At 39.4% G+C, this 144,179-nt stretch overlaps 2 protein-coding genes across 3 annotated transcripts; both read right to left on the bottom strand.

The window, feature by feature from the left end:
- Nucleotides 1-8,802: 8,802 nt before the first annotated feature.
- LOC132156083 (ras and EF-hand domain-containing protein-like) lies at nucleotides 8,803-20,910 on the bottom strand. Its single transcript, XM_059564921.1, has 17 exons — nucleotides 20,377-20,910; nucleotides 19,647-19,799; nucleotides 18,119-18,209; nucleotides 17,327-17,422; nucleotides 17,143-17,223; nucleotides 15,975-16,089; nucleotides 15,759-15,828; nucleotides 15,605-15,683; nucleotides 15,378-15,448; nucleotides 15,083-15,263; nucleotides 14,912-15,004; nucleotides 14,545-14,689; nucleotides 14,374-14,455; nucleotides 9,507-9,621; nucleotides 9,317-9,430; nucleotides 9,170-9,246; nucleotides 8,803-9,087 (listed from the first exon to the last, which is right to left on the bottom strand). The coding sequence occupies exons 1-17, from the start codon at nucleotides 20,685-20,687 to the stop codon at nucleotides 8,985-8,987; spliced, it is 1,977 nt and encodes a 658-aa protein (XP_059420904.1). The 5' UTR covers nucleotides 20,688-20,910; the 3' UTR covers nucleotides 8,803-8,984.
- Nucleotides 20,911-26,228: 5,318 nt separating this feature from the next.
- LOC132156079 (semaphorin-4B-like) lies at nucleotides 26,229-87,768 on the bottom strand. 2 transcript variants are annotated; one of them, XM_059564918.1, is made up of 15 exons: nucleotides 87,644-87,768; nucleotides 51,210-51,503; nucleotides 37,839-37,999; nucleotides 37,272-37,334; nucleotides 36,356-36,454; nucleotides 35,746-35,857; nucleotides 35,526-35,642; nucleotides 34,649-34,806; nucleotides 31,037-31,218; nucleotides 30,413-30,563; nucleotides 29,831-30,041; nucleotides 29,107-29,222; nucleotides 28,523-28,680; nucleotides 27,681-27,769; nucleotides 26,229-27,399 (listed from the first exon to the last, which is right to left on the bottom strand). In XM_059564918.1, the coding sequence occupies exons 2-15, from the start codon at nucleotides 51,322-51,324 to the stop codon at nucleotides 26,636-26,638; spliced, it is 2,496 nt and encodes an 831-aa protein (XP_059420901.1). In that variant the 5' UTR covers nucleotides 51,325-51,503; nucleotides 87,644-87,768; the 3' UTR covers nucleotides 26,229-26,635. The 2 variants fall into 2 exon arrangements, with proteins under 2 accessions (XP_059420901.1, XP_059420900.1); XM_059564917.1 differs by lacking the exon at nucleotides 87,644-87,768 and adding an exon at nucleotides 68,860-69,060.
- Between the last annotated feature and the right edge of the window lie 56,411 nt (nucleotides 87,769-144,179).

Raw genomic sequence — 144,179 nt, 5'->3', positions numbered from 1 at the left:
GTGAGAAAGGCGTTATATCACATGGACCCCAGGGATCCTCCTGTTCCTCCTGAAATGTCTCTGTCAGCCTGAACAAGTTCATGATGCCTTTTTCAGCAAGTGTTATGTAGGCAGAGAGAAGTAGAAAACAAATCAATGGAGTTACATATCATTACCATGTGTGGATGGGAAGTGAGCTCTCCAAGTAACATATCACAATGCATGAAACAGATCTCGCAAGAGACAGTCAATCAGAGAGAAAGGGATGTTTGCTATTTGTGATGGGCTGAGTTTTCGGGTATTTGTCACTGTAATTTATAGTATGGCCATAATAACATTTTATTATTATTATTATTATTATTATTATCTTTATTAGTTTGATTTAGAATAGGCCTTTTTATCCAAAATGGTTTCATGTTAAATTGTTATTTAAATTTCGTATGGCAAAATCTAAATAATTAAGCTGCACAAAAACATAAGACCATGAATCTAACCCCACTCTTCCTCCTCTGTTCTTTCCAGAAGAGGAAGAGTTGAGTTTTGTGTCTCAGTGTGTCGTGTGTGATAGCTTTTTACAGTGTTTTCACAACAATGCTCGGAGAATGTCACTGAAAAACGATTTTAACCAGAAAAACAGGCAAAGTTTTACCATCATTTCCATTCATTTACCATCCTAAAGACCACTGAAAGAATACAGCTTTATTTTGACACAAACCTCAGTCCGCCAGAGCAGATGGTCTTCTAAAGAGGCCTCTGCCAGTACTAGAGTTCAGATCTGGGCAAAGTGAAGACAGCACACACACAATGGATATGAGCCTTTGCCTCTCAACAGACAGCAGGCAGTCAGCGTTCAAAACAGCAGCTCTACCCTTCCGCTCTCTCTCACTTTCCTTCTCTCAAACAAAAACAACCACAGTACCGCAGCACAAAAATAACAGACTTACTCGAAAGGAGATATACTTAAAAAGAGAGAGGGAATAAAAATAGTTTCCACAAACTGCCAACATCTCCAATCCTATCTAACACTAATTGAAGTTGCTACAGTACAGAATAAAAACAGCCAGGAATCAGGGAGAAACTAAACCCAAGAGAGATTTGAGAGAGATAGATAGAATGGACAGACGGACAGACAGACAGGTATTAGATAGATACACAGTATCTTGTGAATGTATGGTGCTCATTGCTGTGTATGTGTTTTATTGGTAGGGAGCCTGATATACCAGCCTGGGCTCCTCTCGTATATCAGCTGCAACTCCTAGACTTCAGAGAAAAGCTTGAACCCCTTTCACTGCCAATACCCAACCGGATCCGCATCGGCAAACAGAAACGAGAACGAGGCAACTTCTACTTCCAGAGGGAGGAGTACAGCATAGCAGCAATGGCTTACTGCATGGCTTTAGACGTGCTTACGACACACACAACTGGTAATCCAACCCAGAGTGCCCTTCAAACACCTGTGTCATTAAAATGCATTAAGTAGGAGCATGCCAGAACATGCAAAAATCGTTCATGCGTGCATAAATGCATAAGGGCACAACTCTCAACAAAAGGAAATGTTCTTTATAAACTGATTATATGCCATTTATAAATATTACAAACATTATTAATACGGTTACATTATAGAATATTTATTTCTAATATCATACAGAACTTCTGGTGACAATTTGGTCCCCATACTCATTCACACTGTGCCATCTTTCTATTGGCTTCATGATATCTAATAAATCATTCAATGGCGATGGAGGAAGGCCCTAAACCAGCTCTCAATCCTATCTAGTTCTAGCAGCTCATCTATTTAATCAATAATCATGTCATCAGAATGCTCAGCCATGTCTGCAAGCTGTGAGCACCCCGAGTAACGCTCTTATTAAACCCTATACTAATCAAACGTAATAAATCTACATGTATTTCCACCTCCTTAATCATGGTAATTGCTGAAAGGCCTGGCCCATCTTGAGAGGGACATTTGACAGTAATGAGACAGTAAAGTGCAAAGCACCGCTTTGTATAATAGACACTGATAATGACCACATACTGTATGTAGAAGTGACCTCCACATCGCCACAGTCTCCACTGACCACTCAAGCATCACATATTAAACTCTCCTTCATTTTCTATGCAATATTTTTCTACATTCATATATTTCTGTCTCATTAGCAGCTAAATAGTAATAAACAAAATTATTTTGAGAAAATATCTTGTAGCAGACAGACGCGAAATCACTCTTGCACCAGATGATATTCAAAACATATTATTGCTGGACATATTTGCAATCAGCAATCCCTAACCCATAAATAGAAATGTATACATTAGGAAGCTCTACAGGACTAAGGGAGCACTCACACACAACTTTTTGCATCCCATTGCGTTGCTTTTCCATTACTTTCCTATATAAACATTCTAGACAAACTAGATAAAAATCTAAAAACACCTTTTTCATGCCTTGCACTTCACATTTTAAATGCAAAAACGCATTCATTGTGCTTTTGCTACTAAAATTCAGTAGCAGATAATTCCCCCACATCACATTGGTGTTTATATTCGGATTAATGAACCAGTAGTATTTTTATTAAATCGGTTAAGTGAATCATTCAATGAAACACTCATAAAGAGAGACTTGTACAGCCAATTTGATTAAACCTTAAGATAGCAACTGAACTCAGTTTTTTTCTACTGTGAAATCCCTACCACAAATGCACAGACTAACAGTCTCTCTGGAACAAACACTGAAAAGTCAGTGCTGTTGAACTTATGTCAGCACTGTTGGAACACTGCTTGACCAATCAGATTCGAGGTCCAGAACTAATGCATAATGCCGTTTACACTGGATTGATCCATAAGAAAACACATTTTTAATTATGTTTATCATTTTCTTTGGTGTTACATTACCACAGTGTGAGTACAACTGTGTCCTCTTACAGACAGTCAAACAAATGTGTGCATCAGAAAAGGAAGACGGGGAGGTGAATGACTACCGGGTAAAATGTCTGAATAACCTGGCAACAGCACAGCTGAAGCTTGGACAATTTGACAAGGCTCTGCACACCAGGCGAGATGTGCTGTTTCTGGATCCCCAGAATGTCAAAGCGTTATTCAGGAAAGGGAAGGTATGGGTGAATATTATTCAACAAACTAGGCATTGAGATTGTGCATAGGTTGTTTATACTTTCCATCTGGATTGTACTTTTTTTCTTATAGTTTTGCTTAAAACAAATGCATTTGCAGCTTTTATCGGACAAGGGTGAGTATGAGGAGGCCATGGAGACCCTGAAGAAGGCTTTGAAACTGGAGTCATCCACTAAGTTGTGAGCTGGCAACAGAAAATCTCATTAGCAGCTATTTACAGATAAACACACCTGTGTGAAAAACCTGGCCTAACTGGAACAGTGTTATTTATCATTATGGATCTATTTAGCCTATTTAAGACATTAAAAAAAAGATTTCTAATGTGTTTACATTTCAAGGACACATCACAGTTCACTGACTGGACTGTTTGAATATGAGAGACAAACTCAAGAAAAAAAGTGAAATCCAGCCCTGAGAATTCCACTCAGACAGCCAGTAAGAGTGCAACAAAACAATATTTGTTTCTACAGATCGAGTCTTTTAATATCAGAAAATGACAGTTTTGTGCTGTTACAATCCACAGAACCAAAACTTGTGTCACGCCTCAAATCCCCAGAGCAGCCAACAAGATTAGAGCTGTCTGGAGCCAGTACACGGACACGAAGTTACAGACACACACTCTAGCCTTCCAGTAATAAAGTGAATCAGCACTGTATACACTGTGGATGTTTGACATTTAACAAGCAATAATCAGAACAACTAACTTCATTCACAATTATGAAGAATTATGACCCATTCTGTAAAAATTTTACTAAATGTCATATCTAATTTGTTTTATTATAAAGTTGCACAACATGCAGCTCCATGAAAGCCCATAATGCAATATGCACTTCACTATCATATCACTTAGTATATATATATATATATATATATATATATCTTCCAAATAGTACAATACATACACACACACAAATACATATATGTCAAATTTGGGATAATAAGAAAAAAAATTAAGCAAGACATTCCACAGATTGTATCTGAGCCTGCTGATGAGTGATTTTGTGATTGACCTCAGGTCCACTGAAACTGCTTTGACCCAAAGTGCTTATGGTGAAGACTGAGCCTTGTCTAGACAAAACTAAAATATCTGCTGTTGCTATAATGACACCCCGTCTGGATGGCAAGACAAAAAGCAAATATTCCCTCAGGAGGGAACTCATTGCAAAATTCGAATTATGATCACAGAGTCAGAGATGGCATGGGATGGAAAGTGGTAATACATCTGCTGCTTTATACATGTGTGTATATTCTAAGGAAAACATGAAGACTTCACATTCAAAATCTGCATGGTGTTAAAGTAGAAATGAATATAAAATGCTCATAGTGATTCAGACACATACAATATTCCCGCACACACTTATAACATTGAGGCCAACTAAATGTATAATCTACAAGTACACAATAACCAAAAACTTAAGAGCAGCAATGTCAAATAATAAGGTTAAAAGAAAACAAAAACAAAACCAATTTATCCTGTTTTAGAAATTAATAATCAAACTCTTTATTACACACATACACATTATATATATACAGGTCCTTCTCAAAAAATTAGCATATTGTGATAAAGTTCATTATTTTCCATAATGTAATGATAAAAATTAAACGTTCATATATTTTAGATTCATTGCACACAAACTGAAATATTTCAGGTCTTTTATTGTTTTAATACTGATGATTTTGGCATACAGCTCATGAAAACCCAAAATTCGTATCTCAAATAAAATAAGCATATTTCATCCGACCAATAAAAGAAAAGTGTTTTTAATACAAAGAAAGTCAACCTTCAAATAATAATGTTCAGTTATGCACTCAATACTTGGTCGGGTATCCTTTTGCAGAAATGACTGCTTCAATGCGGCATGGCATGGAGGCAATCAGCCTGTGGCACTGCTGAGGTGTTATGGAGGCCCAGGATGCTTCGATAGCGGCCTTAAGCTCATCCAGAGTGTTGGGTCTTGCTTCTCTCAACTTTCTCTTCACAATATCCCACAGATTCTCTATGGGGTTCAGGTCAGGAGAGTTGGCAGGCCAATTGAGCACAGTAATACCATGGTCAGTAAACCATTTACCAGAGGTTTTGGCACTGTGAGCAGGTGCCAAGTTGTGCTGAAAAACGAAATCTTCATCTCCATAAAGCTTTTCAGCAGATGGAAGCATGAAGTGCTCCAAAATCTCCTGATAGCTAGCTGCATTGACCCTGCCCTTGATAAAACACAGTGGACCAACACCAGCAGCTGACATGGAACCCCAGACCATCACTGACTGTGGGTACTTGACACTGGATTTCAGGCATTTTGGCATTTCCTTCTCCCCAGTCTTCCTCCAGACTCTGGCACCTTGATTTCCGAATGACATGCAAAATTTGCTTTCATCCGAAAAAAGTACTTTGGACCACTGAGCAACAGTCCAGTGCTGCTTCTCTGTAGCCCATTTCCTGCACACGCCAGTGCATGGAGGCTCTGGATGTTTCTGCTCCAGACTCAGTCCGCTGCTTCCGCAGGTCCCCCAAGGTCTGGAATCGGTCCTTCTCCACAATCTTCCTCAGGGTCCGGTCACCTCTTCTCGTTGTGCAGCGTTTTTTGCCACACTTTTTCCTTCCCACAGACTTCCCACTGAGGTGGCTTGATACAGCACTCTGGGAACAGCCTATTCATTCAGAAATTTCTTTCTGTGTCTTACCCTCTCGCTTGAGGGTGTCAATGATGGCCTTCTGGACAGCAGTCTTACTCATGATTGCGGTTTTGAGTAATGAACCTGGGAGTTTTTAAAAGCCTCAGGAATCTTTTGCAGGTGTTTAGAGTTAATTAGTTGATTCAGATGATTAGGTTAATAGCTTGTTTAGAAAACCTTTTCATGATATGCTAATTTTTTAAAATAGGAATTTTGGGTTTTCATGAGCTGTATGCTATATTGTTTAAATCATCAGTATTAAAACAATTAAAGACCTGAAATATTTCAGTTGGTGTGCAATGAATCTAAAATATATGAAAGTTTAATTTTTATCATTACATTATGGAAAATAATGAACTTTATCACAATAGGCTAATTTTTGAGAAGGACATGTATACATATATATACACACACACACACACAATAGTCAGCCAGCGAAACCATGATTCAACTTGCATACAGTGAAATGGCACCATCTGTTGGTCAGTGTTAGCAAGTGCAGAACCTCCCCCCCCCCCCCCCCCTCACAGAACTGTAGGCTACAGAGTTCAAACATCAAAAAAAGTTGTTTTACACTTTGTATTAGGAGTTTGAATGCTAAAGGTTTTATTCATATTATATTTTATAGGCTATTCATGCTGAACTGTCCAAGTTCGTAAAAAGACAGGTGGGAGAAAATGAGACCCAGAATTGGCAAGCTAAACCAGCTCAAGTGTTCGGGGAAAACATAGCACCATTTCTGACACCTCCTCCCGAGAAGCTGTTTGTTAGTGATTCATCACCTAGTGAAGAGAATAAAATTTGTGGGAAAGTCCTTTTAAAGGTTCCAGAGCTGGCGTCCAAGTGCTGCCATTGTCTGATCTGGTTTCTTACTGTTTCAGGGAATTTCTTGGGAGTTTCTGCTTGGGGCTCTGGTGGTGGCCTTGGGCAGTTTGGACCAATCTGTGGTCCTGTCCGCACGGAACTAACTCTTTCAACCTACTTGTAAATTAAGTCTTACAAAGGGAGAGAAAAAAAATGCACTGAAGTGTTTAAAGAGCAGCTATATGGGCAGTTCTATAGGTGGCATACTGCAAGGCGAATGGGTTTCAAATATTTGCAATAAAAACACGAGTATTAATATGTTTGAGTTTTGTTGTGCTTTCTGCTGTATGACATATGTGCAGTGATGGAATTAGGCTGGAATTTAAGGGAACAGCCATCACATCATTATAGTAAAATATTAGTTATGAAAAATTGCCTCCGAAACGTGCAGAAATATAATAAAGGTAACAAGAAATCAAATGGTTTATATTGTATTTGTTGACAAAAAAATTTTTTTTTAATATAAATACAATAAAAAAAAGCATGCCCATATTTACTACATCCTAAAAGTTAACTTTATTTTTTGTTCTCATCCCTCATTTTGGAGTAAAACATGATTTTTTATCATGAATTTTATACATCAGGAATTGTTTGATTACATGGCATTTTTCTAAAACAATTTTTACACAGCTATTGACTAAAATTATCATGTTTTACTATGCAAATTGATACATTATTATAAATAATGTCCATTAATAGTATTTTTAGTAGCAGTTTTAGTTATTTTTGTGTGAATGTTAAGTTCTTAATTTATGGACAAAATTAATTGTGGTAAGTTAAATCAAGCAACTTTGTCATAATTGCAGCCGAAATACAATAAAACGGGTCAGCTAACCATTTCCCTGCAACATTGTCCTTGTCTAAACCTTGACTAATAATGGTCAGTAAAAAATGTTTTTTCCTTCTTTAAATTGAAGAGAGTTTATTGAACCTTTAGGCCTATATTTAGAACCTATATTTATTTATTTATCTCTCGTGTTTTGTTTTGGTATGATATCGTGAGAATATGGAGCTCACATTAAGCGAAGCAATTTTTATTTAAAATCTACAAAAAGTAAAAAATTCTGACCAACGAAAACGAATGAGATTTTTATAACAGTACAGCAAACTACTCATACTGCACACAAATGCATAAATCTATGTCTATATATCTATATCTCTCCCAATCAGGTATTTTAGGAAAGATGGCATTTAAAGGCACAAGTTATTATTATTATTATTAAAATATTCAAAAACCACTAGAACAGTGTTATATTTTGCTTACTTGTGTACTTTGTCCCAAATGTTTCAAAAATGTTTAAATCCAAATAAGCCATTTTAACCAGCGGTGAAAATTACATAGTGCCTTTAAAATAACTGCTTTCCACTTTAATATATTAGTTTCATCAAAGAACCATAATTTTCATTGTGGTGGGCGAAACCGTGCCATTATAAATGAGATTTCTGGTTCCAAACAACATTATTTTTTTTTTTTCATAACTTAAAGTCGAAACTACCAGTCAGATGGCTAGATATGTTGAAGACTGTAAACAGGTTCTTTAACAAAATGTTGATAATTTAGAAACCTTAGTAAATCATGTATCAACTAGGATACAGTAGGCTTTAGGGTTAAACTGAGATTAAAGATTAAAAGGACAGTCCTAAGCTAATAACTGTTGGTGTCATTAGGCTGTATTTGTTTTTATTGTCTAGATTCAGCAGTACCATCGTTTGTACTTTGATTTTAAACCTTTTTGTATTGTTCTAATTGAGGCTGATTAGGAATTTACTTCACTGTGTACAGGTCTTACTTTTCTTGATCAGCATTTACAGTGAAAAACTAAGAATACCAAACCCACAAAATCCATCCATGCCATTACGTACTCTTGTATTTTTAAATCTCATTCGCCTTCCTTTACTTAATTGTTGAATACAGTAGCTCAGTTTAATTTTATTTTGCAATGGCATCAAAATACTAGAAAACCTCTTCTCCCCTGCAGATTACAACAGATAAATGACTTGCAGACCTTTGATTTACACTTTAAATCAGATCTAAAACTTTTATTTAACATCATGAGAAACATTTACAGGAACATCCTTCAATAATAGTAAATTATAAAGTAAATATTTAAATTAACACTGAACCCTGAAGTGAATTTGATAATTTGTAGGCAAATGTAAAAGTATAAATTTGATCAGTGAGCCTAAAAACACAAAAGGACACATGAAACATCCAGAAATGTAAAAAAAAAAAACTGCTTAAGTGACTACCTAAAAAAAAAAAAAAAGCAAATATTTTCTACCAAAAGCATAGTTTTCTTCTTTTTAAAAAGCATTTAAAATAAATAAACCAGATCTCTGCATGATTAGACTCCACAGCAGTTGCTCAGCGTCGTCTTCCGTTTACGACAACTCAGCTTAACCTGTGACCCTGACCTCCGCCCCAGTTTTGCATGTTTCTTGATTTTTCTGTGGTTATTTGAAGACAATTAAAGCCTGAAACTACTTCATGTGCGTGTTAGAATAAGCAAGAACTGGTGTCATATCTTACCTTGCTAAATGTAAAACGGCCTCAATGACATTTGTCCCCTCTTTAGCACTTGCTTCGCAGAACAGGGCATTATAAGCCTGTAATGTACAGCAAATTAGGACAGACATGATGGATTTTACATTACTCCCATACAAATCTAAGACTCACCATAGCAAGCTTTTCCCCGTGGAACGCGCTCACACAACTTCCCTCTGGCCTCTCTTCCCTCAAATCTACCTTGTTCCCTATTATACACATTGGGATGTCTTCATCAGTTAACTCCTGTGAGGCAAAGTTTAAAGGATTCAGTCTACAAATGATACAAAGAAAATAAACTCACTGAAATGTGTCACTGTACCCAAATCTGTTCCACCCATTCACGAACATTCAGGAAACTGCTCTCAGATGTGACATCGTACAACAGTAGCACTCCATGTGCTTTGCGAAAATATGACCTGGCAATGCTGCGGAACCTGTGGAAAACTAACTAGTTTGTACCAACTGTATGTTAATGTATACCTTTATGTTAATGTCAACACTAATGCAAAAAAAAAAATATATATATATATATTAGTACAGACCAAAAGTTTGGACACCTTCTCATTCAAAGAGTTTTCTTTATTTTCATGACTATGGAAATTGTAGATTCACACTGAAGGCATCAAAACTATGAATTAACATGTAGAATTATATACATAAAAAAAAGTGAGAAACAACTGAAAATGTGTCATTTTCTAGGTTCTTCAAAGTAGCCACCTTTTGCTTTGATTACTGCTTTGCACACTCTTGGCATACTCTTGATGAGATTCAAGAGGTAGTCACCTGAAATGGTCTTCCAACAGTCTTGAAGGAGTTCTTCCCAGAGATGCTTGGCACTTGTTGGCCCTTTTGCCTTCAATCTGCAGTCCAGCTCACCCCTAAACCATCTCGATTGGGTTCAGGTCCGGTGACTGTGGAGGCCAGGTCATCTGGCGCAGCACCCCATCACTCTCCTTCTTGGTCAAATAGCCCTTGATGCCTTCAGTGTGACTCTACAATTTTCATTGTCATGAAAATAAAGAAAACTCTTTGAACGAGAAGGTTTGTCCAAACTTTTGGTCTGTACATACACACACACACACACTAAACGGCCACTGAAAAATTCAGATTTGCCATCACAGGAATGAGTTAAACTTTAAAATTCATTAAAATGAAAGTCATTAATACTTCACAGTATTGCTATTTTGACTGCATGTTTGATCAAAACAGCCTGGGGAGGCTAAGAGTCTTTCAATCAATAAATCTATATCTACAGTATATCTATATCTATCTATATGTATATATCTATATCGCTCTATATATACACACACATCTATACACGCACACACATATTAATGTGGTCTCGTGTAGCCAGACTGAAGGTCTGGAATTCATGGCAGCTTTCTTTGGCCAAGGCCCACCCATGAGGCAGTTTGACCAACATGTCAAACAACCAATCACAGTTCGTTTGGTTCTGCAGCACTTTTTGTGGTGTGGAAATGTTGCCACAATAACATACCGCAGTGTAAAACTCTTGGACGGTATTTTAAGGATTCTGTGCCACAAATAGGGCTGCACGATTCTGGATAAGTTGAGTATCACGATTTTTTTGGTCTCATAGCGAGATCACAATTCTCCTAGGATTCTTTTTTCAATTATTATTACTATTATCATTATCACAAGTATATAAATTAATACTTTTATTTTGCAAGGATTCTTTAAATTGATCAAGTGTGACAAAGAAATTTATAACAAAATATTTCTATTTCACATAAATTTTGTTCTTCTGAACTTTCGATCAAAGAAACCTGAAAACAAATCTACTCATCTGTTTTCAACATAATAATAATAATAATAATAATGTTTTTTTTGAACAGCAAATCAGAATATTAAAATAATTTCTGAAGATCATGCGACACTGAAGACTGGAGTAATGAAGCTGAAAATACAACTGTGCATTACAGAAATAAATCACATTTTAAAATACATTCAAGTAGAAAGCAGTTATTTTAAATTGTAAAAATATTTCAAAACTTTACTGTTTTTGCTGTACTTTGGATCAAATAAATGCAGGTTTGGTGAGCAGAACTTTAAAAAACATTACACATCTTATGGTTCAAAAACTTTTGACTGGTAGTGTATAATATATTTAAAACCCCAGTTTTTTTTATATTAGAATGATGAGAAAAAGTTGTTTAAATCACTGATTCAACGACTCACTCATAAACCTACTTCCCTTGTTTCATTAATAGATGAATCAGCGTTTTTGAACGATTCTCTTGAATGAAAAATTCATTCATTGACAAATACATTAAGACACTTGTCTTATATAATAATAATAATGCAATCGACACAAACGTTATTTGAAGCGCAGTACTTTCAAAAAGGGATTTGTTATATTTTGATCGCTGCCATATAGACGTCAGTGTTTATATCTGAACTATAAACTTTATCCCAGTATTTCTGTGATAATATAAATGACTGTAAGACAGAAATGTTACTGTGTAGTTGAAAAGACAGTTTGTGGAGATGTTTTTTTAACCTAACATGCTAAACTGCTCTCTCTGTGTTAGCGGCAGTGTAAGCATGGATTTGAATGATCCAGTAAGACTTTGTCAAAGGTTTAACAGACTCGGGGAATCGTTGTCATTAAGAAATGAGATCGAGAGGGTGTCTGAATCGAGATCACAATCTTTTAACGATTAATCGTGCAGCTCTAGCCACAAACTTTAAATATTTCACATACTTTTGAGAATCCAGCGTTTAGTTGATCCTGATAAGTGCTCACAGTTGTAAACATGACTGCTTTCTTTCATGAGGGGGTTTGGCCATGCACCATATTTTTTCCCCAGGCGGAACGTTAAAGAACGCAACACAAACGTCACCCGGAAATCCTGTATAATACAACCAATCCGATGACAACTTCGAAACTCCTGAAGCGTTTCCACTTTTGTGTCCCATTGGCATCAGATGTTCAGCCAGTGGTCCATGGACATGATGTCGGAGGCTGAAACTTCTTATCACATAAACATAGTAAAGAACCCAAAATGTGAACTTAAATGTTTAAACCAAAGACATGCATGCCTGCTTATATTCCATTAGAGCATTTACTGTAAACACATTTCCAGTTTAAGTTTATAATCACCTAGGCTGCGCTTTGTTCAAAATTTTCAGCAGTCATTACTCTAGTTTTCATTGTCACATGATCTTTCAGAAATCATTCTAATATGCCAATTTAGTCATCTCCATCCTGCTTCAATGACTACCGTCCTGTTGCACTTACCCCCATCCTCATGAAGTGCTTTGAACGGCTAGTCATGCACCACATCAAGTCTGCCCCCCCTCCCTGGACCCCTTCCAGTTTGCATATCGGTCCAACGATGATGCCATCGCCACTACCCTCCACTCAGCACTCACACATCTAGACAAAAAGGACTCATATGTCAGAATGCTGTTCATAGACTTCAGTTCAGCATTCAACACAATCATCCCTCAACAGCTCATTTACAAACTGAATCAGCTGGGGCTCAACACTTCGCTGTGCAACTGGCTGTTGGACTTTCTGACTGGAAGACCTCAGGCAGTACAGGTCGGCAGCAACACATCCAGCACCATCACACTGAACACTGGGGCCCCCCCCAAGGATGTGGGCTGAGCCCCCTCCTCTTTACTCTGCTGACCCATGACTGCACACCATCACACAACTCCAACCTTTTTATTAAGTTTGCAGATGACACGACTGTGGTGGGTCTCATTAGCAACAAAGATGAGACAAACTACAGGAGCGAGGTGAGCCGCCTGGCCGAGTGGTGCAGTGACAACAATCTCTCTCTGAACGTGGAGAAGTCGAAGGAGATTGTTGTTGACTAAAGGAGAGCGCACACACAGCAAGTTCCTCTGACCATCAACGGTGCGACTGTGGAGAGAGTGAGCAGCACCAAGTTCCTGGGTGTACACATCACAGAGGACCTCTCCTGGACTGAAAACACTGCAGCACTGGCCAAGAAATCACAACAGCGTCTCTACTTCCTCCGCAAACTGAGGAGAGCCAGAGCCCCACCCCCCATCATGTACACCTTCTACAGAGGCACCATCGAGAGCATCCAGACGAGCTGCATCACTGTGTGGTATGGCGCCTGCAACGCGTCCTGCCGAAAGACTCTGCAACGCATAGTGAGAGCAGCCGAGAAGATCATTGGTGTCTCTCTCTCCTCCCTCCAGGACATTTATGGAACACGTCTCACCTGTAAAGCCCTCTGCATCACAGGTGATCCCACTCACCCATCACACAGCTTCTTCAGTCTGCTGCCATCAGGGAGGAGACTGCGGAGTCTCCAGGCCAGGACCAGCAGACTGAAGGACAGCTTCATCCACCAGGCTGTCAGGAAGCTGAACTCACTCCCGAACTCCCCCCCCCCCCCCCCTCCCCTCTTCTGCCCCAGGCACCACTGAACTATGAACCCCCCCCCACACTAATTATATGATGGCTTGCACTAGTCACTTTGTGCAGCATTGGTCTGCTCACTACCTCATTCAGCATGGAACTGACGTCATTGCACTACCTAATCAGTCAGTTAAATAACTGCTCTTGAGCCCTTTGTCACTTGTCAATTTAATCAGACTTAAGATATTTTTAATAAGGGATTTTTTTGTTGTTTTCTTTTGCACAAAATCTTTTATCTGCACTTTTGTTCACTTCATTGATTTGCACTATATCTGTCATTTGCCTTGCGCTGCTTTATTTAACTTTATTTTTAATTTTATTATATGCCTTTTTTTTACATTCCCTTATTGTATAGTTGTATCTACATTTTATATTTGATCTAGATTTTTTAGGCTTTAATGTTAATGTTATCTGTATGCACCGGGGTCTGAGAGTAACGCAATTTCGATTCTCTGTATGTACTGTACATGTGGAAATTGACAAAGCAGACTTGAACTTGAACTTGGTGTGCAAGAAACTTTTCAAATCAGTTGTGCCGAATATGAAGTTCAGCATTTATTTGAAAATTCTGTAACACTATAAATATCAATGTAATGTATCCTTGCTCATACACACAAGTCTATGAATACAACAAAAAAATTATAATTTTCTATAAAAGCAAAGCATGATACCACTAATGAAGATTAATATGCAAGCTAACATCCATAATAACATTTTAGCAAAGCTGGTCTACACTTGGTTCCTAAGTGAAACATAACTATACCTTTCCTGTCCAGCAGTGTCCCAGATCTGAAGGTTTGTTTTCTCTCCATCTACAAGCATCTTCTTGATTTGAAAATCAACACCTGTAAGAATGAACTTGGATTCTCAATCTTACTGTATTAATATGGCAAGAAAGCACATTCAAAATTGACACTATTGTATTTTTCCTCACCAAGAGTGGTTTGTATATCTCCTCTAAATTCATTGAGACTCAATCGTAGTAAAAAGCTGGATTTTCCTGACCCCGCATCCCCAGCCAACACCAGACGGTACGCTGGAGCAAGATCTTCAGTGTCATGCAAGTCTTCTTCAATTTGCTTTAGAGAACAATTGTCAAGAGGCAGTCTATCACAGTGGTTTTCAACCTTAAGGAAAATATTTTAGTGCTTGCAAAAACTAGTTAAATATTCATTTTAAATGTCTGCCTGTGAAAAACTAAGGCAAGCTACTGCTTAAAGCTTTTCACTTTTCCCAAAAGCTACTTTGGCATTTATAGTTTCTAGAATACCTAGTGTGTAAACAAGAGTTCCAACAACTACCTTGACAGGAAAAGCAGACAACCGCCGCCGAAATATTGAGCTAGCTGTGCTACGAGCTACAGTTCCCAAAGCTTCAGACTTCTCCTCTGACACCTACAAGACATTAGTTATTTAACCCAGCAATGAATTATACTGATATACACCTGTATATTGTGAAAACTAAAGCCTTACCTTCAGCTCAGATGGAGTAGTGTAACTAGTATGATGCATGGTTTCCACTGAATTATGGCTGTCGTCACTGTCATAATTGCTGCCTGACATCGGCTCGATGTCTGTCTGAATGGACACGCCACTATCCAAATACTTATCAGCCCAGAACTTCACCAGGGCCATAGTGTCCTCTTCAGTAAAACTTAAAATAATATAATACATACAAGCCTTAAGAAATAATCTTGATTTTACGCTGTATATTTTTCTGTCAAGGTACAACTGCAACAAATAGCAAGTAAACAAACTGTATAATTACCCGCTTTGATTCATTGTACTCTGTCGAAGTGGTTTAATCACCCTAGAAGGAACTTCATTTTTTGGTGAGAGCTACAGAAGAGCAGACATTTTAATGAGGATTATGGTATACATTAAAATTAATTCCAGAAACAATGGTGTATTTCTGTACAATGGAAAATCAAATGTTTGATCATGGCTGCAATGAATGCAGTTCCAAGTTAATAATAAAAACACTGAAATCGCTACCAGTCTTTTCATAGAGGCATTATCCTGGCTCAGTGCAGAGCGTAACCCATCATTGCTGACATACGTTTTGTTAATTTCCCTGATGTGAAGACAAGTCATCATTAGAATATTGTGATTATTTTGACTCTTACAGTGAATGACTGAATTAACTTACTGGAGGGATTCTATTTGGTTGGAATAAGACTGGTACTCCATCACCATCTTCTTAAGGTCATCGCTTTCTCAGAGAAGAAAAATAAAAATCACATTAAGCTGTTTTTCTTAAATCACTTCTAAAGTGACATTGGAGGAGGCTGTGTTTAAGAACCAATTGCAGCATTCACATTTACAAAAACAGCTTAAATTAACTGAAGCATCAGTTAATCTCACCTCTTGTGTTGGAGTTTCTGTTCCATGAATGCATTCTTCAACCTGTCCAACTCAACCTTGAGAATGGAGACGCTTATCTGGGCTTTCATAAGAGAACTTCTCAGCTCCTCATTCTCCTGCAGAGGAACACAAATGAAAGCTGATAAGATCACAAATGTTTCAATATGCATTGCAAGTGTGCCAATTACAGGTCTCCACGGGATCAATTTTTCAATGCCACTCCAACTAAAGTTATTTCTTCCTGTTCCTGCCTACAGATAGAGAGATCTATGTAGATTTTTCAGTCCTATTGCACTATAGGCTATATACAGTACATGGGCTATTTTTTTCCAATTCCCACACAAACATTAAGCTTCAGCTCACCTTTCTGCATTTTTCGCAGCAGACGAAGGGAAGGTGCTTTCCTTTGCTTTTTTCCTTTCCCCACTGAGAATATTCAACAATGCACCTGTAGACCATTTATTTTTGTCGTGCAATAAACATAACATTCTGTATCCTAAAATTTTATTTGACTTTTCAGATAATTTTTTTGCATGAATCCCACAAGTCACATCTTTCTCCAGACTACACATTCGTATTCTTCCTCCCACAAACAGCAATTCAGTGTCTCGCACAACATTCAGTTGTAGATACTGCAGGAACACAGATCTTTAGTGCCAGCCTTCATTCTGAATTAAGTAGCTGGCAATGTCTCTTTGCAAAGAAACACTATGCACCTGCACACAAACCTATAGACTTAATACATACACACGCACACACAACACTTTTCACAAATTATCCCATTTTCAGACGTTTTCATTTTCAGCCCTCCCAAAACACTGTGGTCACGTTAATGAATGGTCAAAACGCATACAGTTTTTAGTTGAAAAGTATTGAATGCCCCATTAGAAGTTACCATATCGGTCTTTGTGATCGTTTCACCTCCACAAAACTTGAGATCTTGAATTTGGGGAACAAAGCATTGGACCCTATTGAGAGACACTTCTCTTAATAAATTACCTTGCATCCACAGAAGTCAGTCGTACAATTCTGGTATACCTTTAGGGGAGAATTTTCATTTTGGGATAAACTATCCTTTCAAGTAAAAACTGGCATTTGTTCAAACTTTCCCTTCTGTTCAAATAATTTAAAGGGCACTGCATTGTGGTAAAGGAATATCAGATTCATACCTGCATCAGATCTCTAATCTGTGCTCTCAATTTGATGGCATCTTCCCTGGGGCTGTTTGATTTCAACTCCTCTTGATACTGCTAAAATTTGAGACAATGTAAGCAACACATTGAAAGTAACAAAAATAGAGTCAAACCCACATGTAAAAGGCATTAAAATAAGAATCCCACATCATTCGTTCACCTTTGTGAGCCTCTCTATTGTTGTGTGCAGATCTGCCAGTTCATTCTCATGCTTGATTTGGAGCATAGCAATGGATTCGTCCAATTTCTTTTGCTCCTAGATCCATGAAACCCAAGAAGAGTGTTTTCCTTATATGCAAAGGCCTAATAAGGAGGCATTTACAAGCTCTCATAGAAAAGCCTTTGTGCACACAGAGTCAGGCTGGCCTTCCTGTTAAAAACATCTCACCGGGCTACAAGAATAAAGGTGAACCACCGAGTAAAAAGCAGAACCTGAAATCCATATTTTCATTTACCAAGACAGAATTACATGCATAATGGCACACACTGAACAGGTGTATGAATACATGCACAAATGTAAACATGTTTAAGCATGTTAAGCTGTCTTGGTATCAGTGTTATTCTTAACTACTAAAATAGAATAAATACTCAAACAAGTTTGATCTTTGAAAAAGCTGAAGTTAAACTATAAAAAAGTAAATTAAAAAAATGGTAATGTTGCCTTGGAAACTGCTAAAATAATAAAAAACTGATGAAGTACACACACACCTATATATCTCATAGATCATATATCATATCTCATATCTCATGAGTATATAAATGGGCTATATATTATTAAAATAACTATATAGTTAAATACACATGGATCTGTAATACTTAAACATGTATATCATCAAGAGATGCAGAAAAGTACTGCCTACTTTTGCATTAATCTTAACTTTTAATATTCAATAAATGTACACAGATGTGCCAATTCATAATCACTACACATCAAACTTGTCTGCCTTCTCACCTCTTCCCTGACCCTTTCTTCTGTGTGGGCCAGTTGCTGCTGCAAGTCCTCCTCCATCTCTGCCAACTGACTGCTGGTCAGTTCCTCTGTCCTGTCGACATCAAAAAGCAAAAGGCTTAGCCTTTCAGAACCAAACAGCACCTTTAATGTCGTTTTACCAGAAAGCAGTTTGAAACAACCAGCCTTGGTCTTAGGACACCCTTTAATTCATCCAGGTGCACCTACATCCAGATCTTAAAAGAAATGTTCCCCGAGGAGCAACTACTGGAGAGATAAAATACTCCTTTAAGCTACACAGTCTTATCGTGCAGTTGAGGAAACCTCTGAATAAAGGGAAGGGAGGAACGAACAAAAGGTAGGACTCAAGAAGATGTAACTTTGGAAGGTGGACCTGAGGTGAAACAAACCGCTCCAAGCACACAGTAAAGGCCTGGAATGTGTCTCACTGGGAAAACGGAGCACTCAAACTGTACCCATACTTACAGAACCACATAAAGTTTTGTAACTCTAGCCTAATTTTCAAATGTCTTCCTTCCTGAGAAATGGCAGAACTTTTCATTTCAACAATATAAGCTTTATACCTGAATCCATTAAACACTTAACAGAAAAAGAAAACAACTCCCTGACAGAAAAAGCTGGCTATTTCTCCCGTCCACCATACAAAATGTACTAAACAGGAAATTCACAATTATATTAATTAGGGTTAATTCATCTGAAATTGAAGACTACAATATTTTTGTGCACACTGCAATACTGTATTCAATTCTGTAATGGATGTTTTCAGGGTTTCTGGCGATTGAGACCAAGGAAGCTGAAAAACAACAACTTTAAAATAAATAATCTGATAATTAAAATTCTTAAAAAGGTGCTGTATGCAAGTATTTGACTCTACTAAAGTAGAGAAATACCATAATATGTTTGCCGATATTTAAGAAATATGCCAAGTTAACATACTTGTTTATCTGAAAAACAGTGCTACAGTCAGTTATTCTCCTTTGAAAATGTGCATTCAGGGCAAGAATGTCTGTTTCTGTTTTGGATTGTGAAACCCTCCCACTGCCAATTTACCCAATTTGATTTCGGCACCCACAGGTTGCTAGTTGGTGGAAAACACAGCGCACTTCATTCACGGTCAAGTCCATTCGTTCCTGTTGGTGTCTTCAATGCTGTCATCATTCTGGCAACTTGCATGTGCATGTCTGAGGTGGAGGGGCTGGGTGGAAGAAATAAACCCTCTCCAATAATTTGATTTTGGACTGCAATACCTGGATCAACCACTCTGTCTCAATCCTACATACAGCACCATTAAAAAAAAAAAAAAAGGATACGAATTTTGCCATTAAAATTGCCTTAATTCTTTGACTTTGTTCTTTCGAAGAAATAAAAGTGCATGCCATTATATCAAGGTGCAGTTTCTGTCCTTCATAACATCTTAGCTGGTCAAGACAATCTGAAAAAGCCATACCAGCTGTTGTAAATAGTGATTCACCAAAGCATCCCAGCTGAATCCTGGAAATGCTCCTCTCACCTTCGTAGACTAGTCTCAAGTTGTTCACTCTCCATCCTGTGCTCTTTGCTCTCAGCCACAAGAGCCTTGATGAGATCCTCATATTGCTGCAGTACAAGCTCATCTGATGTGGAGTGGATCTGTTCATATAACTCCTTCAACTCATCCCACTGCCTGCAGACACATACACAAAAACAATAGAAGTATATATGTGGCTGGATTAAAAAAAAAAAATTTAAGTTAGGCAGATATTTGACGAATTTGACAAAATACATGAACATCAAAATTATTTTTCAGTAATGTTTGTCTTTGTTTTTAAAGGTAAAAAATGTTTTAGTGGGGAAATCCTGAATTTGTCTGAATTTGAGGAAAAAGGTTGGCATATTATTTTATACACACATATAAACATGTTTTAAAAGTCCCAAAAACATAGTTAAGTACAAAAACTTTATTTTAAAGGAGCTTGATTCGACACTTTTATTTAGCCTAAGGTAAGTTTAAGCCAAATTCAGTAACCCTAAGGAAATTCGATATTAATAACAAAAATAAATGTAAATTTACCTTGAAAATCTTTGATAACTTCATGAAAATTATTTAAAAAAATAGGCCTAATAATATATTATAAAGTAGCCCATATTAAAACTAGACTATCGTCTCGGAAATCCTTATTAATATTATTATCAACCCATGTAGGCTACACTGGCTTCTCTTTTGTCAGTAAATGTGAATTTGAACTTAAATTTAAACATACCTTCCCAAATAAAAGGCCACATCTCCGTCTAATTTGTTTTCAAACTCTTCCCAAGCGCTTCTATGAATTTGCAAACTGTTTCCCAACAAAGCCAAATTGAGGGCTTCGGAAACTTCCTGAAAACTTGACGAAAAGTCGCTGAAATTAATGTACCCGTCTCCGTCCAGATCAAACTTGTTGAATAAAGTCCTGATCTCATCCGCAGGCACATTAAGCTCTTGGAAAACACTGGTGAAGTCCTCGTATTCGACTCTTCCTGATTTATTCCCATCACATACTGCAAAAAGTCTCTGAAGGTCAGAATGGTTCATATTTTCACTAAACGAGGACAAACAAATGGTTCACCAAAATACACCAGTGTACAACGATAATGCTCCGAAAACGTGTTAAAAAGTGATGAAAACGTGAAAAGTGATTAAAAAAAAATTAAAGGAAAAGATGAAAGTGTTAAGAAGAATGATCCCTCAAGATTCGTGATCTAACATGTAGCTACATTGCCAACAGGTGCGCAGAAATTTCACTCTGAAAAAAAAAAAGCAGAGGCAGGTTAGATAAAGGCATGATTGGATGATCGCTCATTATCTCCAAGTGTGTCATTGGATAGTGATAGAGGTAGGCGTGCCGTAAAGAGTTTCCGAAAGCATATTGTTAGCCAACTTGGCAACGACCGAATTTGCGACCATTAATTGCCTTTGGGTTTCCCAAAGGCAATTAATGGTCGCAAATTCGGTTGGGACAGGACTAAACCACATTTGTGATATCATTTTATTCGTGTTTTCCGAATATAATATGAATTAAGTAACGACTATAATAAAATTATTTGAAAGATATTAGGCCTATAAGTCATCTTCACTAAGACATCACAAATCGTACAGCGTCGTCGCGCATGCACTTTTATTTCCTTTCCCGGCGCGGACTGGTCTTGTCTGCTGAGGGACATTAGCCTGCCTTTGTTTGGTAATGTTCACACCACATATTGTAAGCTGTAAACTCGTCTTCCATACAATTCAAATATATTTTCCCCGTACTGCACACAGATTACCATAATAAAAGTAAAGAAATTACTTTACAAATATTTGAAAGTAAACTAAAATAGTTAACAAATATCCCAAAGACATTATTTTCCTCATCTCTCTGGTTGTGTCACTGTGCAAACAGTACACCACACCTAGGCCTAAGTCTTGGTCCGACTAACTCATGCTTTTACAAGATTTAGTTTAACTTTAACCTGCGTCAGATACTTTGATACAATCGCACATTAACTGAGAGGAACCTTATTATTTACGTTACCATAGCTGGATATGAGCATCGTGTTGATACTTTTTGACACTTGATGTAACCCGAAAGAAGCAAGATGAGCACAACCATTACGGCTTGTGAAATATAAGCAAGATGACAGAGTCGTATACCAACAATGGCCACACGATGGAAGCATGATAAAAGCTAAATTAAGAGTTTCTCTGAGCAGATCGCAAAAATCTCTGTTGAGGCGCTATAGTGAGGAAAAAAAGAGAACCTATGAAACCTAATAATTTGCTTACAAATTCTTAGCTGACCCCTTGAGTGGTAGTGGTGAGCTTTATATTTACCAAGACAAATTCCTCGTACATGTATACATATAGTACTTGGTAATAAACGTGATTCTGATATATAGTGATATAATACTACACATACAGTACACACATTTACTTGTGTAAATGGGGATATTACATATATCTCTATTGTTTTTATATACAGATACTTATACAATTTTTTACATAAACCCACCCCTATACCTCACAGAAAACCTTCTGCATTTTCACAATTAGAAAAAAAAAAAAAAAAACTTTATTTTTATAACAGTTTGTCCCCAAGTTGGGGTTTGTGGTGATTTTGTCAGGTTTTGTTCATTTTTGGGTACAAGTTTGTCCCCAAAATATGGTTAAGTACACACACACACACACACACACACACACACACACATGTTGGGTTTCCATGTTTTATAGAGCTATTCCATAGACAATGAATTTTATACTCTACAACCTGTATCTGAATGACACACACACACACACAACTGGTCAAAAGTTTGGAAATATTTATAATTTCTTAAAAAGTGTCTTATGCTCACCAAGGCAGAAAATACAAAAAATACAGTAAAAACAGTGATATTATTACGTGTTAATATTGTTACAATTTAAATAACTTTTATTTTAAGATGCAGTTCATTTCTGTGATGCAAAGCTGCATTTTCAGCAGCCATTTCTCCAGTCTTCAGTGTCACGATCCTTCAGAAATCATTATTTGGTGCTAAAAAAATAAAAACATTTCTTCTTATTAATGTTGAAAACAGCTTTTCCTGCTTAATATTTTTGTGGAAAGTCTGATACAGTACCATTCAAAAGTTTGGGGTAAGTAAAAAAAAAAAAAATTATTCTGCAAGGAGGCTTTAAATTGATCAAAAGTCACTGTATCACTGTATCAGTTTCTACAAAAATATTAAGCAGCAAAAACTGATTCCAACATTAATAAAGCTGGTGATTAATGATTTCTTAAAGATCATATGACACTGAAGAGTTAAGTAATGGCTGCTGAAAATTCAGCTTTGCGATCACAGGGATAAATAACATTTTAAAATGTATTCAAATAGAAAAGAGTTATTTTAATAATAATAATAATAATAATTCACAATATTACGTTTTTTTTTTTTACTATACATTAAATAGATGCAGCCCTGCATTCATATGACTCCTTAAAAAAAAAAAAATCTTATTCCAAACATGTGTAACAGTTTGATGCCATTTTAATAGTTCTATGCCACTGCAAGTTTCAAAACTGTAACAATAACCGATGCAAATAATGTTGAATCAGTAAGAATCAGTGGTTTTATTTCTTTTATTTAAAAAATTAAAATTAAAGTGCTTTTATGTACAATATAATAAAAACAACATAATACAAAAAATACATTTCACAACATTTTTTTTTCTTTACATTGGCAGCAAAATGTACAAATACACCTACCTTTACATTACAAGTTTACAAGACATTAACTTACAATAGGTCAGAGCATCTTTGTGCACCAATATAAAGAATGTATCTGAGCACTGGAGAGTGTAGCAGAGTGCTAACAGTCCAGTAACTCTTATGTCTGAGTCAGTTCAGCACTGAAATATGTGACTATATGACAATCTATAGGTGACTAAATCTACCGCTTGTAGGTAGCAGCTGATGTACAGTGAAGTTTTCACATTGTCTACTCTGTAAAACGGCACGCTAGTGATAATAATCAGATGATGTACTAAAAAACAAGCAAATTAGCTTACATTTTAAATGATGTTTGCATGATATTTTGAATGTGATTTTCAAACAGAGGTCTGAGTATATGTAAAACAGTTATATCATTTTAACAAATACATAGTTTTTTCTCTCTTTTTTGTGCTTTAAATATAGTCTGTAACTTTTTTGTGTGTGAATATATATATTAGGGGACCTCTGTAGAAATCAATTAGCACAGTGGAGACATACCCTTGCAGTGGACTGTTGCACAGACGACCATTCAATATACAGTGGTTTGCGACTTTACATGTACTAGATAATTCTACTGTGTGGTCCACCATAGCAGACATGCATGCGAGGTTTGCTTTTTGCACACGTGTTTGAGTCACAAAAAGGCTACAACATTACATTTGCTTTCCCGCATACCATTTGAGTCACAAAATCTAGCTCGGAGGCATTGACAAAATTCAACTGGTTCTTGCTACAGCAATGTCAAGAGAATATTTATTCCCAGACACTTCCATTTGAGCCATTTCCACATTCTGTGCAAATACAATAGAAAAAAAGAAACAAAAAAGAAAAAGAAAAACAGAATTGTAATGCATTCTGGTATTAAAAAAAAAAAAAAGCAGTCAAAAACATTTAAAGCCATTCACTACCTCTCCTTACAAATACAATTATACAACGTTGTGATCAAAGTCATGGTTCATCAGATCATGTTAAAGTAAATGTCCTGTTTTCAAACATTCAGCACAAATTTAAATAATATTTTTTTTTTATTGAAAGAATGATTTTGGAACACATTCAATCAATACATAACTACATTCACAATACAGATGTCTGTGTGATTTTTAAAGATCAATTGCAATCAAATATTACACATTTGGGTGGTGCAATATACAATGCTTGTCTTTGGGAATTTTACTGGAAATATGTTGATACTGGAAATAGACATTTTTTAAAAAAAATATTTAGTGTGTGTGTGTTGTTAATATACATTTTTACATGGATCCTTATGTATTCTATACTAGTAACTTACATTTGTGTCTTGTTTTGTGGTTTCCATCCACATTGCTTTGCAGCAACCAAGTACTGCACTTTTTTTTTTTTGATCCAGTATGACACTCTTGGCAGCTGACAATTTATAACTGACTTTTTTATTTACCTATATGTCATTGCTCCCACACAAAAACATCTGTTAGCCTGCTTTGACTTAAGGTGTTACAGTGAACATGGCACTTTTTCATGGAAAAAAAAAATCTGCTGGTCACTTTACACTCTTCGGTAGCATAGATCTCATAGCTTAGCGCAAATTTGGCATGTAAAGTCTTAGCCACAAGTTTTAATTCTGTCCGACCGGAAATTCATCATTCGAATTTACAACATGGCAATAAAGGTATTAAATCTGAACAAAGTACACTTTTGAGTCAAGAGAACAGAGCTCTGGACAGATCCAAGGAGATCTGAAATGGTTCATTAAAATCTTTTAGCACAACAACCAATATGAATCAGTAAACAATCTCAAGACAAGACATTTGGTCACTTCCATTGACTGTATAATGCACTACTTCGAAGGACAGTTCAGCTGCAACTGAAAATTCTGTCATCATTTACTCACTCTCATGTTGTTCTAAACATGTGTGACCTTCTTTCTTCTGGGGAGCACAAATAGAGGTATTGTATTTTGAAGAATGTTTCTGCTGTTTTTGTCCAAGTGGGGCCCAAAACAAGACTGGAAACCACTTATTTCCATTTGACATTTGGAGGGGGCGTAAAAGACAGAATTTTCATTTGTGCATGAACTATCACTTTAAATCAGTGGTTCTCAACAGGGGCCTCGAAATGACTAATTAAACAATTTAAAAAAACCCAGTTCTTTGTCGTTGAAGCATCAGAATCCTATAAACTTAGATATATGAGAATTTAACATTTTAGATTTGGAAAAGTCATGTAAATTAAGAAAAACATATAACTCCATGGGCATTTTTCTAACGATTATATTTTAGCAAGTAGAAATTGTGAGTAAAAATTATTTTACCTTATCTAGTAAATCACATACAAGTGGAAAAGTCATGGGATTCTCTAATTATGTTCTGGACTATGGGGGGCTGTGGATTCAAAAAGGCTGAGAACCACTGGTTTAAATGGTCTATCACTGGTAGCAACTGATTTTGGTTGGGGGTATAAGGAACAGTTATTCAAATTCTTGCATCTTCAGAATGTAAATTGTGCCCTGGACATACTTATAGTATTGCTAACATGCCTTCTTTGGAGTTCTCTCCACACTGACACCCCACGGTGGGCTCTCTATATGCCTCAATCTTATTTGCATACCTTAACGTGTGTACCTCTGAGAAGCGGTGTAGAACACTGAGGTCGTAGCATCACTAAGTGTACTAGGACATCCGTGTGCTGTTTGTTAGCTCTCTACAAGATGCTTCTCCTTAATGTGATTTGCATAGTATGCCTACTATGTGCTGAGGTCATGATGATATACTGCGCAAAGGTTTTGCATATATCATCAAAGGCTTTGATGCACCACTATGCCTTATATTGTGTTGAAATGTCAGCTTATCATCTCACGTCAGGCACTAAGAATTTTCGTTTTCTCGTTCACAGGACGACCAACTCTACGTGGCAGACCGAGGGATGAGATAGGAGCATGACAGGTTAGTGAACCCTGAGGGCATCGTATTGCTTTCACACAGATGCCACCAGACATTTTTGGACGGACCGGGTGGGACGGCAAGATCGGCATGTCTCGCAATGCCCATTATTATTTTTCAAAGTGTACTCTAGGCCTTGTGTCCCGGTCAGCGTGGCTCTGGGGGTTTCACAGACTTGGCAGTGACTGAGAAATGTGAACAGATCACCAAGACAAAATGAGAGGAGACAAAGTGCAAAATAAAACCCAGTGATGGTACGTTTCCAGTCATTTTCAGTCTGTCCCTCACTTGGTGCTGTTCAGTTCAGAGGCCACTTTTTTTAACAGTCATCCCGAACAGAATTAAACGATCGAGTCTTTGATCTCCGAGCCCAGTCGCACTCGAGGCCGTGGACAAGTCGGCGAGATCTCAACGTGGCTCTCTTTTAAGTTCAAAGGTCTCTTTTCGGATTCGGAGAAGCTCTTGCTGTTCTCGGGTGAGGAGCATTCGTGGGTGGGAGTGCTGCAGATGTAGTTATCATTGAGCGTCTGGTAGCCCTTGTGGTCAGACACTGAGGGTGGGATGTTGTTGCCATTTAATGGAAGGCTTTCCGTGTGCTTCCCTGGAATTCGCGGTTTCTTCTGTTGCATGTTGGGGCACTCGCCTTCCTTCAGCATGGACTTCATCCTGCCTCGGTTCCTGTACGCCACGAACAACGAAAGGACCACCAGGGAGAACACGAGTAAGGCACACACAACAATCAGCTCATTCCAGTATGTTTTGGTTTTCTGCGGCGACCGTGTTTCCCCGGGTAGAATAATCGCTTCCCCTTGGGGTACCAGCTGCATTCGGGAACGTCCAGTCAGGGTGGTGCTTTCGTGCTCCACTTTGACGCAATAATTGGCCAGAAGTTGTCGGTAGCCACCTTCTTCTGACCAACATTGGTAGATCTCCTCCTTGTCCACTTGGGCTACAACCACCAGCCCGCCGTCAGGACTAGGGTAGACAAAACGCTCAGCGGTATGACTGTATTCCCATCGCCTCTCAGCCAAGTTGGATCGCAGCTTGCAGGGAAGAACCGTAAATATATTGGCTGGTATTTGTACCACATGGCATGATGGAACACCTGTGGGTTAGATGGTCTAATTAGTTACTAATAAATCAAACATTTATCTCACAAATTAGCAAAGCACCATCCAACCACTTCAATTACTTGCAGTCTATCAGAGCGTATTGCCAGAGGCGCTTTATGCGTTTGGTCATGCCACATGCCACAGTGCTTTTGTAAACGTAACAGCTTGTCTTAACCTCATGCACTCTACAGCACTTGGTGGTTTGTTGGAAATAAGTTCTTCAAATATTGATTCATACGGGGCTTAGATATTGTAAAACATGACTGTTACTCACGTGGTGGAGTTGGTTTTGCAGAACGGGGGTTAGCGATTGTTATTTTGCACACTGCAGTGTCGGCGTTATCAACATCTTGTTGCCAGTGACTATAAAGAAAAGAGCAGGGGTAAGAGGAAAATTCAATTCATCTGATTAAGTCTGGGGTCAGTAGGTAATGTTACAGAAGATTTCTAATTCAAATAAATGTTGTACTTTTGAAGTTACTATTCTAAGAATCCGAATATATATATATATATATATATATATATATATATATATATATATATATATATATATATATATATATATATATATATATATTGTGGTTATTGAGAAGCAAAAACTGTTTTCAATATTGATAATAATAAGAAATGTTTCCGGCGTACCAACTCAGTATTATGAAGATTTCTGAAGTATCATGTGACACAGAAGACTGAAGGGATGGGTGCTAAAAGTTTAGCTTTACCGATAATACTTACAATAATAATACGATAATATGGATAGAAACCAATAAAAACCAGTTAATCAGTTAGTTCAAATATTATTAATATATGCAAAAAAGAACAGGAAATTATGTCATAGAGAGCATCCTTGCAAACCCTCATGGATGTGTGTCAAGGTCAACAAGTCAACAAGTACATTATCCCATACTTGAACAGGCCTTAAGGAAAATATTTGAATTTTTTTTTTTTACTTTACGGTTACACCACAGTGTACTGTAGTACTCATTCATTTGTGTTTTTCTGAAACAAATTTACATGTTAATGGTTTAAATTTGTGTTTTAATACAGGTTTAAACTTCTTATAAGGATTGAAGTGCAACAGTTTGATGCTAGAGCAAGTAATTAAAATGTACTAACCTCTTAGTTGGCGCATGTTTGATATTTGAACACTGCTTCCCTGTCCAGGCACAGTAAGGATCTCTAGACAGCAAACACTCTCCACAGCTCTGGTAGTTGGAGCAGTTGGCAAGAGGGATTTCAACCAGCCCAGAATAGCTGGACACAAACAACAGCCCCTGTTGGAAATCCAAACACAACAGAAATAAGACACCTTCTCAGGATGTCCACTCCTTAGGCCAACCTATCTACAGATAGATCCAGTGTAGAAAGATGCTCGGTATGCATACAGTAAATGCTAATACATGATAATTGCACTGACAAAGGTAATAAGCCTTTTTAAAGTAGTTCTCGTGGTGTAACACATAGGCTGAATGATAGACTTAGTAGTATACAAACAGAGCAGACACTGTTTGTTTCCCATCTGTTCACAGTTCCTCAGAGAGGAAACAGGGATGCAATTATCTCCCTTCCAGGCCTCACTATCTCAGTGGCTGAAGGGTCCCTTTGCCTGCCATGCTGTCATTTCACTAATGCATCACGTTCTCCAGTGTGCATAACAAATGCAAATAGGATGAGTTTAAGAGTAAAATAAAGTACAGTACCTTCTCATCATCCAATTCGATGTGCTGTACAGACTGAGGCTCGGGGAAAATCACCAGCTCTTCAATGATATACATCTTGTCTTTAACGTTGATGGCTTTGTGAATTTTGCCATCATCTGAAACATAACACAAGTGATGTGAGATTATGTACTCAAAGGCCTGGGCCATTTTTGTTAACAGGTAGCATAACATTAAGTATGCTGCCAGCTGTGATGAGTGGAAAGTGGCTTTAGTAAGAAAATGGGAAACTGATCTTAACTTACTGGTAAATGAAGCTAACAATTTTTTTAATTTGTGTTAAAAGTGTATAAGGCAAAAAGATGGAAATTTCATACATAATTCAAATCTGTGTGTAAATCTTTTCCTGGTTTCACTCTGCTATGCTGAAAGAATGTTGGTAATCAAACACTCCCATAGTAAGATATATATATATATCTATCATACTATGGAAGTCAGGGGACCTGAAACTGTTTGGTTTGATTTTCCAAGTCTAAAATCCCTTGTAGTTAAATCCTAATGGGGATTGGGACAAGAATGTTAAATGGCTTTAATGCAGGTATATTAGTATAAAAATAGATTTGCCTCGGTGTACTAAAAAATTTAATTAAATTAAACAAATCTGATCTCGACCTGGCACAGTTTAACTTGAGTCTGTATTAGGTCAAGCCTAGTCTAGATTTACTGAGATTGCTTTGCATGTGTATATGGTGGTCTAAGACCTCACCTGTGCCGATGAAGAGCACATCGTATGTCTTGTGAAGAGCCTGTACTCGGTGCACTGCGAGCTGCGTGTAGCGCACGTTTCGTTTGAGAAGCAGAGGCTGGCTGCGGATCATGCTATCCATGAGGAAGTGGTCCTTCACAAAGTTCAACACTTTATCAGGCATGTGCAGGGAGGAGGAGATCCCTTGGGCGCGGGCCGTGTTAGTGATGCACTGCAGGAAGATGGAAAAAGACGCCTCAGAAACACTTTACAACTTTCAACACAAACATCAATGTGAAAGCATGTTTGAAAAGATCTTGTACTGAACTCACGGTCAAACAAACATTTTTCTAGATGCTGTCTGAGAATTAAACTTGGCAGCTAGAACTTGCATGTAAAATTCTTATTACAACTGATCACCAATATACAAGATGCTCTATATAAGTCACAATGAAATCAAAATACACCATTCTTATTTTTTATGCAGTGTTTATTAGAAATGATTTATCTGTGGACATCTTTTGTTTCTTTTTTTTAAAGTTCACAATAACATCTACTCTGATGTCACTATTAAAAACACACTAAAGAAAACACAAAACTTACCGCTCCAGGTCTGGGTTCTGGTACCGGATGGTTGTAGGTGTACCACTGCTGCGTCTCGCGATTAACTTCCCGGTAACGTCCATTAAACGCCTCTTCGACCTGGTCCATGGTGAATGCACATACAGCTGAGCTGTCTGACGCACCTTTGTACCTGCACACACAAGCACAGCAATCATTACAATCGATTTGCATATATGCATAATCGCCAAACAATCTCACAGACACACACCTTTAAGACAGTAGCAAGAGCTCAAAAATTTGCCTGCACACAAAATGCAATGCAGTGCGTCTCATTTAACCTCAGAAATAGCAGGTGTGTAGGCGGACACAAGAGGGAGGCTATTCTAAGCATCTGCAGTCTCGCTGACATCTCCTGCCTGTCCTGTATCTTTATCCCCTATGATAATGCACTCAATCAATACCCACAACTCCTACGCTAAGCACCACAAAAGCAGTCTGGTTGAGTGCCAGGCAGGTTTCAATAACAGAACTAAAAGACAAATGTCTTTTTTTCTAAAAGGTTTAAGTTTACAAAGGAACACAAACATAGCCACAACTATACACACTATATTATCTGTATACTAAATGGATTTTCAGGTGCTATAGTGTAGGCTGATACATTACCATTGTGAGGTGAAGACTCCATAAAACACAGTACTCTTCCAGGCCTCCTTGCTGGGGGTCAGTACAAACATGTCCTGGATGATGTTGAAAGGGAACCCATCATCAGGCAGTGAACACAGGAGCTGGGCTTTCAGAAAGGTTGTCCATTTCTTCTGAAGGACCCTCTCTCCACCTTTATCACCCTGTGGAAATACATACACATAGAAATCATTTTGTTATGAAACTTCCATAAATGTGAATGTAAAGTGAAGAGGTAATTTGCTAAGACTTGTTATGAACTCTTCTGACCATGAGAAGGAACTAGCAGCTGCTGTGGATGCCACAGATTTGAGACTTTAGTCTTTGCAACATTATAGATCTTCTTTATGTACCAAGAGCATGTAACACTCCAAAGAGAAAGGAAAAACTTAAATCGCATCATATGACCTCCTTAATATATTACTGACTTGACTTGAATGATTTCATTCCATATAGTATATAAAAAGTACTCTAAAAATAAACCAAAATATTTGTTTGAAAACAAAGAGCCAAAATGATCTAAAGGGAAAAAGACAAAAATGAAGGGAGGTTGGATAATAAACCTTATGACACAGGTAAAGAAGAAAGCCACACCATGAATCAACTAAATATTTTTGTTTTTCAGAGCAGCTTTATATTAGTGTCAACCCTCGCTTAAGCAGAACTTCATACTGAACAGCTGAACAAACAAATGGACGGAGAAATAAAATCAAATACAAGAACAGAAAGAGACATTTGGGCAGAGAGCAGAGAAACAGACAAATGTGAAGTACAAATGGCCTGAACGACAGCCAGAGGTACGTAAAGCAGAGGTCCCAAAAGCACTATACTTATTCATTCATCTCAGCTGCTCTCCAAAGAAAATGAGCTTTCCTCTAATTATAATATTATTGTAATCCAGCACGCTGGGCAACGCCTTCCTCTACCAGCAGGACGGCAACAACACATTCCAATAAAATCTTTTAAAGGGAAACTCCCACCCATCATTGAACAGCAGAGAGTTTAGCACTTTGAACAGCTGAAGGTTGAGTTAAGGGCAGTTCATACCAAGATCGATTACTATAAAGACAGCTGTTAGCACAGACACCAATGCATGGTAATGTTCTGTTTATTAAAAGTTTGCGCACAGTTTTGACGTCTGTGGTTTTAAATGCTCAAGCTCGAGTTGAATGGTTTTATCATTCATCAGCTAGAAAAAAAATATAAAAATATTGTTCCTCTTGTTTTTATCGTTCTAGCTATGTATAGGTTTGAACATCCCTCTTTAAACTTTATCATCATAGTATGTTTGAAAGGGCCTTTACCCTTTACACAATAATCCATACAAGTACTTGAACCATCAAAATAATGCAGTATAAAAAATGTAATTATTTTTCTTTTATGACTGACTATTTCTACTTAATGTAAACATACAGATAAAATTACATATACATTTATATAAAATTAGTATATATATAAATATATATATTTTTATATGTGTGTGTGTGTGTGTGTGTGTGCACATTTAAAAACTTTGCTCAGAAGGAACTGAGTTGCCATAGACGCAGCAGTTTCAACATATGCAATTCATTTTAAATTTGAAATCAAAGGATTACAGCTTCTGCTGCGCATTGTCTCATTGTCATTCCGAGTGTAAATGATAGGGTACGCTTTCAAATGCAAACCCCAGACACTATTCAAAAAGAATCTTAAAACAATAAGGAACTGTTTCAGTACATAAGCGGATAGTATGACATGCATCACAGTTTCCACTGGAATTTGACATGGCCATCAGTGCAGAAGTGCACCAATATCCAAATTATAGTGACACGTGATTGGAGTAAAAAAAAAAAAAAGAGAAGAAACCAAAATATAGAGAGTGCAGTGGAATTGAATTCATTCTCAGACTTCAAAAGCAAGATGAGAAGGCAAATGAATCTTGCAGATTTTTCACTCCGCTCATGCACCATTCAGACCAGACAAGGTCAGTGCTTTAACCCAACTGGCAATGCAGAGACTTTCTTAAGATTCAGATCACTCCTTGTGCACAAATGCCCTGCTTTGAGACGGTGGGCATAAGCAAATGAAATTCAATTTCAGAAAAGTCAAAGATCTGATAGGAAATGGCTCGCACATCAGCCTGTAAGTGTGTCTTTGTTGCATTTCACATCACAGAATGCATTACAATTAAATCTACCAATGGTATTTGCAGCAGTAATTACATTTGTTTACTATATGATAGGAGATAATGCACGATACCAAGAAAATGCAGTTTATAAACATAATCATTTCAGCCCCTTCCCATTCTCATGGCTGGGCTCCAGTGGTTCTGGCAGAAGGAATATGGGGCATGCTAGAAATGGAACCTGGGATAATGTTTAAGGTACTGGATGCAAATAAGCAAGCCATGTTTCCCTGGCCTAGTAACCATTTTACTGTCAGGAGACATTTCATGGTGCCTGTGTGATTATCCACATTACAATGCAGGGAGACAGGAGAGCATAAACCTTGAAAACAGAAATCATTAGTTAATTATGCTTAGTGAAGCTGGTTTAAAAAGCCTGTTTAAATGCGCTACATGGCAATCACTGAATTTTTCTATTCATCACTGTTTGAAAATACCAAGTGGTCAAAGTTAGCATAGCACCGTTAACCCCTGCTTGTAGATGCCATAACTACACTTCTATCAGGACCACTATCGTCAAAATGATTGACACTTTGCAAACAGTTTGGGTTGGCGGTATGGTTCTGTTCTGGGTAAAAGCTCCCTGCTCATCCATGCAGACTGTCATAAATGAGCAGGGAGAGCACCAGTAACCCCCTAGGATAAACAGAACAGAACCAAATGCAGATACCATTAATGTTCTTAAATACATTTTAATTTAATAACATTATTAAAGATAAAAAGATTCTGATTCAATTCAAAATTGTACTTTTCAATTGTCCAATATTTAATGTATGGAAACATACATTTGACTGTTACTTTGTGCTTTCTAAATTATTAAATGACTCCCATTATTAAATTGACTATTTATGAGCTCTTTTCCCTGTTTAGAGTTTGGCACTTTGTACATATGATACCATTGGCCATTTAGTGTTTTTCCTGGAGATCCAGTCACATAGCATTTACAGCTCAAATGATTGGCTAGAAAATACTCAGATGTATCCATAGGATAGTTTTCTCCAGGGAGTATTTCTCTTTAGAAGAACTGTGAGGAATGTGTGTGTTTTGTACTGTATGTAATGTGCATTTTCAGCTGCTCGTCAACTTGACGGATGAATGCTAATATTTGCTGAGCAGTGATAAGAATTTGAGGTGGACCATAAAAAAGGGAGTGTTCTACATTGAAGAATGCATCTTTGTACCACAAACCTTCTAATCTCTCTGAACCTCTCTTACCTCGGTGTGACAGATAAAAACTATCATGTAGTCCATAGCACTTGCACAAACTTATGCACCATTGATAACATGCACAAACATACTGGCATGTATTCCTTTGCATTTCATAGGGGGAGGTGGAGGGGTGTATAAATGTTCTGTTTGTACATGTATGTAGGGGAATAGCCCTAATCTAACCACCTTCAACACTGTGTTTATGCCAAACTGTCCCTCACCTTACAAACACGAGCGATGCGTGACACAATGGTGTTGTCAAAGAAATCGAACTCCTTTCCCGCTTCACTGAAGAAGAAGTAAATCTTATCATCATCGCCAACCATGTTGCCTTTGGGCAAACTCTCCTGAATATAAGCTGAGCCCACAAAAGCAGGGTCTGTGGGAGACATAAAAACAAGTGTCAATCTATGCCATGGAACATACACAGAGACAGCAGTGTTTGTAAGTAATGTGGACTTTGTGTTTCAAATATAGCCACTGGTCAACCTGAAACCCCTTTTACATGCTAATCTTTAGTTGTAATTACTGAGAGAAATCATTTGTTAAACTATCAGTGTGCTTCATCTTTCATCAACTTTGCCTCTTATTGAAAAATATTAAGCTATTACTTAGTACTCTTTAGTAAAGTGAGAAGGGTTCACCTTTGTAAACTGACACATTTTCTCTCTCTCTCTCTCTCTCTCTCTCTGTAGTCTTGCTTTACATGAATTATTCTCTCCTGTGCCAAAATTGCCTCTCAGTGGTAAGTTCAAGGGAGATGAGTCCATAAAGATAACAGAATGGGGGGAATTGTGCCCATTTACTTCCATGCTGTTTGCACATTTGTAGCGCCTGAATTACTTAAAGGGATAGTTCAACAAAAATTTTAATATTATATATACATAATATAGTATTTTATGTCACTTTTCACAATAAATATTGTTCCTAAGAAGTTTTATTGTGAATATACAGTAAGGGAAAATGGTCATGAAAACTTCCTAAAAGATGTTAGCACCTGGTCAAACTGAATTGTGGCAAGTGTTTAATGTGCAAGTGCAGCAATTGTGAGTGAATATATCCTATTAAGAGCAGGATGGAAGTGAATGTGGCTTTTACCTTGAAGCCAGTTCAGTGAGTTTTCAGTCTTTAACGCTGTACCCTGGCCAAGGCTCTTGTAAATGATGGGTTCATTCCCTTGGAAGTTACTGACTGTGCCGGCATACAGTTCTCCATCTGTGAAACCATAATTTCAAACCAACAGATATTAAAAAAGCAAGTCAGAAATTAGTGTTGCACAAATTACACAAATTACAAATTAATTTTTTGTGGGACATACCGGCCATGATAGCCGTAGACTTGTATTCAGGGTTGAAAGGACACCGGCTGCGACCATCTTCGATGACTATTTCTCCCATTTCATTGCGCACCAGGGAAAAATCAGATGTGTTCTGGAGAAAAAAAAGACACACATTCTTATAATAACAGCAAACACTGTCTCTTGTATCAACTGTCCTGATGGCTTACTGCCTGTGTAGCTCTAAACAATGATTTATTATTCTTATTTTTCTGAACAGAACATCATGTTATTGCAATAAGTCTGGAGAGATTTTCAGGGGACAGTTGTCATAGAATCAACTCATGTAGGCAAAGTACACTATCCTAAAGCTGCAATTTTATTGTTCAGTGTTGACCCCTCGGATGCACAGACCGATCCAGGCATAGTCTCTAGAGTGAAGGGTCTAAGTAAAGTGCAGGGCCATAATAATTTCTCATCCGAGCAGCATCTACCCTTAGGAAAAGAGCGGAAGAGTGTATTTCTGAGGACATTTTGATTGACTGAGTAAATTACATGGATAATTAATTCCTCCCCTGCAGCCTGTAAAAAGCATGGAGGGAGGGGGTGAAATCCTGCAAGAGGACAGAACAAAATGAAACACAGTACTTACGATGTATGCGCAGATAGGGCTGAAAGCATATGTTCCACAAACGTACAGGTGAGTGCTGTTCACACGCAGTAAAATCTTGATGTAATTGAAGCAGTCAGTCTGGAGTCAGAAAGAGAAAAAGGGAAATGCATAAGAGAAGGAGAAACAGATAACAATTTAAGACTAAACACATGGATGTGACAGTTACTAAAGTGTAGGATCTTGATGCTCCCATTAGCTCATTTGGAGTCCTAACATTTTTGATACCAAGAACCCCAAAATTTGATGATCCCCTTGCATTTGACCCTGTTCCTGTAATAAAAAGTCAGCTATGTATTTTCATGAATATGAAATTTAATAAGTAAATAATGACAGATTTGACTTTTTGGGTAAACGTATGGTTTTCGTGCAAATGAATTTTCAAAGATACAAAACTAATACACATAAACAGTTGAATGTTAAATAAAGGCAAATGTTCAAAGCAAGCATCAGGTTGTGTGCACAAGTGTTGCCTGGCTGGGCCTCAGAACTTGCATTCACATCACTAGGTTTGATCTAAATCCTCTGTAATAGTCTGGGAGAGGTTTCTGGCAGCTGTGTGTCATCGGTATCAAGAAACAGCAGTTATTACTGTGTCTTCATCAGGGTCCCAACATCCACCCAAACCTGGCTCCTAAAACAAATCAATCTGGCAGCAAATTAGGCATGCGGATTATTAATCTAATAACAGCCTTTATGCAGTGTCAAGCTTTCAGGGAAATTACAGTGTGGACGTGTCAAGGCAATAATTGGTCCTACGAACTGAAAGAAGAGTGACGGGCAGTTTCTCGGATTCAAATTAGCAGTCATATTGTAAATATCTATTTTAGAGACCCACCTCTTACTGGAGTTATATGAATCGACATGGAACTTCATGCTGAAATATACAGACACTCACCTGTAAATCTTTCCCTTTGAAACTGCACTCTTCTCTCTTTATCTGTGGTGTTCTCCATGTTAACTGAAAAAGTGAAAATTGCAAGCTGCAGTTACATTAAAGTGTGCATTTAAAGTAAGACGATGCATTAACACGGACATGAGTAGGCCTACAGTGAGTCACAGTGAGTTGACTGTAACACACTGCACTCTCGCCGCTCTTTAACGTTCAGAATGAATCGAGCAACACAGAATACTTGCAGTGAACTACGAAAGTCTATTTTTGACTTAAAAAGTTAATTTGTTGAAAAGTAAAATGGAGTAATAACCTGCAAAAACACAAAAGCGGGAAGTGGGACAACTGGTAAAGTAGGACACGCAGAATTTTATTCATTGCACCAATGATACAGATGACAAATTGTCCCACTTTACCTGTATTCACTCTTATGTGTACAAAACGTATGGTTGTGCTTAAGTGATGTCTATACCCAACATTAATGATATTCCACTCTCGTTTACTAATGTCCATATTGCAGACTAATGCACATGCTTATACATCCTCCAAAATAAAACACACAGACGTACTCACATTACGCTGCAGCTGTGTTCTGCTGATATCGGTGATATTGAGTGCGAAGAGAGTCTCTCGAGCTCCAACGTACAGCATGTTATCCTCTTTACTGAGGAGCAGAGAGGTGTAATTGAAGACTCTGTCGGGTGAAAATCTCTTGGCCGACCTCTCGTTTGCATCTGTGAGCAGATATGAAAAAAAGAGAGGAGAGAAGGAAGAATGTCAGCAAAACCGAGCCAAAAAGATTTAATACTGGAGATATGATAAATGTGCAAAAGTCAGACATGTGATCATGCTTCTCAGTTGTTGTTTTTTCTTAAAGACACAGATTTTACATTGTAGTTTTGGATAATAGTGAAGAAAAATGAACAAAAATACCTTTAAATTGAACTTTAAATGTATTAATAATATACTATTAAGATAGAAATGATTTTCTTTTTTGTTTATTGTCAAATTAAGCCATATGCAATGTAGTTTTAATGGTATTCTCTTTTACTTTGCATAGTTTTTAATCATAATTATCAAGGATGAAGATGTTAATAAACAAATAATTCGCCCTGAACAACCCTGGGATTCATTGTTGGGTCAGTTCAGAACCCCTGCTTTTTAGTGTATTTGATAATAATGTCAAATGTTTTCTACTGGCTTGCAGTGAGAAAGCTAAAACCTGTTACAGCCACAAAAAGTGTCTGAATCAGTGTTGAATGAGCATTTGTGTGGTCACAACTAGCTCAGAGACAGATGTTCATCTCTTAATCAAAGATAACGCACTGCATCATTATCGTGGCAGTCCCTGCAGGCTGTTTCTCTGTTTCCATGACAATGGCATCAATAGGAAGCAGTATTTTTTCTACCAGTAGGGGGTGTTTGTTAAGAGGGTTAAGGGCACTGTGATTTACTCAAATTCCCATCAGAATACTTTAGAATGGCTTTTTTATGACTTCAGACGAGCCACTTGAGAACTTGGTGGTGATTCAGACAGTGTGGAAAATGAAATGTGTGGAAATGGACTTTCATCTCATCTCTCCACAGGCTGGCACAACGAAGCAGTACTCTCATGCTACAATGACATAATTTCAAGATAGCAGCTCCTCTGGTCTTAAGATGCATGTCAAATCAGTGTCAACAGGCTGTACACACAAACTTCAGGACTACATGGCAGATGACAAAATGTTCTCCTCATCTGTCATTGGCTTAATGGTTGAATCCCACTTGTCTTTCAGTCCAACATACTCAGAAATGAAAAAAAAAAACCCTGTGACCTGGTATTATATACTTCCTCCCATTCCAGAAAAAAAAAAAAAAAAAAAAAAAAATAGAGTATTCAGGAAACCAGGAAACCGTTTTTTTTTTTTTTTTTAGGTTCAAACATGAACTGGCATTTTTCCTTTACATACTTCCTCCTATTCCAGTTAAAAAATAAAATAAAATAAAATAGAATAGTGGAGTATTCAGGAAATATGCTTGGGGGAAAACAAAATTTAATGTTTAAACATGAACTGGCATTTTTCTGTCACATACTTCCTCCTATTCCAGTTTAAAATAAAATAATATAGAATATTCAGAAAACCATTTTTTTTCTTTCTTTTTTTATGTTTGAACATGAACTGGCATTTTTCTGTCACATACTTCCTCCTAGGCCACTAAAATAAAATAAAATAAAATAAAATAAAATAAAATAAAATAAAATAAAATAAAATAAAATAAAATAAAATAAAATAAAATAAAATAAAATAAAATAAAATAAAATAAAATAGTATTCAGGAAATATGTTTAAGGAAAAAAAAGTAAAATGTTTAAACATTTTCCTGTTGAATACTTCCTCCTATTTCAGATTATTATGCAGATAAAAAAAATAAATAAAAAAAATAATAAAAATAAAATAAAATCTTTCACATACCCAAAAAGGACACACACCTTTACTAAATGCATATAAATTATACATGCTGTCAGCCTTTGTCTATAGTAAAGGTGTTCAACATAGTGTTCAACAATATCATATAAAATATCTTATAAAATACAAGGTCACTGGGTATAAATGCTAAAGCTATAGTGGCATACAAGCTGTGCTATCGATTCACTTGATTTACAGAATATTTGCAAGACATCCACTTCTGGTAGGTCTCTTACTTAGAGAGCATGTAATCATTACACTGATTATGCTCCCATGGGTGACTCTGAGCTGAGGTAAGATTCTAAAAAGCGGCTGTTTCTCTGGGAGCTGCTGCAGAGGGTCTGCGCGCTCGCCTCCTGAATCCCGGGGGAGACAATGCGGTAATAATAGGGCATCAGTCCTCAACCAGGAGGGCTTATTACAACTGAATCCAGTCTGCTAAACCGCAGGAGGGGATCAACACGGCACATTAGTGGCATGCTACTAGTCTCTGCCTCTGTGTGTCTCGTATTTCCCCTCTCTCTGATTACAGGATGCAACAGGGCACCACTCTACATCAGCAGCATTCATTTCAGAGGGTCTGGGGAGAAATTTATTGGCGATTTAGTGATACAAGAACAAAGGGCAATAGCTGCAACCAAACAGAGCTTAAGTGGGATTTGCACAGGCAGAAACCGTTCCCCCAATTATTTTCCAGAGTGGCAGAATCCCTGTATCTCACACAAATAATTGTGCCCCATTACGGGGAAATCACACATATGAATGTTTTTCTGATCACTTCACTGTTAAATCCAAATAATGACAGTTGGTTGTGTTAAAGCTATTACAGTGTTGCGTGTTACTTAACAGTATATATTAGTAAATGCAATGATAAATATAAATATTATATATGATGTCAATACAATATATATATATATATATATATATATATATATATATATATATATATATATATATATATATATATATATTTTTTTTTTTTTTTTTTTTTTTTTTTCACTTTTCAAAGTCAAGTGGTTACGGTGGTCTGCAAAAACTCACATACTTCCTTTAAGGTACAGTTAAGGTACAGTAGGAGGTGTTGCTATGCAATTATTAACGTCTTCTGACTGTTCTAGCACTAGATATTTAGCATTTCTAAATGGTCACTAGGGTGTTATGGGTGGTTACTGCCCACCTTAATAATATCTGAATATAAATGATTCACAAATAATTATTGAATAATTGAGTATATTAATATGTATATTTTTATATTATTGCTAACATTAGTGTTATATTAATATAATATATTTATTTTCATATAATATACTTTGTAATACTTATATAATACTTAAATACATTTCTATATTTTATTTTAAAAAACTGTTAAGTTGGTCATAAAGCAGCTGTTACACTTTGCGAAATGATATAATGAAATTAAAGAATAATGAATGAACAAATCTATACAAAACAAATGACCACTGATATGTCTGAAAGACAAGCATGGCAGGTTAAACAACACAATATATATATATATATATATATATATATATATATATATATATATATATATATATATATATATATATATACACAGTACAGACCAAAAGTTTGGACACACCTTCTCATTCAAAGAGTTTTCTTTATTTTCATGACTATAAAAATTGTAGATTCACACTGAAGGCATCAAAACTATGAATTAACATGTGGAATTATATACATAACAAAAAAGTGTGAAACAACTGAAAATATGTCATATTGTAGGTTCTTCAAAGTAGCCACCTTTTGCTTTGATTACTGCTTTGCACACTCTTGGCATACTCTTGATGAGATTCAAGAGGTAGTCACCTGAAATGGTCTTCCAACAGTCTTGAAGGAGTTCCCCAAGAGATGCTTGGCACTTGTTGGCCCTTTTGCCTTCTGTCTGCGGTCCAGCTCACCCCTAAACCATCTCGATTGGGTTCAGGTCCGGTGACTGTGGAGGCCAGGTCATCTGGCGCAGCACCCCATCACTCTCCTTCTTGGTCAAATAGCCCTTGATGCCTTCAGTGTGACTCTACAATTTTCATAGTCATGAAAATAAAGAAAACTCTTTGAATTTGAAAGTGTGTCCAAACTTTTGGTCTGTACTGTATATATATATATATATGAAAAGGGGGCAGCAATAAGCATGTCCAAATGGGGGGGTGGTGGTGGCGCAGTGGATAAGACACAGTATTTGGTGTGAGAGACCCGGGTTTGAATCCACTGTGAGACACCAATGTGTCCCTGAGCAAGACACTTAACCCCTAGTTGCTCCAGAGGCGTGCGACCTCTGACATATATAGCAATTGTAAGTCGCTTTGGATAAAAAGCGTCAGCTAAATGAATAAATGTAAATGTAAGTCATTATAAAATTCTAAAAACATACTTACTACTGCCCCCCCCCCCCCCCTTTATATTGTTTAAAGAATATTTTTTACTCCAAATATATTGTTAATTCTCACCTTGTGCTCATAGTTGTAATTATAAACATAACATTTGGTCAGTTGCATAGATGCATAAGTTCAAATCAGATCGGAATATTTAGCATATGCCTATGATCTGAACTCAACGCAGCTCCTACTACACTCCATTTTGGAAATGAATGACTTCTGGTTTGTCATTTCTTATTTGTTAGAGATGGTGAAAAGTTGGCTTACGCATGATGAATTGTAATAGTAATGCAAGCACCTAATATTATTTACTGTTGCATTGTCTTAGTCACTCTATGTTGGAATTTTTATGCTCATTTAATGAGTAACATGCTGCAACACAAGCTATAAAATGGATACAGAGCTGCCCACGTCCAGCACTAATTAAATGCAGACCACTTCAAATAAGAAAGGTCTTTGGCAATATCGGGTTGTTTTGGTTTTTGTGTAAGCACTTATGTTCGAGATCTCTATCTGTAACCACTTATGCGGTTTTAAAAAGGTGTGATTGCGAAACGCAAGGAAAGAACAGCTCCACTGAAAATGAACTGCAACAAACAAAACTGATTAAGGATGTCATGGAACGCAGTTCCAGAAAACTTTAAATAAACTTTGAAAAAATGGTGGCGGAATGACCCCATCTAACCCCAAATTTCTGATGCCCTGCTCATCGATTCTCATGTCTTGAATCATTAGCAATCCCCCCACAGACAATATGGTCTCTCTCTCAATGAGTCTGTGGGTATTATTGTTTGAATTGATTGAGGTCAGTTCCCATAGGGCAATTCCATGACGACAGCTGCTGCTATTCGCTTCTTCCAAACTACACTGATGCATTCTGGGAAAAAGGCTTATCCTGTCAACAAGAGAAAGAGGTACTTATGAGGCGAGTAGTTATTGTCTATTGTGCTACAGTGGTACAAAATATCATAACTTGTACGTTCTTGTCTTGTTGACCCTCAAGTCTCCCATGTATTTCTCAGTCTGATCTACTATATTATGAGACACACTACAGATCATTACTGTCATTATGCAATTACGTCTTTGTTTTTTTCTTTTTTGGAGAAAGCCACTACTAAATGGACTGCCATATCAGCAGCTCTTTGCTTTCTAATCCATTTAGAGAGAAATTAATTAGGCAGGCTTTTAGGGAACCCTTCTATGTTCAATTTTCAGAGCTGAAATCCTTAAGGCTGCTCGAACAGTACATTCCCAAAGTTAATTAGAGACACAGAGCATCCCGTCGAAAACAGCGGCTGTGTGCGGCAGTCTGGCCGTCAGTGTGAAAGATCAAAGCTCTGTTTTGTTTAGGCCTCAGCAGACGGCTCATTTAAGTAAATAGTGTATCTGACGATTTGAGCTTTCAGAAAAAAAACGAAAAAAAGAACGTTAAATGCTTATTACAATCCTACACAAATCTTTTTTCAGCCACACTGTACTGCTATTAGTAATGTCTTGCTATTAAACAGCAAAGATTGAAAAGCTATTTACCAAAACCCAAACTTTAAACCTAGTGTTTATACGAGTTTGCATTATTTCTCACCTTGTCTAGCACCAGGTAAATAAAGTATGCTCTGAAGGAGAAATTATGTCATCTCCAGGTGTCAGGAGAATGACAAGCCCCCTGTTGTGTTAAATGACAAAGTGCTGACTGTTGGAGCTGCTTTTGATTTTGGGAAAAACAATCTGGGAAAAATGTTCTCTTCAATTGCTTCGTTGTAAACAGTGCTTAAGAATTATGATGACAAGTTTTTCAGGAACATTTACAGGAACATCGAGATCTGTTTGTTCTTGGAAGCTCATGAACATGCTATAAATTTAAAATTCTGTGCTTTATGGTGATGGGAGAAAAAGGACAGTTCTTTTTCTATTCAGAAATATCTCAATATCATCTAACAGCCTACAGATCCCTAGTGGGACATTCCTACAACACTCCTTCAAAATCATTTTCTTCTCTTTTTACTGGATTTGTTAGACTCCAATCAGAATTAATTGAGACTTAATAGCTTAATACTTTGTTTGATAATTTAACATTTGGACAGTTAACTAATGTTAACCAGTGTACCTATAATGGTGCTGGTTATCTCTCAGCTAACAATTCTAACCATATTATATGAGAAGTGTGCATTGCACTGTATCTGAGTGACATTAGTTATACTTACGTTAGTATAGTAAACTGTAACATTTAAATATTTGAGATGCAATATTGGAAATGGAGTTCACAAAGCACATCATCAGCAAATAGTATTGCTCCTAAAGACATATGAGTCCATTTAAAGTGTTGGTATACAAGCTAAAATCTTTTCTAACCACCCTGAAATGAAAATTGTTGCCCGGAGGCTGACAGAACTGTGAGTGGAACATGTCTGTTTTTGGACTGTTTTTATGACGATGCAAACCACATTAATCTGGCAAAAAAGTCAGTAAGATTTATATTATTATTCAGCAAGGATGCATTAAATTAATCATAAATTGCATTTATAATGTCACAAATTTAGTATTATATATATATATATATATATATATATATATATATATATATATATATATATATATATTTTTTTTTTTTTGTACTTTCTAAGCAGCAAGAATTAGGCAAGTTTAGGAAAGTCTCTTTAGCACCAAATTAACATATAAGAATGATTTCTGAAAGATCATGTTAACATTGAAGACTAGAGTAATGGCTGCTGAAAATTCAGCTTTGCTACTGTACATATAAAATGTAATAAATTTACATTTTTTAAATATATTAAAATATAAAACAGCTCTTTTCATTTGCAATACTATTTTACAATATTACTGTTTTTACTGTCACTGTCTTTTGATCAAATAAATGCAGTAAGTATAAGAGACTTCTTTTAAAAACATGTAAAATTACTGACCCCAAACTTTTGAATACAGTCTGTGTTCAAAAACATTTATGGCACAATGCCAGAGGTGGAAAGAGTACAAAAATATTCTACTCAAGTAAAAGTACCATTACATTAATGAAATTTTACTTAAGTACAAGTAAAAGTACCAGTCTAAAAATCTACTCAAGTAGAAGTAAAAAGTAGCTAATTTAAAATGTACTCAGAGTAAAAATTACTTAGTTACATTTTTAACAGTGGGAGGGAGTCAAAAATGGGACAGGCCAAGGGTGTCAAACTTAGTTCCTGGAGGGCCACAGTCCTGCACAGTTTAGATTTAACCCTAATTAAATACACCTGATCCAGCTAATCTAATCATTTAGGTTTATTTGAAAACTACATGATATGTGTGCTGGAGCAGGGTTAGAACTAAACTCTGCAGGGCCACGGCCCTCCAGGAACTGAGTTTGACACCCCTGGGATAGGTCTATTAATCTCAAACTAGTTGTTTTTAATTAAAGGAATCAGTTATTTAGACTAATAAAACATTTGGGCTGTTACCAGGCAAATCAGTATCAATAAACTCATCTTTTAATGCAGAGGAAATGCAGAAGATTCATTGGAAGTGGCATTTAGATGTATTACACTGTTTAGTGCAGGACAAGAATGCATTTAACCTGCAGTTACAAATGCATGAATAATGTTTTGATATACAAGACATAAAATGTTGAATACTCATTTGAAATGATAAGAAATTAATTATTTAAAAAAATCAAAAGATACTTTAAATGTGAAATTAAAATGGCCAGTATGTGTCAGCAAGTCACTGTTAAAAAGTGAGTCATTGCGATTGAACCGAATCATTTAAACGGTTGTTTTATTTTCTGTTGTAGAAATAGAGCTAAAAAAGGCAATATGGTGTCTGAACGCAAGTCTCTTAATTAACTTGTTTACTGAACTGTTATATATATATGTATGTATGTATATATTCATGATGATTTTTGGAGGAAAAGACCCCTATATCTTCAATTTTGTGATCATTCTAAATGCATTTTATGAGACTGAATCACACAGTGAAAGAACGCACTATAAATGCGCGCGCACATCATTAAAACAAAAAATATGATATTATCGCAGACGATATATATAGCACACTCCTCACCACTGTCTTTTTGGCTAATTTGTGCAAAACCTCTTGCTAAAATGTCAAAGCTTTATTTTAACCACCAATGCAACGATGCAATTATTTAGCTTACCTCTACATTCTTGCGAAGGGTTGATGTCTTTTGTTGAGATTTTATAAGCTGCTAGTTTGGTCTTTCTAGGCAAGTACAGCTTACACTGCATAATAGAGCATACATATGGCCATGGGTTCACTTCATTTCCTTCGAGTTCAACTTCAGAATATGACGGAGTTTCGTTTTCAGCGGTGTCTGCACCACTAACGCCTGTTTTGTCCGTCTGCATCTTTCTTGTGATTTTAGCGCCAGTTTGCCCTCCTGCCCATTATTTACTGCCGTAGTTTCCAGGGAGCGATTTTTTTTTTTTTTTACTCAGTAATTAATGTGTTTTAAAATGTAGCGAAGTACAATACTTTAAACAAAATATACTTAAGTAAAAGTAAAATTACAGATTTAAAAAATTACTTTAAAAAGTATTAGTACACAAAAAAGCTACTCAATTACAGTAACGCGAGTAAATGTAATTTGTTACTTTCCACCTCTGCACAATGCTTGATATATTCTTCTAAAAACCCATATTTCAGATTTATAAAATTGCATTTGACGTTGTTCTCTAATGCTCCCTTCCTTCCATAGGAAGTGGTCAGCGAAGTGCTCCTGGGAAAATGTAGGCTCTTTTACAGTGGGCTCTTAGTGTCTTTCCCCTTTAAGGACAGACCGCTTTCCCAAAAGGGAAATGTACGGCTCTTTCTCACACTGCTCTGTTTTCATTAATGCCCCACATTGATGAGGAATGACTGTTGAGCTTCTTCAGAGGAGAAAGGAATGACGCAACACTCAGTTTACACTTCAGAAACACTCTGTTCATGTGCAGCCGGGTCTCCCTGCTCCAGACTTAGAAAACTCAGCATGAAATATTGAAAAACAGATGATATAATAAGAGAGCAGTTTGAAGTCACAGAGAGGACAAGAGAGGAGGAGACAGAAAACATTAAGACATCAAGTATAATCTGTTGAGACGTTCAGGAGAGGGGTTTAGTGTTTGTCTAGTGAGCTGGCATGATGTCTCTCTTGTTAGCATGGGAAGTACAGAAGTGGCAGTTTGCTGGAATTGTGGGTAGGTCAAACATAAATGCTCCCGATTCAAAAAAAGGGGGCCTCTAAATGAAAGAGGATGAATGTTTTGAAAGTTTTGATCAAAACGTGCATCTAATGAATTCACAAGGCAGAAAGGTTTCAAAAGCTGCAAATAAAAGTGTAATTAGGGTTTTCATGAGTTATGTGGTAGCATTCACTTGGGAATAAAGGCTGATTAAACTTCCCTATGAAACAATAACAATTCTACACAGACCTGTAACTTGCAAAAAGTTACTACCTGTATGCTGTAAATACTGTATATATCAAACCGTACAGGATGTTCCTGTTTTAGGGATTGCTTTTGGGACACCATGGTAACGTGAAGGTGGTGCCAATAAACAAATAAATAAATGCACGATGCAGTTACACTGAAATTGTAAAACTGGGGGTGTAGAAGCCTGTGTGCTTGTTTTTGCCTGACGGGTTTGACAGGTTTGATTTATTGGTAAAACTTAGCAGCATTTCGCAATGTGGCTCTAATAAACTGACAATGATAAATGATAAAGATCATTTCAATCACAGTGGAAGTCCAATGAAAATGAGTGGCGTCTATTTTGCAGCTCACGCAGCAGTCTGCCTTAACAAACTTTGCTTTTCTACTTTAAAATGACCGTAAAACTAATTTCTTTTCATTTTAATTCATTTGAATTCTACTTCAATTTAAACTGAAAATCAGCAACCTGTTTGCTTGAAAAGCTCTAATGATTCTGTACGAACATTTAATTGAACGTATTTCCTTTTACTGCATTTCTTTTATTATTATTATTAAACCACACCAAAGTGACATGTTAATTTGACAGCACTAAAAACACAACCTTGATATGTTCAAATCAGTGTCATCTGGCACAGCGTGTATGGGTTTTAATGTGTTGGTTTTGTTGTAGGGTTAAAAAACAGCTCATCTAAGTAATCTAAACATGAAACATTCCTTCAACTCATGTTACAATGTTCCACCAGAGAAGCTGCGTGATGCATGTGGCTGGATATGAATGGACTGTTTCCACTTGATGCACGTTTTGGAAGCCTTCCATGTGTAAACACGTAGTGCAGGTCTCTGCTGCTTTAGACATGCCTGATCACCTCCGGCCATAAAGAATCAAACACAGTGCAGAGCTTGAGCACCATAGCACGTGCATGCTATATATTATTCTGAGGATAAGTCGTTTCAGTTTTAGGCTACGGTAATAAATCAAGAAGTATTACAGGTATATAAACCAAGGATTAACACAATGGATTGCTGTTTGTAATCTTCCCTCATAAATAGCAGTGGCGGACCAGTCAACAACCAAGAGATTCCTTATGTATCTTCTGTAAATGCATTTAACAGGAGAAAATGCCTGGATAAAGTACAGAGCAATGGTATAAACCGCTTATACTGTAAGTGTCTTTTTAAATAGCTTTATGATAAGCTTTAAGCACTGCAGGATAGTGTGTATCAAAGAGAGAAACAAAAGAAAAGAGGCTGAGCAGATGTAGTATCTCTTCTTACAAACTCTGATCCTTCTTGATAGGCACATAATGAGAAGCAGGCCAGCGTTCACACCGTAACACACACACATCCCCATTCATTATCCACGCCAGATTTGCTTTTTATTAGAATGGAGGCAAGGTGGAAACCAGGAAAGGGAGAAGAATGTTTGTGCCACTGGAATGGAGTGACGGCCTGCAGATTGGAGTGTGTTTTACATTGCAATACAGGTTTAGAGACTTCTAAAGCTTTTCAACAGTGTGTTGGATTCAGTGTAACCAGAACCAGTTTTCTGTATTTAACTCAACTAGTTCTGCACACACTGAACAGTTCATCAGCAGTAATTTGAGTCATTTAAACAGTAAAGAATAATTTGTTTATTATAATATACATATCTTATTCGCTAAGAATTAATGGCACTCTCTAATAGCTGTGCATATCAGGCAGTGTCTATGAATATCTGTTAAACACAAATAAAACATTTGTGCAAATGTACACATTTAATTTAGCGGCTGGTTAAATTTGACCATGGTAAGTAAATAAGACGCAAGCTCATATTTATGTTCAGTGACTTCAGCCCTGGACATTTACTGCTCATTCAGGTTTTCCTGCATGACATTTGCCAGTGACAGAGATACAGACACACCGGAACACACTCAAAGAGAATTAGCAGGATTCCTTGTGGTATTAGACAGGCAGATGAGAAACACCAGTGAAAAGAACAGCTGCATTCTTTCTTACAATACAGCATGATCCTGGGGACAACACAAGAACAAACAGCAAAGGACAAGAGAAACAAAGCGCTACAAGAAAATGTTAGCCAGTGGAAAGAACTGAGGAATGACAAATGAGACAAGAAGAGAAATTAAGAGAAGAGACATTAAAAAGAGACGAGACAAAAAGTATACAGAAGAGATAAGACAAGATGGGAGTACAAAGGAGACACAAGATGAGACAAAACAAGACAAGTGAAAAGTGAACAGACTAAGAAAGAAGAGACATAAAGAGAGACAAAGAAAGCGATGAGACGAGTAGAGAAGATCATCAAAGAGACCAGACGAGACCATAAGAAAAAGAAGAGATGAAATGAGACAAGACAAAATGAGAAGTAAAGAAAAGAGATGAGACAAGAACAGAAAACAATTTAAGAGATGAGACAATGAGAGATAAAATGTGACGAAAAAAAAGAGAAGGGAAGAGAAAGGGCGAGTCAAGATGAGAGGACAACAGAAAATGAGAAGATCAGAAAAAAATAGAAAAGAAGAGAAGAGAATATGAGAAGAGACAATGAGAAGATAAGACAAGACAACAAGAGAAAACAAGACAAAATTAGAAAGAAGGAAAGACAAGAGAAGAGAAGAGAAGAGAAGAGAAGAGAAGAGAAGAGAAGAGAAGAGAAGAGAAGAGAAGAGAAGAGAAGAGATCTATATAATTGGCAGAAGAACAAGACCTCCATGCAGGGAGACCCTCAAAAGAGGCAGTCAACATGTTCAGGCAGGTTTAGTAGGTTTAGTAAAACCCCCATCTCATCCTGAGCTAGTTTAAATGAAGGTGAGAAGGAAATGTGGAAAGGATGCGCAGGTGGATGTGAATATAGGTTGACTTAAACTCTTTGTCCAACATGATGAAGACACATAGGACAAACACAGCAAGCCCATGACTTATGTCTCATGACACTTGAAACTACGCAGTGTGCGATTGTATGTATTAAATTAGAAACAATTATGTGTCGCATGCCACTGTATTAACAAAAACCATGCTTTTGTCCAAAAAGGCGTCAACATTCTCCTTCACAAAGGGCTTGTACCTTAGTGATGAAAACTATCATCTAACACAATCAATAGTACCAAAGTAACTTAATAAACCATAGAGCACTGTGTTTACAGACTCATTGTACCTCTTCTCTTCCCAGTGCACGAAGCCTGCAAAAACATGAATGGACGCACCCAAAAGCGCCTGCGATTCACGGGAAAGGAAGTGGTTTGTCTTTAACATGACAGATGTTATGCTAGAGATGCAGCTAAGGGATCATTATGAGCAAGAGGGGCTGTATTATTCTGTTAAAGAACAGTGAGAGCACTCAGTTTTAAATAGATGCTTTGTTGTTCTTCGATGACTGACATGGACATGCATGTGTATTTTGCACATTATGTTCGCAGAGGCACTGTGGTTTTGTAAACGCGATAATCCACCTCCATACAAACACGCCAGAGGCCAGCACGAACCAATCAGCCCTTGATATCTGCTTTCTGTTTATCAACACTTCAGCAAGTGTTACTGTCTGTGGAAGATGAGAGGGTCTTCAGTCCATAGCTCTTAAGTCGACTCCACATCAGCTTTTATTTATAGTCTCGTACCGGTCGGCTCTTTTACACACTTTCGGTAAATGGGCAGAGTGAGTTGTGCATGTGTGTGTCTGTGCTCTTACTGTAAGAGAAACTGAGGCGAGGGGTGACATCGTCTTCTGCTGCTTGACCCCATCCAACCAGGAGAACATGGAGGAGATATAGGAAAGAGACACGTGTCATGTTTTGTGTCCACATTTTGCTGCCTGTGTCTCAGTGTGTTTTATCGCTGGATTTTCTGGTGCTCATGAAGATCTTTTCCCTCGCTCGTTTCTCCTTAAACTCCTGAAAAGGAGAGCGGTGTACTGATGTGAGAACTGGTGGTCACCTTTGTCTCCATGTGCTTGTGTAATTTTCCACACAGGCTTTTCAGCAATCTGCAACAAACAAGACACAAGAGTAGTCACATTAAAATTAGATAAAACATTTAATTACTGTGACGAGTGGGGCGGGGCCGAGGGACGTGGGAACAGGAGCGAGGCCGGTGGAGTGATTGGAGATGAACGACACCTGCGACACTCGGCGGTCTCGAGTCCCACGGAGGAGATGGAGGGATATAAAACCGGAGCGACGACAGTGACGGACGAGAGAGGACCAGGCCTGGACTTTATTTTGTGTTTTAATTTTTATTTGTGCGCGTCAGTCGCCCGTGAGGGGCTGATGCACTATTTTGTCTTTATTTTGATTATTAAAGTTGCAGTTGATTGTCCGCCGGTTCCCGCCTCCTTCTTGCCGATGATTATGAAGGTTTTATCATTACAATTACCATTTGAGCAAAAGAGTTTATACTTTTTTGCATTAGTAGATTGATATACCTGCTTAGTTAGGACCGACCCTGCTTAAGCCAGCCTTAGCTGGTTTTTTTTGGTCTTAGCTAGTTTAAGATGCCAAAGCTGGATTAGCTGGGACGCTGAAAGGCTAAAAGTTGCCCAAACTCCTTTAAAACTAACAAAAAGCTTAGACTTAGATAAGACCATATGTGTACGGTTCATTTCACAAGCATTTATCTATTTCTAAATGAAGCAAACATCCTCTTCACGGTACGTTAAACCCACAATACAGTATGAACGAGATGCATTAGGTCATGCTTAATAGCACCAGGAGATGTGGGAGTGCAAACCAGCCGTCTCCTACCTGTACGGTCAACTCTACGTGTGGTTTTATATCGCTGAAAAATCATCAGCAAAGATTAAGATTGTGCCAAGAATTGCTGCATGAATGAGAATAAGTAGCCTTAAGGGACAGAAATTTACATATTTACTGACTGCTCAGCAGGGGTCTATGTACATGTTAAATCAGCGCTAACTGCTAAGGTGAGCATGTTTGGGGCTAAGTTTGCAGAAAAGTGAACTTTTTAAAAGACCACCACTGCTGGTATTGCATTTTGGATAGTAGTAAATAGCCATTCCTTGATCAATGAATATCACAAGAAAGACCATTCTTGTGCACTTTTACATTGGTTGGTGAACAGCAAAAACCAGCCTGAACCATCATGGACATACCTACTGACGTGAGCCGGTTTTCTCAGTAGGGTGTAAGAATGATAAGGCAATAAATGAGCCGGCAGCCATATCACCCTGGAGCCCAAGACCGGTTGCCCACTGAAGCTAAGCAGGGCTGAGCCTGGTCAGTACCTGGATGGGAGACCTCCTGAGAAAACTAGGTTGCTGCTGGAAGAGGTGCTAGTGAGGCCAGTAGGGGGTGCTCACCCTGTGGTCTGTGTGGGTCCTAGTGCCCCAGTGTAGTGATGGGGACACTATACTGTCAACAAGCATCGTCCTTCGGATGAGACGTTAAACCGAGGTCCTGATTCTCTGTGGTCATTAAAAATCCCAGGATGTCTTTCGAAAAGATTAGAGGTTTACTCGGCATCCTGGCTAAATTCGCCCATTGACCTCTGACCATCATGGCCTCCTAACAATCCCCATATCCGCTGATTGGCTTTATCACTCTGTCTCCTCTCCACCAGTAAGCTGGTGTGTGGTGGGCGTTCTGGCGCACTATGGCTGCCGTCGCATCATCCAGGTGGATGCTGCACACTGGTGGTGGATGAGGAGATACCCCCTGACTATGTAAAGCGCTTTGAGTGCCTAGAAAAGCATTATATAAATGTAAAAAATTATTATTACTTCCTGGAAGTGGTGGTATCACTTATGAGACAATGAAAAGTACTTCATTCTCTGTTTACATGTTAGCTTACAAAGTTCAAGGAACACTTTACCATAATCACCCACACTGACCATCATTCATCTGTTCCGTTCCATAAAGCACTGTTCTAAGAATGGATATTCATGTAATGCCATAAAATGTATAATTTCCAGCCTCCTGCTAAGATAACCTCATTGGCTTCCATTAAGATAAGCAAGGTAAAGTCATACGTGGAGTTTGGCTGCTAGGCAAATGAAATGGACTGTAAATAGGCTGAATAGCTTTGCACTTGATATGTGATCTACTGCACAGAACCCAACCCTGTCATCAGTCCAATATGTCAGTGGGCTAACACTTAAGTGGTTTCCATTACTTTGCCTGTATAGAAGAGCATTTTAAGCACAACCACAAAGCTAATCCAATTGCAATTCCCATTTAGGTCTAAGATTTAATACCAACGTCAAATGTGTATATTTTATTTTTATGAACTGCCAACAGTAAAGGGCTAACAAATAGGGTATGGTAACATCAGGGTTACAGGAAGAAGAAGACAAAAATCAGTCTGGCTTTTGCTAGACATCTGAATTTAACATACGTCTAAAACATATATGCCACAAGTAGGTAAAATTTAAAAAGGTGTAATTACTAAGTTTTAATTGGGTGTAACCTCAAAGTTTGAGTGTAAGTGGATGGCTGTAACACTTCTGCAGATCTTCATATCTATTTGTGCTTTACTTCAAAAAGCTTAAAAATTGTACCAACACTGTAATTTGGCATCAAGCTCTAAGAGTGATACTGAAGGCCAGTTTACTGTACAATTGCCAAATAAGTAAGGATGCTTTGCTCTAAGCTAGACAACATGAGAGCACGACACTAGCTGACAGTCATCCCTTAATAAAAAGAAGACAGAAGCAAGGATTCTTTTCCATCTGGAGCATGACAGACCTTGGACTCCCACTGGGAAGATTCAGGTCCCAAATGGGAAAACTGCTGCTTGTTTAAACAGCATCTCAAAACTGTATTGGCACAGCATGTGGAGATAAACTGATTACAAGTGACTGTGGTTTAGATTTCCAAAAAGTATCTTCTGAAGACCTTTTTAATCATTGATGGTTGCCATTTATCAACATCAGAAAAGGCCTAAAGACACAAAACAGTTCATGTCTAATAATAAAAGATTTATGTCAAAGTTTAAGCAGTATATACCTATACCTGTGAACAACATGTGGCACATATCAAAAAACTAAATTCCCATCAGAATAGTTCACAAACTTCACTGTTTGCTGTATTTGGAATTTGCTAAACTGTTTCACCACCGACAGCTATGAAATGTGCACAAAATCTCCACTCAGGCAAGAGATAAGTTTACAAGGTCAAACTCCTCCTGCTACTGTCCATATGCTGGGGTTGGAATGTGTCTTGCACTGGTCAAGGCTGTGGCTTTAGCCATATTGGTGCGGCAGGCTCGCTTACAAAGCCCCATTAGCCTTCCTAGCACCAGGAACGTTGGAGTGACATCCCAGTTGACCAATGGCGATGTGATCTCATTAATTTCAAGTTTTGACAGGAAGAGGATAAATGCTGCTGAGGAACGTGAGGAGCTGAAGTAGGGCGCTGAAGGTCTCTCTCAAATAGACAGAATACACATTTTCCTTTCTTTCTACTGTTGGATTAATGCAGGAGCCATAAATCATCTCACTACTAGTCCTCAAATGTGTTTATTGTGATGAATGATCAAATACTGACCACATTTCCCAAATCCTAAAAGCAATGGCCCTAATGAACAAGCATGTTGTTTAAATGTTAATCATTCAGAAAGTAAGCTGACACCTTTTCATAAGCACTTTGTCATAAGAGTAAAGCTCAACATAAGTATCTACTGTATTTAACTTGTATGGAAAGAGCGAATCATGAAATGTGGGGTTTCTGAGATCGTGGAGTTTTCCACTGTCCTCGTCTCCGAGCTGATCCCAAGACCCAGCTTAGAGTAATTAATGGCCCACTCCTCCCTGGGTGATCCGCCCAGCCTTAATTACATCCATATGTTCCTTCAAAGATCTTTAATAGCCCAATTAAAATCTTATTAAATAGCCAAATTAAAATGGGGAAACTTTTTTGGCTCAAATCAAGTTTGAACATGTTTAAAAAGGAGCTTCCATAAATGATCAAGTTCATTTTTTTAGGCAAGACTTCTCAAAGCATTACATTTTGATTTTAGTTTAATTAAATGGCTGACCTATCTAGATAAACGTGGGTAAATGTAAAATATGACCATGAAATGGCCCAGGAATATCATTACCGCTGTCTCTCTAAAGTAAAATACCTCTAACGGGCACAGAGTCAGATGTGCAAATATTTCTAGCAGGGATTCATTTTGTCCTCTCGCTCCTGCTTTGAAATTTCCATAACAGATGTGGGGTCTGTGAAATGTAGAACGGCACAGAAGCATCTGTGAAAAGACCTGCTAATGCCATCATCTCTTTGTCAGGTAAAATGATATTTAAATGAAAACCTATTTCTGGTATGCTCTAAACTTCAGTGCATATTTAATTATACTGATTAAAGTAACATGATAACTGAATCCAGGTCAGCATTCTTAAAGTTGTGATTAAAGGCCCGGAGTTTTCCACTCAGGTCTTTAGCAAATACTACTTACTGATTCATGCTGGACAGAAAGAATGTGTGGACCAGATGAACTTGAATGGCAAAGTGCAATTTGAGTTACTTTAATATTGAGTTGTAATGGAGGGGAAGTTGTGGCCTAGTGGTTAGAGATTTTGACTCTTAGCTAATGTTTTGGGTTCGAGTCTCGGGCTGGCAATACCACAACTTAGGTGCCCTTGAGCAAGGCACCAAACCCCCAAGTGCTCCCAGGGCGCCGCAGCATAAATGTCTGCCGACCGCTCCGGGTGTGTGTTCACGGTGTGTCTGTGCACTATGGATGGGTTAAATGCAGATCACGAATTCTGAGTGTGGGTCACCATACTTGGCTGTATGTCACGTCTCTTTAATGCTGCTACTGTCACAGCACTGACTCATTTCTGATGGCATCCCCATTGATTATTTCGAAAGAAACAAAGCTTTTCTCAATAGCATGCGGTATATGGAAGAACTGCCATGGACTTCCAAGAAATCAGCCTCGTTGGAATTTATTACAAAGAAATGCTATTCTCTGAAAAGGATATATAAAACAGCTCCTCAGATGGAGAAGCCAGAATCTCAGTTAAAAGAATGCAACAGGTGGAGTTTTGCCATTTCAATGGGTGGCTGCATTCAGTGTGTTTTAGATTTTCCCCCACAAGTGCAAAATTACAACAGAATAATCATATAAAGCATCTCACTTAATATTATTATTATTAGATTATGATTTCTAAGAATGTGTAGACAGAGAGTGATTTGGCGGACTCACAGCCTCTCTACTTCAACAGGATCTCTCTGCCTTTTTTTCATAAATTGAGTGTGTGTGTGTGTGTGTGTTTGTGTGTGTTTGTGTGTGTTGTGTACTATTCACTTTGTCTCAGTAACCCTCCTGTTTCACTCACAGAATAAAATTAATCATAGTCTGACTGTACATTAACACATTAATGCAATGCCATTTATACTCAGTATTGCCAGATATTGCTAGAAAAATAAGCAATCTGCTATTAATATTCCTCTGAAAAAAAAAGTTTCACTCATAAAACTGGCCAACTAGTGGCCATTCAAATTTATAATCATCTACTAAAATTCAATTAACAAGAAATTATAATTACTTATTCAAATCCACAAGCCCAAAGTCATTATTAAATGCTATACCGGTATGTCAGTTTAAGTCCATGATGACTGCCATATTATCCAGTGCAAAATAATAAAAAAAAAAGTTACTGACTGCTTCTTCAGAAAAAATCCTAAAATGTACACCAGGGGACACTTATTAGTTGACTGCTCTCTAGGAGTATTGCTGTAAGTGGATCATCCTTAGGGGAAGTAACCTCCATGATATTCTGGAAGTGGCCTTAATCCATGAGGAGCTCTCTCTTTCACTCAATCCTGTTTGAGCAAAGGGAGTATCTTTGCCTCATCTTAGTTTATCTGTTCAGCACTAAGCTAAGTCATCGGAGACATGATGCATAGAATGCCAAACTCAAATACAAAAGGATTGCTTTGAAAAAAGGAAAAGGGTTCTTAAATCAAGACTTGGTTTGTATATTTATTTTGATGCAATCTAATATGCTCAAGCTAGCACTACAATTAGAGTCTCCTGGGGTTGCAAGTTTTTCACTAAAAAGACACCAATCCAAGGTTTTTAGGCACATATTAGTATATTTCATTAAAATGAAGATGCAGAATGGGCCTCCTTTACATTATTTAAAGCATTGTGTTTTTCTTTTCATTATGTTTATTTTATGAACAACAACTGTTCATTCTGTGCTGCAGCAGCTGGCATAACTGATACTCTGTAATTACTCAAGTAAATAATGCATGCCAACATTTCCTTTGATATCTAAGATGCGCAGGATTTAATTACATTCATTGTAGTTGTGTAACTTAAATGTGTCTGTACAATGGGATTCTAGGAGATTCCGTGTGAAGATTTCTGCTTAAATAATTATTTCTAAAATAAGCAATGACTGTAACAAGGAGGTGTTCAGTATTAGGTTTCACACATGCATCCTCACACAAAATAAAATAATTTAAATAAAATAAAATAAAATAAAATAAAATAAAATAAAATAAAATAAAATAAAATAAAATGAAGGCCATCTCCTAAGTCATCATAAAGTCAAAATATAGAGACCATTTCCAAGTAAAATGGAGTTATGAATAAACAAACAAATTAATTTATAGGATCAGTGTTGTTTAGGTATCATTGACATATATATTTTTTTATTATTATTAATAAATGTAATAATATTTTGAATTGCTTTTTATTTAAATTAAAATAAATAAATAAATAAATAAATAAAGGCTATAAATTTTAACCTATCATGTGTTCCCGGGGAATCGAACCCCCAACCTTTATTTTTATTTGTATTTTTTTTTATTCTTTTTGGTTTATATATATATATTTTTTAGTTGAAGTTTGAGTACAACTTATGCTAAACCTCATGGTCCAGTAATGATCTTCTGTTGAGGCAGTTCATTTTCTTGTAGCCTAACATCAACAGAGGCACCAGTGTGCTTGGCGATTACAAAGATGTTCACTAATAAAGCTCTGGCAGTTAGGCCATGGAACTGTCAGCCTATTTTCTCTGCACTGTTTACTAAATAATGCATAGATATGACTTGTGTTTTTCATGCAATGGTTATCAGGGGACTGGAGAATATTTCTGCTTTAAATCCTCCAGGAATCCCAGTATAAAACAAACCAGTCTGGAAGAATGCCAGTGCCCTGCAGTCCCGGAATCCAATATAAACAATTAAATTTTATTCAATTATTGATATATTTGTATCTAATTTTAATACAATAATATCAAATTAAATTAGAAAAAAAAAACGTATATTTAAATTAGATTTAGTGAAGGTATAGACATTTGCAACTGTGATATCCATTAGTTCCTAGACAACTGTTTTAGAAGTTAAGCCCGAATCCAAAACACATGGAGTGACGTTTGCGTGACACAGGTGAAAAGAGCCGTGAAAGTAGTCTGATTTTGAAAGTAGGTCATGGCCTGCTTTACCACTTTACTTCCATTTTCTAAATGTTTCCAATTGTTTGGCATTATCTCACCATCTGATTTTATGTATTTACAGTGGTGCTAATATTGGCCTGAGTGTTGATACGAGCAAACTACAGAGTTCTGTGCTACTTCTGCTTCCTGTTATGCCTGAGCTGCTGGCAGTACTATAATAATTTTACTTTTAAGCTAATGTCCTAAATATATTATTCTGATATTTCTACCACTAATATTCAAAAAGACAAAGCAGAGGCTTTGGATATGGTTAATTAAATCAAGAAAAAATAAGCCTGATCCTTCAGAGACATTCATCATTTTTTAAAGAAAATAATCCATTGAAAAAAATTATCTTATTTTTGTATTATGGTGTGAGGCAGGACAAATTATTTTCATTGGCTGCTTTTGATTTTGAATACAAGCTTGATCATCCAAAAGATTTGAAATGTATTCCTTCCTTTTATCCTGCAGTTTGTTACTACTTTGTAGATACAGACTGACAACTGATGATTCACAAAGCATGATGGTGGTATCCTTTTATTGTATTGTATGTTTTCTGCTATAGATGGTGCAGCATGGAGTAGATGCCTGCATTCCTGGGCTTTAACATGAATAAGACAGATGTTTAGGGTGCTGGTAAGTGAGCTACAGCCATCAATCACATCAAAGGGCCAATGATATGGTGCGTGCAAGGGGACCTTCGGAGCACTCGGCCCCTCCTAATGGCCGTCAATATCTCTTCCATCGCTCAAACTGTCTTTTACTGCCAGTGCCGCCTCCTGAAGCCTCCTAATAGCACGAGCTCTAACTCCATAGCTGCCAGTAAAAACTCTTTCTGATATCACTCTATGGTGTTAGTGCTAGTCGCAGTCATGAGCTTGATTACTCATTCAAGAATCAGAGGGAGTCTTTGTGCACGGACGCGTTTCTCAGCAAGTGGGTGTTAGAAGTTCCAGCGACTCAACACCTTTCTGTAAATGGCCCTATTGGCTTTTCAGTAATATTCTACATGTTTGTTATGGTTTCATGGTTATTCATCTGCAAAATACAAAGGCATATATCATCAATGCTAAACTAATCATAAAAAAATCTGATGCTGGAGAAACATCTACTATAAAAATTATTATTATTATTTTTTTGTTAATACATTTGAATAAATTCTTCAATGGATAAAGATGCTTTGTGAGATTGTAATGGTATAGTTATGTCTGAACCTAACTGTCCAGCCTTCTTTAAACTGTGTGTACAGAGAAATACAGCAAATGGTTTATTTATACTTTATCATTGCAACATGATACCCCAACATAATCAATACACCATATTGCACAATGGCATTGCATTATGGGATCAATATAGCATTGAGAGACTGTCTGAGGATGGAGCTTAGCGTTGAGCACAGATATCTTATAAAACGTTATGTTTATACACAATGCTGTACATGTAAAAACTCTGTAACAAAATACTATTAACCAATATAGTAATGTTATGTTAGGGGTCAATTTAGCTTTAGCAAAAAAATTAAAATTAATTGAAATCCAGAATCCCTGTAGAATTATGCTACTTTCAGGTACACGTGAACCCTAAAACAAGTGTCAGAATATATAAAATACAAATAAAAATAATAAAAAGGACTAATAAAATTATCGAATGAGAACTAGTAATATAAAATAACATTTAGTAAAAAAAAATTAAATAAAGTAAAATATAATGCATTAAAATAAAATGTAATAAAATAATTTACATAGCACTTAACATGGAATTCTGACCTTTATCTGTCATGGTGATGAACTGTACTTGTCTACATGCAGAGCTCACTCATCTCTTCGATCTGCATTTTCACATTCTACTGAATCAGATAGCTGATAGTCAATCTAAAAAGCATTTTATGTGGGCTTTTTGCATGTATCCAGATTAAACCTTTACTGTTAAGCAAAGACTGATGACCATTAATTACTGTTGTTCACTTAGAAGCAACCCAAAAGCATCAAAAAGATTGAATGGGTGACAGTATGCCAATCACAAACAACGGAATCGAGGAAAGACTGCGGCAATCTGTTTCTATAGCTGTGAGTCCCAACACTGCAGTCAGTCTGCGCTCTGCCTGACAAGAGCTCTCGTAAGTGAGATGAAATGCACTCTGTGTTTTAAACCACAAAATTCAAATATCCATTACTGTGATTAAATCTTTGCGCATTTTCCACATATTTCATCAACACTTTGACTAGTAGCAGGTGCTCTTGATTAACCGATGGTGGGAATTTATTCATTCAGTGCTCTTGCTGTTAGAAAAGAAACCTGAGGGTCATTTGGGGCTGTTACGCTGCCGTAACTAAACCACTCAGCTAGTCTGCCCCGTGCAAACACTGACTGGTGGGTGATCTCACTGCAGGCAGCTCAATAAAACACAGCTCATTCAGGGCCAAAGAGAGCAACGTCACCCCGGCAGTGGCATCTCAATCATGCCTGTGATCCAAACAATCCCTCACAACTCAGATATTTGAAGTAAATTCCATCCACGCACATTTGAGTCCTAGACGACGGGCTGTGACCCTGGAGGACAGACTGACCCATAATTAATAGGGGTCGACATGGATCACGTCAATCAAAGCGGCAGCTTACTAGCATAATGCTAGACACATGAGAAATCTATATTTAGCTTTTTTTCTGTGTGAGGAAAGAGAGTGCACTTCAGCATAATTTTAAAATGACTTAAATAAAAAAAACTTGAATATACTTGAGTGTGAATTGAATATAATAGTTTAAGACACTCAACCGCATATTAAATGAAATTAAATAAAAAGATATAATAGTTTAAACATATTTAATGCAATTAGCAGAACTTTAGATGCTTTTTGGACATGAATACATCTTTATATATAATTTAATAAGTACTTATGTACTGATTATCATTTATGGCAAATACATCTAATCAAATTTCTATTGAAACTTCAGATATATTTGTAATTACACATTTGTAATGAAGCAGCAATTTAGTAAAGTTAAAATGTATTAAATGTATACTTTATTATGTCTTTCCATTTAATTATTTTAATATACGATAATGACTTTTTAATGACCTATTTTTTCCCAGTATTTTTTAAATATATTTGAAACAATTATATATTTATTATATATTCCTTTATATCTTATTCTTTTATTTCAGAGTTGCATGTGTAATATATGAAATATAATATGATATTATATGAAATTATAATTAAGCACTTTTATGTATGTTAGTTAACACATTAAATGAAGTGTATTTAATGCACCAGAAATTATTTTTAAAGCATAACGATTTTAAAAGTACTTTAAAGTAAAAGTAAAACTTGCGACTTGGGTCTCCTGTTAATATTTGGGCAGAATTAAGGTAACTTTTATCAACAGCCAAATTTACAGAGAAGATCTGGGGTGGATCAGCTGGCAATTTACAAAACATTGATGTCTAATTAGAGAGTAGGTGTTCAGAAGGGCACCACCGCTCAAGCTGAGACGTGATGAAAGTCCAGTTAATCCAGTATGAAACAACAAGTTCCAACACAACCTCTTTTAAAAGCTGCTTAAAGGAAACCCTTTTCATGAGCGTCTTTTTATTTTGGAGTGGTTTGAGGAAGCAAAATGCTAAAGGAGGGGCTCTTAATGAAAGGAAGTATTGGAATTACATGGTCTAGTTTCATCTGGAGGTGTGACTGAGTTTGTAATTCAATAGTGATCGCACCACCCAGCTCAGGTTATGCAGGTCATAGCTGATCGTACAGAAGATGAAAATGAAATTATGCATAATGGGCATGCGAATCAGGTGTTTCTGTGCCAACTAACAGTTCAACATGATCCACATGGCTGACCATCTTTGTTTAAGAGAATCTCCTCCAACACTTTAGGTGGAGCCAGGATTCCAGAAAATAGACGTAAACCTTGATGTGAAGTTGAGATTACAGTGAGGACCAGTCATAGCCTGTATTTTATCACTCATTTCTAGGTTATCTGAAAATCAGTCAAATTTGGATCATTATCAGGTGATAAAGACCTTTTTGTTGAATCAACTCCCAAATTTAGCCAGATGAAATACAACCTGTCCTTTTCAGCAGAACATGCTATCAAAAGGGAAAATAAAATCATAGCAGACGGTTTTTTTTTTTGACACGCATGAGAGCCATTTTCAGCTGCTAGACATATACGTTGTTATGTATGCTTTGATCTCACTCATATTACAGTCCTGACAGCAGGATAAAGGCCCATCTCTCCACAGCTCTTTGAAGCAGTACTGAGTTTTTAGCAGTGGATGATGCAGAAAAAGTTCAAGCGCAGAAAAAAAAGGTCTTTCAGACTTAAAATGGATTTGGAAAACAACGTCAACACACTTTCATTATTTAGAAAAGGCAAAATCGGACATTTTCCTTAGCTCGAATAAAATGAAATAGTAGAAGAACAAAGAACTGAGGAATAAGATCTACACCTGAATGGATGCACAGTTGGCATGGTCTGTATGGACAAATGTCTGTTGGTAAATATATTACATTACATTACATTACATTACATTATATTATATTATATTATATTATATTATATTATAAAAGTATGCAAAACCATGGCTGTTCATGGGAGTATCGGTTATGACTAAGCAGAGGCCTCAATGCTGTTATTGTGGCAAAATGGGATAAATCAAGCTGTAATTTGACATCTACAGCACATGCACAGGACCTCGGCCTCAATAAACATGCCACATCTTTGATCCACTTTATTTATTAATCATCCAAATGGCAAGCGTATCATCTCTCTTTCTCACATACTTCCTCTCTTTCTATACAAACACAAGTTAGGGATGGTACTGCACTTTTCACGCAGGAAGCGTTCAGGCTGTTGTTGGTTTAAAGCATTGTTCCAGTTGGCTTCACTTGACATACTGGACTGTACAGTCACACACACACACACACACACACACACACACACACACTGCACACTGCATGAACAACAGATATCACTTGACTCTTTTTTGACCTTATGGCTCAGAACCGTAAGATAAGATAACATATAAAAAGCTCCCAAAGAGCTCTAATGGAGCATTTAATGGATAGGAATATGTAAATGCATTTTGAGAGTGTGGAAAGAACTATGTTAGTTTTAAATCAAGTGGCAATATAGCACATTAGATTTTTGAAGGCACAGCTGGACCAACCTCTATGTGAAATTCCCACTGGTAAAATATGTGACACTTTGCAAGCTTATTAAATTATTAAAATAATCAGCCATATCAGTGAAACTGTATGCAGTCACATTAGCAAAACGTCAGCAAAGTTTTGCTAGACAAAGAGATCCATCCAGTTAGGACAGCTCACACAGATATCACTATCTTTTTCACTCTCAATAAATACAGATTTTATTGAAGAATGTATATTGAATATTTGAATATTGTGCTGGACAACAGGAGCCATCGAGTCAATAAGGTGAACCATTTCTCTGAAATCAATGTATTTGCAGTGTTATCTGATGCAGTGTAAATGTAAGCGTGCAATCATCCTAACTTGCACTGACTAAGCAAATGCTTAACGCTATATCGGACATCCCTTCACTCCCTCACTGTCACAGCAGCAGCAGCCCTCACCTCTCTCATACATATTTGTAAGGTTACAGCAGCTTTAAATCATTAAATATCTCCAAAATAAACCTGTCAGCTCAGATCAGGTATCAGAAGAAGAAAAAACAAAACAAAAGTAGGGTGGCATAAAAAGCGGCATGCAGAGGGAGCCCTCCTCCAGAAGGAGCAGTTGTGGTGTGAATCTCTGCGTGGTCAGGGTGAGGTATGCTCAGAGGCTCGAAGAAGCCATTAGTAGAGTAACGGCCACAATCTGGAATGCTCTGAGAAGATATCAGATCACAGGCCGTCTGTATATGTCAGTGTGCTCAGGGCGGTTACAACTAGGTTAAAGTCCATTAATCAAGTGGGGTAACTAATGAATGCCATTTTAATTACACATGCAAACTAATACACATGGGATCTACACACACACATACACATACCACATTCTCATTGGTCTAAGAGTCATGAACATGCTTTATTGTCCTGGTCTGTTTAAAATAGACCTGCATAATATATGAAACTCAGGAACAGGTGTGAGACAGAAGGTGTCAAAGTGTGTGTGTGTGTGAGAGAGAGAGAGAGAGAGAGAGAGAGAGAGTGACAATGCACAGAAAACAGACATACTTGCCCCTGTGAATGACCATTAAAACTCCAAAAGTTTGTACTCTACAAAATCAAATTTGGTTCATACCAAAAAAGCCCCCTCTGCTGACAGGATTTCTCACTGTTTCTTTCCAGCTTGCTCTCTCTCATCAGGGTCAGAAGGACAAGTAGGCAAATACTAACGTTTGGTCTATTTACAGCTCTGGAACGAGTTCCCACGTAAGGCTCCTGGGATAAAGAGAGAGAGCATGACTGGGAAAACCAGAGGGGAGGCCTGTGACGTTCCTTAAAGACGCATGTTTAAAGACTTCCCAGCAGTGAGCAAAAACACAGTGGCTGCTCTCCCCCCAAGCCTCAAGTACTGCTTGCTTTACAAAATTCAACTACGTGAGCCCTGACAGAGCTTCTGACTCTCGTTCCCGCTGTGTTTATCAGTTATTTCAGTGGGCCATGCGTCTTGTCCCTGCTGAAAAAAAGTTTAAAGCAGTCTAGCTTAAACTATTTTAAACTAGTTTTACAGTAGATGGTCTCTTAGCCTGGCCACACTGGTGTTTAGCTAGTTAAGCTGGATGACCAACTGGACTCCTGGCCTGACTAGCTGAAAAATCATAGTCTCGGATTTTTCAAACTATAAAAAAACCTCCAAGACAAACTAAGGTCAACTATAACCAATAAGGGGTTAAGGGTTTAATGGGGATAACACAGCTCTCAATGCTTAAAAAAAAGCCTAGACCAGCCTAAGATTCTTTGTTGGTCTTAGCTGGTTTAAGGTGGTCTCCAGTCTGGCCAAGCTGGTATTTAGCAAGTTTAGCTGAGCAGCCAACTGGTCTTACCGACTGACCAGCTGAATAGTCTCTAAAACTCCTCTAAACCAGCCTGGGAGACGATCTAAGACAAATAAAACCTATGTTGGCTAAAGACAACTAAGACCAGCAAACAATCTTAGGCTGGTTTAAAGGTTTAGGTTTAGCATAATCACATAAAAGACTGGTCAGTTTAGCTAGTTTAGCTGAGAGATTAATAATAATAATACACAAATAAATAAATACATAAACGCACTTACCTTTCTAAAACCAGCCAAAAGACTAGCTACAACAAGCAGTAGAGGGGACACAGAAATAGTTTTGGAAGGCCAACTAAGACCAGCAAACCAACTTTATTTAATTTTTTTGTTTATTTTTTTAAACAGCTCTATTAAGGCATTCCCAGCATTCTTAGCACCTTTTTTATTTTCCATTTTAATGATATTAATTGTTGAGCATTACAGTAAAAAAAAAAAAAAAAAAAAAAAAAAAAAATTATATATATATATATATATATATATATATATATATATATATAAATCACTCAAAGTACATAAGTTTCACATAGACATATAGCTGTCAGAAGTTATTGACATAGAATAAGGGTTTGTGTTTGTGTGTTAGTGCCTCAACAGTGTGTTGCAACACTTGGCAGAGTTCGAGCTCCTGCCAGAAGAATCTAGAAGCTTATAAGACTAGTGCTTATTTGCATTCCTCGATTCTACTACCAGAGCCCATAACTGACCCAGTTCTTTAATCCAGCCAAGTTAAAGAATATTTTACTAACACACACATACAGAGACAGGTATATAGTAGCCAGCCAAGCATGAGGAATCAAAGCTAAAGCTGGGAAAATAGCCTTGGGATCTAATGACTGGGATGGGAAACAGGTGGTGTGTAGAGGCCTCAGAATGGAGAGCTTTATATTCAGTAAAGATACTGCAAAGAGATACAGCCTGCATCTGTCCTGCTTTTACTCTTGACGTAATATGTAACAGACTGCTGTTACGAAGTCAGCAGGTTCTTTTTCTGTGTCTTATTCTTATTATTTCCAAGCTGGTCGTAGCTTATTTAAAATGGTCTCACAACCTGGATAAGATGGTCTTGACTGGTTTAAGATGGTCTTAAAACATGTTTAAGCTGATCTTAGTCAAGTAACTTGTCCAACTGTCCATTCAATTTCACTCTTTGACTTTTACATTCTTTTATCTAATAGTTTATTGTGTTGCATTGTGTGTGACAGGAGCTGTAGTCAGGCTCTGCACTATTAATATAACAGGCACTGGGTTTTGCCAACTAGCCAAACACTTTCTGACAGCATCACACAGGCCGACCATTGTCAAGGCTCCTGTAGTCAGAATGCTATTGCCAGCCATTGTCTTTATAGATCAGACTAAAGAAAAACATAGGACAAGGCTAACAGTACAATCATCCCTCTCTCCCTGATGCTCTTCTTTCATGTCATCTTTTCCACCTCTATACCTCTTCAGTCACACACCAAACTTTCCAAAAACTTTTCCAAAAAATTACCATTCCCTCAAAGTTTTCACAGAGAAGTAGTTATACAGTGTAAACGGCATGAACATGCAGCTCTTTGAAGATGTCTAAAATTGTTGTATTTGTTACTGTTCCCTTCAATTCTCGGACTGGAGTAGTTATCTCCCATGTGCAGCTGTCCAACAAGCTGCTGGCTAAAAAGAAAAGAAAATCTCTCATTGGACATGAACTTAATGTGCAAATCTGCAGTGACTGCACACACTCACATGAATACAAACATGGTCATCCATGATGACCTCACTACTAATCCCAGGGTCTTCATATAAATATTTATTACATTATATATTTTATACTGTGGAACACAAAAGAAGAAACCATTTATGTCTATAAAATGATAGTCAATGGGGTCAGAAGCATCTTGAACACTTTAATTGTATTGCCAAAAATTGCTGAGACACTTTTCTAAATATCTTCTTGTGTTCCACAGAAGCTAATAAGTTAGAGAGGTTTTGAATGACATGATGGCGAGTAAATGATGACAAAATATTTAATATTGAGTGAACTATCGCTTTAATTCAAGAGCACCATGTAGTTTTTCCATGTAATTCATTTACCATGTAATGCTATTCCCTGAGAAAACCAACCCACATGTGTCAAAAAGAACATATTCACTAAAATGGTTTAATCTTTAGTTAGTAATGAATTAATAGTCACTAATCTTCGGATGACTAACAGTGCAAAACAAGCAAGAAGTTTGTGCTTCCGACAAACACCTGCAGTGTCCACTCTTGCCCTTGACACAATCACAGATCTCCAAAGATGCCAAAACCACATGATCTTCTAGAGGACAACTTCATACTTCTCACTTTCCAAATTTTCCCTTCACTTGCAAAGCCCCATCCAGGGTTCATGGAAAGTTCCTCCACGACGACACCGCTGCCTGCCACATATGCTCCCATCTGCTGGCAGAGAGTGTGTGCAAAGATACTAAACTCCAAAGATCAAGAGACAGAGCTTAAAGCTTCTCCAAGTTAAACTGCCAAAGAGCTCCCACACATCGGCCAACCCAAACTGCAACACACCCTGCAAACTGATCGTTTGAAACCAAACCCAAACAAACTTGAGGCTCTTGAGGCACCCATACAAACAGAAGCAGACTGAGCTTGCTGTCCTGTGATCTGCTATGACCGGCTATCACCTTGCAGATAAGGTCTTACAGCTGAGGGTTTGTCTTGTGTCAGCACACATCCTCCCCCTCCATCCCTCCCTTCCCAGCAGCCCCTTACAATAACAAACCCCCGTGCAGCCACGCCACTCGTCTGGAGTGTCTAACAGGAAAGCATCATTATAAAAACCTTTCCATTGCACACTAACCAAACACTCCCGCAGACAGAAATCAATCATTAACAGCAACCAGTTAAAGGCACTGAAGCAAATAGTGCTGAGTACTTACTCTCTTTTAGACACAGGTTTCCAAGCTGTACCTTACAGGAAAATGTTTTTTTAAATAAAAATAAAAATCCCAATGGAAATCAGAGTCTTTAAGGATTGCCAGTAGATCCAGCTTTGGAGTCTGCCAGTATCATCTGTTTATAGGTCTGGATGTGGGATTGGTATTACAGAGCTCACACTCATGCCCTGTCTGCTGCTGTGACTGAATGTGTATCAGACACGCTGGTGTAGTAAAGCCTCCCTCTGGCTTAATCACTGCTCCTCCCCTCATGCTCACAAATAGTAAGAGAAGCAAAGCGAGAGAGAGAGAGAGAGAGAGAGAGAGAGAGAGAGAGAGAGAGAGAGAGAGTGAGAGAGAGAGAGAGAGAGAGAGAGAGAGAGGAAAAAGAGAGCGAGGTAGACTGCCCTTGATAATCATTCCAAAGACTGTGAGGAAATCACAAGATTTCTTGCTAACCTTTAGTTTCAGTTCTGGTGGTTAGGCTACTTAAACTCTCTTTCCAAGCTTAAATGATTAACACAACGGAACTAGTTAAAAGCATTCATAACATATGAAGAAAAGTCAAATAGTAGTTGGCAGGGAGTTATACATTTCAAACTGTGTTCTTTAGAAGTACAGAAAGAGTTTAGTTTATAATATGATAGACTTACGGACAACAATGTAACTAAATAGACTATTCAGTGTTTGGGTGTCAAAATATAGAAGTTCTTTGGAAACATAAATTAAATTAAATTAAATTAAATTAAATTAAATTAAATTAAATTAAATTAAATTAAATTAAATTAAATTAAATTAATAATGAATAAATAATTACATTAATGGTAAATAAAATAAAAACATAAAATTTAATTGTATTATTATTATCAACATCATCATCATCATTATTATTATTATTATTATGAATAATAATGCTGGAAAGTAATAACTTCATCAACCACAATCCAAAATATTTCAAGGACCCCCTCAGTGATGATTGATTACTATTATTATTTAAATTATTATAATTATTATTAAAATATTACATATATATATATATATATATATATATAAGAATCAGATTTATTTTATTTCTTTGTATTCTTATTCTTATTATTTAGTAGTACCTAGAAATAATTATTTGCTAAACAAATAAACCTCATCTATGATGGTTACAGTCCTACAAGATTCTAATTAACAAATATAAAACATAATATGTGAGGCAAGACAATCATAGTGAAGTCCAAGAAGGTTGTCATTTGAAACTAAATACTCCTAAACAGACAACGCTTGCCCTCGGCTCACATTACAATACCTTCAGTAAATAGTGTTATTCATGATTGATTGGCAGTACCCTTCTAGTTTACCCTTCACGTAAGTGACAATATTCACAGAAATTATGCATTATAAAGCCTTCTTCCAAAATCATTTTTTTACAATCAAAGTCCAAACAGCCTGAGACCCTTCTTTTTATGCGAGTTGTTAGAGAAGACTCACATCACTGTTAAAAGCAGTACTGAAAATGTCACGTAAAAGCTTAAAATGGATGGTGATGGAACAACTGAAACATCTTAGTGACAAATCATCTAATCATGCCCTAGTTAACAAGGGAATATAACTATGGAGCGCAACCGAGGAACAGTCACAGTTGGGAATCCCTGTTACTGAAATAGTGATGCTAATTATGTATTGAGGGGAAATGCTAAGCAGGCAGATGGAATGGTAGGTTTGGGGTGTCAGGCATCGGGATGCCATCATTAGGAGACGGGGATGACATGTCATGGGAGCCGGGAAGCAGGGATGAGCCACTTATCAGCCTCTTACTTACAGACGCCAGATGCAGACTGTGACTCCACTCCTTTTCTGACCCTTTATACCAGTCAGAATTGGTCTACATTTACACTTGTCATTTTCAAAACTAATGAATGTAGTTACCCAAAGATAGAAAAGGAATATATATGTATTTAAAAAAGAAAGAAAGAAAAAGTGAAAGAAAGAAAGAAAGAAAACACAAACTACAGTATCAGTCTAACCAGAGATGCCACAGGCTCTTTAAAACCCTCTGGGCTTCTTCGCCCGAAAACGGGCGAAAACTTGAACGTTTTTAAATGTTTAATTTTTTTGCTTCATCGGATGGGGATGAAACTTGGTGACTTTTGTTGTATTACCTATATGAACACACAAAAAAATCAAGGAGATGATTCTGATATGTTAAAGGGTCGTAAAAAAAAAAGTCACACTTAGCTTCCTCCCGCCCGAAAACGGGCGACATAGGAAATGAATGGGAAATATGAAAAAATAGGAAAACTCAGAGAAACTTTTGGTGGTACAAGCTACAGATCAGCAACTGTGCTGAAAAAAAGTGTACAGCAATGAAGGGGTGACACTCTAGAACATCAAGAGTGCAAATAAGATCCCCCCCCCACACACACACACACACCCACGCACACAAACACACACACACATACACAGATAAACTGGCGACTGCAACAGCAAATTTGTAGAATATTCCACATAAAATCAATATATGAAAAAAAAAAACTTGCTCAAATGCACACACACACACACACACACACACACACACACACAGAGAGAGAGAGAGAGAGAGAAAGAGAGAGACTGGTAAGACTGCAACAGCAAATTTTGAGAATATGCAAAAATAAATAAATAAAAAATACAAAAAGAGACTCTCGCTCAAATGCAACACACACACACACACACACACACATTCACTCACACATACACACACACACACACACATTGTGTTCCCTTTCTAACCAAATGCTATAGTTTGATTGTAATCATAATGCAAAACCTGATACTTATCTAAACATTTTTGTTAAGAAAATAAAGTAATCATCTTTTAGAATATCTAAATGTATATCTAAATAAAAAAAACGAATAAGATAGAGAAATCATGTCTAAAACAACAAAAGGAATCAAATAGCCTTTCTACATAGGATATATAGGAAGCTATAGACAGCCTACAGGCTGGTACAGGACATTACACAAAAGTGGCTATTTTTTAAAGCCACTAGATGAAGTTCTTCTCCTGGAACATTTTTTTTTTAGGCTAGCACTCTATTTTGATGTGAAATGCTGCATTTATTGAATTTTTTTTAAAAAATAAATATAAAATAAAAAATGATATATTAATTCTAATGGAAAAAATAGCTCATAAAAATTATATAATTAATGCAAAGTATCATAAAAAAATCTAAAAATTCTAAATAATAATCAGAAAACATTATAGAACAAAAATATATTTGATTGGTTATCCTGGGAAAAAGTAAAGTACAATTTTAAGGCTTCGCCCGTTTTCGGGCGGGAGGAAGCTAAGTGTGACCCATTTACGAAGAAGCCCAGAGGGATATAATAAAAGGTTCTTTAATGGCATCTGATTCCATGAAGAACCTTCAACATTCATAGAATGTTTCAAAAAGTTCTTAATAGTGGAAAAGGGTTCTTAGCATTATTAAAATTTTCATTTCATTAAGAAAATATGGTTCTTTTAAAGGGATACTCCACCCCACAATGACAATTTTGTCATTGAGCACTTACCCCCATGAAAACTTTGTTCGTCTTCAACACAAAATTTAAGATATTTTGGATAAAAACCAAGAGGTTTGTGACTGTCACATAGACTGCCAAGTAAAATACACTGTCAAGGTCCAGAAAAGTATTGCAAAACGCAAAAAAAAATAAATAAATAAAAATAACATTATATTGCATTACTACAAAAGCCACTTTTTGGAACCTTTTATGCCAGTATAATGTCAATTTTCATAATGTAATTTAAAAAAAATAAAGAAGTAAAAGATAATATGTTAAATTCCCTTATCCTCAGTCAAGATGCATTCTGGCAGGTTACAATAACCAATATCATTTCCAACCACTTGCTTCCCATCATCCAGTTGTTGTTTTCATTTAACGGTCAGTAATTTGGGTTCAGTTTCATCTTTTTCTTATTTGCATTTTCTTATTTTTATTTTTTTTACTTTTATCCAATCACTCGTATAATAAAACACAGGCATATCATCCTGTATGACATATTAACCAAATCGTGCATCTACTTTGTTATTCAGAAACAAACATTTTGTCATTTGACCCAAGAGCATCTAAAATCTTTATCAGCACTATGCAGATCCACAAAGTTCCTTTTTGTCCCCCTCCCCGAACCTCTTGGTTGACTGATGTGGCGTGAAAATCTTACAGACAGCTTTACCATGGTCCCCTCTGTCTCATTTGTCATCTGAAGTTAAACTCCCAGGGCTTCATGTCTACCCAGAAAGGGGAAGCATTGGCTCAAAAGTTTTCAGCTCCGTTAATCTCTCTATAGGGGGCACATAATCCCCTAAATTGGAACGCAGTTTAGAGTTGTTTCGATTATTCAGAACTGACATCTTTAAAGAGAGAGTTCACACACTAATGAAAATTCACTCGCCCTCATGTTGTTCCAAACTTATATGATGTTCTTTCTTCTGTGGAACATGAACAAAGACATTTTGAGAAATGTTTTTTGTCCATACAACAAGTTGTTTTGGACCCAAGTGAAAATAATTTTATGGGCGAAAAAAGTTTCAATATTGCGCAAAATGCCCCCAAAAAAGTGAGAAATGAATTACAGAATTTGGTTCAACTATACCTATTAACTTGTCAGAGAAGCAAAAACATAAACAATGTTTATGTTCTAACATTAATATATAGAATTTGAAGTATAAATTCTCTAATAAATCTTAATAATGCAATTATGACAAAAAAATTAAAAGAGCAAAGTCCAAAACACACTGAAATAACTTGAGCATCAATATTCTTATCATTGACTATCAGTTATTCTGACCTCTATAGATTTGAATGGGTATTGCAAGCAATCATCCTCAGTGCTCTTGATGAGACTCTTGTTGCAAAGATACTGCTTTCTCAAGTGCATTCTCATGCTTAGACAAGCAGGGATTAGTGCACAGGTTGTAAACTGAGTTTGTTTGAATTTGATGCACCGTTCTCTCTCTAAATCTGAATCAACGATTATGTCTCTGTGCAGAGACTGACAGATAGCCAACACTACAGGAGGTGACGGCAAGGCTCCTTCTGAACAGGATTAAAGACGCTTGGCTTATGTTGTATAAAGCCAAACATTGATTACAGCTTCAACCTGTAATGTGCTGACTGGGAATGTTTACAGCCTTTTGTTGTTGTTTACAATATTCTGATTAGGGGTGGGAAAAAAAAAATCGAACCATTCGGTTCTCCACAAACGGTTCGGGATGTGCTGGGACCGCGGTTTAACTAAAAAAACCTCTAAAAATCATTGACTCTATTCAATACTAATATGAACACTGTATCAGTGCATTCTTTAGTCTTTATATTAATCGAAATCACTTACTGCTCTTGATTAAAAAGCTTTTTTTACTTTAATAAAGAATAATCTTTCATTTATAGTCCAAAATGCAATGCTGTTTTACATTTGATTACTTTAATTTCTGTACCTAAAAACTAATGCAAGACCTACCTAAAAAAATCCTGAAAGTCAGTTTATTTTATTTGTATCTTTACTCTATTGTATTTATTTGTGCTGTTGCTTGTAGTTAGAATATTCTTAATATTATGATAATATCTTAATCGGACTTCCGGTTTCGGAGAGGACGTTGGCGCACGTTTGGCTGCCACTTCTCCTGCCGTATTTTTAGTTGTTTATTATTTTAATTAATTTTAAACTCTTCTGAATAATTTTAAACTCTTCTGAGTCTTAACCTGCTGCTGGATTTCCATATATTTACCTTTACTGAGCCAGCGTTTTAAAGTGTTTCCCCCTGGTCTATCTGCTGCTGCTCACATCTGGTTGCCGTGATTCACCTGCACTGTCTCTGCCTGTTGCTGCTGTCTCCGTGTGAGATCAAACGAGTCACTGGAGTTGCGTCAAGTTCTCCGTGTGCAATGGCTGTGTAACAACTCTTGGATGTTATCATGCGACTTCATATGATCACCTGGATTATTTGCGATCTGATTTTATCAGGAACCAGCGTAAAGCAGTGGACCGTACTTCTGGACTTCACCATGCTGAGGTACTCTCTCTCTGATCTTTTGTCCCTGGGACACCATTACCGTCCAGATATCAGCGTCATACAAACTTTGCGTTCCATGCAGCTCCTCCGCCGGCCTAGTTATAATCATAGAGGGTCTCGTCAGAGTTGCTCTACTGCCGGTGCTGGAGTCACTGCACTTTGGTCTAACCGCAGGCGCTCGCTGCGTCGTACTTCGGGTTCCCGTGGAATCGGCCATAGTAACCTACGCTATCCAGAGGTTCTCTCTCAAAAACCCGCGGCGAATGTGTGCTGTAGCACTATGCGACTCGCTCACTTCAACACGAGGTCAATAAACAATAAAACGGCACTTATCACTGACACTATCCTTGACAGGAAAATTGATATTCTCTGTCTCAGTGAAACTTGGCATAAAGACAATGACTATCTTAATTTGAACATGTGTGCCCCATCTGGATATAAATATATTGACGTGCCTCGAGCTTCGGGTAAGGGTGGTGGCTTGGCTGCAATATTTGTATCTAATATATCAATTGATGTTATTGATGCTCCTACTGTTTCATCATTTGAATGTCTGGTTTTTAAAGTCAATGGTGCTTCACCTATTCTTGTGCTGCTAATTTATCGTCCACCAAAACCTAATCCTTTATTTTTTTCTGAGTTTACTGAGTTGCTGACACTTCTTAGTCCACTCTGTCCGTCTATGGTCTTGACTGGCGATGTCAATTTCCATATTGATAATCCAAACTGTGTCAAAACTGCTACTTTTTTGGACATTTTGGATGGTTTTGACTTTAAACAGCATGTTACTTTTCCGACCCATAGGCTGGGCCATATATTGGATGTGGTATGTTCTGCTGGTGTTGGTATCCAATCTCTGGATAGTATCGACATGAGTATAAGTGATCATAGACTTATTACTTTTGACATAAATGTTATGTCTTCACGATCTATTTCTGAGCGCACTATCAAATTCCGTAACATCAAGCACATGGACTTCACTCTTTTTTCGACTTTTGTCTCTGGGCTTCCCACTACTAACTCCGTGGAGCACTATAATTCCATGCTTTCCTCACTTTTGGATGAGTTCGCACCTGTGCGAGAACGGCTTGTTACTTTTAGGAAACCCTGTCCATGGTTTACCCCGGATTTACGTTTAATGAAAGCTGCCGGAAGACAATTAGAACGGCAGTACAAAAAATCTGGCCTGACGGTGCACAGGCTTCTTTACACTGAACAACAGTCTGCTTACCATTCTGCTTTGAATACTGCACGTAAGAGCTACTATTCAAGCATTATTGGTAACGCTGCAACAAATACTAAATCGCTGTTTAAGACTGTTGACAATCTTCTCAAACCGACTAAGGCCGTTGTTCATTCCTCTGTTGAACAGTGCAATAAGTTTCTTCATTATTTCACTGGTAAGGTTGAGGATATATATAGCACTTTAAATACCATCACTCCTCTTGAGCTAGTTAATATCCAGCCTTCAAACTTCCCAACTACTACCTTTTCAAACTTTGAAATGGTCGGAGATGATTTTATTATAAGTACAGTGAAGTCCATGAACTCTACAACCAGTATTTTAGATCCGGTTCCCTGCTCGGTCATCATGAACTGCCTTGCATCAATCTGCCCTTTTATGACTTCAATTGTGAACTTGTCATTGACCTCTGGAATTGTTCCTCCAGAACTAAAAATAGCTGCCATTACACCAGTCCCTAAGAAGAATGGTTGTGATGTATCTGATTTATCCAATTACAGGCCGATTTCTAACCTCCCATTCTTGGCTAAAGTTCTTGAGCGTGTTGTGGCTGTTCAGTTAAATAATCACCTAGCTCTTAACAGTCTCTTTGAACCTTTTCAATCTGGGTTCAGAAGAGGGCATAGTACTGAAACCGCTTTAATTAGGGTCATAAATGATCTTCTTATCACAGCGGATTCAGGTGCATACAGTATTTTGGTCTTGTTAGACCTCAGTGCTGCTTTTGACACTATATGTCACTCTCTTCTGCTTGACAGGCTGGAAAATTGGTTGGGTCTTTCTGGAGCTGTCCTCAATTGGTTTCGGTCTTATTTAACTAAACGTGCCCAGTTTGTTGGCTTGGGTAACTATAAATCAGATACCGTGCCTGTTCGACAGGGAGTTCCTCAGGGTTCAGTACTGGGTCCAATATTATTTAATATTTATATGCTTCCACTTGGGCAGATCATTAGGAAACATGGTCTTGGGTATCACTGCTATGCGGATGATACGCAGATTTACATCACCACTAGTCCTGATGTCCATTGCTCATTAATAGCTTTACGTGGTTGTTTAGCAGAGATCAGTAACTGGATGCATAACAACTTCCTGAAGCTGAATGGCTCCAAAACTGAACTGATGCGGATTGGTACAGTGGCAGCCACACGTAAGGCCGAGCAGATCAGTTTGATTGTTGATTCCTGCACGGTAATCCCCACTTCACAGGTGCGAAATCTTGGTGTCATTTTTGATTCACAATTATCATTTGAAGCACACATAAAACACATCTCTAAAACTGCATTTTTCCACCTGAGAAACATAGCTCGACTTAGACCTTTTCTCTCTTTTGCAGACACAGAAAGGCTTATACATGCCTTCATAACAACTAGGTTAGATTATTGTAATGCCTTGTTCTCTGGCCTTCCAGCTAAATCGTTGAGCAAGCTTCAGTATATACAAAATTCTGCCGCTCGTGTGCTCACTTGTACTTCTCCTCGTGAACACATTACACCGGTTCTTTCACAATTACACTGGCTTCCCGTAAATGCGAGAATTGATTTTAAAATTCTTACTTTAACATACAAGGCACTTCATGGGACTGCACCTGAGTATCTTTGTGAACTCATCAGCCCTTATATTCCATCACGCTCTCTTCGCTCTACTAACTCTCTTTCACTTAACCAGCCATCATGCAAGCTAAAGACCATGGGGGAAAGAGCCTTTTCATATAAAGCCCCTAAGCTATGGAATGTACTTCCTCTGCACGTCAGAAATGCACCAACGTTGGATGATTTTAAAAAGTTGATTAAGTCACATTTATTCAAGACTGTCTTTCTATAATGAATTGTTGTATTGCTTTTGGTGTTTTGTTTTACTTTATTTATTACTTTATTACTGTAGCGCTTTGGGTCTAAGAAAAGCGCATTACAAATAAAATGTATTATTATTATTATTATTTAATATATATATTTTTTGAAAGTATAGTTCCTTTTCAGGAACTCGAGCTGCGTCAAGCGCTTTGGGGAACGTCCCTGACGAGACCGACTATGAATATCGTGTGCAATCTGTCCAACGGAAGGGCGTGACGTCACGGGCGGGGTGACGTAGTGACCAGGAGGCTATAAAAGCACGTGCCGTGTAGCTGGCTTCAGCTTCGCGTCTGTCAGCAAGCGCTCTGTGTGTCCATGTCAAAAGTCTGTCCCGTTGGTCCTATTTATTGTTGTCTGTCTCTTAGCCATTAAAAGATCGCTAAAACAGCTCAATATGCCTAAAGTAAAAGCAAAGACCAAACATATTAAGGGCGATTCCAAGCCACGTTATAGATTGTGTGTTCCTCCCTGCCCTCGCTACATTACGAGTGGGGATTCACACAGTTTATGCATGGCTTGTCTGGGATCGAAGCACGCTGAGTCGGCTCTCGAGGGGGCCGACTGTCTGCATTGTGAATGATTGCCAATGTGGACGCTTCGATCCCGGAGGGCTCTCTTCGAGGAGGGAGCCTTCACCAGCGTTCCCCGCGGTGCTGGCCCCACTTCTGCCAAGGCAGAACGGCTGCTGCACTCGTGGGGTTTCGCAGGTGGATCTGTCAGAGGGAATGGAGACGGGCCAGTCCTTATCTCCTTCCTCATCTGCCAGATCCGGCGGCCAAACCCTGGGTTCGGAAGCACGCTCGTCGGTTTCTTCCCCCCAGGGTGAGGGATCAGCTCTTCACCTCTCTTCCTCTGAGGAGGTCGATGTGGAGACTGTTGCTGGGGATTCACCACCCCTGTTGCCCCAGTATGAGGAGCTTTTAGAGGTGGTTACACGCGCAGTAGATAAATTAAAAATCGAATGGCCTGCTGAGAAACATTCTGAGCCGCAGAGAAGCAAATTAGATGAACGCTTTCTGCAGCCGAGGCAACCACCTCCACGTCGGAGCCAACCTTATTTTCCCGATCTCCAAGACGAGATATCGAGATCGTGGAATCACCCGTATTTGACCCGCCTCTTTGGCCCCGATTCACTATATTATGGCAACGTGATGGGGCTGGGAGAGCGGGGTTATAGAGTGATGCCACGGGTCGAACAGACACTCGCGGGCTATCTGTCATCCGGTTCGGCATCGTCTTTAAAGGCTCCGACGTTGCCCACCAAGCCTCTTAGAGTTACATCATCGCTGTTGGGCAAAGGTTATGTGGCAGCAGGTCAGGCTGGGGCTTGCCTTCACACCATGGCGGTCCTACAAGCTTATCAGGCCGACCTGCTGGGAGATATCGATGAGGAAGAGGGGATCAAGTCTGAAGATATTGAAGAGCTTAGAAAGACCGCAGATCTCTCCCTCCACAACACTAAAGAGACGGCTAGCGCAATTGGGCGGTCTATGGCAGCCTTAGTGGCTGCGGAGAGGCATTTATGGCTGACCCTGTCAGAAATCAAAGAAAGAGACAGAGTCTGCCTCCTGGACGCCCTGCTTCAGCCTTCTGGCCTGTTTGGCGACACAGTCAATACTGTCGTCGACAGGTTCCAGGAGGCATGAAAACAGGCGGCGGCGTTCCAGAATTTCCTCCCTCGACGCTCTCGTGGTGCATCTGGGCAGGAGATGGCCACGCCTCATACTGGCCCCTCATACAGGGAAGCGCAAAGACAGAGTGTCGTATATATATATATATAAAATGATAGATGTTTTAAAAGAGCATCTTAATGACAAACTAGCACACTGTTTTACATATGAAGACACAGTATTTTTTTAGTGCCAAAATTGACCAGAAATTGATTTTCCATTTCTAGCCTACAATATGTAGACTAGTGTACAATGCTTATTTATTTTGAAGGTGACGAAGGAAGCAACAGTAGCACTAGTGCTGCAAGTGCTCCTGCTGTTGAACATGAGGGTGGACAGTTCACCTTTTGAGTCAGAGCAGGAACCTTCAGCTAAAGTTTAAGCTATAAGCAAAACTAAACATGCTGACTATACTCTTAGAAAAATATGTGCTTTTATGATTTATAAGGTCATCAGTAGTAGGACTGTGATCACTGGGACATATAATTGATGGCTGCATAATTAAAATAGATTATTGAAAGTGCTTATTTCATATTGCAGAGAAACTCGATGTGCAGAGTGAGAGAGAGGAGGATTAAGGGAAAGATGACAGAGACAGTGAATGCCTTGATACTTCTTGATACTTCATTTGATTATTTTGCCCGTCAACAGTCTAAGGATTTAGATTAATTTTTTTAAGTATAACCCAATTCAAACAACTGAAAGAGCCAAAGAGTTTAGCAGTCTGGTGGACACATGAATTGGGTGGTGGTGACTGCAGCAACAGAGGTGGCCTGGGGTGGAGTCAAATTCCCAGCCTGATTTACTGTCCCAGCCCGCCACTGGTTTCACCCCTAATTCTGATTAATAAATGAAAGATCAGGGCCTGTCTAATTGTGTTTTAACTCAAGTGTATAGTCAAATCAATATTGATTTAGATATAATAAACCATCCAGAGCCAATTTATAGACTGATAAATGATAATGTCAGTAACTGTTAGGTTCCTCTACAGACCAGTTTGTTCACTAAACAATAGTTACAGGTTACTCCGATTACAGAGCCATAACACTAATTACAGGTCATTTAGAAAGTGGAAGTTGCTTCACTGCTTCAAAACTCACATGTTTATGCTGTGACAAGCGGTATGTCAATCATGAAAATTCATTTCATATACAGAGGCATTCAACATCTTTTACAAGCATATTTGAGGGAGAATGTCTCCTGGGGTCCAGATTAAATTTTGACTGGTGAAAGATCAAAAAATACTTCTCACATATACTTTCATCTGGATGACTAATGTCCCAACCTCATAAAACCTTACAAGCTCTGCCATCAGCGTGTGTCGACGCCAGCACTCATCAAGAGCCCCCAGGCCTTTAGCTTCTGTCTCTTATGTGCTTGTGAACCTTGTGATTAGTAGAAAGTTACTGTGAACACTGCGCTTCACTGCTTTAGTCAGCTGGAAAAATTCAATGGTTGTATTTCTGTAAGATTTACATACAATATTATTTAAACAACAACATATTATAATATGATTACTTAAATATTTTAGAATGAATATGATTTATTTATTTATTGAATGAATGAATGAATAATATCCAGTGTTGGTGCAAACTAATTATTATTTAAACATAATAAACACAACTGATTTCAATATTGTAAAAAATCTATAATATTAATAATAATAATAATTATTATTAATAATAAATATAATCATGTTATTATTATATAACTTTGAAATGAATAAATATACAATTAAAATGATAAATTTATATAATTATATATTATATTTATATATTAAAAAAAATATATATATATAAGTAAAAAATATATAAGTAAATTAGAAATTCTAAACTGAATAATATTAAAATAATAATAATAATAATAATTAGTGATGCACCGAAATGAAAATTCTTGGCCGAAACCGAAAACCGAAAAAGAGAAAACCAAGGCCGAAAACCGAAACCGAAACACCGAAAGAAATTATGCCAATTATTCCATTGCATTTATTGCTATGACCATGTACTAACTTTACTAAAATTAAGACATTGCAATTGCATAAATTAATATTAAAGTTTCAAAGATAATTACAATTACATAAATTATAAAAAACATAAAAATACATAATTACAAATTATGCAAGATTTATTAAGCACATTGCAACAATGCACAGTATAAAATAAAATTCAAACTAAAAATGTATCCCACTCATGTGAATATTAAATAATAATGTACAGGCCTACTGGCCTGCAGAAAGGTTTTAAAATGAACTGTTCTCTCATAAAAACAAAGTGCATTTAGGTCAAGTGCATTTGAAATTGTTCTCTGTAGGACTAGAAAGTGCATTACTTCTCCAGTAGGCAAGACTGTTATCACTTCTGGGGATGGGGACTTCAGACAGATAACCATCTAGCTGTTGAGCAGTTGAGCTTGTCATCTGCCTGACATTTGAGAAATATTTGAGAGAGTGTATTTAAATAGGGGCAGGGCATAAATAATTTGTTTTATCAAATTAAAGCAGAAATCTAGCAGAAAATCTAGCAGAAATATGGCTACAATCTGATATTATGTATGTATATGTATATATATATATATGTGTGTGTGTGTGTATATATATATATATATATATATAGGCTACTGTAAATAAAATGTCACATATATAGTAGCCTAAGAACTAGAACAATAGCCAATGTATTATTATTTGAGGCACTTTCTTGCAGAATTTCACTGAAAATATCAGACAACGAGGGTGAATGCCAAGAGACGAGTCTTTTTTCCGCGCTCTGATCTGTCTCCTGCGCTTGGCGCTTCTCCGTCTCCACGCGGGTTCTCCGCATCCAGCGCGGCCTGTATCATTTCTCGTGCGCGCTGCCTTATTTCCGCATCCAAGTAATGATCTTTATAACGCGGATCAAGCACATTCGCGATGAAGTGCAGAGGATCCGAAAAGATCTCAGTGAGACGTGTGCTAACAGACTCTATAAGACTGTACCTTTCTTTGTTCTCACTTCGTGGTCCGTCTCAATCTCTTTGTTAGGAGACGCTTTAGTGCTGCGAATAAAGGAATAAGAAGAGAGAGAATGTTCTCACTGGTGTGAAGTGAATGTCGTTCTGCACGAATGCACGTTCAGGTCGCGGTTTCTGTTTGCGTCATCATCACAACATTTCGGCCGTGTTGTTTCGGTGATAAAAGTCTTTCGGCCAAAAACCGAAAATGCTCTTTTGGGCCATTTTCGGCCGAAAATCTTCGGTGGCCGAATATTCGGTGCATTCCTAATAATAATAAAAATAATAGTTATAAAAATAAATACATCAAATTTAATTTTCTTTGTATTATCGTTACTATTGTTGTTGTTATTGTATTATTATTATTTTACATTATTAAAATAACTTCTTGTTTAATTGATACATAAGAATTTCTTTGTTTATTATTAATCAAATAATAATAATTATTATATTATTAATTTATTAATAATAATAATAATTATTATTATTATTATTATTAAATAGAATCATGTAATTATTATATAGCTTTGAAATGAATAAATATAAAATTTAAATGATAAAATATAAGTATATTAGAAAAATTCTAAACTTAATAATATTAAAATAATAATAATAATTGTTATAAAATAAATACATAAAACTTCATTTTCTTTGTATTATCATTACTATTGTTTTTGTTGTTGTATTATTATTAATATTATTTTACATTATTAAAATAACTTGTTTAATTGATTGATACATAATAATTTCTTTGTTTATTATTAAGCAAATAAAAATTATTATTATATTATTAATTTACTATAAATAATAATTATAATATAAATTATATAAATTATTACATTATTCATTATTATTATTAACATCCAGCACCAAACTGGATATTTGATGTTATCCTAAGAGAAATGCAATGATATATAAAAAAATTAAGACATTGTTGCAAAAACACTTGTTGCAAAACCCTGACTAAAAAGTGTGCCCAGTGCATCTTTCCTAAATACTGGAAATACTGAGTTGAGAAACATCTGCTGCTCAAAGAGAAAATGAGAAAGAGAGTCAGCTGAGACCAAGCGTAAAGCAGACAAACTTCTCCTCAGGTGGCTCTAAATGTTCATATCAAAGGAACCATGGTTTGCTTTCATGTGTCTGCCAGGACACTTCCCCTGGCAGTGTGTAATTGATCATTTATCGTTCCCCCTCCCCAACTTCCCCCTCCTGTCACTAAAAATAATTAACAGACAATAGTGGCATCAGTTAAATGCCTCCCTATTCATGATCAGTGATGAAATTCGACCTGATTTTGTGTTTGGCAATACCTGCATTCAGCAATACGTGCTTGAATTTCAGAACAAATTGACCTTGAGGTATGAAACAACAACTTCAAGCAATTTTTGTTTAAACTATAACTCAAGAATTGGTTGACTTGACCTAAGTGTCCCTGTACTGTGTGGCACGTCCCTGCGGTGAGGACACAGCTCAGGGAAATGACTAGTCATTCAAGATATTCAGCAGGGCCAAGAGCGAACAGAAGTCCTGTATTTGAGCCAGACCTCAGGGGGGCTTCAAATAAAACACTAATTAACTATCAAATGAAAACAAAAAGGCTTGCTGCTGCTTTTCTTTTCAACTTTAACATACTGATGCCTGTTGTGAGGCAAACGTGGACAGCCCAAAAGAAAGAGGTTTCAATAACCAGAACAAGTCTTGAAAAAATTGCAGCCAGGCATTTTCTTTTCTCTAGAGCTGCTGAGCCTGTAAAAAAAGCATCTGTTTTGTTTTGAGAGTAATGAACCTGGGCAAGCAATGAACCGTGACTAAAAAAATCTTGGGGAGTCAGTACTAGTTCTTAATATTCATACTGTATTACCGACAAGGACACGAGCACAAATAGAAGACAGCGCTGCAGATAAAATGCATCTTTTTGGAGAGTTTGGAGACTTTAGGTGCAATGACTTATAATCTCAATATAATGTTTTCTTCTGACATCTTCACAATATCTTTTAAGCTCAAGACAGATATTTATAATCCATATGTTGCCACTCATCCCTATACAGTTTCGTTTGCGACACAATCTTTTAAGACAAACACTGAACACTTTAAAGTTGAATTAAGGCAATTTTAGGTGTCATGATTTAACAGAACTTACTGCTTATTGCAATAATGACACAGATATGTAGTGTTTAACTCTGTAAACAGTGTTTTACGGTATTTTACAGACACTCGGAGTGCAAAAGCTGTTTCAAACTTAAACTATAAACAAGGCACCTTAAGGCGCAAGTACAGTTCATTTTCCATTCCGTCTTGTGCACATTTGAGCATTCAAGCCATTCAAAGTTTGGATGCTCAATGCTCAATTTGTCATGAATGTGAGATCTACATGGTGGACCTTTGATTTTCAAGCAATTAAGCACTTGCATGCACATTGCAAGTCCCCGCAGACTCAAAAGCAGGATTCACAAGGACACGTTGCGCAGATATCAGCAGACAAAATGACAAAAATGATATCGTGCAAACTCCAGAGCCAGAGTGGAACACAGATGAGGAAGATCTAGCGTCAGCATAATTAAAGTACTGTATCTTTCCCATAAAGGCACTTTGATGATGACCAACGTGGTGGATGACATTGGTCAATAATTATAATTCTTCAAGTCATTTTTAAGTCACTTTTTATGTAGCACTTTATACAGTACAGATTATACAAAGCAGTTTCCCAGCAATTAACAGGAAATAACAGAATCAATGACGCAAGCTTCTTCAAATATGAGACGGATCCAATTCTGCTGTAAAGCAGCTCTAAAGAAGACACCAGTGTCATTATTCAGCTCAAGCCAATTTAGTGCTTATTCAGTTCAATAATGTGGAAAGTTAATCAGTTATGAAACCAGTTTAATTCGGCTATAAGCGGCTCTACAGAGGGCAACAATGTAGTTATTCAGCAGCTCAGTTAAATTTTTGTTCTCATCTAATAGTATCAGTGCAGTCAAATCAATATTATTGAATGTAAGAGTCTTAAACCCAGACCAAGCAAGCCAAAGGCGACAGCGGCAAAGAACCCAAACTCAGTCAGATGATAGAAATAAAAAAAATAAAAAAACTGGGGGACACCCACTTCCACTTCCACTGCTCTATTTTAAGATCTCCAGCAACTTCTTTGCAGTTTAAATCACCTGCTGCAAAGCTAAATCCTGGAATGCTAAGCATCTTAGTGTCAAAATGTCTGTTGAAATCCTTCAACTGCAACATTATGACTGTGTGAAATTTAGACATTTCCCAGGGAAAGTCTGCCTCTTTTTTTTTCTTTTTTCTTTTTTATACAGGCTTACTGTCGGGTAGGAGGGAAATCAATAAAAATACTCACAGTGAAAACAGTTTTTGGGCACTGCATGATACATGGGCTAATCATGCAGGGAACATTCAGTCTTGCTTGGTGGATGGAGACAAAATCTAAGCTTCATCTTTTTTTTTTAAAGAGAGTGGTCTCAGGTAAGTGTGCTTCTTTTGGACACATTGGATCAATTTATTGATGTGTTGAATATGTGAATGTCAAGCAATGCTCACATATTCCAGCCAGATAAAGCATGCTAGCTGCAGGAGCCATGAGTAAACATAACCTTCCCCAAACTGGGAAATCATAAATTGACCCCCAACAAGCCCACATGGTCCCAATTCCACCAATCACAGTGGGCCATTTTTCTCAGGTCTGTAGATTTCACAGATCCTCATTACAAAAGAAAATCTTTACACTATTTGATTCTGACATTGAGACTAGTCTACTGTTTCTTTAATAAACCCCAGAGGACTTTTAAAATGCATGTGCCGTTAATCTCTCTGAAATCTACAATTACTCAGATTGAAAAGGAGCAAATTAAGTTTGTGAAAGACTGGATTAGAAACTGCAACTATAATGTATGAGATTTATATTCACACAGTGCAGTAATTACTTGAACTTAGCCAATCAATTATTTATGCAAAACTGACATGGAGGCTGCTGGCTTTCCGTCTCCTGATATAACAGGGAAAAATCCTCAGGATAAATTAGTTATGAAAACATATGCATGTGGAGCACTCCAGACATGTGTAATATAAAAAAAAATTAAACAAAGTGCAGGATTTCACAGTGAGCTAAAACACTGTTAATATATATATACATATATATATATATATATATATATGCATACACACACATACAAAAAAATTGCAATACTGTAAGATTAAATGTTTGAATTGTAATTATAAAAAAAACAGTTATTTTAATTATAAGAACATAAACTTATTTTAATTCATATGTTTATGAACTATATATTTAAAGCAGAAATTGTCAGCTGTGTTTCAGCAGATTTTATCCACATCATAAAAAAGCAAGAACTGCAAGAGGGGCTTACCCTGTCCGTAGTATGAAGCATTGTCCACGCACACACCCAGTCCCTCATGCATAAATATGCAGGAAAATCAGTTCACATGTCACATTCATGCTGAAACAGGATCATATTTCCCACATTATATCAGTCTTAGTGTTCAAAGTAATAAAACCTTTATCAAAAAGCAACAAAACCAATCTCAGCTGCAAGTTCACCTGTTCTTTTAAACATCAAGAATAAAACAGGCATTCTTACTTTCAAGCCACAATGAAGATCCATTTTAGAGCAGAGTTCTCTTTTAACAAAGCTGCAGTCCAGGTGATATGCTGACCCAGCTATAAGCCAGCACAGGAATCCATCCCTTCCTAACCATGGCAACCAACACCTTAGCAGAAGCAGTGCGTGCGTGTATGTGTTAGAGCCGCTAGAGAGGAGAACTGACAGCGGCAGCCACAGGAAACCAAATTCAATCTATTGCCATGGCACCCGGTGCTGTGGTGACAGCAGGCTTTCAGCATGCAGACCTTTTCATTCAGCTGTTCACCCGATCCTTAGCCCAAAACCCCTGTCCTGCCTCGCTCCCTTTTTTTTAAAAAAAAAACTAATGCAACACATGCCATTTGTCAGGTTAGAGAGAAATTACCTTGTCCGATGAAAGAGAGGGTCTTTTCTGGGAGTGGGCGAGCCCTAGCCGTCACAGGGAGAAGAGGAACAGTAGCTCTGCAGGGATCCCCAGAGATGCCCAGGGCTGCAGCTCACACAGCACAGCACATACAAACGCCAGCCACCACCAGCATCAGCAGCAGAGGATGGGAGGGAGAGACAGAGACGGAGAGAGAGAGAGGCCGAGAGAGAGCAAGAGAGAGAGAAAGGGGGGATGAAACGCAGATGAGGGGGGCTGCTCATTCTGAGGCAGTCAGGCACATTACATCATTGCTTTCCACTCCTGAGGAGGCAGAGCTGGGGAGAGGGGAGAGGGGAGAGGAGGCACTCCCCTTTACACCTTCAGTCTGATAACGTTAGTCTCTTAGTACAGAACCTGCAGAGGAAAATTAAACTGCAGCCGGCTCAAACTGCAGTAATGAAATGGATTATCGTCTGATTGAGATGGATTTTAGATTTATGCACAATTGTTTTGCATATGTACACACACACCCTTTTTGACATCAATAATATATAGCAGGATGAAAATAAAATCTAATGCAGGTACATTCACATCTCTTTCAGTTTGCAATCTAACCCTCACTGAAGAGGGACCTTTTTGGATGGATGAATGGATTTGATTTTAGATCAAAGTCAAATGATCATGGGACATCACATTATTAATAATGCTCATTGTAATTATTTTATTTTCCTGTAATATTTGAGAAAGAAAACAAAATACTGGAAAGCCTAAGAACCAAATCAAAACATCACAGCAGCATATATATATATATATATATATATATATATATATATATATATATATATATATATATATATCATGGCAACTAAAATGCACCAAAAACAAAATAAAAACATCATAACAACAACATAACAGCATGCTTATGAAAACAAAAAATACCCCCGCAACCAGACGCTAACAATCATGACACACTGGCAACCACATCGAAACATTATCCCGCCCCCCAGGTTGTTTCAAATACAGCAGTTGTGGGAGTGAATTTATTTGAAATTTGACATTGCTCTCTTTTCTGACTACTAATCAGGAGTGGCTTGTTTTTTGTCAAAGTGGCTCCAAGGAAATAAGGCCAGTGAGCGAGGGGCCGATGCGGGAGAATGTGGTCACAGCAGTTCAGACTAGAGGTCGACCGATATTGGATTTTGCCGATACCGATAGCAAGGTTGGACCACACTAGTTGATACCGATTAATTAACCGATAGTTTTTAAAATGGATATTTGAACAAAAACTAAAATAGTGCTTTATTTACAAAAAGAAAAAAAGTAGTAGTAGTAGTATTAATAATAAAAGTAAAAATAATAATAATAATAATAATAGTAATAGTAAATGTTGAAATTTCCACACTCCAATAGGGCCCTATGAAATCTGTTTAAGTTTTTCATAAATTCCATTAGATTTATTTCAAAATTCCGTTATTTTCATTTTCATTTTTCTGGATTCAGTTTTTTCCATTTTAATTTTTCTCCACTCCTTTTTAATAGCTAAATTTTTTATTTTAATTTAAGTTTTTTAATAAAAAAGCAAGTCTAATTAATTAAAATCATGTAACATACATTTTCACATTAATTTAATAAAAGTTGAACAAAAATTACATGTTTAGGGCCCTATTTTTATCACCATATTTTTGTTATTGTTACCAAATTCTGTGTTTTGGAATGTATAATTATTTGAATGCATAAAACAACTTAATTTGTTTTTTTCTTAAAGAAGCCTAATGAGTTTTTTCCCTCAGAAAATCTGTGTGTATTAAATTTTTTATTGTTATCAAATCAAGGCATGAACCATTAATTTAATTTATCTTTTAATTACTGAAAGTTCAGCAAAAAAATTTGGCAAATAAAGGGGATTTACTATTAAAATTCAAACGTGGAAGAAATGTTGTAAAAAAATAATGTTTGTTTCATTTTAGTAGTAGTAGGCTATGTACATTCTACTGAACAATAGACTTCAAAACTGGACTTTTATTTTGACGGGTTGCCATGAATACCTTTACAGTTCTGTGCATGTTAAATGATGCTTTTGCTCAAATCAAATGGTCAAATGCTCATGAAGTGACTCTCAGAGCAGTTCTGGAGATATTTCTCATGTGTTTTTGCCCTCATTTAGTGAGACGACAGACGCTGAAATCACCACAAGCGTCATGTGCACTAAAATGTGAATTCCGTTTTTATGAATGGATTCTACGATTCAGTCTGCGTTTTCCATATCGCGGAAATAGCATGGCACTATAATTATACCATCACAATGTATACTCTCACACTTTAACTGCTTCTATTCTTGAACACTTAATTGATTATCTAATTAAAATTAAAGAGCAGCGCTGAGTCTATGAGAACTCACCGGTATCACACACACTCTGGACACGTTCTACTCGAGCAGCGGTTTTTCAGTGTATTTATTCAACAAATGAAAAAAAAGGAAAAGTTTACTTCAAGAATTAACAATGAGGCATAGATAAGTTTGAAGTTCAGTGTTTACAAAAACGGAGCAAATGGAAAGAGCGATCTATATTACAGCTCTACAAATGAAGCATACAGACTTTATTAGAGCCACAGAAAGACAAACGTTTCAATGAAAATGCTCAATATACAATTCATTATATACATTAACAACGATTCGGGGCGAATATAATGTAATTTAATAGAAAACTATGTCAATGGTGTTCTGAGGCGCAGCAGGATTTTCTGTCAGATGGATTTAAATCCGGGTCTGAAGTTTTTCGCTCTGTTCAGCGTGCAGTATTATGTGTATAAACAAACAGCACGTGCTGTCAGTGATTTCAACCACTAGAAGCCACTCTCACATTGTATAATGAAAACAGTGCCTTCTCAGTCGCTCCAGCAATGGACACAACCCAGAAAAACTATCGGCATGGATTTCTTGCCAATAACTGATTGTTTCAGCAATCAACTATCGGTGCCGATTAATCGGCAAAACCGATGATTCTGTCTATATCTAGTTCTGACATACCATACTGCATACCAGAACATTTCCCTACACCAACTGTACTTGTGTCACATCCTCACATACCGAGAGACAGGGGATTTGGGAAGAGCCTGTCATAGCACCTTTTGTCAGGCACCAAAAAACTACCAATTATTCCATTCAAAGTTTCATCTCCACACAGACCTCCCAACAGGTCTTCCAAAAATGTGTGTTCCCCTCATTCTACACGGCTTTGCGGTTAGAAGGAGTCTCCTGCTTTTTAGGACAACAATCATAAGACAAACTGCTGTCTGTGCCTGAGCAACACAGAGCCAGCCAGTGAAAACACAGTCCTTTTTGTTCTGAACCAGACCTAACTAAGTGATTGTGATTTATATGCGCTAATTCCACATTCTTCAAAAAAGCCATTGATTTATAGCAAGCAAAATCTCCCCAACAAATAGAGCAGGCCTATTTCTGATGAATGGCCTCCGCTGTTTTCACTGGCACTTGATTTCATAGAAGCGATTTTTCTCAATAGTGGCAGCTGTTGGTCAGTCGATGGACAGATTGAAGAAGAAATCATGGCCTTTTGCTGCAATGCACTCTTGACGGGGTACACGGCAGATGTTATTGCTCAAACTCTCTGAGATAGAGAGGACGATATTGACGAGATTTAGTGTCCTCTGTGGAATGCAATGTGTTATGCATTCTTTTCTTTGTCCTATCAGTTCACAACACAATGTAAAACAACCACCTTCTTTGCGACCTGCCAAATATTTCACGAGTCTTGTCCATTAGCTGTGCATTACTGACATCAATGAAAGGCCTGATATGCTTTTATAATTGTACCTCTGACAGTCCATAAGACAAAGCCAGATACTGTTATAATAATTATATAATTATAATAAGAATTTTCATATATGTATTGACCGATGAATTACAGATTTATGTACTAAACTTCCATACTACTGTCTAAATAAATTCAAAATAATAAGCAAAAAACTATAATTTTAAATGCTGAATTTATAGGCTTCACACCAATATACTGTAATGTACAATGAAAAACTGATTTTCATGTCGAGATTTGCTAAAGATTTAACAGTATTATTATTAAATTATCAGTGTTTTGAAGACAGCTAATTAAATGATCATGCACAATTAAACACTCAGTGTCAACCGATTTTTTTATGATTATTATTTTTGATGGTCATAATTTAATAAATTGACCCTTGTGCTGTGTTGAAAAATCCTTTACCTAATTAGGTGTTCCCAGTCAAAAATTACCGCCCTTTAAAAAACATAATAATTTTAGTAGATTTTGTATTTCTTTTTGGAAATGTTTGATCCTCATTTTTGTGAGACTATGCACCTCATTTTTAATAATAATAATAATAAAAAAAAAATGATGAGCAAGTAATTATTTCTGGGTGCATCACAAGTGTAATAAGGTGGGGGGGGGGGGATCCTGGAAAAGTGCGAAATTATAAACAAAAGTTTGTGTGGAAGTTGTTATACCCTGTGTGAGTGAAGTCAGTATGTTTTGTTCCAATTAAATAACATTTAATAGCATTTACAGGAAGAAGAAAAATACTCTCCGGGACAAAATACACAACACTGGGGTCACGTTCATGTTTAGATTTGTGAATGATAAGATATGACAGGGTAATTAACTTATTGGTATTCTTAAATGAAATGAGTTTGAACAAATATTTTTGATCATCATTTTGTAGCAATAATATACTTTTTCTGTCAATTGAAGACCATACACAACTGCTATAACTTGCTAAACAACCCATCACCATATCAAGACAGTATAGAACATCATTGTTCATATACGGCCAAATAGACCAGAATTTTAATGGAACATTGTATGTTTCATATTGGACTTAATACGTATGACGAAGTTGGTACAAAGTACAGTCTAATATCTTCTGTGAGACCCTTCGTGTCTTTAAGAGTCCATGAATGACATTCCAAATATTCTGTGTTGTAGGTTGACTGGAATGCAGAAAGCAGTTCAGACCTACTCTTTTCCATTGTGAAGAAAGAAACTCCTCTTACAGGGCAATGCCTCAGGCAAAGACAAAAGCTTCAGGAATACAAACACTATATGGCAAAATAAGTTGACCTCTAGCTGTGAAAATTTGTCCTGCCTAAAATCTTTGAGATATTACAGAGGAACAGAGGGCTACAGTATTTTCTGCTATAGATAAATGCCAATTTCAGCCAGTCTTTTTGAATTCAGTTCTAAAGTAGTGTTAATGTCTGGCCAAGCATAATGGGACTATGGCAGGGAAAAGTCCCTTGGTCCTTGAAAAAAGCTTGGGAAGAACCCAAGCTCAAAAGGGAAACCCATCCTCATGTAGTTGACCTGTATGAGCAGGATATTATGTTTTATGTGGTTAGAATGGTTACACACCAATTCTGGCAGAAAATTGCACAAAGAAAAAGAAAACATTAGATTCGGTTCAGAAGTGACTGAACACAGACAGGAAAGAAGAGAGTATGACAGATGTTAAAGGCGGCAAAATGATCCAAACTGAATACATGCCACCGAACTAAAACCTTGATTATTTAATAAACAACAATGAAAAAAAATAATAATAATTGTTCCTGCCCCAATCTCAGAAAAAACTAGTAATCATAGATAAAACATAGATCAATGTCGCATCAGCCTTATACATTTTTTAAACAAATTTATAAATTTTCCAAAATGAAAGTATAATCAAAATATGTAATTAAATTATGACATCACAGTTCACCCAAATAAAAAACTTCTTTTAAAATTACATTTTAATCAGTATGTTACTGTTACCACCCTCTCAATCAGTTTGAAACTAGCATGAACAATGAAAATCAACTGGTATATGATCACTCAAATTCCTAACAGGCAACCCTTGAAAGAAATAACACAAAAGATTCATTCAAACTTAAATATGCATTAATGACTTCTACAAAAACAGCCTTAGAGTGCCGTAAATGTTGGTTAATTGTGAAGTAATTACAAAGATGCACTCACACAAAGAGAGTCCGGTCTTCTCAGGTATGACGTATGGTGCTGATTGATTATATTTAGCAGTGGCCCTCTCGCAAAAGCATTTTGCTAATTACACGGTCAGAGGTCAAAGAGCTGGCCCCTTTTGTGTCCATTCAACACTGCCAAGACAAATCAGATCGGCTGACAATCTTACTTTGTGTGTGATGCACTCTTTAATCTTGGAAAGAGGATGTGGGCTGAAGATGATCATATCAAATCTGTGGATATTTGTCATGCAAGAATGCCATCCAACAAGTGTTGATGGTACTTAGTCTGATTCATGCACTAATTTACCAATTTAAAAAGGGACCAAAGTTCGAGAGGTCAATGAACTTCTGTTGTCCTGCATGAGATAAGAATGACAAAAATGTGACAGGAAAACCATTGCCAATGTGCAATCAATTTAAAAATGTCATATTTACTAAACAATGCTCTCAAAGTGCATCCTTTTTAGTACACTCATATTACCCTAGATAGTTGTTGAAAATATTCTGGTTAAGGCTGGGAATCATAAACAATTTACTAATTCTGGTTCCTTAATTTTGTTAATGTTTTTTAGTAGTTTCAATAAATAAATTATTTTAAAAATAAATACATTTAAAGCAATTCTTCCAAACCTGTGATTACACCATTTTTAATGACTTTTTATTTATTTAAATTTTTTAGAGGTAATATACACTACATGGAATTCAGTTTCCTACTTATTGAAATAACAACACTAAATGAACAAAATGAGGTTAACGGATCATTTCAGAATATTTTAAAGTACTTCTGCCAAAACAAATAATATTCATCTTCGACTATTTGAACAACCAGTCAATATCTTCACTGATGTAAGTCTCACAGTTAGTTCTAAGTATTTTTTGGTTCGCCAAAAAGAATGTTTTGCTGATTCACTCAAAAAGACCAGATCCATAAGAGTCGTTACTCTGGTATTCAGACTGCACTAGATTTGCAGAATGTTTCTGATTCACTTGAAAAGAACAGATCCATAAGAGTCATTTGTTCAGCAATCAGACTGCACTAGTTTTGTCAAATGGTTTTTGATTCACTTAAAACCAATTCTTAAGTATCATTAGTTATTAGGCAATCAGACTATACTAATTCTGCTGAATGTTTTTGATTCACTGAAAAGAACCAGTTCATAAGAGAGATTCATTTGTAAATCAGACTACACTGGCAGGTTGTTTCACACTGTAGTTCAGCAGCGTTGTTGCTCAGTATCAAAATAAGAAACTCTGTCACAGTATTTTTGCACGGAATGTTGTCTGTATCAAAAATAAACACACAATAGCAGTTGAACATATAATGCCATAGTTATATGGCCAAGAAACATCAAAATCCAAACATTTCAGCAACATTTCAGCACCTTTTCTTAGCAAAGCCTCACGAGGTACCAAATATAAACACCACAAATTAATAAGCAGGACCAAACACCCTTTCCAGTGCCCCAGCCAGGAATCTGTGCGATCCGTCACCTCAAAGCCTCAGCAGCCTGTTTTCTTTGGATTATTTCAAAATGTGTTACTTTTTTAACACTCTATTCATGTGGCTATTCTAGCCACCATTACGACAAAAATCCAAAACAAAAAAATAAGCAATGCAAACAAATTAGTCTCTGGTTCTGAATGACTGAAAATGAGAAATATTCTTTCTGCCACTTCTTTTCAATGTCTCTGCAGAGCTGCTGGTGGTTCCCCACAGAGAAACAAGAGACAATTCTGATGCACAATGTTACATAAATGAAAAGAATATCATTGCATTTAGGAAAAATCAACAGGCACCATGGGAAATAAAGCTATAGTTTTCTGGCTGAAGTATTAATCATTAATTACCATAGTTTAAGGAACAGCTTGACTTTGTAAACAAGCAAATAATACAGTACTCCCAGCGATATTACACAGCTGCTGAAAATCAAAACACCCTCTTTAACTGTTTAACTTGTGTTCTCCAGTCAGTCCACACAAACTTGACCCCAAATTATCCAATAATTTCAACACTTTGCTTTAATAGAGATAAATGCCTGCTGAATTCTCTTCATGATAAATGATTCCTCTGGCAGAGCACTCCAAACTGACAATCTGAATGCTATTATAGCCTTAGCATGTCCCAAATGCTAGTCATTTTTTAGCCTGTGATCGCACAGAGAGCCTATAGAAAAAACGCTGTGACTCTAACCGCAGGTAGCACCATATCTAGAGTCAACACTGAGGTTCCATTCCAGGCCCGGAGAAATCGCTCAGCAGGGTTTAATGCTGAAACAAATCTAAATGCCAAGCATCATGTAAACACAGCAGTTATACTATGTGTCTTTCTCTTACCGTCATGGAGTTATATGGGGTCTATTATTAGGATAAATTTGTTTTTTGTGACCAGCAACTTTTTGTGATGCAATATTTTATAATGATTCTCAGAATGGAACGGTAAAAGTCCAGCTCTGTGGTGTTATGTAATGAGGACACAAAGCAAGGCCAGCAGCAGCACTAACAGCAGAGTGGTGCCATTTTGATTGTGGGATTTTTTTTACTATTCAATGAAATGACTTGGCAGACTTGGCAAGATCGGTGAAGTGGATTAAATTACAAATAATTAAGCCTCACTCTTTGATGGCTGGCTGTTAGATAAAAAATTAATGGATCATCCTTTGTAACCTGTTCTCACTCCCAAGGTGTCAAAAACTGAAACGTGGTCAAGCATCTTTAGCGTTCTCTATTAAGATGCCAAAGGTGCCCATAGGAGTCGCCATAGCAATGAACTAGGAAATACATATTGAATTTAATTTCAATCCATTGTAATACTTTAATTACAAACACATTCTAAAAATTGCTGCCTCCAGAAGCATTACACGCTTTGACTGTGAAATGTCACTGGCTCTTGTGTCTCGTGTCACTGTGACTGTGTCATGCTAAAATTCAGATTGAGAAATGACTGCATTAAAAGAGCAGGATCATTTTCAGTAATTCAAATCTCAGTTTTTAATAATTAAATCCAATGCATGCTAAAAAATAAATGCATCTTAAGGCAAACAGTTGAAAGCAAGTTTGTCAATATAGTGATCCCATGTGGTGTCAATATAGTATACCCTTAATGTTTTAATAGTGATGCACAAAATGCTTGACCATGCTTCAGTTTTTGTATTTTTTAAGGTTTTTCAGTTTGTGTATTTTTTAAGCTTGTTTTTTTTTTTGAGGGGGTTAATTAAACTTTTTTTTAAATAACTTCTCATTTAAACAGAAATAAAACTGTAAAAAAAAAAAATCTATTTATATATATATATCAGATTTAAAATTATTATATTTAAAAAAGATTTTTGTAAACATTTTATAGTTTGCAATTTAATACAAAGTGAACACATATGTAGAATAACACGAAATTATTCACAATCTATCTTCATCAAAATATACAAAAAAAACCTGTACATTATGAGATCAAAGCCCAAATAAACAGTACGCATTTTAAAAGTCAACCAGCAAACAGTGTGAACTATCCGAGAAAAGCTCAAATGAAGGAGGAACTCATGACATACTTCAAGGACAAGATCACTGCAAGCTCAGCCAAGCTCTTATTCAGTGGTGACATTGAGTTCCTCAGAAAGGAGCAGGGCACATTTTGACAAACTGCGTAGTGTTGCGTTCTTCATCTTGAAGAGCGAGTTCTTTGTGTCCTTGAAGCAGGACTTCCCTCAGATTGTGGGTGTAGAGTTTATTATACAACCTCTGCAAAGGGTGACCACCAATTTCTTCTTTCACTTCTACCTGTCCTGCCATCTCCCTCCCCCTCATCCCTTGTTTCCTTTCTGTCTCCGTGGTTTACTGTTTCACGTTACCTTGGCAGTGCAGCGGTTATGTTCTGCTCTCCATTTAGCCGGCATTCTCTTGCCCTGCAGGGCAGACGCACTCTGCTTGTCCTCCCATCATGCACACCAAAAAATCCCATGTGGACGGCTCCATCAAACTCCCATTTAACCTTCACGCTGCCTGAGACGACTGCAAAAAGAAAAGCATGACTACAGACATCAAAAACACAAAATAAAGTGATACCAGATGATCTCAGTTTGCATTTTTCTATTCATTTTCCTACCAGCAATATATTTGTTCCTCTACATGAACCTCAGATTGCATTGCAAAGATACCACAACTTTACTCTGAGTGGGGGTTGAGGATATTTCTCTAATTGAGGAGGCTATGGCAACATATTGAACTGTTGCATAGGGTAATGGGAGAACACCTTATTGCTGCTTGGTTTCACTGATGTGACATCCCACCATCACCAATCCAATAGTGTAAGTCCAGCTGAGATCTCTGGAAAATACAGGCCGCTTGAGACTTAAAGGCACTTCAGCTGCTTTAATCCGTTTATTTCAACATTACATGACAGAAACACCAAAGAGTGATAATTTGTGTTTTTAGAGAGAGTGACAAGGCAACAAAAAGTCTTAACACATACTTAAAAGCAGATGTTACTTTGTTTATCTTCTCTCAGGTCGAGGAGGAGTAGCTGACTGTTATCAATTTGAGCGCTGACAGAACCGGTATGCTGGTATGATTAACTAACGTAACCACAGAGTTTATTCTGCACACACGCCGTGTCTGTCTCACAAAGTTCAAACAAAGTAACATACAAGCAGAGTTTTGATAGATACAATACAAGTTTTTCTGAAAGTATGGTGACCTCTATGAAATCAAAATTAGGTGTGTGTCTGTTTTTTCCACAGAAGACAACTGAATATCTTTAGGTATTTTAAAAAGTATAAATACATATACACTTTATTTATACACAAAATAGTTTATTTAGCAAGTTTGTGTGTTTATACTTATATATATATATATTATTTCAAAGTGTATCATTATATTATTTACTCATGTACATTACTATATATATATATATATATATATATATATATATATATATATATATATATATATATATATATATATATATCTTTAGCTGTTTTCTCTGCCTCCTGTTCTCTCAAACGCAGAGCTCCTAGAAGCTTCCAGCTGTCATTCCTCCGGTCTCGGCTGTCATACGAACTAAACTGTGGAACGTTACTCATCTGCTTCGACTTCTCATCCCCTCACTACGAGCTAAACTGTGGAACTTTACTCATCTGCTCTGTCTCCTCTGCTTAAATAAAGCACTGTGTAAACCCACAACTGAATCCAGCCTGTTTCTCCTGACAGAACAGTCTGACCACATTATGGATTCAGCGGGATCTGATCCACTTCGCTCGGCTATCGTACAGCAGGGAGTGTTATTAGGTCAGCATGCCACCCAGCTCAACACCAACGCGCAGGATGTGGACGCTCTTAGTGCCCGAGTCTCCGAACTCCTCACACAGGTGGAAAGCCTTCAGCGAGAGGCAACGAGCCGGGGGCCCGTTCTTCACACCGGTACGTCCCACAATTCCGAACCCCATGCCAACAATCCGCCGGTCTATGATGGCGATTCTAATGCCTGTCAAGCGTTTCTTTCCCAATGCTCGCTGGTGTTTTCTCTGCAGCCCCGGCATTACGCAAATGAAGAGGCCAAAGTTGCTTACGTCCTTACACTTCTTTCGGGCCGTGCCCGCGAATGGGGAATTGCCGTATGGAGATCGCGGGCTCCCTGATGTGCCCCCTTTGCGGATTTTAGTCAAGAGATGGCCAAATTGTTCGATCGCTCAGCTCAGGGTGACGAGACGGCAGCCCAGTTATCGCGACTGTCGCAGGGGAGGAACTCTGTCACTGATTATGCTATCCAGTTCCAGACGTTAGCCGCGGCGTGTGGCTGGAATGAGAGCGCTGCGTTTTCTTGAGGGGTTGGACTTCGCCATTGCTGATGAACTCGCGGCCATAGAGCTCCTGCGGGAATTGGATAATCTTATTAATCTCGCACTCCGTGTTGAGGGCCGCAATCAACGGCAAACTCCCGCTCCGTGGCGCCACCTAGAGTCCTCTTCAGCCAGTTCAACCAGCCGACAGCTCTCGGAGGAGGAGTCCATGCAGTTGGGTCGTCTACGGCTTACACCACAATAGAAGCAGGAGCGTCTGTCATCGGGGGCGTGCCTATACTGTGGCAAGGGAGGCCACTTCACCCTTCAGTGCCCGTTAAAAGCCAGGGCCCACCAGTGAGGCGGAGAGTCCTGGTGGGCACGGTTTTCAGTTCAAGCTCTCCAGCAGCACACACTCAGTTGCCGTTCCAACTGTCTTTCCAGAGTCAGTCTCACACTGGATTCGCCCTTGTGGATTCAGACCTGCGCAACGCCTACCACTGGGTGCGCATTCGGGAGGGAGATGAGTGGAAGACGGCGTTTAACATCCCTTCAGGACACTACGAATACTTGGTTCTTCCCTTTGGTCTTACCAATGCTCCAGCCGTTTTCCAGGGACTCGTCAACAGCGTGTTGGGTGACATTATTAATCAATTTGTCTTTGTGTATTTGGATGATATCTTGATTTTCTCCTCTTCTCTCCAATTACACACCCAGCATGTCAGACTGGTTCTCCAGCGGTTGCTAGAAAACCAGTTGTTTGTCAAGGCGGAGAAGTGCGAATTCCACGCTGAGTCAGTTACGTACCTTGGCCACATTATTTCTACGGAAGGGATCAAGCCTGATCCTTCTTAGATTGAAGCTGTCGCCCAGTGGCCAGTCCTTGAGTCTCGGAAGGCTCTGCAGCGTTTCCTGGGTTTTGCCAACTTGGCCTTGGGTGAGTGGCATCACTGGTTGGAGGGGTCAGTGCAGTCCTTCTTGGTCTGGACGGATCACAAGAACCCTGAGGTCCTTGAGTGGGGTCACCAGGTATTCATCCAGGTATTCGGAGAATGTTGTCTGCCATCCGACAGCGCTTCTGGTGGCCTTCTATGGCCGCAGATGTTAGACAGTTTGTGTTGGCCTGCCCCACATGTGCCCAAAGTAAGCCTGTCAACCGCCCTCCTGATGGTCTACTGAATCCTCTCCCTATCCCTTCCCGCCCTTGGTCACACATTGCCCTTGATTTTGTCTCTGAGCTTCCCCCGTCAAAGGGTAACACTGTAATTCTCACGGTGGTGGATCGCTTTTCCAAAGCGGTTCATTTTATCCCTCTGTCCAAGCTGCCCTCCGCCTGGGAGACCGCCCAACTGGTGGTGGATCACGTCTTCCGTCTCCACGGGTTACCGGTGGATGTGGTTTCAGATAGGGGTCCCCAGTTCGTCTCCCGGTTTTGGAGGGAATTTTGTTTGGTTTGGCTTTCTACCAAGGATCTGCCTCTCCGGGTGCCATTCATTGGGCCATTCCGCATCACCAAAGTGGTTAGTCCGGTGGCGATCAGGCTTAAGCTCCCTCCTACTCTTGGTCGGGTTCACCCGGTGTTTCATGTTTCCAGGGTCAAGCCGGTGTTCCCTTAATCCTGCTTGTAGTCGTCCCACACCCCCACCCCCTCATCTTGTGGATGGATCTCCTACCTATACGGTTAAGAGATTACTCGATGAGCGGCGCCGCGGCAGGGGGTTTCAGTATCTTGTGGACTGGGAGGGGTATGGTCCAGAGGAGAGGTGCTGGGTGCAATCCCGGGACATTCTGGACCGCTCGTTGATTGAGGACTTCCCTGTCGGCATCGAGGTAGGTCCCTTCCTAGCGCGTCAGGTGACGCTCCTGGGAGGGGGGGTACTGTCGGGTCTCGGGGCTAATCACCTGCCTTTTGGTGTGTGTGTGTGTGTGTGTTTGGATGGTTTGACAGTTCACCACGTCTGCCTGTTTGACTTTTCCCTGCCTTCATTGTTTCTCCATTCTTAACCTTAATTGCTCGCCACCTGTTCTCTATGTTCTTCTAATTTTTTTCCCTTTATAATTCCCTGTGTTTCTCTGTCTATTGTCAGACTGTTGTTACTCGTACCAATAGCTCCGATCTACTAGCTGGTCTTTGTACTCACCTTGTCGTGTCTTGTACTCAGGCTCCAGTGTCTTTAGCTGTTTTCTCTGCCTCCTGTTCTCACAAACGCAGAGCTCCTAGAAGCTTCCAGCTGTCATTCCTCCGGTCTCGGCTGTCATACGAACTAAACTGTGGAACGTTACTCATCTACTTTGACTGATCTGCTTCGACTTCTCATCCCCTCACTACGAGCTAAACTGTGGAACGTTACTCATCTGCTCTGTCTCCTCTGCTTAAATAAAGCACTGTGTAAACCCGCAACTGAATCCAGCCTGTTTCTCCTGACACATACCATATATACCAATACAACCATTTTACATTCAATATATGCATTACTTAATTGACATATTTGTTTAGTCATATAAATAAATCAACAATATTAAAATGTATAGTACATCTCTTTGAAATACGAACCATATAATTGATGACTGTGTTCCATTATTCAGATTTTTGTCCAGTCAAATGCTCTCTAGAATGAGAATATTTCTCCCACTGTGACGACAAACATTAAATGACAAATCTTAAAAAATTATAATAATAATAAAAAAGAAAGAAAAGTAAACAAAATAATATGGAGCTCAATGGGTGCGGCTCTTTATCAACTTGATTCCTGAGACAAGCACTATGGCCTGTTCCATTGGCCCACTTCAAAGGCAGAGACTGATAATGTTTGTATATGAGCCTGAATACTCTAGATTTGTCCCATAAGGAGGCTGTGATCCATATCATTGCACCTTTTGGCTGCAGATCAGAGTCTGGCATGGGGGGATGGAGACGGGACTCCATTAGTAGGTCCTGCATGTAGCCAATACTGAATAAGACATTTTCACAGCATTCTGCTTTAAACTAACAGGCAGTAACCTTTTCAAAAGAACAGATGCCCTGGGGAAAATAATTTTCTCATAGTCACATATGCACTTTTTGTGTATTGTTATTATAAATATTCAGACCACCCCTAAGCTGTCACTGACATACAAACAAACGTAAATATCAGCTTTTAAGACAGGAAAAAGCACTCAAAGATATCAATAGAGAAGCTTTTAGAATACTAATAAATACACACACTAGAACCGACAGCATATTAACCACCTTTCTTATTTTGAAATTATTCATATGTTCTGCAAAAGGGAATCCTCAACTGTGGGTTTGACTTTTCTTAACGGAATAATTTACTCTGAGTGTTTCACAGCCAACAGCTCCAGCGGACGAATAGAGAACATTATGCACCACTTTCATCTTCACACTTTCTTGAAACTCAGAAGCTGTTTTTCAGTAAACTGCCTATAGATTCATTCACAGCTTTTTACAGCTCTAGAGAGAATATCCCAGGTTCACAAGCTAAGACCTTATGTAAGGCTTTTCAATGGTGAAATCATGCAAAAAAAAGTCTGTAAAAATATGGCTCAATGTACAGTGTTTGATTATTGTGTGTATTGTGCTGTATTGTGTTTTAGGGCTAAAGAAAATGTCTGTAAAGGGGAAAAGGTACTGTTAATTTTCAGAAATCATTGTAATAATATGCTGATTTGGTGCTCAACATTTCTTTCTTATTATCAGTGATGAAAACAGTTGTGCTGTATGTATATATATTCATAGTACATTAACATCTTTACTGTCACTTTAGGTCAGTGCATTGTGTCTTATATGTTTTTACATATATAAATAAAATAAATATATATTAAATAAATAAATTGATTTGTGTTATTTGCTCTGAGAGGTGCTAATTATAGCCAATTAAAAAAATAAAATTCAAATTCTGTAGTTTTATATATAGTCAGATAACTGTTATTTATGATAACTGACCTTATATAAATTCTGACACGATTTATGACTCGATCTTGTCATTTAATTATATAAATGTCGTAGCAAAAGAGAAAGAAATATAATTAATTTACTTAGCTTCAGCACTTATGGCTATGGACTATAAAGTATGAATATGTTGGAGACTCCTGATGTTATGAGGTTCATTTAGAGCAGCATTTACAGCATACAAAGTAACCCTATAAGCAGTGTGATGAAACATTATTAACCTCTATGATTGCTCACTTTCAGACACTGAGGAAGCTCATGTGCCCATTTCACCCTTCCAACTAAGACCAGATGCAGCTGCTGATTTAATGGTGTGTCGTGAGAGCGTTCATTAATGTGTTTCAATGAGACTTGGCTGGTCCACTATCACAGATTAGATATGTTATGATCATTTGTTTAGCATCCTAGTTGACAAAGCTCAGTCAAACCCCAAATCCAAACCAACACCAATGCAGCCGCCCTCCCCGATTCACCCAATGTCTGAATGAAGGGGCATGAGCGCAGGCAGATGGGTCCGTAACGCTCCGATAACACAGGGCATTCATACACTTTAGCACCTGTTTCTATCACAATTAGTGGCGTAAACAGGAGAATGGAAGTAGTTTTAATATACATAAACATGGATACAATGAACTAGCCAAAAGTACACCCTCTCGTAATTAACAGCTTTGACATTTCCGGTAATTCCAGTGATGAAAATGCTGCACTACACACTGACATTCTAGAGAATTGTTTGCTTATAAGGTTGTGGCAACAGTTTGGGAAGGGTCTTAACTGTTCCAGCACAACAATGACCCTGTGGTTCACTGAGATGACATTGAAGATCTTGACAGGCCTGCAAAACACCCCAAACTAAAACCGCACTAAATATCTCTAGGATTAAATGAGACGAGAGTTGGGAACTGAAACCAAACCGGTTCTTTTTAGTGATTCAAAAACCCTAAACTCCACCAGCATAGTCTAATTCCTGAATTATTCTTATGAGCCAGTGATTTTTATTTTTAGTGATTCAAAAATACAAAGCACAAACAGTGTAGTCCGATTTGTAAAAGCCTTGATATACTTCTAGCAAAATAGAATAAGGAATTGGTATGATGACCTTTCGAACAAAACCAGGCCAAAATAAGGTTTGTTTGGAGATAGTTTTGTGTGTCTGAAACAGCAGTAAACTTTCTGGAAAAGTTTGCTCTGGCTGGTAAACCCTTCTGAACTACCAATGGTTCGTGGTGATAACATAATAGGGAAAAGAGTGTAAATGTTCATCAAAAAGTCACATTCAGCAGTGTAGGGAAATTTACTAACAACATACTGCTGAAAATTTTATTTTGAACTTTTTATGCAAAAAATGAAAAAAATAAGCATATTGGGACCTTGATGAAATGGTTCTTTATAATGAATCAAAAACACACCACACAGACAGAGTGGTCTGATTCTCAAATGAATGACTCTAATGAGCCAGTTCTTTTTAGTTAATAAAAATCCACAGCTTAAACAATGATTCCCAAACTAATGACTCTATGGTGTTGGTTCTTTTTAGTGATTTTAGAACACACAGCGTTAACAGTGTGGTCCCATTCCCAAATGAATGACTCTAATTATCAGTTCTTTATTGTAAATCAAAAAAAAAAGTGCAAACTGTGTATTATGATTCCAGAACAAATGACTTTAAGGAGACAGTTCTTTTTAGTGAATCAAAAACCCACAGTTCAAATAGTGTAGCCTGATTCCCAAAGGCATGACTCTAATGAGGAGGTTCTTTTTAGTCAATCAAAAACACTGTAAACTCCAGTTCCCAAACAAATAACTCTAATTAGCTGGTTCTTTTAAGTAAATCAAAAACAAAGTACAAACAGCTTACTTCCAGACAAAAATGACTTCAAATAACCAGTTTTTTTTAAAGAATCAAAAAACCCACCGTGCAAAGAGTGTATTCTGATTTCTTGGGGCAAATAACTAATGAGCCAGTTCTTTTTAGCGAATCTGTCATGGTTCTGCCTTCATGTCCTGGTTTTTCTCTAGTCTTGTGGCAGGATCATGACAGGCCCGTGTTTTGTGTACAAGCACATGGCCTTGTCTTTGGGCCATGTGCTTGTGTTGTCTCGTTTCCTTGCCCCGCCCCCTTGTTACCCTAGTTTTGTCACCATTGTTTCACCTGTTCCACCTGTTGTGTTCATTAGTAGCCTCCCTTTATTACCTCGTGTGTTTCTGGGTGCTTCTCAATATCCCTACTCGTCTCCTCACTCCTCCGTCCTCCATCCTATGACACGGAAACCGATCGAACACAGCCATCTTGAAGGACATCTCAATTCTCTAATTGCACGACGAGGATCGAGGAGGGAGGAGGCTTCATGAGGAGAGATGAGCGAGGATACACAGGTGTATCCTATGCGGAAGTATTTTATCGACTTAACGTGACGCACGTATAAATTCTCCTCCCCCTTCACATCTGTTGTAACAATTTTTATTTATATTTTACCTTTTCACTTCAAATAAACCATGCATGTCATATATTTCAAACAGGGCATCTTGCTTTATTAATATTTATTATGAATGTCTTAATTAACAAACTTTAACAACATAAGGGCAGATCCCTTTAATTACAGCTGATGACACTTTGAAGTAACGCTGAAGGGAGCGAGGATAAATCATTTCACTTGATTCAAGTCCTCCATCCTCACGTCTTTTCCTTGCGTCCTTCCCTCGCATCCTGAAAGGGTGAAGCTAAGACACGAGGAAAGGAAGCGAGGAAAGGAAAACGAGGATGCACAAATATGAATTGAGAAGCACCCTCTCTGTCCCTTTGTCGGTTCATTGCCAAATGTTGTCTAACGTTGTCATATACTTTCAAGTCTTGCCAAATGTTGTGAAGCTTTGTCTCTGTCTATCTTTAATGATATCTTGCTGTGAGTATTTTGTCTAGAGTTCTGTTCTACGTATAATGTTATTTGTTTTGTTGTTAGTGTAGTCTTCGTCAAGTCTTAGTCAAGTCCTAGTCGAGCCTTTTGCCTTTTTGTTTTGTTTTGCCCCCTCGTGGGTTTTGTTTTCCTATTTTTGTACAATAAACTGTGTTGCTGTGACTACTGTCTGCATTTGGGTTCATCCTCCACTCCACCACCCTCATGACAGAATCAAAAACATACAGCACATACAAGTTTTCCTTCTCATCATCTGTAATTGGAAAATATTTTTTCTCCAAATAGTTATTCTATAAAAGTACTGCAAAAAAATCATTAAAGGAATTGTAAAAGAACAGGAATCATTACTAAAAGCTTAATCACTTCTTTAAACGGGCACTGAAAACAACAGATTAGAAAAAAAATTATTGTTAATTGGAGTTAGCGTTAGATTTTTTAACAATTGACCAAATAAAACTACATGCATGCACTTGTTTTGAACTCTATGTTTATTAACTGGGCAAGGCTCCATGAGAGAGTTGTTTCCAAAGATCTGCTACTCACTTTCTGAGGTTTGCTTGGCAACCAGACACTAAAAACCATGGCACTCGGCTTTACTTTGGTGACAGAGTTCGTGCAAGGATATAATAATACACTGACTGGAGATTGAAGACATTACAGGCCTCCCTACTTCTTTCTCTCTGAACCTCTAAACATAGCACAGTAAGAAAATCAATGAAAATTGGAGTAATGTCTTGCCTGCTCCATATCACATGGAACCCCTTGTGAGACAAAAGGATTTGGGACAACTGCTCACATTCCAGGCATCCCAGTGTGGACAGCATGGCACTGTGACAATGGTTGTAATCCCTCAGCGTCTGCTGGCATGAGCTTGATCCAAAGATTCCTCATGTCAGAAAGCAATCAGTAGCCAAGCTATGTGTGCACCTGGAAAAATGTAACAAGATACGAGCTTGCAAATGCATAATCATACAGTTTTAAATAGGTTGTAGAACTTTCCAAACCTAATGTTGTGCTTTAAGAAGGTTTGATGAGAGGCAGTCTGAGAAATGGTGACATAACGTATATTTATGGATACTAGGTATTCAATATGGAAAAATATTCACAAGTCATGACTCACATTCACACGAAAATACCAAAGACCATTTAAGAATATTATGGGAAAAAATTATTCTGATTGGTTGGTCATTTACAACATTCTGCCATCAAATATTTAAAAAAAATACAAACTGTAATTTTGACCTATATCCCTGGAATACATCACCCTGGTTCGCAGAATGTGCCAATTGGTTGAATTTATTAGCCATGCATACATTGTTTTAGAAATGTACAAGAATTCAAACAATGATTGGTTTTTACAGCAAGATGAGATTTCTATGAAAGTACTAGAAATCTATTAACAAGTACTAGAAAGTGCATTATTGAATTTTATACACATCATGCCTGATACACAAATAAATGGCATACCATTTCTTGCCGCTAAAACTTCGATGTTGGTACATGCTGCACATGAAGTGTGTCCATTGTATTTGAAATGCTCTCCTTCTTGATGTACAGCAAAGCTAACTCTCAGGTTCAGACCGTTCACCAGTTCATCTAGAGGGTAAATAATAGTGGTTTCTCTTATAAAACCTCTGTGACAGCCATTGTCCTGCATCCTACCTTGTCTTTCACTTTTTGAAAAACAACCCCATAAAAAGTGCAATGACCTCCTTCTGCGGTTACAAAATACAGTCTACTTAGTTTGGGACTGTAACAAATCAGTCTGATGAAAAGGCTGGAAGGTTTGTAGGTTAGCAAGAGAAAGACAATGCTCGTTAGTGGAGCCAACCCAGAACATTACCATTGTGCTGACAGACAACGGCAGACATTGTTTTACAGAAGGATCATCTGTGAAATGTGTCCTGAAAGAAAACCTCTGAAAAAACAAACTGTTGATACAAAGAATAACAACAAAATGAGACTCAAGCATGTTACGGTCTATTTCGCTAAATGCCCAAATGTTTTCGATAGTCCTCAATCTTTTTTTTTTATTTTTTATTTTTTATAAATGCATGCTCTTTGACTTTGCACTGTAGCAATTTTACATGGAGAAAGTAAATAAATTTAAATACTACATAAATAGTAACAATAATAAAATCATATCAAAACAAATTAATAATAATATAATATAATATAATATAATATAATATAATATAATATAATATAATATAATATAATATAATATAATATAATATAATATAATATAATATAATATAATATATAATATTGTCACGGAGCGCGCACCTGTCACTGAGCGCGCGCCTTCACCTCTCTCTGGTCTCATGCGCTCCTTGTCACCTGAGTTCTAGGACTGCAATTCCCATCTTTCCCTTCTGCTATCATTAGTTCCCAGCCCTGTCTGGTTTTCCCATCAGCATCATCATATCCACCTGTTAATCATTATCCCCCCTTTATCTGGACTGCCTGGTTCTGTGTTTCTCTGTGAAGTGTTGTTTTGCCACGCTGCATGTTGCTTCGTGCTTCTTTAGTGTTTTATGCTCTGTGCATACTTAGTTCGATACCTGCTTCAATAAAGTCCTGCAGATGGATCCGACTGCCTCTACTTCGTCATTACAGAACACTTCACCACCACAGGATCCAGCAGACTTCTTGAGTCTTGCTTCCGAGGTTAATTCCCAGGCATCTGTGTTAATCACACACCAACAGCAGCTGACCAAGTTAACGAATCTCACCGAAGAACTTGTGAGGTCTGTTCATACTCTCACTCTGCAGAGCGCGGTCGCTAATTCAGCTCAAGCTCCTGCTGCACCTGTGCACATCACATCAAGCGTGAGTACGGCTGCATGCAATCCCAAATTATCTCTACCAGAGAAGTTTGATGGCTCACCAGCTGCCTGTAGAGGATTTCTGTTGCAGTGTGAATTATTCGTCAGCCAGCAACCCCAGCTGTATCCCAATGACGCGTCCCGCGTTTCATTCATCTGCTCACTACTCACCGGGAGGGCGTTGGAGTGGGCGACTGCTCTCTGGTCTGGGGGTCATCATACCTTTCCCTCCTTTAATGTGTTTGTCTCAATTCAGAGAGGTATTTGAACATCTCGCTGGCGGCAAGGAACCAGGGGAACAGCTCCTCACATTAAGTCAAGGGAATTCCACCGCGGCGGATTACACGCTTTCCTTCCGTACCCTGGCAGCGCAGACGGGGTGGACAGAGGCACCGCTTAAACTGCTGTATCGTAGGGGGCTGCAAACGCATCTGCAAGGGGAATTGGCGTGTCGCGATGATGGGATGTCCCTCGGAGAACTTATGGAGCTTGCCATTCGCCTCGACAATCTCATCCGCTCCCGACGCACGCCTCTCACATCCATAATGCCCTTCGAGCTGTCCAATAGTCCCTCTGTGTTCCAGTCTTTCGTTAATGAGGTCTTCCGGGACATGCTGAATCAGAGGGTTATTGTTTATATTGATGATATCTTGATTTTTTCAGAGACTCTCGAAGCTCATGTACGGGACGTGCGTGCAGTTCTCAAACGTTTGATTAAGAATCAGCTCTATGCCAAAACTCAGAAGTGCGAGTTTCATCAGACGCGCATCACCTTCCTGGGATATGTCATCAGCGCTGAGGGGGTTCTCATGGATGACAGCAAGGTCAAGGCCGTGGTGGACTGGCCACAACCTTCTTCTGTGAAGGAATTACAGCGATTTCTGGAATTCGACAACTTTTATCTTAGGTTCATTCGTAACTTCAGTCTCATTGTGGCTCCTCTCACATCTCTTCTCCAGGGCGGGAAGCGTTTTCCAATGGTCTTCTGAGTGCACTGCAGCGTTTAATCAGCTGAAAGTGAGATTCACTGCCGCACCCATCCTCCATCATCCAGACCCGGAGAGGGAGTTCGTCGTGGAGGTTGACGCCTCGAACACTGGAGTGGGTGCGATCCTGTCACAACGTCACGGTAACCCTGCAAGAATGTTTCCCTGTGCCTTTTACTCCCGCAAGTTAAGCTCGGCGGAGCGCAATTATGATGTGGGTGACCGGGAGCTTCTAGCCATGAAGGCTGCCCTGGAGGAATGGAGGCACTGGCTGGAGGGGGCACGTCAACCTTTCACCGTCCTCACAGACCACCGAAACCTTGAATACATCAGGTCTGCCAAGCGTTTGAATGCTCGCCAGGCTCGCTGGTCACTGTTTTTCTCCCGTTTCAATTTCAGGATCACGTACAGACCTGGGTCCAAGAATGGGAAGGCTGATGCTCTGTCTCGTCAGTTCGAGGATTTCAACGAAATCACCAAGCCAGAACCCATCCTACCTCCCACTCTGATCGTGGCACCTGTGCAGTGGGATATTATCTCGGAGGTCACTGAGGCTCAGCAAGCTCTTCCTGTACCGGCCGAGTGTCCTGTGGACCGCCTTTTCGTGCCTCTCGAGCTCCGTGAGCGGGTGCTCCAATGGGTTCACTGCACACCCAGCGCGGGACACCCAGGTATCACTGCTACTGTACAGTTAATCTCCAACCGCTTCTGGTGGTCCACACTCCGGGCTGATGTTATCAAATTCATCCATCAATGTTACACCTGTAACACGGTCAAATCTTCCCACCTTAAACCTGCCGGTCTCTTACAGCCACTTCCAGTTCCTCAGCGCCCGTGGTCCCACATCGCTGTGGATTTCGTAACGGATTTACCTCCGTCTCAGGGATTCACCACAGTGCTGTCGGTCGTGGATCGCTTCTCCAAGTCCTGTCGTTTCATTCCCCATTCCCCAAGGGTCTACCCACTGCCATGCAGATTGCGGAGGAACTTCTCAATCACGTATTTCGTCTGTTTGGCATCCCCGAGGACATTGTCTCTGACCGTGGTCCTCAGTTCACTTCCCGTGTATGGAGGGGACTTTGCTCCAAACTCAATATCAACATCAGCCTCACCTCTGGATACCACCCGCAGTCTAACGGTCAGGCTGAACGGGCAAACCAGGACCTCATTCGGTTTCTGCGGACATACTGTTACGAGAACCAATAGGACTGGAGCCGATTCTTGGTCTGGGAGTACGCCCAAAATTCCCTGGTAAAGCCTGCCACTGGTCTAACGCCCTTCCAATGCGTCTTAGGTTTCCAACCCCCTCTCTTCCTGTGGTCAGGAGAGCCGTTAGACCTCCCTGCGGTGGATACGTGGTTGCAACGCAGCGAGGCCACTTGGAATACCGCTCATGTCCATCTGCAACGTGCCATCCGCCACTTTCAACTTCATGCGGATCGTAGGAGACGTGAGGGTCCGCAGTATAGGCCTGGACAGTGGGTGTGGCTCTCCACCCGTGATCTGCGTTTAAGGCTCCCAAGCAAGAAGTTGTCCCCTCGCTTCATTGGGCCCCTCAAGATTCTTCAACAGATCACTCCGGTCTCGTTTCGGTTGGCTCTCCCAGCTCATTATAGAATCTCACCCACCTTTCATATGTGTCTTATCAGACCCGCTGCCGCTCCCAGGAGAGATGAGGCTCAGGAGGGGATCGGTTCCATGCAGGCTCCCCTAATTGAGGCCGGAGGCGAGGAGGCGTACCGGGTACGAGACATCCTGGACTCCAGACGTTGCGTCGGGGTACTGCAATACTTGATTGACTGGGAGGGCTATGGCCCTGAGGAACGTTCCTGGGTCAGGTCTCAGGACGTCCTGGACCCTGCTCTTCTTACCACCTACCATCAGACTCACCCAGATCGTCCTGCTCCAAGACCCCGTGGAAGACCCCGCCGTCGTTCAGGTCCTCGCTTCCGGAGCCGCTCGCAGGGTGGGGGCTCTGTCACGGAGCGCGCGCCTGTCAATGAGCGCGCGCCTTCACCTCTCTCCGGTCTCATGCGCTCCTTGTCACCTGAGTTCTAGGACTGCAATTCCCATCTTTCCCTTCTGCTATCATTAGTTCCAAGCCCTGTCTGGTTTTCCCATCAGCATCATCATATCCACCTGTTAATCATTATGCCCCCTTTATCTGGACTGCCTGGTTCTGTGTTTCTCTGTGAAGTGTTGTTTTGCCACGCTGCATGTTGCTTCGTGCTTCCTTAGTGTTTTATGCTTATGCAATGTATGGTATGCAATGACCTCCTTCTGCGGTTACAAAATACAGTCTACTTAGTTTGGGACTGTAACAAATCAGTCTGATGAAAAGGCTGGAAGGTTTGTAGGTTAGCAAGAGAAAGACAATGCTCGTTAGTGGAGCCAACCCAGAACATTACCATTGTGCTGACAGACAACGGCAGACATTGTTTTACAGAAGGATCATCTGTGAAATGTGTCCTGAAAGAAAACCTCTGAAAAAACAAACTGTTGATACAAAGAATAACAACAAAATGAGACTCAAGCATGTTACGGTCTATTTCGCTAAATGCCCAAATGTTTTCGATAGTCCTCAATCTTTTTTTTTTTTTTTTTTTTTTTTTTTTTTTTTTTTTTTATAAATGCATGCTCTTTGACTTTGCACTGTAGCAATTTTACATGGAGAAAGTAAATAAATTTAAATACTACATAAATAGTAACAATAATAAAATCATATCAAAACAAATTAATAATAATATAATATAATATAATATAATATAATATAATATAATATAATATAACATAATATAATATAATATAATATAATATAATATAATATAATATAATATAATATTGTCACGGAGCGCGCACCTGTCACTGAGCGCGCGCCTTCACCTCTCTCTGGTCTCATGCGCTCCTTGTCACCTGAGTTCTAGGACTGCAATTCCCATCTTTCCCTTCTGCTATCATTAGTTCCCAGCCCTGTCTGGTTTTCCCATCAGCATCATCATATCCACCTGTTAATCATTATCCCCCCTTAATCTGGACTGCCTGGTTCTGTGTTTCTCTGTGAAGTGTTGTTTTGCCACGCTGCATATTGCTTCGTGCTTCCTTAGTGTTTTATGCTCTGTGCATCCTTAGTTCGATACCTGCTTCAATAAAGTCCTGCAGATGGATCCGACTGCCTCTACTTCGTCATTACAGAACACTTCACCACCACAGGATCCAGCAGACTTCCTGAGTCTTGCTTCCGAGGTTAATTCCCAGGCATCTGTGTTAATCACACACCAACAGCAGCTGACCAAGTTAACGAATCTCACCGAAGAACTTGTGAGGTCTGTTCATACTCTCACTCTGCAGAGCGCGGTCGCTAATTCAGCTCAAGCTCCTGCTGCACCTGTGCACATCACATCAAGCGTGAGTACGGCTGCATGCAATCCCAAATTATCTCTACCAGAGAAGTTTGATGGCTCACCAGCTGCCTGTAGAGGATTTCTGTTGCAGTGTGAATTATTCGTCAGCCAGCAACCCCAGCTGTATCCCAATGACGCGTCCCGCGTTTCATTCATCTGCTCACTACTCACCGGGAGGGCGTTGGAGTGGGCGACTGCTCTCTGGTCTGGGGGTCATCATACCTTTCCCTCCTTTAATGTGTTTGTCTCAATTCAGAGAGGTATTTGAACATCTCGCTGGCGGCAAGGAACCAGGGGAACAGCTCCTCACATTAAGTCAAGGGAATTCCACCGCGGCGGATTACACGCTTTCCTTCCGTACCCTGGCAGCGCAGACGGGGTGGACAGAGGCACCGCTTAAACTGCTGTATCGTAGGGGGCTGCAAACGCATCTGCAAGGGGAATTGGCGTGTCGCGATGATGGGATGTCCCTCGGAGAACTTATGGAGCTTGCCATTCGCCTCGACAATCTCATCCGCTCCCGACGCACGCCTCTCACATCCATAATGCCCTTCGAGCTGTCCAATAGTCCCTCTGTGTTCCAGTCTTTCGTTAATGAGGTCTTCCGGGACATGCTGAATCAGAGGGTTATTGTTTATATTGATGATATCTTGATTTTTTCAGAGACTCTCGAAGCTCATGTACGGGACGTGCGTGCAGTTCTCAAACGTTTGATTAAGAATCAGCTCTATGCCAAAACTCAGAAGTGCGAGTTTCATCAGACGCGCATCACCTTCCTGGGATATGTCATCAGCGCTGAGGGGGTTCTCATGGATGACAGCAAGGTCAAGGCCGTGGTGGACTGGCCACAACCTTCTTCTGTGAAGGAATTACAGCGATTTCTGGAATTCGACAACTTTTATCTTAGGTTCATTCGTAACTTCAGTCTCATTGTGGCTCCTCTCACATCTCTTCTCCAGGGCGGGAAGCGTTTTCCAATGGTCTTCTGAGTGCACTGCAGCGTTTAATCAGCTGAAAGTGAGATTCACTGCCGCACCCATCCTCCATCATCCAGACCCGGAGAGGGAGTTCGTCGTGGAGGTTGACGCCTCGAACACTGGAGTGGGTGCGATCCTGTCACAACGTCACGGTAACCCTGCAAGAATGTTTCCCTGTGCCTTTTACTCCCGCAAGTTAAGCTCGGCGGAGCGCAATTATGATGTGGGTGACCGGGAGCTTCTAGCCATGAAGGCTGCCCTGGAGGAATGGAGGCACTGGCTGGAGGGGGCACGTCAACCTTTCACCGTCCTCACAGACCACCGAAACATTGAATACATCAGGTCTGCCAAGCGTTTGAATGCTCGCCAGGCTCGCTGGTCACTGTTTTTCTCCCGTTTCAATTTCAGGATCACGTACAGACCTGGGTCCAAGAACGGGAAGGCTGATGCTCTGTCTCGTCAGTTCGAGGATTTCAACGAAATCACCAAGCCAGAACCCACTCTGATCGTGGCACCTGTGCAGTGGGATATTATCTCGGAGGTCACTGAGGCTCAGCAAGCTCTTCCTGTACCGGCCGAGTGTCCTGTGGACCGCCTTTTCGTGCCTCTCGAGCTCCGTGAGCGGGTGCTCCAATGGGTTCACTGCACACCCAGCGCGGGACACCCAGGTATCACTGCTACTGTACAGTTAGTCTCCAACCGCTTCTGGTGGTCCACACTCCGGGCTGATGTTATCAAATTCATCCATCAATGTTACACCTGTAACACGGTCAAATCTTCCCACATTAAACCTGCCGGTCTCTTACAGCCACTTCCAGTTCCTTAGCGCCCGTGGTCCCACATCGCTGTGGATTTCGTAACGGATTTACCTCCGTCTCAGGAATTCATCACAGTGCTGTCGGTCGTGGATCGCTTCTCCAAGTCCTGTCGTTTCATTCCCCATTCCCCAAGGGTCTACCCACTGCCATGCAGACTGCGGAGGAACTTCTCAATCACGTATTTCGTCTGTTTGGCATCCCCGAGGACATTGTCTCTGACCGTGGTCCTCAGTTCACTTCCCGTGTATGGAGGGGACTTTGCTCCAAACTCAATATCAACATCAGCCTCACCTCTGGATACCACCCGCAGTCTAACGGTCAGGCTGAACGGGCAAACCAGGACCTCATTCGGTTTCTGCGGACATACTGTTACGAGAACCAACAGGACTGGAGCCGATTCTTGGTCTGGGAGTACGCCCAAAATTCCCTGGTAAAGCCTGCCACTGGTCTAACGCCCTTCCAATGCGTCTTAGGTTTCCAACCCCCTCTCTTCCTGTGGTCAGGAGAGCCGTTAGACCTCCCTGCGGTGGATACGTGGTTGCAACGCAGCGAGGCCACTTGGAATACCGCTCATGTCCATCTGCAACGTGCCATCCGCCACTTTCAACTTCATGCGGATCGTAGGAGACGTGAGGGTCCGCAGTATAGGCCTGGACAGTGGGTGTGGCTCTCCACCCGTGATCTGCGTTTAAGGCTCCCAAGCAAGAAGTTGTCCCCTCGCTTCATTGGGCCCCTCAAGATTCTTCAACAGATCACTCCGGTCTCGTTTCGGTTGGCTCTCCCAGCTCATTATAGAATCTCACCCACCTTTCATATGTGTCTTATCAGACCCGCTGCCGCTCCCAGGAGAGAGGAGGCTCAGGAGGGGATCGGTTCCGTGCAGGCTCCCCCAATTGAGGTCGGAGGCGAGGAGGCGTACCGGGTACGAGACATCCTGGACTCCAGACGTTGCGGCGGGGTACTGCAATACTTGATTGACTGGGAGGGCTATGGCCCTGAGGAACGTTCCTGGGTCAGGTCTCAGGACGTCCTGGACCCTGCTCTTCTTACCACCTACCATCAGACTCACCCAGATCGTCCTGCTCCAAGACCCCGTGGAAGACCCCGCCGTCGTTCAGGTCCTCGCTTCCGGAGCCGCTCGCAGGGTGGGGGCTCTGTCACGGAGCGCGCGCCTGTCACTGAGCGCGCGCCTTCACCTCTCTCCGGTCTCATGCGCTCCTTGTCACCTGAGTTCTAGGACTGCAATTCCCATCTTTCCCTTCTGCTATCATTAGTTCCCAGCCCTGTCTGGTTTTCCCATCAGCATCATCATATCCACCTGTTAATCATTATGCCCCCTTTATCTGGACTGCCTGGTTCTGTGTTTCTCTGTGAAGTGTTGTTTTGCCACGCTGCATGTTGCTTCGTCTTTCCTTAGTGTTTTATGTGCATCCTTAGTTCGATACCTGCTTCAATAAAGTCCTGCAGATGGATCCGAATGCCTCTACTTCGTCATTACTAATATAATATAATATAATATAATATAATATAATATAATATAATATAATATAATATAATATAATATAATATAATAATAGCACTGACTAATAAATTCATTAGGTTATACAAATAAAATAAAGATTGTTGTAGAAAATATTTTTGTTTTTCTACTTCAAAGTTTAATTCAGTGTGCTACTTGCCATTTATTTGCAATTGTTTGCTAAATTTACTAGCAATATATATGTGAAAATTGTTTCTACATAATCTTTTCTGTGTAGGTACATACCATTAAAATAAATGGCGAATGTGTAAATGTGAAAAGTATAACAACAAAAAAATACAGTATATTTTCCAGGGAAAGTAAGGTTGTTGTTTTTTAGGACATGAGCAGCAAAGCAAACACAAACTATATGTTACGTGCCCTCAGGTAAAACACAGGCAAGCTGCAGTATTTTCATTTCAAACAAAACAAAGACCTCAGAGCCCTTTTACGCCAAATAAAGTCATGTCTCTGCTCCTGACATAAGATGTGATGACACAGAGACACATCTGAGGCGTGAAACAACTGCAGCAGAGGACTGAAGCTCAGGGTGATTGAATGAACAGCTTTTGACAGAAACATACAGAGATATGTCACAACTGAGCTGTCATGTGATCATAGACCCAGAGTCACTATCCAAAACTCTAGAAATGTCACAACAAGTCTTCCTAATATTTAAATCAAAATGAAATTTGTACTCAGAAATGCTGGGTGGGCTACTAGATAAATTCTAGCAAATGTCTAATAGCATTTTTAGCAAACTGGCATTCAGACCTGGATCCATTATGTTATGTAGCACCTGCTTTTCGCTATATATATATAAAAAAGGTATATATATATATATATATATATATATATATATATATATATATATATATATATATTCCCACCCTCATTTGATTCTTACTAAATATATTCTTTTCATTTGGAAATAAGTCATGTTGTCAAGCTGAAATGTATTATAAACATTCATGTTTACTCTGATCCCTCATCAAGAAACTATCTGCACAGATCTGTTTTCAAAGGACAAGACTTAACTTGTTTGGATTAGAGATAAAAACTTTCACTGGAAGATCTGCACTGTTGATTTTGAGAGAAAATTATTTTTTTATTTGCTTTGTTTTAGGCAGAACACCATCATCTTCACGCTACACCCACCCTATGGGTCCAGCACTCCTGTCACACAGGTTCCACATCCACGCACGGCTGCTTTCAATGAACAAATCCAAATACCTTTTGTGCTCTAAATCCAGCAGCAAATCTGCTTCGCCTCTCTAGCAATCACCATCTTAAAGCTGAAGTGTTCCATTTCCACTCCATCAGTGTCACTAAAACCGAACAAAAAAATTGAATCAAATTGAATACTGTTTCCCATATGCACAAACACTGGGACAAACAGTGCACAAATACAACGACATTATTAATCCTATTGATGGAAATCATTCCATAAATGGCTTATAGTTAAAGGGATAGTTCACCCAAAAATGAAAATTTGATGTTTATCTGCTTACCCACAGAGCATCCAAGATGTAGGTGACTTAGTTTTTTCAGTAGAACACAAAAAATTTTTTAACTCAAACTGTTGCAGTCTATCAGTCTTATAATGTAAGTGAATTGGATTCACGGCTAGAACATATAATAAAGCAAATAAAAAAAACATACACAAACAAAACTAAATACCCTGCGGCTCGTGATGATACACTGATGTGTAAAGACACAAAACGATCGGTCTGTGCGAGAAACTGAACAGTATTTATATAATTTTTACCTTTTTACCACACAATGTCTGAACTGTTAGAACTCTCCTAAGCGTGTCCTACTGTGCGCATTCTCAAGCAACAGGTGCGTGAGGCATCATCATCTTCTTCTTGCATTATGGCAGACGAAGTGCATTACCGCCACCTATCTCTCAATGTTTACCATTGACACTCCTAATTGAGATTGTAGATAGAATGTCAATGGTCAATTTGAGAGATAGGTGGCAGTGGGGATCATTGCGTGAATCATAAGTAAATAATTATATAAACAATGTTCAGTTTCTTGCACAGACCAATCGTTTTGTGTCTTTACACATCAATGTATCTTCACGAGCCGCAGGGTTTAATTTGGCTTTGCTTGTGTATGTTTTTTTGTTTGTTTGTTTGTTTTTTGTGTGTGTGTGTGTGTTTTAGCTGTGATTCCCATCCACTTACATTATAAGAATGCAACAGTTTCAGTTAAAAATCTCAGTTTGTGTTCTACTGAAGAAACAAAGTCACCTACATCTTGGATGCCCTGGGGTAGTAAGCAGATAAACATTAAATTTATATTTTTGGGTGAGCTATCCCTTTAACACTGCATAAGATGGAAGCTCATTTCTCAGAGAAAAAATAACTCATTAAATTGAGTACATTTTGTAAAAGTATTTGTGGTAACTGTGACCATACTTTATTTCTCCTAATGTGACTTTACTACATCTCACAAAGAGACTTTAATTTTCACAACTGCAATTTTGTTTCTTTACTTTAAGCTCACAATAACCACATTTATTTAATTTACTCAGGCTGCACAGATAACATCCACAAAACAAAACCTTTCATCCAAAAGAGAAAAACTAAATAAGATAATTTGCAGTTGTGCACTTGCAGCCTCTTAAAAGTTCCAGTCCACTTTTATTTAGCAGACCTTGTGTTATATCACATGTGCATCCGACATGTAATTGTAATACAACCTGTTATAGCAGCTGGCAAGAAGTGCAGTACATAATGAGATTGGCTCTACAGATGTGCAAAAGGGTTTCACTGTGGGGATAGAGGAGCAGATCCCACAGCACTGGGTGTGTGGAGCTACTGCTACTGAACAGCACATGAGCACAGAGGAACTGGCCAATCCCATCTAGACGAGAGTCTCTCCCACACCCTATATGAGTCAACAGCAATGTTTCAAAGAGGCATAGATCCAGCACATTTAAAAACACATGGGTTGTGTCCAAAATTGCATACTCTCTTGAGTAAGTACTTTATTGAATAAGTAATCATTAAGCTACTGCAAAAAGTGTATGTTCTATAGTATGAATGTGTGTAGTATGAATGTAATCTGGACGTGCTACATTGCCATGTCGTTGTCACATCACCTACCAGCGTCTGTTGTGTCGTGTCACCACCATTTATAAACCCTATTCACTGGCCTTATGGGATAATAAAATTTCCATCATATGCTCAATTCAGAATCATGTCAGAAGTAATAGTAGGTTACCTGGATACTTTTTGTCTACTCATTTATGAATACTCTCAATTCGGACATACTTCTATTGTCACATACTGTTTTTCACATACTATATAGTAGGGAAGTATGCAATTTTGGATGCAGCCATGGTTACCTTCTCATGAAAGACCAAAAACTAAGCTATTCCATGAAAGGACTTGTGCAATACCAATACCCCTTGTTTAGGTAAGATGACTTACAACAGTGAGGGAAAGGCCAATAATGGAGGTTAATGCTACAAAGGGATTTAGAGAGGTGAATCAGCAGCACCTCTAATCTCATCCAGCCATTAGCAGGGAACAGAGACAAGGACTGATATGAAATCAGTACAGAAATAATTAATTGAAGACAATGGGGTGATGACTCAGTCAAAGGAACAAAGGGAAAGGGACACTCAGATTAAGGAGATGAATTAGAATGAGCAAGGGGAAGAACAGGTAGGGACAAGTACAAGCAAGATGAAGTTGTGACTTAATAACACTACAAATGGTAAATGGACTGCATTTATATAGCGCTTTCAACAGACCCATGGCCATCCAAAGTGCTTTACAAGTTGCCTTACATTCACGCATTCATTCATACACTGACAGCGACGTGTCAGCCATGCAAGGCGCCATGCAGCTCGTCGGGAGCAACAGTGGCTTGCTCAAGGACACCATCACACTTGGTCAGGTGGAGCCGGGGATTGAACCACCAACTTTCCAGTTTGTAGAAAACCTACATGAACCACTGGGCCACTGCGTGTTTTAGTGTTTCTTTTAATGTTTTTTAGTCTTTTACATTTTTATATGCTCACCAAGTCTGTAAAATTTTACCAGTGTACCAATATTATAGTGCGTCAATTTAAAAGTGATATTTCACCCCAAAATGAAATTTGTGTCATCATTTACGCACCCTCAAATTGTACAAAACCTGTATGACTTACTTTCTCATGTTGTGCACAAAAGAAAATATTTTGAAAAATGTAGCTAACAAACGAGTTGCTTTACCCCAAAAACTAATTCGGGGGTTGTTGAATGCTTGAATTTGACTGGCTGACAAATTCTGAGGCAGGGGTGTCCAAATACGGCCCATGGATGAATTTCAAATGGCCCACAGCTTGTCTATTGAAATGTATTATATGTGTCCAGCCAAGCATAATTTAGAAATCATGATAATTAATATGTGCTGCCATTTCTTTAGTGCAGGAGAATTCCTAAACGCACCAATTTGTGAACCTTGTTACATGGACCATTATTAGCTCTGTCTAAAGACAGCACAGCGCGAGCTCAGAACAAACACGTTAACTTACTGACTGATCACGTGACCACTAAACAGTGATATGAGATTCCTTAATGTTTAGATTTCAGTTATTTCAAAGGTCCTTACAGCAGCAAAAGAACCAAAAACCACAAAGCAAATAAATATTGCAAACAATAGGATAAAATGACTAATTATTTCCGTGTTTGTGCCACAAAGTCATGTTTTATTATGTACGGAAAGCACAGTCTCTCTATACCAGACACACTCTCGCACAGATGGAAACATACTGTTACGACCCCAGTGTGGGTCATATCGTGTGGGTTTGGTTGTCCTTGTTGTTATGTTTTGTAGGTTGGAGTTGGAGTTGGAGTGAGTGACGTCATGATGACTGATGGATTACACCTGCGCTAGAGCTGATGCCGGCAAACTAAAGCAGCTCACTTTAGTCGTGACCGGGGCGTGCTCTCCTCTCGGGCTATTTTGTTGTTGTCTTGTACTCGTTTGTTGGTTTATTCTTTTACTTAATTATTTTTACTTTAATAAATGTTATTCCTTTTTGCATACCACTTCAACGTGTCATTCCCTTCTTTGTCGCGGCTTGCGAGCTGGCCGTGACAATACACACGAACAGAAATGTCTTGTCAGTGCTGCTTTGATTGTCATGTTATGTAAGAATACTTTGCATTTAGTTTGTTTCTTTCTCCCCCTAGTGGTCATCTAGGAGTAATTCATTGTGTTCATATATAATTCTTACATTGCTTTTGTGTTTGTGCCTTGAGAAAGCATCGCTTGTAAGTTGTATTTGAGTTTATAGTTAATTACGTTGATACATATGTCATGTAAAACTTTCTGGAATGTTCTTGAATATTTATTTGTTTACACATGAAAACTGCTATTGTATAGCCTTTCAGTGAAGAGGTCATCAAAAGTTTGTTAGTTTAGCTGTTGAGCTGCACATACTCTATTTACTATAAGTTATATGTTTTTACAGTTATAAGCATATTAGCTGAATGTAATATATGTGTTACAACTTTGAAGCTTAAAAGTATATTATTTCATGTCTGTTAATGTATGACATGTTTGGATAGCATTCAGTGATTTGTGCTATCTTTCTGTATCATTTCAGTTTTACAAAGATTCCTTCATGAGAATTAAGACAACAGTAAAGAGCCTTGAACTTTACTCCAGCCTCTGACTTTCTCTTGAAGCCTGTTAGCTATCTGTCGATTTGTGTACAGTCACACACACTGAGGACAGAATAGTAAAAAAGCGGCTTCATGGCGGGCAAAACAGCAATAAGAAGATAAAGAACTGAGCCAGGACACCGCCTCAAACATACTAAGGCCTCTTTATACTTCCCGTCTAATACATCTTGGAGGATCGTTAAACATAATGTCGCATATCAGTGAGGCTGGAGTGGAAAAAGCGTCCATCACTGATGGCAGTGTTAAAGATCAAGAGACGGCACGTGAAGCAAGATCACAACGTTCCACCTTATCAAGCACATCTAAAGTGTCCTCAGCTAGCAGGGCCGCTGCTAAGGCCCGTGCTAAAGTTGAAGCTGCACGTGCACGTGCCACCTTCGTTCAGAGAGAAGCTGAATTGAAGATAAAAGAGGCACATCTTGCAGCTGATTTGAAGGTCAAGGAGGCACGTATAGCCGTTGAGTTAGCAGCTTTGGAGCAAGAGAGGGAGATTGCAGTAGCTTTGGCTGAAGCTGAAGTTTTTGAGGCAGCAGCAGAGATCGAAGGTACTCAGGGCAGTAGGAGTCTTCATGAGTCAGTTCAAGCCGCCATTCAGCGCACCCGTGAATACGTCGAACAACACTCCCAGCTACGTCTCAGTGATGAAAAACCCCCAGTACTTGAACCATACACGCCATCACTGTTGCCGCTTATCAAACCCGAGGTCCAATCAGACAGAAAGGAGCATTTCCCTGGTCCCAGCAGTGCTTCTCATTTCTTACCCAAGAATGAGGGTGCAATTCAGGCTGCAGCACAACAGCTAGAAAGAGCGACATCCGTGGTTCATCAACTCACCACAAGGGACGATAGTAATAAAGCGCAGCAGCCTGATAAGCCAACGCCAGCAGTTCATCACCACTCCTTTGATCACCTCTTCTCTACTCGTCCAGACCCTTCCTCTGTCAGAAGAGCCTCATTACAGTCACATTTAGGCTATGCAGACGACAGAGCAGGTATGAGTGATATTGCGAGGTACTTGGTACGTCGAGAGCTGGTGAATTCTGGCCTGTTCAAATTTAATGATCGTCCAGAAAATTACTGGGCGTGGAAATCTTCATTCTGCAACGCTATTGGAGGACTGAACTTAAGTGCTAGCGAAGAGCTTGACCTCTTAACAAAATGGTTAGGAAATCAGTCTTCAGAACACGTCATACGGATTCGTTCTGTACATGTTGTCAGGCCTGATATAGGTTTAAGAATGGCTTGGGATCGCCTAGAGGAGTGCTATGGCTCCCCCGAGGTAATTGAAAGAGCTCTCTTTGAGAGGATAGAGAACTTTCCTAAAATCAGTCATAAGGACCCCGTAAAGCTCAGAGAGCTGGGAGACCTGCTAAGGGAGTTAGTGTCTGCGAAATCTGAGGGTTACCTGCCAGGGCTCTCATACTTGGACACCGCAAGGGGTGTCAACCCTATCGTTGAGAAGTTGCCAATTGGTCTGCAAGAGAGGTGGTTAGCTCAAGGCTCTCAATACAAGGAGCAGCACAATGTATGTTTTCCTCCATTTGCATACTTTACAGAGTTCATATGCAGTGAAGCACGCCGGAGAAACGACCCAAGTTTTACTCTCTTGACAGCCCCTGTAACCCCGTTGAATAATTCCCACAGGTATACTACAGGACCATCAAAGTTTGATCGAGTGGAAAAGAAATCAGCATATGGCAAAAGCTATGTTTCTGCTCACAAGACTGGAATTGCGTCGCTACAAACAGCTTCCCAGGCGGACAGTTCAAGCAGCAGGCGAGGAGAAATAGACAAACAATGCCCGATCCACAAGAAGCCACATCCTCTGAAATAGTGTAGAGGCTTTCGAAGTAAGTCACTAGAGGAACGCAAAGCTTTTCTTAAAGAAAATGGGATCTGTTTCAGATGTTGCTCTTCTACCATTCACCAGGCTAAGAACTGTGAAGTAGCTTTGAAGTGCGCAGAATGTGAGAGCAACCATATTGCAGCATTGCATCCTGGACCCCCACCATGGGACAGGAAAAGTCCCTCCTCAGAGCATGGCGGGGAGGGTGGAAGAGAAACACTTCAGATGGCAGTCACCTCTAGGTGCACAGAGGTCTGTGACAACAGTAAGGAACCTAGATCCTGTTCGAAGATTTGCCTAGTGAAAGTTTATCCTAAAGTACGCCCTGACAAAGCTGTGAAAATGTATGTCATTCTGGATGACCAGAGCAACAGGTCCTTGGCCAGGTCTGAATTCTTTGACCTCTTTCAAATTGAAGGGTCACCATACATAACTCACCATACATTCTGCGCACATGTTCAGGGGTCACTGAAGCGTTTGGGAGAAGAGCCACAGGGTTCATGGTGGAGTCACTGGATGAAACAACAAGCGTGATGCTTCCTACACTCATTGAATGCAATCACTTGCCGAATGACCGCACAGAGATTCCAACTCCAGCAGCTGCACAGCACCACACACACCTGAAGTCCATAGCTCACAAGATACCACACCTAGATCAAGAGGCCCAGATACTCCTTCTTCTGGGACGCGACATCCTCCAGGTTCACAAAGTCAGAGAACAACGCAATGGGCCACCTAGAGCACCCTACGCTCAAAGACTAGACCTTGGCTGGGTTGTTATAGGTAACGTCTGCTTGGGCTCAGCCCAAAAGACAGAGTCTGTAAATTCTTTTCGGACTAACGTGCTTGAAAATGGACGTCCATCTCTCCTTACTCCATGTCCCAATAATATTCAAGTCAAGGAGAGGTTTGGGAATGAAGGACTACACTGCACATCTCTTCACGGCCTTACAAACCACACCCCAGTCCTCCATGACTGCAGCCTCGGCAGCACGATTTTTGAGAGAACCAAGGATGATGACAAAGTGGGTCTCTCCATCGAAGATGATCTTTTCCTGGAGCTTATGGATAAAGAAATGTTTATAGATGAGTCTAATAGCTGGGTGGCGCCTCTTCCATTTCGATCACCACGGCGACAGCTGCCAAACAATCGAGAACAAGCTCTTAGTCGCCTTGCCTCTTTGTGCCACACATTTAAAAGAAAGCCCGAGATGAAAACTCACTTTGTGAACTTCATGCAAAAGATCTTCGATCACGACCAGGCAGAGTTAGCTCCACCCCTGCAAGAGGGAAAGGAACGATGGTACTTACCAATCTTCGGTCTGTATCACCCTCAGAAGCCGAACCAGATTAGAGTAGTGTTTGATTCCAGTGCTCAGCATCATGGGATTTCTCTGAATGATGTGTTACTTAAAGGCCCAGATCTGAATAACAGCTTACTTGGAGTCTTACTACACTTCCGCAGAGATTCGATAGCAGTGGTAGCAGACATTGAGCAGATGTTTTACAGTTTCACTGTCAGAGAACACCATCGAGACTTCCTTATGTTCCTTTGGTTCAAGTACAACGAACCTGGAAAGGAGATTGTTGAGTACGGGATGAAAGTCCATGTGTTCGGCAATAGCCCGTCGCCAGTAGTAGCTATCTATGGTCTTCGTCGCGCGGCACAATATGGAGCAAGTGAATATGGCTCAGAGGCACAACACTTTGTGGAGCGCGACTTCTACATCGACGACGGCCTCAAGTCTCTACAACCAGCTGCTAAAGCCATAGATCTGCTGAAAAAGGCGCAAGAGATGCTTGCCGACTCAAACTTGCGCCTCCATAAGATAGCGTCGAACCACTCTGATGTTTTGGATGCCTTCCCACTAGAAGACCACGCAAAGGGTTTGCAGAACCTGGACTTCAATGACAATTCAGCCCTTATTCAACGCAGCTTAGGGCTCAGCTGGGATCTTAAACATGACGTTTTCACCTTCAGAGTAGCATCTACCGAGAAGCTTTTTACCCGTAGAGGTGTTCTAGCCACCGTGAACAGTCTGTTTGATCCTCTCGGATTTGTGGCGCCAATCATTATACAAGGGAAGTTCCTGTTACGAGAGTTTACTAGCATTGAAGCCCTCGACTGGGATACGCCTCTCCAACATGAGAAGGAAACTGAATGGAGAATGTGGAAAGACTCCTTGCAAGACTTGAGTGAGTTCAAGATTCCAAGAGCCTACACACCTACTACCCTTACCACCACCCAAAAGAAAGAGCTCCACATCTTCTCAGATGCCTCGGTGAAGGCCATTGCCGCTGTAGCTTACCTCAAGGTGATCAGCGATGATGGAAAGTGTTACGTGGGATTTGTTTTGGGAAAGGCAAAACTGGTGCCCTTATCTGCTCACACTATCCCAAGGTTGGAACTGGGAGCAGCTGTGTTGGCAGTAGAAATGGCAGAGTTGATAGAGAGTGAGTTGGACATCAGTGTAGACACATTGCGGTTTTATACAGACAGCAAGGTCGTCTTGGGGTACATATACAATCAGACCAGGCGGTTTTATGTGTACGTTTCCAACAGAATCCAGCGAATCAGGAAGTCCACCAAACCTGAGCAGTGGCACTACGTCTGCACCACACAGAATCCAGCAGATCATGCTACACGTTCTGTACCTGCGGCTGAATTAGCAAGCACTACCTGGCTCACAGGGCCTTCGTTTTTGTCCCTTCCTGAAGGAGAAGCCACTTCAGGAGAGGAGTCATATGAGCTCATTGATCCAGATGCAGACGTTGATGTGCGTTCTCATGCCACCACTCTCTCTACTCCATCATGTAGTCTGGGATCTCATCGTTTTGAACGGTTCTCATCTTGGAAGTCTCTGGTACGAGCCACAGCATTCCTGATACACATCATTCAGTCTCAAAGAAATGAAGTAAAAACCAAGAATGACAGCTGTAGTGGTTGGCATCTGTGCGGAAAACCTCACACGGCAGAAGAACTGTCTAAGGCAGGAACTCTTATTGTCAAGTGTGTGCAAAGGGAAACTTACAGCAAAGAGTTCACCTGCTTGGTTGCTGGGAAAGATATCTCAAAAGATAGTTCACTGAGAAAGCTTAACCCCTATGTGGACGAAGAGGGTTTTCTGAGAATAGGAGGCAGGCTCAACCATGCGTTACTCGACACTAAAGAAAAGTTCCCTCTCATCATTCCAGGCCGCAGCCACATTGCAACATTGCTCGTGCGCCATTACCATGACAAGGTTAAGCACCAAGGTCGTGTTTTTACAGAAGGCTCTGTCCGTGAAGCTGGATTCTGGATCATTGGCGCTAAGAAATGTATCAGCAGTATCCTTCACAAATGTGTGACATGTAACAAACTTTGGGGGAAAAGCGCTGAACAAAAGATGGCAGACCTACCTTCAGATCGTCTGAGTACAGAGCCCCCCTTCACCTACGTGGGTCTTGACGTTTTCGGCCCATGGGCTGTCACCACAAGACGAACCCGCGGTGGACAGGCTAACAGCAAAAGGTGGGCTGTACTTTTCACCTGCATGAGCACACGGGCCGTGCACATAGAGCTGATAGAGGCGATGGACACATCAAGCTTCATCAATGCATTGCGCCAATTCTTTGCTTTGCGGGGACCTGCTAAGCAAATCCGTTCAGACTGTGGAACCAACTTTACAGTTGCCTGCAAGGAGCTGCACATACTCCTTACCGATCCCAAAGAGCCCAATGTGAGGAGGTACTTGGGTGAAGAGGGTTGCTCTTGGGTTTTTTAACTCTCCGCATTCCTCCCATATGGGAGGAGCTTGGGAGCGAATGATTGGTTTCGCCAGACGGATACTCTACTCCATGCTTATGCAAACCAACCCTTCATGCCTCACTCATGAGGTGTTGTCTACTTTAATGGCAGAGATCACAGCAATTATTAATGCTAGGCCACTCGCACCTATTTCTTCAGACCCGGAGGCACCCTTTCTTCTTACTCCTGCTACACTTCTGACTCAGAAGATGTCTACTTACCCTCCTCCTCCGGGAACCTTTGACAGCACAGATCTTCATCGCCAGCAGTGGAGACGGGTGCAGCATCTGGCCAACACATTTTGGAGCAGATGGAGACGTGAGTACCTTCCTACGCTGCAAAGTCGAAGCAAGTGGCAGGATGTACGACCTAATATTGAGAAAGGTGACCTGGTTCTGCTTAAGGATAACCAGGAGAAAAGAAATGAATGGCCCATGGCTCTGGTTACAAGGACATTCCCTGATGAAGATGGGAAGGTCAGGAAGATTGAACTCAAGGTCACAAAATCTGGGTCAGCGAGGACCTTCTTGAGACCTGTTTCTGAGACCATCCTTTTCAAGAGTGCTGAGGAATTAAACTGATTTAGTTTTCCCTTTTTATTCAGACTTAATAAGGTTATTCAGAGAGTGGTATTTTATTAATACCAGGCGGGGAGTGTCATTTTATGTAAGAATACTTTGCATTTAGTTTGTTTCTTTCTCCCCCTAGTGGTCATCTAGGAGTAAATCATTGTGTTCATATATAATTCTTACATTGCTTTCATTGGTTGATTTTATCACATGATGCAGTCAGATCAGGAAATACATCAGTAGTTATATTCCATGCTGTCCACTTGCAGCTCTAGTCATCTAAACCTGTCTTCATTTTGTGTTTGTGCCTTGAGAAAGCATCGCCTGTAAGTTGTATTTGAGTTTATAGTTAATTACGTTGATACATATGTCATGTAAAACTTTCTGGAATGTTCTTGAATATTTATTTGTTTACACATGAAAACTGCTATTGTATAGACTTTCAGTGAAGAGGTCATCAAAAGTTTGTTAGTTTAGCTGTTGAGCTGCACATACTCTATTTACTATAAGTTATACGTTTTTACAGTTATAAGCATATTAGCTGAATGTAATATATGTGTTACAACTTTGAAGCTTAAAAGTATATTATTTCATGTCTGTTAATGTATGACATGTTTGGATAGCATTCAGTGATTTGTGCTATCTTTCTGTATCATTTCAGTTTTACAAAGATTCCTTCATGAGAATTAAGACAACAGTAAAGAGCCTTGAACTTTACTCCAGCCTCTGACTTTCTCTTGAAGCCTGTTAGCTATCTGTCGATTTGTGTACAGTCACACACACTGAGGACAGAATATTGATGATTTTATAAATACATTTGCTCAATAACTTCAAAGCTACATGCCGGTTCTCACAAGCAAGGTAATACAGGCGCTGTTCTTGAAACAAATTAACTTACATTTTTGCTATTAGTAGAGATGCTTCTGTTGATCGCTGTTGAAAGATGCACAGACTCAGGTAATCCATACACGCTTAATCTCTATCTCTCTCTCTCTAATAACTTCATTATTAACTGTCTGATATCAATGGCTAAAGCCTCCATAGCTAGATCTAAATAACGTTTTAGAATTAGTAACAGAGGTGTGGGATGCGATGCATAAGAAATTAATCCTATTCACAAGAACGTTTTCAGGATAAAACCTGACATTTTAGGTGTGGTAACCATGGAATAAGTGGAAAAACTGATTCCGGTACATTGAATCATTAGAAAACATTGAACAACTGAGGTGTAATAGCCACTCCGTTTCGTATCACAACCTCGGTTGTGCTTTATTTTCTAATGATTCAATGGCCCATCGTCAGTTATTGCTTGCTTGTAGTATGGACAAAAATAGAAGTCAGTGGGGACCAGAAACGTCCCTAGGTTACGAATGTAACCCTAGTTCCTCGAAGGAACGAGATGCTGTGTTGAGCACTTTTGAGGAACGCCTTTGGCAAGAACAACTCTGAATATTGGGTGCAATCAGTCCAACGGAAGAGCGTGACATCACAGGCGGGGTGACGTAGCGACCAGGAACCAATAAAAGCACGTGCCACGCAGCTGGCTTCAGCTTCGAGTAGGGAAGCAAGCGCCAGCAGGGGTGCCGGGAGTTTGGCTCTGCGACGCAGCGTCTCGTTCCTTCGAGGAACTAGGGTTACATTCGTAACCTAGGGACGTTCCTCTTCAGGAGCTCAAGCTGCGTCGAGCGCTTTTGGGGAACGATGTGCCAACGCTGCCAGACTACCAAACTCCTGCCTAGTGTGTATCCGAAGAGCACAGCTAAGGCCAGAGGACAGAAGAGCCGGGAGCGGCTCGCATATCAAGATTGTAAAATCTGGCAAATGTAGAGGGCGTGGACCATCCCGCAGAGTTGCAGATGTCCAAGAGGGACACACCTGCTAGAAAGGCCTTAGAGGCAGCCATACCCCGCGTAGAGTAAGCCTTGGCTCCCAAAGGAAGGGGAAGACCAGAGGACTCATAGGAGACGTTGATAGCCTCGACTATCCAACGGCTAAGGGTTTGCTTAGAGGCAGGGGAACCCTTTTTAGGAGGACCGTAGCAAACAAGCAATTGGTCAGATTTTCTCCACAGGGCAGCTCTGTGGACGTATGCATCCAGTGCTCGCACTGGACACATACAATTTAGCTTCTCCTGGTCTGGCTCCAGAAAGGGAGGAGAGCAGAAGGCCTGCAGTACGATAGGTTGTGGTGTAACAGAGGGAACTTTAGGAACATAACCCGCTCGAGGGTATAAGAATGCTTTTTTGCCCCATACCAGGGGCAAAGTCTAAGTAGTTAGGGGCCACGAGAGGGCCTGAAGGTCTCCAACTCTCTTTAGAGACATAATTGCCAGTAACAGGGCAGTCTTAAGGGTCAGATGTCTATCTGAAATATCTTGAATTGGCTCGAATGGAGCTTTGCAGAGAGCCTCTAATACCACAACCAAATCCCACGGGGGAATACAGGACCGTACTGGAGGCACTGCAGAGGAAACGTGTAACTAGGGGGTGCCTACCCACTGACTGACCAGCGAAAGGGACGTGGTAAGCAGCTATGGCTGCCACGTACACCTTTAGGGTGGAGTGAGTTAACCCTGCAAAGAGCCTAGCTTGTAGAAACTCCAGAACTGTACCAACCGGGCAGCTAACAGGGTCAAGCTGGTGGTCTCTGCACCATGAGGTGAAGAGTTTCCACCTCAGGGCGTACAGTTTCCTCGTAGAGGGAGCTCTGGATTGGAGGAGGGTCTCAACAACCTCAGTTGAGAGACCGGAAGCTATGAATTGTGCCCCCTCAGGGGCCACACCCACAACTTCCACAGCTCTGGGCAAGGGTGGATTATTTTGCCCTGTGCCTGAGAGAGTAGATCTGTCCTGATCGGAATCTCCCATGGAGAGCCGTTGAGGAGAGAGATCAGATCTGCGAACCATACTCGGCACGGCCAGAACAGGGCTACTAGTAACAGACGGACCCCGTCTCGGCGTACTCTCGCCAGAACTCCCGGGAGCAGAGCGATGGGGGGAAAGGCGTACAGACGAAGCCTCGGTCAAGTCTGTGTCATGGCATCTAGTCCCAGTGGAGCTGGGTGAACTAGAGAGAACCAGAGGGGACATTGCGATGTCTCTTGAGTCGCGAAGAGGTCCACCTGAGCTTTGCCAAATATCTGCCATATCTGCTTCACCACCTCGGGGTGAAGCATCCATTCCCGGTCCTCGGGCCCTGTCTCGACAGCATGTCTGCTCCCACATTCAATCTCCCAGGAATATACACTGCTCTTAACGAGAGGAGTTTGCCCTGGGACCACAGGAGGATCTGGTGTACCAGCTTGTATAGGGGGCGTGAACACAGACCTCCCTGGTGATTGATATAAGAGACCACCGATGTGTTGTCGGTGCGCACTAACACATGACAGCCTCTCAGGTCTGGGAGGAAATATCTCAATGCTCGATATACTGCTAGCATTTCTAGACAATTGATGTGCCATGTCAGATGGCGACCGTTCCACAGACCGTGGGCAGGGTGGCCTCTCATGACTGCACCCCAACGGGTAAGGGACGCGTCTGTCACTAGCGTAACACGGCGACCAAGAGCTTCCAGCACCGGGCCCTGATTCAAGAACCAAGGTTTCTTCCATATGTCTAAGGCACGAAGGAATCGCCGCGTTACCTTGATAGTTCGGAATGGATTTCCCCTCGGGGAAAACCCCTTGGTCTTGAGCCACCACTGTAGGGGCCTCATGTGCAGGAGGCCAAAAGGTATCACGTTGGACGCAGCTGCCATGAGCCCTAACAGTCTCTGAAACTGTTTGACAGTGAGTGACTGGCCTTCTCTGACTCTCTTGACTGAGGAAAGGATTGACTCGATCCGAGCAGGAGACATACGTGCCTGCATCATGGTCGAATCCCATACTACGCCTAGATAGGTGGTTCTCTGAACTGGAGAAAGTACACTCTTCTTGGCATTCAGTCTTAAACCCAGCTCCCCCATATGGGCGAGAACGACACCTCAATGTCGAACCGCCATCTGCTCTGACTAAGCTAAAATCAACCAATCGTCGATATAATTCAGAATGCGGATGCCCTGCATACGGAAGGGTACCAGAGCCGCATCTACACATTTCGTGAATGTGCAGGGTGAGAGTGCAAGGCCGAAGGGAAGTACTCGATATTGGTAGGCTTTGCCCCCAAAAGCGAACCTCAGAAACTTCCTGTGTTGTGGAAGGATGGTTATGTGGAAGTATGCATCTTTGAGATCTATTGTGACAAACCAGTCCTCGGATCTGATTTGAGTTGCAACCTGTTTGACAGTGAGCATTTTGAACTTCAGTGACATTACTGAGAGGTTTAATTGACGTAAGTCTAAGATCGGACGAAACCCTCCATCCTTCTTTGGAACTATGAAATACCGGCTGTAAAACCCGCATTCCCTGTCTAGAGGAGGGACCACCTCGATGGCCTCCTTCCTTAATAGGGTATTCACTTCTTGTTCCATCACCAGAGCCTGCTGGGGGCCGACAACTGTCGGTGTAACCCCATTGAACCTCGGGGGTGGACAGCCGAACTGAATACTATAGCCTCTTTCTACTGCATGCAGGACCCATTGAGATACATTTGGCAGTAGTTTCCACGTTGCTAAATAATGTACTAAGGGAATCAGTCTCTCAAGACTGATCTCTGGTGTAAGAGGCCCCTGAAGGGGTGGCGAGTTTTCCAGCTCCTCTACACTCGCGGGCGGACATAACTGGGAGTGACATTCGCGGGAGACCGCTGCGCCCTGAAACACTGGCAGGGTTGGCAGACCGGCCTCCAGAGGGCACTGGGGTACGACAGGCAGTAGGGGCTACACTCATGGTCACTGCGCCTGTGGCGTCAGGACCCCCTTGTCGAGGACTTCCTAGCTTCGATAATTGCACGAAGATCTGATTTTGCTTTGGAAGTCCCCGACTCAAAGCGACGCTTAGACCCACGGTCCTGGCGTGGAGCAAGAGTGACGATGCTCTGCTTTTGAGCCTCGCGGTATGAGGAGCTCGCTTGTGGCGTGGGTATCTCCCGCCCAGATAACCCACGAGAGCGACGAGGGAGGAAACTCTGGAACGCCGCCGCCTGTTTGCGTGCCTCCTGGAACCTGTCGACGACGGTATTGACTGTGTCGCCGAACAGGCCCGAGGCTTGAAGCGGGGCGTCCAGGAGGCAGACCCTGTCACGCTCTCTTATCTGAGACAGGGTCAGCCATAAATGCCTCTCCGCGGCCACCAAGGCTGCCATAGACCGCCCAATCACGCGAGCGGTCTCTTTGGTGGCGCGGAGAGATCAGTGGTCCGTCTAAGCTCTGCAATATCTTCGGACTTGATCCCCTCTCCCTCGTCTACATCTCTCAGCAGCTCAGCCTGATATGCTTGGAGGAAGGCCATAGTGTGAAGGCACGCCCCCGCCTGACCTGATGCCACATAGCCCTTGCCCATTAACATAGATGTTGTCTTTAACGGTTTTGAGGGCAAGGCCGGAGCCTTCAGAGACGACGCCGAACCGGGTGACAGATAGCTCGCAAGCGTCTGCTCAACCCGGGGCATCGCTCTGTACCCCCGCTCATCGAGTATTACGCACATTGCCGTAATACTGAGAGTCAGGGCCGAAGAGACGGGTCGAATAGGGGTGTTTCTACGACCTCGCTATTTCTTCATGGAGGTCGGGAAAAAAGGGAAGGCTCCGGGCTGGAGGTGGCTGTCTCGGCTGCAGAAACCGCTCATTTAATTTACTTTTCTGCGGATCATATTTTTTCACTGCAGGCCACTCGATTTTTAATTTATCAACTGCACGAGTAACCACCTCCAACAACTCCTCATACTGGGGTGATAGGGGTGGCGAATCCATACTAACAGTCTCCACATCCACATCCTCCCTCGAGAGCCGACTCAGCATGCTTCGACCCCAGGCCAACCACACATAAATCATGTGTATCCCCAGCTGTGATGTAGCGTTGGCAGGGAGGAACACACAATTTATAGCGTGATTTGGTTTCGCCCTTCATATGTCTGGTCTTAACTTTGCTCTTAGGCATTATGTTGCTTTATTGAGACAGACAACGACAACACTAAATAAGACTTACAAGACAGACATTTGAACATGCACACACAGAGCGCTTGCTGAAAGACGCGAAGCTGAAGCCAGCTGCGTGGCACGTGCTTTTATAGCTTCCTGGTCGCTACGTCACCCCGCCTGTGACGTCACGCTCTTCCATTGGACTGATTGCACACAATATTCAGAGTTGTTCTTGCCAAAGGCGTTCCCCAAAAGCACTCGACGCAGCTTGAGTTCCTGAAGAGGAACTGTCTTGTTACCCACATTCTTCAAAATATCTTCACTTGTGTTCAACTGAAGAAAGTCAGTCATACAGGCTTGGAAAAACATATTAAAATTTAGACGTCATTTCAGCGTATCGATATCAATCAGGTGTAATTTCTGAATTTCTTGAGAAGGAAAAAAAAACTAGATGAGTAACTTATGCTTTGTTGACACCACATCAAACGTTAAATTGAGAATTTACACTGACATGCCCATACAATTATTAACTTTGCCTTAAAGGCCTGACACATATCTCATCATCTCAGTATTCAGCTGTGTGACCCTGCAGGATCACAGTTACAATTACATTGTGTCTCCCTATATATCTCTAACTACAGACCAGGCTGTTTTTTTAAACTAAAATATTAGATCCTATTTGATGTTTTCATACCTTACTGCCTTAATTCAGAAGCGTGCAACAGGTGTGAAGACTTGAATTTGACATTCAAAAGCTTTCCTGCCACGTTTCACTCCATTTACCAGAAAAGGTATCAGGTCAAGACAGATTACAATCAAAGTGCATGAATGACTAGGGCAAACTTGTGACAAAAGCCCACAGACCAAGATGTGAAACCCAATAACCAAATTTAAACTCAGATTAGATTTCACAGAACCCCCCCCCCCCCCCCCCCAAATTCATCAAAAGGGTATGGGGGAACTTCCTTTCATCATCAAAGACATTTTCTAGAGAATTATACTTAGTCATGAACAAGTGGGCTAATGTCAGTATTGGATTACTAGTACTTGCTTTTGTGTTATATGAGTTATCCTCATCAGTGGAGTGGAAAACAACCTTAGATGTTAATTAGACTGATTTTAGTTTAACTAGTAATCATTTTATTAAGATTATTATATCAAAGTTAAAGTGTATAATTTAAAGGGTTCATGATGTAGATCTCAACTGCAAGCTATTTCTGAGCAATTTGGGCTTCAGAAGCTGTAAATATTACCTGAATCCCACATTGCACATTGTGTATGTATGTGTATATATGTATGTATGTGTGTGTGTGTGTGTGTGTGTGTGTGTGTGTGTGTGTGTGTACACACATTATGTATGTATGTATGTTTTAACAATGATTTCTGTCATGTAACACTTCCTCAAGATTTAATTATGTGCTTAATTTTCCTCACAATTTCCATATATTGTTCTGGAAAGCTGCGGTAGCTACTGAGGCAAAATGTGGAAGAGATTTTGCATTAATTAATTTAATTAAGTTAATTAAACCACCATTGAAAAGTTTGGGGTCGGTTAGATTTATTTTAATTTTAAATGTGGTTATTTAACTGATGCAAAGCAGCATTAAATTCATAAAAAGTGACAGTGTTAAGGTTTATAGTTAAAAGTTGAACTTTCTATTCATCAAAGAATCCTGAAAAACATGTATCACAATGTACATTTTTATTGTACAATTTTAATGTGCAATTAACTTTTCTAACGTTGATCATATTAAGAAATAACTGAGCACCCAATAAGCATATTAAAGTAATTTGACAGTGAAGAATGGAGTTATGATGCTAAAAATGCATCCAAAGTTTTGCTATCACATGAATTTACATGGTTACATTTTAAAGTAATAAATAGAAAACACATTTTAAATTGTAATAACATTTCATAACATTACTTTTAATCAAATCAGGGAAAACATTTTATAAATCTTAGCGACTCCAAACTTTTGAATGGTATTGTATACTGTACATTTTAATATGCAAATAAAAATAGTCACAATATTTAGTCATGTAGAAATGCACCAAAAAGTTGTCCAAAATGTTTTTGTCAGAAATAAGCTTTGTGCTAGGAATAGAGTCAAAACTGGGAAAGCTGTTTAATAAATTGCTAAAAGTGTTGGCTATCAAATTTCATTCACACTTTCAAAAATGTGGTGTATTGCAGTTACTAACATGAAAAACAAGAGCCAGCATTTGATGTCATCAACGACAAACTTAATTTTAGCTCTGTAGGTCTGGCCTTGGGGTAATCTACTGGAATCCTCCTAAACGAGTTGAATACAACACCACAGTAATGCCTGAAATATGGCACAAGAGCGACACTTTGGTGGCACAGGATAAAAGCCACTAGAGTGCCATTTACTCATGACCTGAGTGTGTTGGTTCAGCAGATCCACATGGTCATAGTCATGCCTCCATGTTCTCAAAATCCCCCAGTAACTAACGTTTAACTGGATCATTGGTTTCTGTGGGCGAGTCCCCAAGCAATCCTCTTGAAATGACAGTGCTTGAAAAAAAGAAAGGTTTTCTCACCCTCTCAGCATTTGGACAAAGATCAATGGTGCCCACAATAAAGCAAAGGCCAAAGTAAGTGACTTTTGGGCCATTGGGTCATTTAACTAATCAAAAGGGTCTTTTTCTGCACATCATAGTGAGTCAGTCAGTTAACTAAAAGGATGTGATGCAAAGGACAGTGATTCTTTGTCCCAATTTCTGGACAGAGACACAGGCCGTGTATAGGGTGATGTTTATGCAAACTCACTAGCTGGAAAAAAATAAAAGATACAAACAGCCTACGCAATGCTCAAGTCTAAACATTTCTACATGCTTTACCAGAAAGCCTAGCGAAAACATTCATAATATAAAGCATATGAACTCATCACAACAGTGGCTTAACAAGTTTTCTAGGTCTCTGACTCACTGAAAATAACGGAGCTTGTTTATGTTGTACAAAGTCTTCAGTTAACACAGTCCAACAGGTTTTTTTCTTAGCAATCTATTGCCTCATTGTCACGCAAACCTCCAGAACAAGATAAAAAGGCAGGTCTCTACCTGAACGCCGGTACAATCCCATGAACCCAATCCTGCTCATTTCATTGGAAGTGTGTGAGCATTTCCCAGTCACTGATTGTAACGATTGCACACAGGAAACGAGAGATCCAGTCGCAGTATTTTAATGGGGTAATCCAACATCAAAATCCAAAAAACAGGCAAGAGTTCATAACCACAAAATCAGTCCAAAACAAGAAACTAGAAAAACATAAGGGAACACGAGAAAGCCGGGTGACGGAAAACAAGGACTCCATGAAACAGATAGAAACAGACCGGTTTATAAAGACAGGTGAAAACGATGAAAGTGGAGACAGCTGAGTGCAATTAACAGGTGTGCAATTAACAGTGATGAATGGGACAAAGGCTAGTGGGAAATGTAATGCTTGCAGTGGGGTGACTATGGGGAAGTGAGACCACTAGTGGACACCCAGGGAAACACAGACCAGACACTGTGACATTACCCCCCCCCCCCCCCCCCAAGGAGCAGCTACCAGATGCTCCATCGAACAAAAGAACAAACCAAGGAAACAAACACAGAGACCAAGAGGGAGGTGGACCAATGGAGAACCAGGGGGAGGGACGGAGGGCCAGGTCCATAGAGGGAAAAAGAGACCGGAAGTCAAAAAAAAACAACACAACACAACAAAGAGGCCAGGAGGGAACGAAAAGTTCAGGGGCCCAGGGCAGAGCCGACAAGGCAGGAATCCAGGGTGGAGCAGGTGGAACTGGAGCCCACCGGGATGGCGCAGATGGAACTGGAGCCCAACACAGCCGAGCAGACGGGACTGACGCACAACAGGGCAGTACAGAGAACCACCACAGCCTTTGCGGTCGAGACAGAGGCCCACCAGGGCGGCGCAGAGGGCCACCACAGCTGAGCAGACAAGACAGATGTCCACCAGGGCAGCACAGAGGACCACCACCTCTGTGTGGTTGAGACAGAAGCCCACCAGGGCAGCGCAGAGAACCACCACAGCCGAGCAGACGAGACAGAAGCCCACCAGGGCGGCGCAGAAGACCACCACAGCTGTGCGGTCGAGACAGAAGCCCACCAGGGCGGCGCAGAGAACCACCACAGCTGTGCGGTCAAGACAGAAGCCCCCCCAGGGTGGCACGGAAGACCACCACAGCCATGCGGTCGAAGCAGAAGCCCACCAGGGTGGCACAGAAGACCACCACAGCCGTGCGGTTGAGACAGAAGCCCACCAGGGCGGCGCAGAGGACCACCACAGCCATGTGGTCGAGACAGAAACCCACCAGGGCTGCGCAGAAGACCATCATAGTGGGATCGATGGCACAGGAGAGCAAGTCTGGTTAGATAAACCTGAAATAGAGAACATGAACAGGTTAAGGGTGGCCTCCGTGGCCTTGATGAGATGGTAGATGGTCTCCATGGCCATGACAGGGCAGGCGGTGAGTTTCTGGATGGCCTTCATGGCCATGACAGGATAGGACGAGGCTCTGGTAGTTCAGCAGAGACGTGAAGAGGCTCTGGTAGTTCATCCGAGACATGAAGAGGCTCTAGTTGTTCAGGTAATATTGTGATTACTGGGGTAGAACGGTATCTAAAATGTCATTGTAGAGTGACGTAGAGCTACATGGAGGAAAATTAAAGTGGCAGTGCAGATGCAATAAATAAACTTAAGAGCAGCACACATTCAGATGTATTCCTGAGTAGAGCAATGTCCAAATGTCATTGTAGAGTGTCACAGAGTAACATGAAGGAATATGGCAGTGGCAGTGCAAGTACAATGAAAGTAAACACAAGAGCAGCATGTATTCTGTTTTTTTATTTTTTGTTTTTTTTTTTTAGATCGAGGACAAATGATTGTTAAGTAGTCTGATGGCTTGAAGCTGTTCTTAAGTCTGGTTGTCCGTGATCGGATGGATCGGAAACGTTTGCCAGATGGCAGTGTGGCAAACAGGTGATGAGCAGGGTGAGTGCGGTCCTTGATGATGCTGCGAGCCTTTCTCAAGCAGCGAGTTTGATAGATGTCCTGTAAGGCTGGGAGTTTATATCCAATGATGAGCTCTGACGCTGACGGGCTGTTCTCACTATGGTCTCTGAGTGAAGGCTCCAGGAAAGATCCTCAGAGATGTGAATGCCAAGGAACTTTGTAGCTCTTAACTGTCTCTACTATCTCTCCGTTGATATGAAGGGGAACGTGACCCTCTCTCTGTAATTTCCTATAGTCCACAATCCTCTCCTTGGTCTTGCTGACGTTTAGAGAGAGATTGTTATCAGCACACCATGCTGTGAGTGCATTAACCTCATCTCTGTAGGATATCTCATCGCCATTAGTGATGAGTCCTAGGATAGTAGTATCGTCAACAAATTTGATGATGATGTTGGAACTATGCTTAGCAGAGCAGTCATAAGTGAACAGGGAGTACAAGAGAGGAATGAGTCCACATCCCTGCGGGCGCCAGTGCTGAGTATAAGTGAGGAGGATGTGTGATTGCCAATTCTGACCACCTGGGGTCTTCCGGTCAGGAAGTCCAGGACCCAGTTACATAAGTGACTGTTAAGACCCAGATTTTTCAGTTTGGCTATAAGTTTGGTAGGGATGATGGTGTTAAATGCAGAGCTGTAATCAACAAACAGCATACACACATAGGTGTCTCGTCCCTCCAAGTGTTCTAGTGCAGAGTTTATGGCCATTGCAATGGCGTCATCAGTGGATCTGTTAGAACGGTAAGCAAATTGTAATGGGTCTTAACCATTGTAGCACTGATGTCTGTGCTACAGGGCGGTAGTCGTTCAGGCAGGAGACAGTTGTTTTTTTGGGAAAAGGGATGATGGTGGTCTGCTTGAAGCAGTGTGAGGTTGAAGATGTTGGTGAAGACATCTGCTAACTGGACAGCACAGGCCCTCACGACACGTCAGGTGGCAGGTGGCAGTGTCAGCAGGTATTTTCACAGCAGGAAATGTATTGTCTGCCTCAAAACGAGCATAGAACGTATTGAGCTCATCTGGCAAAGAGGCAGACAAAGACACACCACTGCTTTTCCTTCCTTTGTAGTCTGTGATGTAGCGTAGACTGCTCCAAATGCTTGGGGGGTCAGAGCCATGATATTCTGACTCCACTCTGTCCCTAAAGTCTCTTTTGGCTGATTTTATTGATCTTTGAAGGTCATACCTGGTGTGACGTCCCTGAGTCTCCTGATCCCATTGGTCCTGGACGTGGGAGTTCCTGATTGGTCTTCCTCATCCTAATTGATAATCAGTTGTGTATAAAAGAGTGTTGTGTCTTGTTTAGAGCAGGCACTCCATGGGGATACTCTCCTCATGAGTGGCTCATTGTGTTTTGCTTACACATGTTGTCAATCTTTTGTTTTCCCTTAACCCTAGACTTTTGTTTATTATTATTATTATTGTTACTGTTTGTTATATGTTTAACTCAATAAATCTTATTTTTGAATGAACATTTCCGTTTGATCCCTCTTTTGTGTTATGGCTTGAGCTGGTCGTAACATAAAATTGGGCGCTCGTCCGGGATTGCTGCATGTGTAAGTAAATACATTAATGTCCTTAGTGTGTTTACCTTTTTGGAATGAGTAGACTTCATGTATTTAGTGTTCTCAGCTGGGTTAAAATCCTTCCATCGAGACACTGTTTGTTATTTTTTTTGTTATTTTGCCTTTCTTATTTTTGAAGGTTATTCTGGGCGGAGGTTTTAAATCTCTGTTGGGGGTACGCTTCAGGCTTTTGGTGTAAAACGCCAATTGTCCATGAGTTTAGCGTTTAAATACCACCCCGAGTCCGGTACACCTTTAAAGATTAGTTAGGTTTAGTTAGTGTTGTTTATAGTTAGGATCTGGAGTCTCTCATTTTTCATTTAAGGTAACACTTTGTTGTTTTTCTGTATCTCTGCGTATTTGAAGCCTGCTGAGTATGAGGATAATTTGAGCGATGACTTTCGGTAAGTCTTTATTTATCTCATAACCAAGGTGCGGGTTGAAGCTAGAGCGTGTATGTGTGACAATTCCGGGCGAAGTGGCTGATGGGATTTGTAGTTCTAATGCTCTAGTTTAGCGCGGCGTCTCACGCGTGTTTTTGTTTTGCTATTGTGTTTCTCTGCTGCATCTTTTAACAGATATGTCGTCGGTAATTGAGGATTTCTTCTCATTTCCTTCGGAAATTCTACTGGAAAGATGTACGAAGGATGAGTTGTTGCAGATTGCCGAGCGCTTTGATGTGGAGGTAACGAGTAATGATAAGAAGCTTAAAGAAACACTGTTGAAAGTTGTGAAAAATGCACTTGTTGAGCGGGGCGTTTTAGAGGTAAGAGCTCAAGATATTGATCCTGAAGAGTCTTTAACCTCTCCTCTTGATGCTGCCGATCGAAATGTGAAGTTTAGTGAGATGTCTCTGCAAGAGAAACAGTTAAGTGTTGATGCGGAAAAACTACGTGCTGAGCGTGATGCTTGTGCACTGAAAGAACGTGATTTAGAAATGAGAAAATTAGTGTTACAACAGGAACTTGAGTTACGTAAACTGGAGTTGCAATCTGAAAGGGAGGAAAGAGATTTTCAGTTGAGGAAATTGGAGTTAGAATTGCACGCCCAAACAGTTGAAACTCCACGTCGCGCATCGTCTGTTGAAACCTTGTTTACTGCACCTGTTTTTGATGTTTACAAAAACATTAGACTTGTGCCACTGTTTTTAGAGAAAGAAGTAGAGAAGTATTTCCAACATTTTGAGCGCGTTGCTGAGTCTTTGAAATGGCCAAAAGAATTTTGGACCTTACTGTTGCAATGTGTTTTAGTAGGAAGAGCTCAGGAAGTTTATTCAGCGCTGACTATGGAACAAAGTGGTGATTATGAAATCGTTAAGACTGCTATTTTGCATGCTTATGAACTGGCACCTGAAGCATATCGCCAGAAATTTAGAAGTCATTTTAGGGTTGAAAACTGTTCATATCTTGAGTTTGCCAGAGAAAAGGAAAATTTGTTTGACCGCTGGTGTACTTCAGTAAAAGTGACCACCAAAGAACAGCTTAGAGAATTGATTCTTTTAGAGGAATTCAAAAACTGTGTTCCAAATGCTGTTGCTATGTATCTCAATGAGCATAAAGTCAGTAAAATGTCAGATGCTGCTCTTATGGCAGATGAATTTGTTCTTACTCATCAAATTGCTGTTAATCATTTTAATGATTCAAGTAGATCTAAGTTGAGCGTTTCTGTTAAACCTAAAAAGATGGTTTCACACCAGAATGCGGTGTCAAATTTTCCTGATAATACTTCCGTTACACGTATGAAAGGTGTGATGGTCTGTTTTTATTGTAAGAAGCCAGGACATAAAATCTCAGACTGTATTGCTCTCAAAAAGAAAGAGAAAGGTGTTAAACCTGTTGGTTTAATTTCTACATCAAATGTGAATCATACTCCTGCTCGAGTTAACAAACAGATTGAACAAGTAGATATCACTGAGATGGAGAGTGTTAAACATAGTGTTGATTTTGCACCATTTATCACCGAAGGGACCGTGGCTTTGCCCAATTCGGATGAGACTGTACCTGTACGCATCCTACGAGATACTGGGGCGGGGCAATCTTTTTTGTTGGAAGGACTTTTGCCCTTGTCTGAACGTACTGATACAGGAACACATGTACTGGTTAGAGGACTTGAGATGGCGTTTATGGAAGTTCCACTACACCGCATATATCTTGATTCTAAACTTGTGTCAGGTGAGGTGATAGTTGGAGTTCGTGCTATGCTTCCTGTCTCAGGTGTCACTTTCATCCTTGGCAATGATTTAGCCGGGGGAAATGTTTGGGAAAAGTCAGACACTGGGGTTCCACCTATAGTAGCTTCTGCTGTTGATAAATTAGATGGATCTTCTGACTGTCCGAATTTATACCCTGCATGTGCCATAACTCGAGCAATGGCTAAGAAAAATCTGTCAGATGAAACTGAAAATATTCTCTGTGATACTTTTATCGTATCTGAAAATTCCTCTCAGCCAGAATTAAGTACTGTGTGCACAGATGTGGAAAATGTGATCTATGATCCACATGCTGTTGATGACCATAAGTCTAATCTTCTGTCAGAATGTCCATTTATCTGTGATGACCCTGTTAACACATCTTGTTCTTTATCTCCGCTCTTTAGTGTGACTCGAGATGATCTTATCAAAGCACAGCAGGCAGATGATACTCTTCGAGAATTGTTCTCTTTAGCTCGTGAACAAGACAAGACTTCATCTCCCTTCTATTTTTTTCAAGATGGTTTGCTATATAGACAACAACCTATGAGCTTTGACTTTTCACTCGATCCTAGGATCCAAATTGTGCTTCCACTTGATTTCCGTCAAGACCTCTTAAAACTATCACATCAGAGCATGACTGGACATATGGGGGTACGAAAGACCTATGATAGACTCTTACGAAAATTTTA

The sequence above is a fragment of the Carassius carassius genome, chromosome 13 (assembly GCF_963082965.1).
Source record: "Carassius carassius chromosome 13, fCarCar2.1, whole genome shotgun sequence".
NCBI classification, from domain to species: Eukaryota; Metazoa; Chordata; class Actinopteri; order Cypriniformes; family Cyprinidae; genus Carassius; species Carassius carassius.
Note: the sequence above shows the minus strand (reverse complement) of the source record. Positions and strands in the feature narration are given on the sequence as shown.

Excerpts from the sequence above, each read along its gene's own strand:
- LOC132156079 (XM_059564918.1), bottom strand. The coding sequence starts at position 51,324 with ATGTGGACACAAAACATGACACGTGTCTCTTTCCTATATCTCCTCCAT. Across the intron at positions 37,335-37,838 it reads GAACACAGCTGCAGCGTAAT|TTAACATGGAGAACACCACA; the intron begins GTGAGTACGTCT and ends TCACTTTTTCAG. Across the intron at positions 27,770-28,522 it reads AAACATGCGCCAACTAAGAG|TCACTGGCAACAAGATGTTG; the intron begins GTTAGTACATTT and ends TTTTCTTTATAG.
- LOC132156083 (XM_059564921.1), bottom strand. The coding sequence starts at position 20,687 with ATGAACCATTCTGACCTTCAGAGACTTTTTGCAGTATGTGATGGGAAT. Across the intron at positions 16,090-17,142 it reads AGATTAGAGATCTGATGCAG|GAGAATGAGGAGCTGAGAAG; the intron begins GTATGAATCTGA and ends GTTCCTCTGCAG. Across the intron at positions 9,247-9,316 it reads ACGGGGAAAAGCTTGCTATG|GCTTATAATGCCCTGTTCTG; the intron begins GTGAGTCTTAGA and ends TGTACATTACAG.